The 144179-nt window shown below is 41.6% G+C and overlaps 3 protein-coding genes and 1 pseudogene across 8 annotated transcripts; 3 read left to right on the plus strand and 1 right to left on the minus strand.

The window, feature by feature from the left end:
- The first annotated feature begins 253 nt into the window (after window positions 1-253).
- Window positions 254-77729, plus strand: TMEM150C (transmembrane protein 150C). Of its 2 annotated transcripts, none has more exons than XM_007074764.3 (8): window positions 254-288; window positions 60464-60553; window positions 61450-61503; window positions 61620-61652; window positions 62349-62416; window positions 69377-69504; window positions 72733-72910; window positions 75440-77729. In XM_007074764.3, the coding sequence occupies exons 2-8, from the start codon at window positions 60474-60476 to the stop codon at window positions 75646-75648; spliced, it is 750 nt and encodes a 249-aa protein (XP_007074826.1). In that variant the 5' UTR covers window positions 254-288; window positions 60464-60473; the 3' UTR covers window positions 75649-77729. The 2 variants fall into 2 exon arrangements, with proteins under 2 accessions (XP_007074826.1, XP_042840221.1); XM_042984287.1 differs by lacking the exon at window positions 254-288 and adding an exon at window positions 510-561.
- Window positions 77730-92870: 15141 nt separating this feature from the next.
- ENOPH1 (enolase-phosphatase 1) lies at window positions 92871-129277 on the minus strand. Of its 3 annotated transcripts, none has more exons than XM_042984292.1 (7): window positions 129223-129277; window positions 110387-110466; window positions 106789-106890; window positions 103281-103483; window positions 100823-100955; window positions 98844-98967; window positions 92871-93126 (listed from the first exon to the last, which is right to left on the minus strand). In XM_042984292.1, the coding sequence occupies exons 2-7, from the start codon at window positions 110462-110464 to the stop codon at window positions 92987-92989; spliced, it is 780 nt and encodes a 259-aa protein (XP_042840226.1). In that variant the 5' UTR covers window positions 110465-110466; window positions 129223-129277; the 3' UTR covers window positions 92871-92986. The 3 variants fall into 3 exon arrangements, with proteins under 3 accessions (XP_042840226.1, XP_042840225.1, XP_007074827.1); XM_042984291.1 differs by lacking the exon at window positions 129223-129277 and adding an exon at window positions 128547-128855; XM_007074765.3 differs by lacking the exons at window positions 110387-110466; window positions 129223-129277 and adding an exon at window positions 128518-128855.
- Window positions 104645-105770, plus strand: LOC122237999 (annotated as a pseudogene).
- Window positions 129278-129446: 169 nt separating the features above from the next.
- On the plus strand, window positions 129447-136510 carry HNRNPDL (heterogeneous nuclear ribonucleoprotein D like). Of its 3 annotated transcripts, none has more exons than XM_007074766.3 (8): window positions 129447-130217; window positions 131009-131177; window positions 131276-131437; window positions 131894-132025; window positions 132173-132287; window positions 133006-133176; window positions 133516-133608; window positions 134762-136510. In XM_007074766.3, the coding sequence occupies exons 1-7, from the start codon at window positions 129775-129777 to the stop codon at window positions 133584-133586; spliced, it is 1263 nt and encodes a 420-aa protein (XP_007074828.3). In that variant the 5' UTR covers window positions 129447-129774; the 3' UTR covers window positions 133587-133608; window positions 134762-136510. The 3 variants fall into 3 exon arrangements, with proteins under 3 accessions (XP_007074828.3, XP_042840222.1, XP_042840223.1); XM_042984288.1 differs by lacking the exon at window positions 134762-136510 and adding an exon at window positions 133982-134072; XM_042984289.1 differs by lacking the exon at window positions 133006-133176.
- Window positions 136511-144179: the final 7669 nt, after the last annotated feature.

Here is a 144179-nt window from a genome sequence, read left to right on the forward strand (position 1 = left end):
TTTGTTCTTTACGCTGAAAGAAAACCGCGGGAGAGCGCAGAGTGGCGGAGAACTACATTCAGCCAGTGGATATGAAAATGAATTTTAGCTGCTTTGTGCAAAAACCCTAGGTGTGTAGACAGAAGGGAGCCAGCCAGAAGGTTACAAGAGGTCAAGAATAAATAACCACCAGGCGGAGGATCCCAGATTCTGCCCTTCCTTTTGTTGGGTGAGGAGCGCCAGGCAAACGCGTCCACAAAGGCTTTGGAAAGAAGCGGTCCGGCCGTCCACACGCAGCTCCAGTCCCGGGTAACTATTAGGGGAGCCGAAGGGCGGCTGCAGCCAGAGGCGCGGGGCGGGGGTGTGGGGGACTCCGCTCTCAGTGGGAAGCCTCGCGGCGGGGACCCCAGAATAAGTCGGGGGCGGGCCGCGGCGCAGCGGGCGGGCGGGGGCGGGCGGCCGAGCAGATCCCACCCCTTCCTGAAGGAAGCGCCCTCCTCGCCGCCGCTGCCGCCGCCGCCGCTGCCTCCGCCGCAGGTCACGGCCCCGCGAGGCGACCGCGGCCCCGCCGCACCGGAGCAGGTAGGCGCGGCGCCCGCGGCGCCCCCTCCTCCGCCCGGGCCGCCGGGCAGCCAGTGGGGGCGTCGGGCCCGGCTCCGCGCTCAGCCCGGAGGCGGAGCCCGGGAGCGGCGGGCGCTGCGGCGGGGCTCGGGCGGCGGGGTCCTCCCGGCCGCGGGGGCCCTGCTCGGCTCGGGCCCCCTCCGGGAGCGCCCCGGGCGCGGAGCCGCCCGCCCGAGCCCCCGCGGGCGAGACGCGAGTGTCCGGCGGCGCCGCGTGGTCCCCGCCGGCTCTCCCCCGCGCGCGAGCGCCGAGCCGACGCGCCTCGGTCCCTGCCGCCGCCGCCGCAGTGCTGTCCGCCGAGCCCCTGCGCCGCCCGCCGGCTGCGGTTCTGTCCCGTCCTTTGACAGGTGTCCCCACCCGCCGCCCCCTTCGGAACCCCAGGCCTTTTGTTGTCGGGAGGACTCCGGTCAGAAGCGACCCCAAATTTGGCCCCCGGGTCTCTCTGCCATTCGCTGTTCACTTTACCGTTAGCCAAGTCAGGCTGGCTCGGGGAGCGAGGTAGCCGGGAAGAAGGCACTAACTTGCTTTGCCCTGTGCACCGCCCTCCACTCTAAATGCACCGTCTTGCTTTCCTCTCCTGGGTGCACACTTGCAAAGAAATGGGGTTTTCGGTTTCTTCGCGGAGGCAGCGGTGGGGCGAGGGGTGGTTACCGAGGCCTTTTGGTCATCCATTGCAATAAAAAAAGTGATTAGCTTTGGATTATGGAGAAAGACATTATTTAGTGGTTTCCTCCTCCATAAATGAATCAAATCGAGAAGAAGAGTGTTTTTTCCCATTTTAAATTACATATTCCCTTTTTCTCTACCCATCCCAGTTCTCTGTCCACTCTTCCCTCCAGAACACTTTATTATATCACAAACGCTCCACTGATTTTTTTGTCAGGTTTATTCCGGCCAGACCGTCTTTCATGGCTGAGCCAGGATTTTGACTGCAAATGGGAGAACATAGCCCAGTTGGGATGGAAGCCTCTCCTCGAGTGATCCCATTACCTCTTACTACATGCGAGGTCTTGTCTGAGAACCAAATATACTAATGATATGTTAAAAAAAAAAATGTATTGGATCCATTACAACATAACAAAGCCAAATGGTAATATTAGTTTCTGCTTCTTCGGTTCTCTGCTCGAATCAAAGGCAAGTTTTTTTATAGTGCAGGGCTGTAACTCCATTCTGGGCTGCAGTTCATCATAAAGATAGGCGAATGTGAATATATAAACTCCATGGTAGCAGTTAATAAGTTGACCTACTTAAAGTTTTCAAGGAAAAATTGTTAGGCTCATATATGTGATATTTGCAGATCAAAGAATTTTTGTCTTAGCACTCATGCATTAAATCCGAAACTTTCTTTTTCTATGTGTCCTAGAGACACCATGTTTCTAAGATTAGCTATAGCTGTCATCTCTTAACTAGAAATGTGAGTTTAATCTTCAAGGCATAAGCACAGGAATTTTAATGGTGTATCCTTTATTTATACATTATTTAATAAATGTTTTGCAAGCTCTCCAACTTGGAAGCTCAAAAACTGGACATGGTAAATAAAAGGATAAAGAAAATTTGCTACCATTAATAACTGTTGGTAGATGTTATGACATTGAACAAACATATTAAAGGATTTGGAAAGTGCATGTTTATTAAATCTGCCTTTAGCCATAGGCAATTTGTTTGGATTATTTAAACTGATGTTGGTGTCTTTATAGCAATTGTTTAACTCACGTATTTCTCATCAAATGCCTTTCACAGATTGCTTTGTGGAGGAGATAGTTTGCTCTGTGGAATAATTTTTTGTATGAACATAATAATGCCTAATGTTTAGTCTTTGTCATAGAACGACCACAATCATGCTTACAATGACCTTGCAGGGTTGTTGTTTTTTTTTTATACTCATTTTACCTGCTTTGTGATCACCAACAGGGACAGCACTTTGCTTTACACTCTTGTCTGCACCCCTGCTTTGTTTCCCCTGTGACCTAAGCACACCTCTGCAGTACAATGGCCAGATTAATAGGGCAGCCCGCAGTCATGAAAGAGGAAAAGCTAGCTGGCCCCTGCAATTTTAGCCATTTGCTTTCACTATAATCTGGCCACTAGGGATCATTTCAGTAACCAATTAAGCAAGACAGACACTGACAAGATAATGTATTACCTCTCAGTCTTCCCGTTCACCAGAAGGATCTATAGCACTCAGAATCCACACTCCAGTGGTAATTAGGTTCTGTGAGGCTCAAATAAGATATGTACTAAAGTTCTCAAAATGAGATACAAAGACCATTACCAAATCTGGGTCTAAATTCATGAAAAGTCTAGGAACAGACTCAGGTATGTAATACATATTTTCCTTATCCTAAGGGTAACAGCAGAAGTGCATCCCTACTTATTGTAACTGCAGACTTTTCTTCCTGGTTTGGACGGTGCTGTGTGTCTTTATGGTTTTTCATAAACTGCTCTAAGTACTTTCAAACTCGCTTATGAGTTAGTAGCACTTTAACAAGTCGTTGCTGTCACCAAACAGCATTTCCTGTCACGTTTGGATTTTAAAAGATAACTTGCAGCAATGGAAAGTCTTAATGCAAAGAGATTTTAGGCCCGTTGGAATGGTATTTTGAGATAATAATAGAATCTTTGGGCAGTAGCCTTCAAATTTAATCCCACAGTGGTTTAAGTCAAGCCACCTCTGCTGAGTAGGGCTTAGAACTCTTTTCCCAAATAAGAAATGAATAGTTTTCTTTAAGCATCTGTAAATGGTCTTTCTCTATATCAGTACTGTCCCATAAAACTTTCTGTAGTGATGGAAATGTTCCATAATTTGTCCAAAGTGCTAGCCACGAGCTACATGTGGTCATTGAGCACTTGAAATGTGTCTAGTGCTATTGAGGAACTCAATTTTAATTTTTATTTAATTTAACTTTATTTAAATAGCCACACGGGGCTAGTGACTATCATACTGGATAGTCCAGCTCTGAATTGTCTTTACCTGTTTCCTGTAGAGATAACATTTGATGGTGATTATTCTTTAGAAGAAAGTGGAAATAAGCAGTGATAGAACCAGGAAATAAGATTTCACTCTGTCATCCTGTTATTACAAAAAACACTAGCATCTACTCTAAAGGATGTGTTTGCTGAAGTTCCATTCCACTCTAAAAAAAAAAAGTTTCCCTTTTTAATTTATAGATATTTGGTAGCCACCAAAAAAGCATCACCCAGAGTTGTTTAGATGCTTGGCCCCATGTGTCTGTGTTCTTGAACTTGCTTAAATTTGCTCTCTTGCGCATTATAGAATCACTTATTCTTAAAGTCAGTTTCTAGGGGTGCCTGGGTGGCTCAGTCTGTTGACTTTTGATTTCTGCTCAGGTCATGATCCAGGGTCATGAAGTCCAGCCCCACATCGGGCTCTGCACTGAGTGTGGAGCCATCTCTCTCTCTCCTCCTCCCCTTCTCCCCCCCGCCTCCCTCCCACTGCCCTCTCCCTTTCTCTCTCCCTCTGCCTCCTCTGCTGTGCATGCACTCTGGCTCTGGCTCTCTGGCTCTCTCTAAAATTTAAAAAAAAAAAGTCAGTTTCTGCACTTTCAAATTTTTCCAGGGGAGGGACATTTGGAGAGAGGTAGGAGGTAGACAGTGACGCACAACCATTTCCCCTTAAAATTCCCATAAATCTGATAAATGAGTACCCCTGCCTCAAGGAATGCCTAGAGCATCACTTAAGGATGCTTGAATACACTTAGGAAATGTTCCATATAATCCTTTGTTTTTTTGAGATTTACAATGCACAATAACATGGTGAAGCCTCTAAGATGAGATACATATACTCATTTAACTTTATTACTAGTGTTTCCAAAAATTTTTCATATAACACTTACAGTATTTTTCAAATCATGTGTCCTAAGTCATGAAATTGATTTAAAAGGTTAGAATCAGCATTTTTTTATTAAAAAATTTTTTTAATGTTTATTTTTGAGACAGAGAGAGACAGAGCATGAACGGGGGAGGGTCAGAGAGAGAGGGAGACACAGAATCCGAAGCAGGCTCCAGGCTCTGAGCTGTCAGCACAGAGCCCGACGCGGGGCTCGAACTCACGGACCGCGAGATCATGACCTGAGCCAAAGTCGGGCGCTCAACCGACTGAGCCACCCAGGCGCCCCTAGAATCAGCATTTTTAAAAAATGAAATGGAATATGTAGTAGTAGAATAGGAATTCTCACTATGCGTCCCTCTGAGTAGGAGCTGCTAGTGATTAACGAAATTTTTGGTTCTCCCACATATGGCAAATACAAGGCCACAAGGAGCATAGTGGTTAAAAGCACTACATTAACAGGACCCTTGGGTTCAAATCCTGACTCTGCACTGCCCAGTCCATATATAGTAAGGACTATATAAGCAGGCTCAGTGTTTGTAGTATTAATACATAAGTGTGTGTATCCTAGATCATGATGTAAAATACTGCCTCTGAAACTAGGCTTGGGACCCACTTTTGGAAAACACTGATCTGAGACAAATGTGATCATCAATTTTAACAAGCAACATCACTGAGTACTTACAGGGCTCCATGCTGAATGCTTTACATGTATTATTTTGTTTCTCTCAACAGTCCTTTGATATATATAAGCACTGCCACAATCCCACAGTACCTATATTCCAGGATGTCATAGAAGCAGAATCTGGACCCCGGACAGTCTGGTAACAGAACCCATTTAGTTCAACCCCCTCACCTCCCGTATTGCAGTGTGACAGTGATACATAGACGGACATCTGCAGACCTGTGAGGCTCAAGCATTATACAGCATTGCACAAGTACAGAAATGAGCAGTCCACAGGTGTTTTCTGTGGAAGACAAGTCCTAAATGATGAGAGGTGGTCATTGCATTATGTGTAAACTAGGGGAGACCTGTCTGCTGCCAGTCCGTGACCTCTGAAAGCTAATGCCCTTGGTCAGGCAGCCTGGTGACCAAAGAAACACGAATGACCCTGAGACTGCCTACGAATTGTGCAGGCTTCCTTCCCTTCTACCCACTTGCTAACTTCTGCATACTGGTTGTAGCAAATAGTCACAAATGGTCTAAATAGATATGTCCATCCCATAAATCCCCCACTTTTTGCTGCATTCTAAATTCTTCAGAATCACTTCTTGCCTGTAGGTGCTTCATGGTGTGTATATATATTTTATATATAATTGGCATATAACATTATATTGGTTGTGATGTGCAACATATTGATGAGATATTGGCATATATTGCACAATGACTAAGTAAGTCTAGTTAAAGTCCATCACCACATATAGTTACAAATTTTCCTGTGGTGAGAACTTTTAAGATCCACCCTCTTGGCAACCTTCAAATATATACGAACAGTTTTATTTACTATAGTCACCATGCTATATGTTATATCCTGAGGATTTATATTTACTTATAACTAGAAGTTTGTACCTTTTGATTTAAATTTTAATATAATAAATGGAAAGCAATGTTGTTTTAAGAATTTTATATAAAAGGAGATGTCTTAAAATTGGGTCTGGAAATCTTTTTTTTTCTCCCCTAGTGTAATCTAGAAAGTAAAACTAATTTCATTTTGGAAGTAGATTTCGGTTTTCCCTAAAGGTCAGACCAAATATAAGCAATCGCATGTCCGTAGACTTTGTCAGGTAGAATAGGAGAGGCAACAGCTTGTCATTGTGGTTACTTTTCTTCTTTAAAAAGTACCGAATGTCCTTGAGACATTCAAATATGTTCAAGGCTGCAGAGTCCTCCATCTCTGAAGACGGTGATACAGACTCTACCTGTGGAATACAAAGGAGTTCAGTCTTTGAAAAACCACTGAAGGTCATGTAACACTTTTAGGCAAGTGTAGACAAAGCTTAAGAAGTAATTGTGGGGGTGCCGGGGTGGCTCAGTTGGTTAAGCATCCAGCTTTGGCTCAGGTCATGATCTCACGGTTCATGGGTTCGAGTCCCACGTCGGGCTCTGTGCTGACAGCTCAGAGCCTGGAGCCTGCTTCAGATTCTGTGTCTCCCTCTCTCTCTCCCCCTTCCCTGCTTGTGCTCTCTCTCTCTCTTTCCCTTAAAAATAAATAAACATTAAAAAAATTTTTTTCAATTAAAAAAAAGAAGTAATTGTGATTAACTGTGGCAGTAGAGGAAATTAGCCTGTAGTTTAAATGGTGTTATTTAATTCTGCAATAATTATAATGAATTATAATGGTTTTCAACTGAATGTAAACATAAATGTCTCCAGAAATAACATAGCCTTACATCAAACATTTCATTTATTAACAAAGTAGACTTCTTCCTGGGTTGTTTTTTTTTACACTTATAATGGCTTAGCTGCCAAAGAAATATTTTAAGTGGTAATAATTGGAAGTTTTAAAGAATAAATTAAAACTATACATAACCGAGGTCACCTGGCTGGTTCAGTCGTTAGAGCATGCAATGCTTGATCTCGGGGTTGTGACTTCAAGCCCTATGTTGGGGGTACAGAGTACTTTAACAAGAAGACAAAAACAAAACTGTACATAGTCAAAATGGACATTATATTATTTAAACGGGGCTGGTTACTAAGACAGTCTTTCAAATTAGTTTTCATTCTATTGATTCATGAGTGGAAGGTGTTAATTAAGAAATACTGATGTCATTGTACAGCATTTCAAATAGAAATATTATTTTTTACTGAAGTGTTTTGTAAATTAGAATTCTGTAATGAAATTGTCCTGGAATTTCTAGGGGAAATATATCTCCTGGAATTTCTAAATTCTACTTTTCACTAAAACTTAAATTATATTTACATAGAAACACCAGTAACTAAAATATACCTACATGCAGTAGCAGGAACATTCACTTATGGATGACAGTTTTTCTTTCTTGTGGTATTATGTTCCCACATATCTTAGACTTATGTCATTTTGAAAATTTTACCAGTCCTGTCAATGACAGCAGTGTTCACAAGAACAATATTTATCGCCCTGTAATTTTAGCAGCTAATAGAATTGTTCCTGAATGAGCAGATTATTTTTTCTATGACATTTTGATTGGTGTTTTTCCATTTTCATTTGAGCTTATATGTGGCATAAGAATTGACTTCTATGAAAAGAGGAGGGTTGCCATTTGTATACCAAAATTTTGATTGTCTCTGTATGCGTGTGAAAATAAAGACAACAGTTTTCCATTAACTGATTTGGGGGAAGGGATACTGTTGTGATCAAATAGTGGCCACATGATGATCTTTTAAGATCAGACCATTGAACCAAGTGAGCGTACAGTTACAGGGCCATAAATTTGGCAATTCGGAAATGGTGTTCTTTATTAGCTGTTGGTCACCATTTGTGAAATCCTTAGCGTGGCCCCTGGCCCAGAGTAACTTTTTTATTTTCACTCTTACGGCCTATGCATATTTTACACTCGTTCTTGACATACTGTCTCTGTTAAGGCTGACTTAACAGGACTCTGATGTTGAACCTAGGCTGACTTCAGTTTCGCGTATCTCCTGGTTTCCTTGCTTGTGGCGTGTTTACCTTGACTTTCCAGTTTAATCATTGTTTCTTTTGTGTAGAGATTATGTCACATAATCTTTTTGTATCCCACCCAGTTGTCTGAGGATGGAGGTTGGCAAACTATTTTGTAAATAAAGTTTTATTGGAACACAGCCGTGCCTGCTGGTTGCATATTACCTGTGACTCTTTCTATACTACCGCTACAGAGTCAAGTAGTTGAAACAGCCCATCTGGCCCATAAAGCTGAAAATCTGTACTATCTGGCCCTTTATAGGAAAAACTTATCAACCCCTGTTCATATGATACTCTTCTTATGGTATCCGTGAAGAAAATGTGGAAAAAATGGCCTATCATATATAGTTAATTATACACAGTTAATTGCTTCCTGTAGGAGCAGATTTCACATGTGAATGACTAAATGAGTGACAAATACTTCTCTCTTCCTATTGCACTGTCCATTGCCTATGCAAGAAGGTGTCATCACCATAGGCTTAGGTATCATATAGATCTGGGTCGCTAGCTGTGTAACTTTGAATAAATTACCTAATCCTTTTTAAGCTATTATAGGTACTATGGCACCACTGTTGGAAGATAGTCCTCTGAGCGTCCTGTGCATTTTGACAGGTCTTTACAAAGAGAGGCACCGACTGTGCTTTTGTCCTGGGTTGTCTTTTCAAGGATGTTTGTGTAATGAACAGTCTTGGATATAGAGGTAGTGTTGCCCTCAGAAGCAAGGGGCAGGCATGCTTACATCTAGTATAATAGATTTGCGTTTCCCCAGGTCAGAGTTCCTCTCCAGGAATGCTGCTCACTGTGTGTGCAGGTATCACATGACCCTCTTTGTGGCACCTTGCAGGAATTGAGCTGGAGAACGGTACAAGAAAATGCAGGTACTCCAGCTACTGCTGTTGCTGAGAGTAATAAAGTCCTTTGTCCCTGACCTGGGAGTCTTGGGTCTTATGCCAGCATCTATGAAACTGTGGCAGATAACTTGTGCAAATAGCATAAAATCCCAGACCTTTCCAATTCTCAGACACCTATTCTGTGGGGTTATTATGAGACTTGAATAAGGTAGTGAATATTAGACATTTAACACAGTGCCTGGCAGATAGTAAGTGCCCAATAAATGTTAGCTATTATTATCTAGCTGGTTATTAACTCTGAGGTATGAAGTTGAGTCCCAGTTTGGGTTTTTTTTCAACATTTTTTATTTATTTTTGGGACAGAGAGAGACAGAGCATGAACGGGGGAGGGGCAGAGAGAGAGGGAGACACAGAATCGGAAACAGGCTCCAGGCTCCGAGCCATCAGCCCAGAGCCTGACGCGGGGCTCGAACTCACGGACCGCGAGATCGTGACCTGGCTGAAGTCGGACGCTTAACCGACTGAGCCACCCAGGCGCCCCAAGAGTCCCAGTTTTGTGTGGACAACTTATATCTTAAGATAGTGGTTTTTCAAAATGTAGGTCGACAGAGCTGTGAAAACAGTGAAGTAGATTAATTTTTGTAATGAAACAGAAAATATAATACAATAGAATAAAGAAAATATGCAAGTGCAAAATATGTAGTAAGGATAAATATTGATTTGTAAAACCTTTAGTTTCAGTTATATGTGTGTGTGTGTGTGTGTGTGTATGTGTATTTTGGGCTGTGATATATTTTTGTTTACTGTCAGTCGTGGTCAAAGAAGTTGGAAAGCCACTGCTGCCCTAATACATATATGGAACTATACAGAAAAACTTTTGTTCATGAGAGCATAGAATTCCTGTTTTAGTTCTCATTCTGGAAAAGGGGCATAAAAGGCTACTCTCCCTCATCTAGGTGTGACTGCTGAGACGGAATGACCTGAAATTCAGTTTGTTTACCGTCTGCAAACCATGTGGTTCATTTTGCCAATGATAGCAGAAAATGAATATAGCCACAGGTTATTTTCAGAAGGAAGGGTTTTTTTGTGGTTATGTTAGCATTATCCAATAGAACTTTCTATGTTGATGAAAATGTTCTGTTTCTGCACTGTGCAGTACAGTAGCCACTATCTGTTGAGCACTGTAATGTGCAACTGAGGAACTGAATTTTTAACTAAAAATTTAAAAAAAAATTTTAAGTGTAAAAAAATTTTATTTTTGAGAGAGAACAAGACCATGAATGGGGGAGGGGCAGAGACAGAGGGAGGCAGAGAGAATCCCAAGCAGTCCCCATGCTGTCAGCACAGAGCCTGATGCGGGGCTCGAACTCATGAACTGTGAGATCATGACCTGAGCTGAAATCAAGAGTCAGATGCTTAACCAACTGAGCCACCCAGGCACCCCAACTAAAAATTTTAATTAGGATTAATTTAACTTTAAATAGCCATGTGAGGCTGTTGGACAACACAGTTTTATTTAGACAACACAAAGTTGTGGTTTCCTCCAGTACAATTAACCATGTGGTTTGGCTTCTGATACTGTCCTAGGGTACAGCACCCTTCCACTGGGTTGTTCAAACAACCATTGACCCTTGCCCATGGCTGGCTTGGGCAATCATTTGGGTGAAGAAGTGCTTGAGGAGTTGCTGCCTTGGACAGCGCCACACACCAGGAGAAAATGTCAAGGAGCTGTAGGTAGAGATTCTCAACCCTGGCTGTGCAGTAGAATCATCTGAAGAGCTGTAAAAATTCAGGCTGCATTTCAGACCAAATCAGACATTTTTAAAAAGTTCCCTGGGTGCTCTTTCATTCCATCTGCTGGGCAGCCTGTGCACTTCGGTGCTCCATCACGCTATCACAGGCTTGCCTGTGGTCATATGGGCAGGGAAATGGGCACACGAAAGACAGTGGACCCCTCCCTTATCTTAAACAGAAAGACTCCAACTTATCTTTGGTGTTGATTGCTGAGCTGTTTCCCACCCAGTTGCCCTTGCAACAGAGGTCCCCTTGCTCAGTGGGGATTTGCAGATTTGTGCATGATAGAATTGAGCTTCAAAGAAAGAAAAATATAGGCTCTTATTGACCAATTCACATGTGCAATGCTTTCCATTTATATATCCAGCAAACCTTTATAGAGGCCCTACTGTATGTTTGAGGTAAAGTGTGCTTGCTCAGTCTCATGGGAGAGACCGACATGTAAATAGTTATCCTACAGCAGGGTAAGCATAATATGGAGAGAAGAATCACTATGTGCCTTGAGAGCACCCAGGAGCACCCAGGGTGACAGAGATAGTGACACCCAAACTGAGTCTTACAGGATAAAAAGGAGTAGTCACATGAAGAAGGGGGAAAATGAACAAAAGAGCAGATACAGCCTGGGAGGAGGCCCTGGCTTAAATTTTCTGTTCCTCTAAAAGATGCCTGTTGGTTAAGTGTCCAACTTCAGCTCAGGTCATGATCTCACAGTCAGTGGGTTCAAGCCCCATGTCAGGCTCTGTACTTGACAGCTCAGAGCCTGGAGCCTGCTTCGGATTCTGTGTCTCCCTCTCTCTCTGCCCCTCCCCCACTCATGCTCTGTCTCTCTCTCAAAAATAAATAAATGTTTTTTTAAAGTAAAAAAAAAATTTCTGTCTCTCTAAGATTGAACTCCATAAGATACCTTCCTCATAGAGAAGACCCTCCCTGCAGTTTTGCAAACCTCACGGGATATCCTTATCCTAACTGGGCTTTATCATTTATTGATTCACTCACTCATTTATTCATTCATTCAACAAGTATGGCGTATTGAGGTGTTACTGTGTGCAGACATCATCTAGGTGCTGGTGATAGAACAGTGAACAAAACAGCATCTCTGCCGTCAGGGAGCTTTATTGTCTATTGGAGAAGACCAACCAGAAATAGATAAATAAGGAAATAGTATAGTGTGTGACAAATGTGTTATGGAGAAAAAGAAAGAGTTTGGAAATACCCAAGAGAGTGCTCTGAGAACTAGAAGTCTCGTAGCATGCTCTCTCTCTACAAACTTACTAGCATTTCTTACCTCTTTTTCGAAACTAGACCTGGATCCTGCAATCATTTTCTTTCATTCAAGACTGGCCATCCACCTGTGTCCATAACCCCATGACCTCCTACCTCTTCCACCACCTAACTGTGTCAACAAGACCTTTCACACCCACCTCCCCTACATATCACATCTTGTGTTTTCACTCCCTTTTAATGTTTTCTGGTCCTCTGCTGGTTCCTCCCATTCTTTTCCTCTGCCCCAAGAGAATCCATGTCTCATAATGACCTTGACCTTTTGGCTGACTGCTCTCTCACTCTTCCATATGGGCCACTGCATGAAAAGGTGTGTCATGCAAACATGGTAGAGCACCTTCCACCCTTTCTCAGCACTCCTATCCATCCAGATCCTAGTCACTTCATTCATTCCTTGAGGAACTGAGGACCAGGTTCCACATCTCCTCTGCCTCCCTGGCTCCCCAACTCTTGTCATAACCCTTGACAATGACACCATCATGGAACATCTGACCATAAATCTGGCTTCAAAATCCCCAGGACCATTTTAATAAGTTCATCTCCAGCTAAACCATAGCTGCTCACTCCCAACCCTCCACACAAATTCTTGTTCAAAATACCTTTCACATCAGAAATCTTTTTTTTTAATGTTTATTTAATTACAGAGAGAGCGCGAGTGGAGGAGGGGCAGAGAGAGAGGAAGGAGAAAATCTCAAGCAGGCTCCATGCTGTCAGTGCAGAGCCCGACGTGGGGCTTGAACCCATGAACGCTGAGATCATGACCTGAGCCGAAATCAAGAGTTGGAGGCTTAACTGACTGAGCCACCCAGGCGCCCCCTCAGAAATCTCAACCTCGGTGTCCCATTCTCTCTGAACATCACTATACATCCTTCTAGCTATTCCATACCCTACTCTCTCCGCCTCTTTAACATCACTGAGGCATCCAGTCTCTTGACTTCCTTCAGCTGCCCTAACTCTTCCTTATAAATGCAAATAGAGTCATATCTGTCTTCATGTCCTTTCCTCAGAGGATGTGGTATCCTGTTTTCCGCATGTTTAAGGCCACCACATTACCTGAACCCTGAGTACCATCTCCTCATGCTTCCTTCAAGACCTTTGCTCTGTTAGTATTCCTCTTTTCTGTGGTCTTTTATCTCTTCCCTTTACCATCTCCTCCTGTTAGCGAAGCATTCGCAGGTTACTTCCATAAAAATAATTCTCATCTCTACAAGAACACTATACAGTCTTGTGAAATATTGTTGGAGGTATATAAATGTATATCTCACACGGAAAAATGATCACAAAAATAAGTTTAAAAAGTATTAAGACAGGGGCGCCTGGGTGGCTCAGTCGGTTGAGCGTCTGACTTCGGCTTGGGTCATAATCTCACCGTTCGTAAGTTTGAGCCCTGCGTCGGGCTCTGTGCGGACAGCTCAGAGCCTGGAGCCTGCTTTGGATTCTGTGTCGCCCTCTCTGTGCCCCTCCCCAGCTTGCGCTCTGTCTCTCTCTCTCTCTCTTGAAAATAAATAAAACATTTAAAAAAAAGTATTAAGACAGATTTATTGATTTTGTTTTAAATTTTTTTTTATTTTTGTAGTAAAATACTCATAATATAAAATTACAGGGGCACCTGGGTGGCTCAGTTGGTTGAGCACCCAACTCTTGATTTCGGCTTAGGTCATTATCTCACCGTTTGTGAGACTGAGCCCTGTGTCGCATTCTGTGCTGACAGCCCGGAACCTGCTTGGGATTCTCTCTCTCCCTCTCCCCTACTCTCTCTCTTTCTCTCTCAAAATATAATAATATAATATAATATAACATAATATAATATATTATAATATGTATAATATAATATATAAATAAAATTACTATTTTAACCAATTTTAAGTACACAGTCAGTGGTGTTAACTGTATTCACATTGTTTCACACTCAATCTCCAAAGTTCTTTTTTTTTTTTTTTTTTTTTTTTTAGACCAGGAAGGTGGTATATATTTAAATTTTTTTTTTTTAACGTTTATTTATTTTTGAGACAGAGAGAGACAGAGCATGAACAGGGGAGGGGCAGAGAGAGAGGGAGACACAGAATCCGAAACAGGCTCCAGGCTCTGAGCTGTCAGCACAGAGCCCGACGCGGGGCTCGAGCTCATGGACCGTGAGATCATGACCTGAGCCGAAGTCAGACGCTTAACCGACCAAGCCACCCAGTCGCCCCGTGGTGGTATATATTTAAATCATGAACAGGATGCATTAGCTATGGATTCTAAAAACAACCTAATGAAGTGGGAACTCTTAATCCCGTTTAACAGATGACTACACAGAGTTTTAGCAAATGTAAGAAATTTTCCAAAATTTGCAGAGCTAGTAAACGATAGTGCCAAGATTCAACCCTATTTTCTTTTTTGTTTGTTTTGTTTTTTGTTTTTTTTAATATATGAAATATATTGTCAAATTGGTTTCCATACAACACCCAGTGCTCATCCCAAAAGATGCCCTCTTCAATACCCATCACCCCCCCCCCTCCCACTCCCCATCAACCCTCAGTTTGTTCTCAGTTTTTAAGAGTCTCTTATGCTTTGGCTCTCTTCCACTCTAACTTCTTTTTTTTTTTCTTCCCCTCCCCCATGTTTCTGTTAAGTTTCTCAGGATCCACCTAAGAGTGAAAACATACGGTATCTGTCTTTCTCTGTATGGCTTATTTCACTTATTAGCATCACACTCTCCAGTTCCATCCATGTTGCTACAAAGGGCCATATTTCATTCTTTCTCATTGCCACGTAGTATTCCATTGTGTATATAAACCACAATTTCTTTATCCATTCATCAGTTGATGGACATTTAGGCTCTTTCCACAATTTGGCTATTGTTGAGAGTGCTGCTATAAACATTGGGGTATAAGTGCCCCTATGCATCAGTACTCCTGTATCTCTTGGGTAAATTCCTAGCAGTGCTACTGTTGGGTCATAGGGTAGGTCTATTTTTAATTTTCTGAGGAACCTCCACACTGTTTTCCAGAGTGGCTGCACCAATTTGCATTCCCACCAACAGTGCAAGAGGGTCCCTGTTTCTCCACATCCTCTCCAGCATCTATAGTCTCCTGATCTGTTCATTTTGGCCACTCTGACTGGTGTGAGGTGATATCTGAGTGTGGTTTTGATTTGTATTTCCCTGATGAGGAGCGACGTTGAGCATCTTTTCATGTGCCTGTTGGCCATCTGGATGTCTTCCTTAGAGAAGCGTCTATTCATGTTTTCTGCCCATTTCTTCACTGGATTATTTGTTTTTCAGGTGTGGAGTTTGGTGATCTCTTTATAGATTTTGGATACTAGCCCTCCTAAGTTCTTTTTATCTTGCAAAATTGAAACTCTGTACCCATCAAACAATTTCCTCCTTCCTCTTCCTTCCTCGCTCCCTGGCATCCACCATTATGCTTTCTCTGTGAATTTGTCTTGTCTAGGTACCTCATATAAGTAGAATCATGCAGTATTTATCTTTTTATGAGTGACTTATTTCATGTAGCATGATGTCCTGAAGGCTTCTCCATGTTGTTGGGTGTATTAGAATTCCCTTTTTAAGGTTCAATAGTATTACATTGTATGTATATGCCACACTTTTAAATGATTCCATTTTTGAAATTAGTAGTAGTATAAACACACATATATAAAACATTATATATCGGAGCGCCTGGGTGGCTCAGTCAGTTGAGTGTCTGACTTCGGCTCAGGTCATGATCTCGCGGTCTGTGGGTTTGGGCCCCACGTTGGGCTCTGTGCTGACAACTCAGAGCCTAAAGCCTGCTCCAGATTCTGTGTCTCCCTCTCTCTCTGCTTCTCCCCTGCTCACGCTCTCTCTCAAAATAATAAACATTAAATATCAATATAATAAATAAATATTATGTCAATAAATAATAATATCAATAAATATCAATATAATATAATAAACATTATATATCAAAGTTTTTTGGTGCAGAAAGATGACTTTATTAAAGAATGGGGACAGGACCCAAGGGCAGAAAGAGCTGCACTGGGGTTGGGAAGAGTGACTGTATCAAAATGTTAATAGTGGTTAACTCTAAATCCTGGAATTTTGAATACTTTTCATCTTTTTCTTGATCTGTACCTTCTAAAGTATTTATAGTGAGCCAAAGAGACAGACCTTCATCAGCTACAGTGGAGTCACCCCCATGATGGGTACCTGCCCTGCCCCCCTGCCTCAGCTCATCTTCCACCACTCCGATCTGAGCACCACAAACCCCTGCTTCCTGCATACACACTGGTCGGATGCCTGGGAGCCCCTGCCCATGCCACTCACTGCAGCTGCATAGGAGACTTCCACATCTCTGAAGACTCAGCCCAGGATCATTTCCTCCTTGCTTGCCTACCCCCTGCCCTCAGTGCCGGGTCACTTTCCCCCTTTGGAGCTCCCTAATTCCCCATACCAATCTCTGGTGCTGTGGTTCTTTCCTGATTAACTATGAGCTGCTTAGGGGCCGGGACTCTGCATTTATCTGTGTATGCTCAGCAGTGAGCCTGGCAAACAAGCTGAGCAGCTTAGGGGCTACTGGTCATTCAGAGGGGCTGGATCACGGGATGCTCAGAAATGAGGTTGGAAAAGTAGATGAAAGACTGGCCCTTTCTCCAGTACACACTGCTGCCCCTTGGATAAACAATGTAAAGATTTAAAAATACTTTACATTTTCCTAAAAATAAATTTGATTTTAATATCATTGTAAAAGACTACATTTTTATCTTAATGATACTGGTGAACTCTGGCCCCTGTCCTTGGTCACATCGACCATGCCCGGTCTCCTATAGTGTTGGGCTTATAAACGTGTGTTTGGTAAATACCTGTTAACCTTGATAACCCTCCTAGCTCCCTATGATCAAACCTCTGTTCCTTAAATTCAGCTACTTTGACGGGCTCGAACAGGAGTTATTTGGGGGCATGGGAGGCCTTTATCCTCATCCCCCACGTCATATAATAGTGACTAGCTGTCTACACTACATGTGTGACTGATCCCGATCAGGACCCTTAGGAGACATGAAGAAGTAAAAAGATGTACACCTGGCATGGCTTTGAGCACCCTGGTGAGTAGAGACAGCGAATGAATGCTTGCTACCCTTGATCTTGCCAGCTACACTGGACTGGCAGCTAACATCATATTGTAAGCAGCAGCTGGTCACACTAAGAAACCTTAATGGGCCACACAAATTTGGTAAAACACATTTCACAGGCTGGTAAAGTTAAGTAGTTTTGGATAGCTCTCTTACATATAAAAGGGGATTGTAGGCCTCTTTTAGGGGGCATGAAAGGGGCAGAAGGAAAATGAACAATAGTTACAATTACTGGGGAACTTAATCAGTTGGGGCCACCTTCAGCTTCTCAACCCACAAGGATTTATATTGGGTTTTCTTAAGGAAAATGGCCCAATGTGAGTGATTCACCCAAAGCATCTGAAATAATTTTAGCAAAAATTATTAACGATAGGACATTTAGTGTTTGAAACGATACATGTTTCAGCTGTTGAACCAATATGTGGTTCACTGGCCTGTGCTGTTTGCGTCAGAATCACAATAGGGTCCTTTCGTGTTTCCATCTCATCCAAATCAGGCTCTTTTAGAGAAGCTTGGTCAGACTAGATAGCCCTGGTTATGATATTGTTGTATTGTTTTCATTTCTTTTTGCCCAGTAGGCAACTAAAGGAAGTAACATGACTCAGATGAAGCGTTAGACCTGGAGATGTTAATGGCAGCCTTTAAGTCAAAGCCTAACTGCCCTCTATACCAGCTCCGTGCTTGAATAGGTTATTTAATGTATGGAAACTTAGAGTTTCTGTTGTTCATCAGTAAAATTTGGATTTATTTGTCTGCCTTGCCGAATAGACTGTAAGCTTCTTCACAGTAGGGGTTGTGGCTCATACATCTTTAGCAAATCAGTACAGGTACTTACCTGCTAAGGTAAGAAGTCTGCAAATATTTGTTGAGCAAATCAGATTCATCTTACTTACTTCATAGGTTGTTTTGAAGAGCAGGTGGGATGAACAGCAATTTAGTGTAGTGTTGACAGCACAGGCTCTGGAGCTAGTCCCCTGCGTCCCCATCCTGGCTCCAGCATTCCCAGCAACATGACGTTGGGCAGGTTACTGTCCTCTGTACATTTGTGATGGTACCTGCCTCCTAGAGTTGTGCCTGGCAAGCATTGAGTAAATGCTCCATACATACCAGCTATTGATATGACATGTGAAAGGCTTTTCAAATTGCTGTTCATATAAAGGTGATATTTATTCAATGAGGTCTTGCCACGTATTGGACGCTCTGAAATACTTTCAGTAGTGTGTCTTTCCCTATCTTATCTAGTGGTGATTCCATTACGTTCACATTTTCTTTTTTTTTTTTTTTAACATTTATTTATTTTTGAGAGAGAGAGAGAGAGAGAGAGAAAGCACGCGAGAAGGGTAGGGGCAGAGAGAGAGGGAGACACAGAATCTGAAGCAGGCTCCAGGCTCTGAGCTGTCAGCACAGAGCCCAACGTGGAGCTTGAACTCACGAACCACGAGATCATGACCTGAGCTGAAATAGGACGCTTAACCGAATGAGCCACCCAGACACCCCTATTTCACATTTTCTATATCCCAAGTAGGGTGTCTTTCATGTGGACCCTTCTTTTTTAAATTCATTTATTTATTTGGAGAGAAAGAGTGTACACGAGTGGGGGAGAGGGGCAGAGGGAGAGAGAATCTTAGGCCGGCTCCATGCTCAGTGCAAAGCCCGACATGGGGGCTCAAACGTAGGAACCATGAGATCATGACCTGAGTCAAAACCATGAGTCAGAAGCTTAACCGACTGAGCCACCCAGGCAACCCTCACGTGGACCCTTTTAATGACATCCATGATCACCCTGATATAAAATATAAGGTTCAAAGAAAGGCTGCCTTGACCTAGAACTGCTGTTTGCTCTCTTTTTCCATTGTCTGTTATACAGAAATAACTGTGGCCAAATCCCAGGCACTACACATTTTTAAAATTATGTTAAATAACAATGATTTCATATGTGAAAACACCGCAGTACTTTCCACACTGGTTTCCCTGCTTCCTTGAGTCTCTTGTGCACAGTGCTGTCTGCTCATCTTCCCAGCATTTCATTTTCATAATGGTCTCACCCACCCAGGAACCTTCCTGAGAAAGTATCTTATTTATAGGACCAAACCCAAGTACTCGTGTTGACATTCAAGGCCATGCATAATCGGAACTCATGCTATCTATCCATTGTTTTATCTGTTGTTTTTCTTCCCATTCCTCTCTACTATAGATTTTTTCTGCCCACTTTCCTGAACACAGTCTTGACTTCTTACTTTCATTTTCCTGGTTCTCACTGCAAAATGCCCTGCCTGACCCATTCTATTAAGGCCTACCTGCTTTTTCAATCCTACCTCTTGCTTTTTATTTATTTTTATTTTTTTATTTTGAGAAAGAGTGAGCATAAGCAGGGGAGGGGTAGAGAGAGGGAGAGAGAGAATCCCAAGCAGGCTCCATGCTGTCAGTGCAGAACCCAACACAGAGCCTGGATCTCAAGAACCATGAAATCATGACCTGAGCCGAAGTCAAGAGTCAGGCACTTAACTGACTGAGCCACCCAGGTGCCCCAGTCCTACCTCTCTTGAACATTGATCAGCTTCTTCCTATATTTTTGCATTTGCTTATATTTAATTTAGAGCTTTATTAGGTGCTGTTTAAAAATTCTCATTGATGACTCAGATTATTAACTTAATAATATTATAAGGTTACCAGTTAAGCGTTGAGGAAAATTGTACTCGTTTTATATGCATAAGTAAAAAAAAATAATAAATTAACATTTTCCTTTTGGCAGCTATAACTCCACCCCATTGCACATAAATAAAGCCCTGGAGCCCAGACCATATGCAGTAAAACAAAATAATATTGTAGAGCAAGCAGGGCTACTATTGCTATTATGGGACTCATAAGTCACTACTTCTTGACTTTTATAATACATGAGACTATGGCTGCTTCAGTATATCAACATTTCTTCTCTATTAAGCCATGGAAAGAGTATAGAATTAAGAGCCAGAACCCTGAAATCATTTAAGTACATAGTGGGAATCCAGTAAATGTTGTGAACATGTTAGTCTGTGGTTTATTTTTGGGTCTTCACTGATGGAGTCTGATTTATATGTGTCCGTTCACTTCTCTGTACTAATATAGTACATCTTCCACAATACCGATATTTTATTAAACTTAAGATATAATGAAATAAAATTGTATTGCTAGAGGAGCACCTGGGTGACTCAGCCGGTTAAGCATCTCACTCTTGATTTCGGCTCAAGTCATGATCTCATGGTTTGTGACTTTGAGCCCCTAAGTAGGGCTCTGCCGTGACAGTGCAGAGGCTGCTTGGGATTCTCTCTCTGCCCCCCACTGCACGTGCACATGCTCTCTCTCTCCCTCTCTCAAAATAAATAAACATCAAAAAAATTGTATTGCTAGAGTACATATATATTCCATGAATCATGAAAAATCAACATCTTCTTCCTCTCCTTTCTACCCCCTCCCCCCGACCACACACACACACACACACACACACACACACACACACACACCGCGGTCTATTCTTTTTCTTCCTCTCTTTCTCATCAATGGGCATCTGAAATGCAGAGTTGTGAGCTAGGAGCTGAGTGGATGTGTGGAGGAGTAAAATAGTGCCTTCTCTCTCTAAGAAATCACAGCCTAGCACAGGAGACACACATGTGAACAACTGTGTTTTAACCGGAATGTGAGGTTGAATTAAATAAAAGTAAATAGTTACATAAACAAGCCAGGGAAAATAAAGAGAGAGAAAGGGAAGCCTGGAAAGTATATAATTTACAACAAATCATACTTACTAAGTTTCTGGTATGTGCCAACCTCTGTGCTAGTTAATAATTTGTGGCTATATCCTCACAGCAAATATTGGAGGTAAGTATATTAATCTACTTTTCAAAAATAAGCTGGAACGGACTGCAAAAGAGGCACAGCTGGGATTGAATTCTAGTAAATTGAAAGCTTTCAAGGGGTACTTTTAAGTAGCCACAAAGCCTTGCAGGGGCTTACATTGCCCTAGGGGAAATTAGGATTAAAAAGGAATAAAATGCAAAGAAATAACAGGCAGAAAAAAACAACTTTTTAAAGAAAATATCCTTCAGTTTTGAAGCCTCCAAGGTAATGAATGCTAATCTCTTCTTTATTAATTTAATAGCTGAAAGAGTAGGCAGAGACATTGAATGACTTGTTTTATAAATCTCCAAATAAAACGAATTTCTTCAGGATTATTAAGTAGATTTTAAAGAGGGACATAGACACAAATTTCTATACGTAGTTGTGTTTCAACAGCTATTCCAGATGAACTTGAGAAACACTGTCAAATTCCAAATTAATCCCCTTGAGTTTTCTTTTTTAATTGAATTCTGGATATCTCTAAATTAATGTGGCGAGAATGACTTTCTTCACAGTTTTCTAATTAACCCTCCAGGAACATTTATTTAAGTTTTTGTGTGTCTCAGAGTTTTGTGGGGTTTTCCATGTACATCTCTTATTATAGATAGTCTTAGATATTTTATGGTTTTTTAATGCTATTATAAATCTTTTGTTTCCATTTTCCTGTATAATTAAAAGCTGTTTGAATTTTCATCTTTTATCCAACCCTTTATATGAACACTCATTAATTCCAATAATATTTTAATTAATTCTCTGATCCTGTACTAATTTTATTACAGAAAATAACTCTATTTCTATATTTCTTATAACTAGACCCCTTATTTCTTTCTTCTCTTACTGAATTGGTAAGAACTGCCAAAACATTGTTAATAATCATGGTAACAGTATTCATTCATGCTAGTTTTGCTTAATAGGAAGGCTTTCTTTTAACACCCAAGAACGATATTGGCTGATGGTTTGTAAGAGATACTCATTATAGAATCCTTCCATTCCTAATTTTCCTAGATATTTTGTAAGGGATAGGCACCAGATTTTATCAGGCGTCTTTTCAGGATCCTCTTAGGATTTTTCTTATGTGATTTATTAACATTTGTATTACATCAATAATAACAATATATCCTGGGATAGACTCTCCTAAGTTATGGTTTATTTTTCTTTTAGTACATTGTGGGTTTTATGTGGTATTTTCCATTTGGGACTTTTTGCTCACGTTATCCATCAGGATTATTCATACACCTAAGTATGCATATTAAAACACATGTGTATTTGGGGTTCACATTGTATATATACTTTTTGTATTCTGAATTGTCTATTTATGTACTGTAACCATTTTCCTGTGGCGTTAGAAATTTTTCAAAATGGGTGCCTGGGTGGCTCTGTCGGTTGAGGGTCTGACTCTTGATTTTGGCTCAACTCATGGGGTCATGGGACCAAGTCCCGTGTCGGGCTCTAGGCTGAGCATGGAGCCTCCTTGGAATTCTCCCTTTCCCTCTGCCCCTCTCCCCTGGTCATGTGTGCTCGCTTGCTCTTTCTCTCTCTCAAAAATAAAATAAAATGCTGTAGTCTTAAAAAAAATCAATTCTTCAAAACATTTTAATGCCTGTACAATATATTATAGATATAGCTTATTTAACCCTTTCTCTGTTTTTTATTGCTTTAAGTTTTTCCTAATTTTTGCTATTATAAATACTGCAGAGATAAAGATCTTTATATATAAGCCTTCATTCATATTAATGATTGTTTCCAACGTATATTTGTTTCCAAGTGCCACCACAATCTTAGTGGCTTAGGAGAGCAGAAATGTACTCTTACATAGTCCCAGAGGCCAAAAATCCAAAACCAAGGTGTCAGCAAGGTCATGCTCCCTTTGAAGGCCCAAGGGAGAGAATCTCTCCTTGCCTCTTGCAGCTTCTGGTGGCTCCTGGCATTCCTTGGTCTGTGGTAGCATCACTCCATTCTCTGCCTTTGTCTTCATGTGGACTTCTTTCCTGTGTGTGTCTCCCTGTGTTCCCTCCTTTTCTTATAAGGACACCAGTCATTGGACTTAGGACCCACCCTAAATCCATGATGATTTCTTCTTAAGGTACTTAATTACATCTACAAAGTCCCTATTTCCAGATAAGGCGACGGGTTAGGACTTGGACGTGTCTTTTTTGAGGAAGACACATTTCAACTCCGTATACATTCTGTGAGTAGAAACACAAAGTGAAAGGATAGGAACCTTCTGAAGCCTCTTAATACTTACGACCAAATTGTTTTCCAGAATGTGTAAGAGTGCTTTGTTCATTTATCATCAGTGGTATAGGGAGTACCCATTTATCTACATCTACGTCTGCATTAAGTATTAACATTTTTTAAAATAAAATTGCCTCTTGGATAGAGTAAAAATGGAAACTCACTGTTTTTAAGTTTTATTACATTAATTGTTGGGGAAGTTGACAAAATTTTTATGTACTTAATATGGATATTTGTAATTATTCACCTATAAAATCTTTCTTCAAGCCTTTTGCCCATTTTCCTTCTGACACATTAGTTGCTTTCTTATTGATACTGTCATCATATATGAAGAGTATTAGTCCTTTGTCATATTGCTTGTAAATATTTTCCCAGTTTGTCACTTACCTTTTAAGTTTACAAAAGTTTAGCCTTATGTAGGGTCGTGGATATCAGTATTTCTCTTGTGATTTCTTCTTTTGTTTCTAAACTTCAGAAAATGCTGGGGCACCTGGGTAGCTCAGTCAGTTGAGTGACTGACTTCAGCTCAGGTCATGATCTCACCACTTGGGTTTGTGCCCTGCGTCAGGCTCTGTGCTGACAGCTCAGAGCCTGGAGCCTGCTTCAGATTCTGTGTCTCCTTCTCTCTGTGCTCCCCCCCCCCCCCAAGATCTGTCTCTCTCAAAAATGAATAAACATTTAAAAAAAAAAAAACTAAAAAAAAGAGAAAAGAAAATGCTTCCCTATCCAGACATTGGCTAAATATTAACCTAAATTTCCTAACTATGCTGTAGTTTCAAGTTTTATATTTTACTCTTTATTTCACCTGGAATTGATTTATTTCACCTGGATCTAGATATGTGGGTGTTGCCCCCATTTTATTTATTTTTATCTTTAATTTTTTTTAATGTTTGTTTTTGAGAGAGATTGAGAGCATGAGCGGGGGAGGTCCAGAGAGAGAGGGAGACAGAGGATCTGAAGCAGGCTCTGAACTCATGAAGTGTGAGAGCATGACCTGAGCCAAAGTTGGATGCTTAACTGATTGAGCCACCCAGGTGCCCCTCTTTGCCCCATTTTAAAATTGATTTTTCCCAGCACATTTATGAAATAATTCCCGTATTCCTCACTAATTCCTTTAAAGCAGTGCTTCTCAAGCAGAAGTGATTTTTGCCTCTCAGGGACATTTGACAATGTGAAGAGACCTTTCTGGTTGTCATAACAGGGATAGGAATGCTCTGAGCATCTAATAGCTAGAGGCAGGGATGATGCTGAACATCTTACAGATGCATCCATCTGTCCCCCACAGCAAAGAATTATCCAGCTCAAAATGTCAATATGTTTATTTTTATTGATTTTTGAGAGAAAGAGAGAGAGAGAGAGGGAGGGGCGGAGACAGTGGAGACACAGCATGTGAAGTAGGCTCTGAACTGTCAGCCCAGAGCCTGCAAGCAGGGTTCGAACTCACAAACTGCAAGATCGTGACCTGAGCCCAAATCCTACACTTAACCGACTGAGCCACCCAGGTGCCCCAAGAAACCCCTATTTTAAAGCTTATCTTAGACAAGCAGGCTGTCACCATATTAGATATTAGATGTTGGGGTGCCTGGGTAGCTCAGTCGATTAAGCATCTGACTTTTGATTTCAGCTCAGGTCATCTCACTGTTCATGGGGCTCTGGGATGACAGTATGGAGCCTGCTTAGGATTCTCTTTCTCCCTCTCTTGCTCTGTCCATCCCCTGCTGGAGCTGTCTCCCTCTCTCTCTCTCTCTCAAATAAACAAAAATAATAAACAACTCAGTCCCCGATCAGTGCTTACATTTCCTCCCGTCTTTCTTTCTTTTTTCCAAATTGGAGCCCCTTTTTGATGTTTCATTACATCTTTTTACATATACAACACATCTCCTGCCTGTAAATTTCATGGCCTGTCTCTGCATTCTGGTTTTAATGTGTACCATATTGTGAATGTTTTCATTTTCCCATTTTCCTGGTGCCCAGCATTCCCACAGACAGGCAGTAGGAACCCTGCTGAGGCGACCGGCTTAGTGCTGTGGGCTGGGTCCCTGCCACACGTTCTTTTCTCAGGACCTCCCCTGACTGACCTAGCGCAACCAGACGCTCAACGAAGTTCCCTCCCGCCTTTTGCTTGTGCCCTTCCGTCTAACCCCCAATAGCGGCAAGAGCCCTCAGGTCCTCGCTCCCTCTGCACCCCTGGGGTGGTGGAGCCGCTCCCTGGGGTGGTGGAGCCGCTCCCTGGGCTCCCTTCCCACGCGGACACCCGCAGGTCCTGCCGCCTCCCTCTTCTAGGATTTGCGCATGTTATCAATCTCTTTCACTTTCATACGCCTCTTCGTGGTGTTATTCAACGTCCGCACCAGGCTGATCGTCCCTATTTCAGTAACAATAATAATTCCTTACAACACAGTTGGCGAGGAGGATGGGCCGTTCTGAGTAAGGACGGAAAACCCCACGGAGATGCCCTTGGATGCTCGCGGCTGAAGACGTGGCTGTGGCGTCTGGGCCCCACCTTTTGGGAAGACTGTGGGTGTTTTTGAGCTCCCGTGCGCTGCCTGGTGTCGCCCGGGGCAGTGCTGCCCGCTGCCCCCGTCCTCCTAAGTGCGGATTCTGCCCCAGCCCCAGAGGAACGTCCCAGGATCCCGCTTTTCAGCCTGAGCCCGGGCAAGGAGAAGGGCGGGAGGCGGGGGAGTGGGGGGGAGTCATCTTGCGGCTCCGGGACTCAAAGCCCGCAGAGCAGATCGCTTGCAGTTCCCGAGGTTGGACTTGTTAGGGAAAAGCCCCTGCACGTGTCTTGGTTAGGCCCCTGCGGAGTGGCGGGAGTGCGGAGTGTTGGTGTGTCCTAGAGTGCGAGCTGGTGACCACGTCCACGCCGTCTAGTGTGTCTTTGAGTGACACTCCTGAAGGGAGAGTGCTGCTCCCTTTCCTTTGGGTGTCAGACGACCCCCCCCCCCCGGAGAGTCCACGCCTCTGGGGTTGGCAACCCCTTCTCGGCTGTGTCCCACGCAGCTGTCCTTTCCGGCCTCAGCCGCGGGGTATCAGGGATCCCATCCACGCAAACTGGTGGTTCAATGTAAAAAAAGAAAGGAGGTGGAGGAGGGGAAGGAGCGCTTTGATCCTGTGCCCCAAAAACACCGGAGGAGGAGGTGTCTCAGCCCACGTGAAATTACAAATCTCAGTGCCTGGGCACTTTCAAGTGCTGCTACCTGTTGACCTGCTGAAAGTGTCCTTAGAATGATCACAACACAAAGCATTTAAAAGACCAAGCTGAGGCCATGACTACTCTACTTGTGGGTCCTAGCTCCTCCGAAGTTGATTGGGACCCCCTGCGGGAGATCGTGACAGCAGGGTTCACTGGGGACCACCAGGAACTTGTCAGGTAAACGACCAAAAATAGAGTAAAAAGTTTGAGCTACCCAGAGATAGGGAGATTTTGTTTAACAAAACAGAAGGGGGTGGCATACAAAGACTGATTATCCTGTGGTTGGAGTGCCCTGTCCTAGAGAGAGGGTATTGCCTGGAGACACCACTTCCCTCTCTCTGTCTTTCCTTTTATTCTTATCAACCAGAGATAGAAACTAAAGACCTAGGCTTTCAGGTGGCTAAAAGCCTAAAATGGGGGAGGGGGGGAAGGGGGCAAGCAGAGGTGGGGGGAGAGGGGAAGAAACTGCACCTTTAAGGTAGCTACAAGCCCAAGGGAGGAAAAAAAAGAAAAGAAAAACAGGAACTTTAAACCTTTTGTACTGAGCAAATGGCAGGTCTAGCAAACAGTGCTAGTCCTGGATTACTTATTTAAAAAACAAACAAGAACAAAAAACCCTAAATACAGGGGGAAAAATAAATTTAAAGTAATATAATAAATAATGTGTATGTGTGTGTATAACTAACTTAAAACAAGTTTCTATAATTTGATGCAATTGGAAATCCAAAATTTGTATATAGTTTTTATATACAGAAAATTTTCTGTAACAGAAAGATAAAAAGGGTGCTGATTGGCTTTCATGTATCTATAACCTACGTTTTTCATTAACTTTAACATTTACTAAAATGCACGAGTTGACAAACTTCTTGGGCTTAATACTGGGGCTCAAGTTAGAGTTATACCTGGGCATCCTACTGAATTTAAATATATTCCCTGATAATTTTTAAAAGGTAATAAATAAAATAGGTAACTAAAGATAAAATAGAGGAAAAAATAAGGATGCAACACTTTAACTGTAGCCTTGACTAAATTTCCCATACTCATAGTACTCAGTGCCCTAAAATATTCCATGTTAGACACAGATGCTCTAATATAATGAATAATAAATTAAAATTAACATAAGTTGTTGTCCCTTTACAAATTGGCTTGATATGGGAATGCAAGCTGATGCAGCCACTCTGGAAAACAGTATGGAGGTTCCTCAAAAAACTAAAAATAGAGCTACCCTACAACCCAGCAATTGCACTACTAGGCATTTATCCACAGGATATATGTGTGCTGTTTCAAAGGGATACATGCACCCCCATGTTTATAGCAGCACTATCAACAATAGCCAAAGTATGGAAAGAGCCCAATGTCCATCAATGGATGAATGGATAAAGAAGATGTGGTATATATATACAATGGAGTATTACTCGGCAATCAAAAAGAATGAAATCTTGCCATTCGCAACTATGTGGATGGAACTGGAGGGTATTATGTTAAGTGAATTAGTCAGAGAAAGACAAAAATCATACGACTTCAGTCATGAGGACTTTAAGAGACAAAACAGATGAACATAAGGGAAGGAAAACAAAAATAATATAAAAACAGGGAGGGGTACAAAACAGAAGAGACTCATAAATATGGAGAACAAACTGAGGGTTACTGGAGGGGTTGTGGAAGGGGGGATGGGCTAAATGGGTAAGGGGTACTAAGGAATCTACTAATAATGAAATCATTATTGCACTATATGCTAACTAATTTGGATGTAAATTTTAAAAAATAAAATAAAAAAAATTGGCCTGATAAATGGAACTCCATGGATCACCGTTAGGAGAGTTAATATAGCCCAAAATAAATTAAAATAGGACCTTCAAAGATGAAAACTTATTATATAAATCTTAATAAATAAAGGAGTGATTATCCCCACTGCTTCTCCATTTGTTGACAATCTAATTTTGCCTGTTCTTAAATCTGAAAAATAACTAATGGTGCCTTCTGATGGATTACTGTGACCTTAGTGCTGTGGTCCCATCCACCAAAGCCAATATTACCCAATATTATTGAAATTACTGATTCTAGAGACACCTGGGTGGCTCAGTGGGTTGAGCATCCAACTCTTGATTTCAACTCAGGTCATGATCCCAGGGTCATGGGATTGAGCTCTGTGTGGAGCCTGCTTGAGATTCTCTCTCTCTCTCTCTCTCTCTCTCTCTCTCTCTCTCTCTCTCTCTCTCTCCCTCTCTCCCTCTCTCCCTCTCTCCCTCTCTCTCTCTCTCTCTCAAATAAAAGAAAAACATTACTGATTCTATTTAATCAACAATTAGTAAATATTTTGCTCTTACAGATGGGCTAATGTGTTCTATTCAGTGCCTATTCAACAGTCTCCCAGTGGCAGTTTGTGTCCACCTCGGAAGGGACACAATATACCTTTTCTGGGTTGCCTGTGGGGTAATTTAACAGCTTTGCTATCACACAGTCTTTGCAGACCTTAACTACATCCACCTTTCTCCAGGACATTAAATCAATAACATCCTTTTTCTTTTTTTCTTTTATTTATTTATTTTTTAAAACGTTTATTTATTTTTGAGACAGAGAGAGACAGAGCGTGAGTAGGGGAGGGGCAGAGAGAGGGGGAGACACAGAATCTGAAGCAGGCTCCAGGCTCTGAGCTGTCAGCACAGAGCTCTACTCGGAGCTCGAAGTCACAGACCGTGAGATCATGACCTGAGCCAAAGTCAGTCGTTTAACCAGCTGAGCCGCCCAGGTGCTCCACATAACATCCTTTTTCAAGAAGATTCATTCATTTGATCAAATATTAACGACACTTAGGTCTAATATCATTTAGTACTTTTGGGGTTCTGGTAACAACATATGCCCTTAATTAAAATCGACAGGGGGATGCCTGCCTGGCTCAGTTGGAAAAGCATGTGACTCTTGTTCTGGGGGACATGAGTGTGAGCCCATGTTGGGTGTAGAGATTATTTAAATAAATGAACTTTAAAAGCTTAAAAAAAAAAATCAGCAGGCACTTCTGTTAGTGCCTTCAAAAACTCCTTCACTGTAGAGGCTCCAGGAGGCTCTTTTCACACCTCCTGGAGTCTCCGGACCATTTATGATGGCCGCTGCTTGACCCAGGGTTTCTGATGAAAGAAATTGCCCCTCTCAGTCTCATGTTGTACACAAATGACTGGCTACCTACTGGGCTGTCCTGGAAATAGAGACTGCCGCAGACCCTGAGCCTGTGCCCCACCATACTCAGCGGCATCTTATGCTTTGGATTAAAACAACACTCCACAAGCCTGCCATGCCTACTGAGGCCTCCTTAAGACAAGATGGAGCCAAACCTGGACCCTCTCGCATATTCCACCTGCAGGAGGGGGTGGCCCCTGACCTCAGTTTCTTGCCAGATGCCAGGGTACTAGAGGAGGGCACCATTCCCCAAACCCCTTGGCTACCTGGAGAGCCTCTTGGGACTAACTGAGTGAACAGGATGAGAGTTCATGTCCTATGCAAATGGAACTGCCAGCCATCACACATGCTGGATGTCAGTGGAATGTTGATGCTTTCTATCCCTTAGTCAGAATGTCCCTGGTGAAGAATGGGACCCAAGGAACAACATACTTAGCCAAACTTCAGGCAGTCATCTTAGCGCCAAATGCCCTGGCCAATTATGGCCCCATCTCCACATTTATTATGAGCTGTTGGACCTTTGCCTAAAAATTATCTCCTTCAAGGAAAATATTTTAGAAATCTCTTGCTTCACAGATAGCCAAAATATAAACCTAAAAACTCGTGTCTCTGCATATATTAAGGCCACGGTACATACACAGCTTTGCCAGGACACTCCTTGTTCCCTTCAGAGTTATAGACGTTACTGGTAGTAACTAAGACACATATTTTCACTTTTCAAAATACATAATGCTGAACTCTTGAAAGAGAGCAGTCAATAGAATTTTCATGATAGGTGCCAGATAATTGGTTTAACTGAGAGGCATATGGTCTTCTCAACTCCTTCTCAAATACAAGTACAACAAACTCTAAAGTTCTCTATCTTGCCCCACACCTTAATTTAATTTTATAAATGTTCAATCTCACCCCCATCTTATAGGGTTGGAAGCCAGATCAAAGGCACATACTCTCCTGGGACTCATTAACCATAGATTGTCCCACTGGCCAGACAGCTGGCTCCTCTGATAGGGGACCCGTTTCAATCTGAACTTCGACCAAAAAGTAAAACAAAATCCCTGCCAGGTGCAGCTGTACCCCCATTCTGTTGACTGTTGGTCTGATTACTGCTGGTCTGGGTACTTTCAGTGGTTTACAGACTGGAGACTCACAGTGATTCCAGTGGATACCCCCTTGGAAAAGAGAGCCCAATCCCACATGCCAGACATCATTGCCCTGGCCCAGAATCTCACAGCTAGAGACGACATGGCCCCAGGTGACATTGCTCCAATCCAAGACCTCACCATTGGAAGTGATTTTACTTCTTAGACTAAAATCTCCACCCTGGGGACACCTACGGCCCACCTCTCCTGTGGCACAACGTGGACACAGGATATTTTTTGCTTTTCTTCCTGAGTTTGCTGTCTCCGTTAGCCCATGATTCTAGTTTACTCCTTGCTCTCTCCTAAAATGTACACCCTGCATTTCCATGCCTAAAGGAAAATTTGGCAGAGGTTACTAAAATTGATGGAGATCCTGCTTCCCTCAGAGGCACCTGCCAGATATCAGTCACTCCCCCCCATGACTCCCTGGGGAGAGGACCACCTGCTCCCTGATGCCTTTTCCTTTTCTATCCACCCCCGCCCTAGCTTTCCACCACAATCTCTTGCCTTGTGTCTCTAGCCGTGACCACCATAAGCACTCTTTCCCCTGGGTTAAGCACAACACCTCTTGCTCACAGGTACATTATGCTCTAAATAATGACACCTTTCGGTACTATTGAAGTCCAGACTCATAGGCATAGCACCTTATGTATTTTTCCTTGTTGACTCCCCTGCTTGTTTTCCCTAATTAAACCGTACCCCAAGGTGCAGTGGTTTCACTGGGTATTCCCATAGTTCTTTAACTACCAGGTACTTCCCCATTTCCATCAACCCAAGAATGCCAGGCAAAACAGATGATATTTATTCCCATCATATTAGGACTTGTCATAACCACGGGAGCAGCCAACATTAGCACCAGTATAGCAGCCTTTCTCAAACAAAATCAGATTATAACTGCCAACCAACACCTTTCACCAGTCTTTTCAAATCCTTTAAAGGCTACACAACACTTTGTCCCTTATGCAACAATTCCATGAGTCTCTAACCCAAATGGTAACAGACTGGCCCTAGACTATTTACTAGCTAGGGAAGGAGGAGTTTGTCCATTCGGGGTACCTCTTGCTATAGGACATTATTAACCCTGGGCAGTACAGGCCAAATTACGAGAAATGGGCCAAGAGGTTAAGATCCCTCATAATGTAACCAACATCTTCCAAGAGATTCTCTTAAAATCAGAGATGACTGTTCTCTTGGCTATTGCCCATAGAGTGGGGTGGCACATATTCTCATCATATGCCTCATAGGACTTTTCCTAGCTGTCACCTTTATCAGAGTGTGTCTTCCAGTGGCTAAGTCAAGCTGTCCCACTCACTTAACATCTCCACAACCCAGATGCAAGTGTTATCCATCCCAGTTACTATTGTTAATGATGTTAAGGCATCATAAGATCAATTGCATTATAACTTTTAAAAACTTCATCATATTTTCCTGATGCCTCAACATCCCTACCAACAGGCTATGAGTACCGTGCCCAGGCAGCCAGGTACACATGTGTGATAAAGCTAGTCCCTTCTCACCCTCCCGACTGTGACCTAGTGACATTCAAATGCACCAGTGAAATTCCCTCACTCCTTTTGCTTTTGATCACCCCTCTGACCCCCCATTAAGGCACTTGCCTATGGGTTCTCCCTCTCCCCACTTCTTCTCCCTGCTCCCCACCTGCTTGGTTGAGCCAACTCCCTGGGCATCCTCCCATGTGGCCTCCTGTTGGAGTGCCATACCTCGGTTTTCTGGGACCTGTGAGTATAATCAGTTTCTTTCATTTCCATTCTTCTCTCCATGGTATTATTCTGGGTCCGCACTTGACTGATTAAACAAAACAAAACAAAAACCATTTAAGTGATATAGTTACTCCTTACACACATGTACCTGTGGTCTCCCCAGCCAAGTTGCTTTTATTTCACGTAGCATCAGATTATTCCAAACATATCCTCCATATTGCGTTTAAAAAGACGCAGCCATTTTCTGGAGATGAAGTAATTGACACATGGAAACAATTTGACTTCTGTAACTTAATGCAGAAATCTGTCTTGGGACTCCTCTGTTAAGTTTGTTTGTTTTTTACAAAAGACCACATTATTTTTATTACTGAGGTTTATGATGTACCTTATATATGTACTTTAAGTTTATGATCTACTTGACATATGTTAGGGCAGCCCCCTTATTGGCTTTCATTCTAGATGAAGTTTGAATCTTATTGAAATTTTATGAAACCTACATAAAGCTGTGGTTGCTAAGCTTTAATGTGTACTGGAATCACTTGGGGAGCTTGGTAAGAAGACAGTTTTCTTGAAAACCTACCCTTCCTCCTCTTGTGATTCTCTTAAGTCTGGGTTAGCCCAAGAATCTGCACTTTAGTAAGCATCAAGGGATTTTAAAACAGTCATCCCTACAACCCCATTTAGAGACAAACTGCTGCAAGTAATTTGCACAGAATTGACAACTTTTTACCGTCTCTTCATGTATTTGGGTCTTCCTTTTACCTTTTAGCAAAGTTTTTCCTTCAAATGTTAACATCTTGCACACTGTGAATGTGGGGTTTTTTTTCTATTGTATCTTGTAATTGTTATTGCTAGTACACAGGAAAGCTATTGATTTTTAGATGTTTGTTTTTTATCCAGCCATTTTGTTCACTTCTCTTGTTAAATCTAATAGTTTTTCAGTTATACCTTATGCATGGGTGAGGTGAGGGTGAGAATGGTAAACCAGCCCAGCATCAGGGAACACTTGATTTTGCCTCCTCCTTTATAACATTATACCTATTATATCTAGTTTATGTGTCGCTGCATTGTCCAGAGCTTCCAGAACATTGCTAAATAAACACTCAGAGTCCACCCTTAGTTTGTTCCTGATTTTTAAGGCAATGCCTTATTATGGTTCCATGGTTAAGAATGCCTCTGGCTATTGATTTTAGAAAGATCTTTTAAAATTTATGTTAAGGAAATAGCTTACTATTCCTGATCTTAATGCTGCTGCTGCTTCTCCTCTGTCTTCTTTTCCTTCTCCTTCTTTCCCTTCTCCTTTTCCCCTCTTAGGTTCTTTTCCTGGGGCCCTATAAATTGGGATGACAAAAGGTTGATGAACAAAAGAAAACAAACCAGTTTATTAGCATGTGAATCCCACTTACCCTTGGGAGGTCGCAGAGATGAGTAACTTGAAAGGGTGGTGAGAGCTTGACGTCTAATGTAACATTGTATGTCGTGTATACCCCTAATGTAACATTGTATGTCGTGTATACCCCAGTAAGAAAAACAAATTCAGGGTCTATATATCTAACCTCCTAGAAGAGGGGAAGAAGGGGCATTTCCAGAAAAGCGAACAACTTTTTGGGAAGACCGGGGGGCCCTGGGGAGAATAGACAGGAGTCCTGCTAATGTGTGACAGTGTCTGGGTGTAGAGTCACTCCTGGTAGGGGATTTATATGACAATTGAGTTCTTTGGGGAGGCTCTTCATGTAGGCAGATAGGATTTCAGGAAGTCCAATGCCTTCACCTTGAAACAATTCTTATGTAAAACAGTCATGGTTTGAGGTGGCATATCCTGATCCCCTTCAAGTCTTACTACTTAGTGCCTTTCAGTGTCTAAGGAATAATACTGTTTTTCTTTTTTTTTTGTTAAGGATACTAATAAAATTCTTAACCCATCTTCACCCTTCTGAAATAACTCATACTTAGTTGTGGCTCATTCTTTTCATTTATTCTGAATTTTATTCCCTACAGCTGCAGTCTCTAACTGTGAGATATTTTCATTCTAAAAAGTAGCTTGCCTGCCAAACTACAGTTGTCAAAACCAAGGTTTTAAAGATTAGAGTAAGGCACTGGCTTCAGTTTTGAATATGAACTAAATTCAGTAAAGGGAAAGTTCTAGGTGGCAAGCTCTTCCCAAACAAACCAAATTTGGTGATATTAAAACCTGTGCTGATAGAATGGCTAAAATTAACAACTCAGGCAACAACAGATGTTGGCGAGGATGCGGAGAAAGAGGATCTCTTTTGCATTGCTGGTGGGAATGCAAACTGGTGCAGCCACTCTGGAAAACAGTCTGGAGGTTCCTCACAAAATTAAAAATAGAACTACCCTATGACCCAGCAATTGCACTACTAGGCATTTATCCAAGAGATGCAGGTATGCTGTTTCAAAGGGACACATGCACCCCAGTGTTTATAGCAGTGCTGTCGACAAGAGCCAAAGTATGGAAAGAGCCCAAATGGCCATTGGTGGATGAATGGATAAAGAAGATGTGGTATATATACAATGGAGTATTACTCGGCAATCAAAAAGAATGAAATCTTGCCATTTGCAACTGCATGGATGGAACTGGAGGGTATCATGTTAAGTGAAATTAGTCACAGAAAGACAAAAATCATATGACTTCACTCATGTGGAATTTAAGATACAAAACAGATGAACGTAAGGGAAGGGAAGCAAAAGTAATGTAAAAACGAGGAGGACAAAACGTAAGAGACTCTTAAATACAGAGAACAAACTGAGGGTTACTAGAGGGGTTGTGGGTGGGGGATGGGCTAAATGGGTAAGGGGCATTAAGGAAGACACTTGTTGGGATGAGCACTGGGTGTTATTCATAGGGGATGAATCACTGGAACCTACTCCTGAAATCATTGCACTATATGCTAACTAACTGGGATGTAAATAAATAAATACAATTTTAAAAATAAAATTAATTAATAAAAATTAAAAATAAATAAATAAAACCTGTGCTGATAGGTAACTTTCTTCCTGATTCATGTTCTCTAATTGTTCAGAAAACATTTTTGTGATTTCATAATTCACCGAGAAACTGCACATGCTTTGAAATCTCCCTTGTTTGTTTTTACAAGTTTGGCTAAATATTCCTTAAACTATGGCCATTTAAGAAAATCTAGTGAAAAACTTACTGGCATATTTTGCAGAGACTGCCTGATGAATGATCCATGTATAGAGAAGATGGAGTGAAGAGATCTTTCTGATCCACTCAATAGACGTACCTATAAGATCAAAAAACAACAGTTGTTGTTGTCTAGTTTTTGTTTGTTTGTTTGCTTAACGGCGTAAACTGTGGATATGTTAAAAAAATAAAAATATTTGTCATTTTTAGCAAAGAATTATAAAACTTTATGAATTTTTATATCAAAAATACTTATTCAAATACTTATCCAAAAATGTGAGAGTTGGTATCTTCTTATTCAGAAATAAAATTAGTCTATAGTTTTTTGGTTTTTTTTTTTGGAGATGTACTCACAGTTTTTGGTATCAGAAGTATTCTATTTTCAAAAAAATCTGGGCAGCTTCTCATATTTTTCCATGTTCTAGTATAATATATTTAGCCTTAAAATTGGCTTTTTCCTTAAAAGTTTGAAACTGTTAAAGGGTAATATTTAGAATTTAGTAAATTCATGACTCTCTTAAAGATACAAAAAGGAACACGTGTTACAGACTTTATTGCAGTCATTAATCAGTAATGGAACCAGGCAGGTGTTATAACCAGCTCAAAGAGAATTTTTAAAAATTTATATAGACCAACAATGTTGAATTATAGATAAGCAATATTGAAATGAATGAGTAAATGTGCAAATGGACACAAAAGTGGTTTTGTCACAAGGGAATCAATTGAACTTCTACCATACAGAACAGAATCTGCATGTCTATAGATAAGAATTATTTTGCCTTGCTCTCAGTTACTTAGAATTTACAGTTGTAAGATAGCTCCCGTAGAATCAGATAACAAGGGGAGCTCTTCTCTAGATGATGCATAGTTTTCCACTGAACACATTTGTTTTCCTACAAAAATGACACATCAGCACAGCTAAGGAAATCATTCATTCAAAAAAAGTTTGCATGTGTATCTAGTGCCAAGTAACTTTTCAGTTTCTTCCTGAATTTAGTCCATTTGATTCTGATGCCTGCTAAAATTTGAGAATCCTGGAACTAGTGAGTTTCTTATTCATTCTTCATGGCCCAGCGTCAGTGTTACCTCATGTGCAGAACCCTCCCTGATCCTCTCAGACAAAATTAATGACTTCCTCTTCTGTTTGCCCATAGTACTTTATTCATGCCAATTATATAGCACTTATTTCTTTATAGTTAGCTAAGAGTCTCTCCTCCTCCACAGGTTATAAATTCTAGGGTTATTATTGATCTTTTTATTTTCTTGCAGCAAGCACAGTGCCTGGCATGAAGTTGACATATGTTACAGTATCACCAATAACTTTTATTTTTTCTGCTTCCATGACCCCTTTTCACTCTCTCTTACCTGTTCTTTCTCTTCCTTGATCTTGGCTTCTGGGTATGAATAAATCATCAGTATGAGATCTTTCCATCCAGAAGCAAAGTTTTCATTGGATTCAAGGTTTCAACCCCTTCATGTCTGTCAGGCAGGGTTCGAAGAGAGAAGCAAAACCAGAAATGGAGATGTATGGGTCCAGAGATATATTAAGATCGGTTAACAGGGATTTATACAGAGATATATTAAGATCGATTACAAGGATTTAAACTTGCACAACTGTAGAACTGGTTGAACTGTCTGTGCAAAGCTATTGTCTTCACTTCCATGCTGGAGCGTGACGTCCACTGGGTAGACACTGTGAAGGGGAAGATTCATGAAGAGGGGGTGTTGGGGAAGTCAAAGGAAAACTTGATCCCAGAGGTGCACCGTGGAACTCATGAGGACGGACTGGGGACCGGTCCAACCTTGATGGACCCAACCTTGATGAAGTGGCTGTCCCACCAGAGAAGCCGGTGACTCCATCATGGAAGTAACACACTACTGACCCAGCAGTAGAAAGAGTTGAAGGGGGATCTGGGCAAACGGGAGTAGCTGCAGGCCCAGCGGCTGTCCTGCAGCAAGAAGGGAGCCACAGATGAACAACCATGTGTGGGAGCTACAAACGCACCTGCCCCAACCTTCCAACGTAAAAACAGAAAGCCTCTGTGCATCTAAAATTATCCCAGAATAAAGTTTGGTTGGTTTTTTTTTTTTTTTTCTGATAACTACTGCTTCACTTTCACCTCTAGATCTTGTGAAAATATCTCTTGTGGCCCACTCTTACCCAGAAACCTGCAGGGAAGGGAATTCTGGAAAACCTAAAGCCACCACAATGTCCACGTGTCTGATTCTGAAATACCTGAGCTTTACTCCCTGAACTGAAAACCCTGAAATATGGGCGATATTTTCCCCCAAAACCCACTGTGAGCTGGTGGTGAGGGAAAACCTTTTGCCGATTGGCTGGTTCCAGAAAGATGGGTTAAGAATTACATGGGGGGGGGGGGGCGCCTGGGTGGCGCAGTCAGTTAAGCGTCCGACTTCAGCCAGGTCACGATCTCGCGGTCCGTGAGTTCGAGCCCCGCGTCAGGCTCTGGGCTGATGGCTCGGAGCCTGGAGCCTGTTTCCGATTCTGTGTCTCCCTCTCTCTCTGCCCCTCCCCCGTTCATGCTCTGTCTCTCTCTGTCCCAAAAATAAATAAAAAACGTTGAAAAAAAAAAAAAAAAAAGAATTACATGGGGGAAGGCTAAGACATCCCAGAGGAGACAAATCATGATTCTCAACAGAAGACCCTCAGTCACCAGTAAAAGACATTATTTTGCTGAGTATATTGTCTTTTCTGAGGTAAGATAGATTTTTGAAAGATTATCAGTAAGATTTAAAAGCAAAGCCATCAAAATTAATCAGAACATCATCCACACATGATAGTTCACGGAGTGTTTTCGGTAAGTGGTGAGTGAGTTTAGTAGGATGTGGTGGGCAAGTGCTGGAAGTCAACTACTTACTGGCTGTGTGACCCTGAACAAGATATTAAACCTTTGCAAGCCTTTGTATTCTCATTTGTAAATTGGCAATAGTAATGGTCTCTACCTCGCAGAGTTCTTATGAGGACTTGAGAATTCATATAAAAGGCTTAGCAGAATATTAGGTGCATGTATATTAACTGCTGCCAATATCTTATCATCATTGTTGTTGCTATTGTTATTTTATTATTTACTTAGGAAATACTTCCCAGGCAGGTTGATTCCAAAATCTCACTGATACCTTTGATCACTCAAAAGCGGCAGGCCAAATTAGCAGATAGGACCGTTAGAAGAAATTTGCTGTAGTTATTTTTATGGTTCCTTTAGATTCAAATATAGTCGCCCTTATCTCCTCAGCCCCAACCCCAAAATGCATTCCTCCACTTGCCTGTGAAAGTTCTCTCTCCCTTGTCTAAGAAACGGGCTTTGCAGCTTTTCTGTACCACCTGCTTTTACCAGACGTTGAGCAAGGATGGTTTCAGGACCCAGAGTGTAAGGGCTGGAGCCACAGCCACCCTGCCAGTTCATGACGTGGGCAGCTATGTGCTCGGTCGCTGCAGTCACCTGACCCACTGTCAGGTCCCAGCTGGAAGGAATGAGATGAGGTTAAAGTGATGATCGATGGCCACCCAGTAGCAGAGTTTGGGGACTTGTGAGGCCACAGAAAAACAGACTGGTGTCCACCCACAGCCCTGGGTGTCATTTTATCACAGTAAACAGGAGCTGTTAAACACTTCTCTGCCTGAGAGAGAACTGGATAGCTCTTTATCTTTGTCGAACAATAAAAAACAAAGAATGGAATGTTATCCTTTAATTAAAGAGCTATTCTAACCCCTTTCCTTATCCTATCACTGAGTCTTCATAAATCTTTATCTCCTATGAATGAATCTACAGTCTCATTTTCTTCTCCCACCCCCATCTTAATTAGGTTTTCTGCTTTGTGACCATTTTAATTGTAGAGAAATCACTGAAGTATAATTTGGAAATGATAGTCCCTTCTGGTTTTATCACTCAGTTTCAGTATTGATTGGATCCCCAGAACATACTTTGATTTACATACCTCTCTTTTAGAACAAAATCTATGGATCCCATCAATGTGACAACTTTTTCTCCTTTACCAAGCCCAAGCTGACTTTACTCCAAATGCAAAAATCCCCTCAGTGGAAATAAATTAACAGGTTTCTGTTCATCTTACCTCGGATATGTGTTTATGAATGAAACACATCAAGCATTCTTTCTGCTTTTGCCTCTAGACCCACCCCTCCCCCCAAAGTATTTCTGAAATCCTGAAGTATAACCGAAATCCTCCTCACTGGCAAAATAGGTTCATAACTGAATTGTGTTTCCATGGCTTTGTTCAAGCTCTCCCTCTGCCCAGAATGCCCTTTCAGCTTTGTCTGCTTGGTGAATTCCTCGAAGACCATCTTAAATGTCACCTCCTCCTCTAATCTCTTCCCAGCTTCTTCAGTTGGGAGTATGCAGCCTTACTTTGCCCCTGGTAGCTTGTTTGGATTACAGACATTGTTACATTTGCATTTGTAATTATTTAATTGTGCTGTCTTCTCTCGATGCCTTGGGCAGAATCCTTGCCTTCATAATTGTACCTTCTCCAGTCACTACCCAGGGCCTTATCTGACGCAGGGAGGCACTTGGTAAATAATTGTTGGGTGGATGTAAATACAATCTCCTTTTTTTAGGTAGGTATGTAAATAAGAAGGAAAGACATAATAAAGAAGACAATGACTTAGATATTTTTCTGAAGGAACTAGAGAAAGCTGCAAGTAATTTGTTTGCAATTTAAAAGAAATGAGCTATTCTTTAACAGCTAGAGGATGAAATTCAGGGCTCCCAAGACACGCTTCTCTCTTTGCAAATGTATACTGTCTACCTAAATGTATAATGAATGTCTTGAAGAAAGTAAAAAAAAAAAAAAAATTTTTTTTTTTTTTTGCTGTCCCCAAAAAAGAAAATCAAAGAATAAAATGGTGCTTCAGAGAAAATCTTAGCTTCTGCAGCCTAATTTTAAATTATCGCCATGGTTTAGTTATTGTGTTTTAATAAAATAGGTCATTTTGACCCAACACACTCTTTGCCCTCATTCTTTTTTTTTCTTTTTTTTAGTTTATTTTTAAGAGAGAGAGAGACAGAGACAGAGAGAGCATGAGTGGGGGAGGGCCAGAGAGAATTCCAAGCAGATTCTTCACTTGCCACCAGCAGGAGTCCCACACATTGTTTCCCCTCATTTTTTTTAAAGTTGTTTTTTTCTTTTTTTCTTTTTTTTTTTTTTTAAGAGAGGGAGAGAGCATAAGCAGGGGAGGAGCAGAGAGAGAGAGAGAGAGAGAGAATTCCAAGCAAGCTTCACACTGTAAACACGGAACCTGGGACGTGGGGCTTGAATTCACAAACCATGAAATGGTGACCTAAGCTGAAATCAGGAGTGGGTCGCTTAACTGACTGAGCCACCCAGGTTCCCTTTTCCCCTCATTCTTTTAACATCATGTAGAATGCTTCAGGACCAGGCAGTTGGGGATCCAATGGCCTCTCAAGACAGTGCAGATATTGATTCTATGCATTAAGATGCCAAAATTTCTTTGTACCCCAACTCAATGTAAACCATCTCTTTATCTTTGTAAATCTTCCGTTTAATACTCATCAGGAAAGAAAATTGTGCATGTTGGGGACCCCTAACTGATTTCCAGAACATATTTGGTGTTTTGTTTGGTTCCAGAACATGTGGTGTTTTATTGGAGCTTACTCCCATCATGCCAACCATTCCAAGAATCTTCAATGTTGTGGTCTCCCTACCTTGTCTCACCTTTGGTCAGTTGTGGATTTTGGTGAGGTAACAAGGACCGGGCACACCATGGCTAGCTCACCATTCCCAAGCAGAGAACTCCCAAAGAGAAGTGTCTTACACACAGGCATGGGAATCCTTCCTGTGGCCTCCTCACCTCTTTCTCTACCTGCCATGTCTTTATGTTTCTGGAGAATACTGTGAACATACAGTGAAGTTAATGCTCCTGAAACACTGTTTTCACCTTCTTGCTCAATAAAGTGATGCCCATCCCCTCCCACGCCCACCTCACCTAAGAATGTATTCCCCACAACCCCCTTCCTAAGGTGCCGGGCTCCACACAGCTTGACTACAGATGCCTCCCCACCCCCCCAGCCCTGCCTCCCACCTCACATCTCCTCAATCAGATGCTCCTCACATCAGTCCTGCTGCCCCACAGACTCTTCTTCACAAATATTTTCTGTTCCCTTCCAGGCAGTTTCTCTGTTAAGAGCCTTTCATTCCCTCTCAGTATGTTGCAATTCTGTGTGTCCAAGACCCAGTTCAGATGCCACTCTCTCCACAGACCCTGTCCAAATCCCCATAGTCAGAATTAATCACTCTTACTGTAGTGTAGACATAGATCTTTGTTTTCAGTGTATGCATAGCAATGATCAGGTTACTCCTTGTCCTGTAGTTATTTGTGTCCATGTTTATGTTCCCTTGAGCCAAGATTGCTGCTTTTGTGTTTGCTCTTTTAATTCTGATATTTCCCATTTCCAAGCATAGCGCCTCTCATTCATTCACCAGATATTCATCGAGCACCCTACTACGAGCCAGGCCTCGCTCTAGACACTGGGGATAAAACAGGAAACAGAAGATAAAATTTCTGCCCTCAAGAGCTTACATTTAGTGAAAGAAGAAGGTTTGTTAATAAAATAAATAGATAAAATATAGTACCAGGTGCCATAGAGAATAAGGTAGATAACAGGCCAGTGAAGGAAATTCATGACCTGGTTTAGACTCAGGTCATGAGCTCATGGTTTGTGAGTTCAAGCCCTTCACCAGGCTCTGCACAGGCATCGCAGAGCCTGCTTGGGATTTTGCTCCCTCTCTCTCTGCCTTTCCCCCGCTTGCTCTCTACTTCTCTCTCAAAATAAATTTAAAAAATAAACTTTAAAAAAATAAAATAAATAAAATGGGTTTTCAGGGAGGCCCTCCCCAAAAAGGTACCACCTTGATGAAGATTTGTGGGGGTAAGAGATCAGCCATATGCATTTGTGGGAGGTAGTGTAGGGAGGTGCCAGAGATATCCAAGGTCCTCATGGAGGCCAGAGTAGCCGAGCCAGGGGCAAGTAGTGGACGAAGTCAGAGGGGAGTGCACTCTGAGGTTGGGGCCTGGGTGTTTACCCTTAACAGGGAGTTGAGCTAAAGAATGTCATGATCTACCTGATCTGTGTTTTAAAAGGATCTCCTTGGCCACTGTGGTGAGAAGTAGCCAAGTTCAGGATCATTTTTAGATCAGGATTTCCTGGCACATTAAATGTGGGTGTTCGAGAAATTGAAGTGTCTCAGGTGACCCTGCGGCTTTTGGTCTGAGAAGTAGGAAGGATGGAGCGACCATTAATGGAGAAGTAGAGACTGCAAGTTTGGGGGAACAAGATCAAAAGGACATCTGTGTCTACTGACTCTTAAAGGTGCCCACAGTTGGTTAAGTACAAGATTTCACACGTACAGGTATGGGGCAACAAGCCTGGGAGGATGTACATTTAACTGTTAACAATTAACTGTTTCAGGCATGGCATTGCTGGGGACTTACACTTCCCATTTTCTGACTCTTAATTCCACATGCATGCAATCCCCAAGTCCAGGTGATCTGAGGGGAGCAAGATGCGTAAGACTGGCCTGGGCCTCAGTGTGTGTAGGAAGAGGGCAGAGAGCAGAGCAGGTGAGGGTGAAGTAGGGTGACCGCACCCCATTAGTCTGCCCCCGTCCCGGGCCTCGGCTCTGAGCCTTGCACGTTTCCTTCTTCATTCACCAGAAAGCTCAAACCCTGGAAGCCAACTGACAAGAACCACCAGAATAGAAATGTATTCACTGTGGATTAAAGTAACATTATTTGCTTAGGAAAATCCTGTCTTGGCAGTAACTCCATCCAGAAACCCATATTGTAGGCCCATAGATGACTTGGTAAATTTGGACTGGTAAGTGAGGATATTTCTGTCAAGCAAGACTAGTTTGGCGAATTGCTATTCTTTACTGTCAGGTTGTTTATCATCCTCAGAATCAGAGCAGCTTTGCCCCTGTCCGGCAGTGTTCAGACACGCTGAGAACTCTAATGGTTCAACCTTCTCAGTGAAAGTTCACTGAGTTCATTCACACAAGCAAGGAACAATTCACGATGTTAGGGGGAGTGTGGCGGATGTGAGAATCTGAATAACATGCTATAAATTCCTTCTCTATGGAAAGAGAACAGGCTATTTCCTGATGAGCTGTCTCTGAAAGAAAACTGTTTCCTCAGGCCGTCCTTTGCAAGGGGACCGAGGACTGTGGAGCCGGTGAAGGTGAACTACAGGTTCCAGAGCTGGAAGAGAGAAGTAGCACAGGCAGGGGGCAAGTCCCGAAAGGTAGAACCGTGTTCTTCAGTGCTCGTTGTCCTGCACCCGGGCAGCCAGGCCATGGTGGGGGAGAGGTTGTTGGTCCAGGTGCAGTGAAGGGACAGAGGGAGGAACTTGGGGGAGACTGCATGTGTGTCTCCCCACTTCCTGTCCCGGGAGAGGAGGGGGGCTTCATCTTCACGGGACCCATCTTCACGGGAAGGGAGAGACACGCCACAGAAGGGAGCTGGCATGTGAGTGGCCAAAGCGACCGTGGGAGAGCAGCGTCCTGCATGGCTAACGCAGGACCAAAGCCATGGTATCGTCGGTCTGGTGACGGGACACTGGATGTCCACCAAGGGGCCCCCCAGCCGCTGCTTTGGACAGTTGAGAAACATGCCGGTCTTCTCAGAGGCACACTGGCAAGCCTTTGGCTGGCTTGTGTTATGGCTCTGTGTGCTTCACTTCGTTGCTTAACTGAAGAGCCACCTTTATCGTTTTTGTCGTTTTGCTCTGAATCCTGCAGGCGCATCCTCACTTATACCCTGTAGCCTTACAGTTAACGTCAAGGGACCTCCTCTGTGGGCACGAGGGGTCAAGGAAGACGGAGAAGGCTGATAATTTATGAGGTCTGGTCCAGGTAGATTTTTGGACAGGGAACTGTACGAAGTGAGAAACTGCCTTAGGTCACCTTGTACAAGGTGCGTGGATGGCAGCCTGGCTGCGGAAGAACAGGCATCAGGCAGTTAACTACATTTTACGAGTCCCTGGTTTCCCTGGTTTTCATTCTGGTGAAGTTGCGGGGAGTCTGGGCTCTTGAGTTGTTGATTCATACTTCCGGCTGTGGGAGGGCTGCGGGACGACGTACCAACTTCTTCAGCACCAGTCCAGACCCCGCAAAGTAACCTCTGTCCCCTTACCTTTCGTGTGGTTGTTGTCTTTCTAAAGAAGTCATCAGCATAATTTCTGAGGGACCGTTTGGAGGATTTTTGTACAAGGGCGTACCCTGCGTCACTGACAGAACATAAAAAGCCTCTCCTGCATTCTCTTTCAAGTTCCTCACTGAATTCCTAGTCACCGTGAAGCTGGAATAAATCTATAGTTCTACTTGTTTCTCTTGGATCACAAGTGGGTTGGACATCAGTGATATTAAAACAGCTATTTATAATAATAGACTTCCAATTATTGAGTGCTTGCCATAGGCTTATAAAAGAAACTTATATGTATGTATTAATGCCCTTAATCCTCATGGCAGACAACCCTAGGAAATAGGTACTATTATGATCTCATCCTATAGAGGAGAAAATCGAGGCTTAGGGAGGGTAAGCAATTGGCGCAACATCCCCCCGCAACTAAGTGGCAGAGCCTGGATTTGAAACCGGAGAATCTGGATCCAGGACATGGGTTCACGGTTCTGGCTGTGTTCTGCATTCCCACTCCGTTGGAGAGTGGCTGACTTATCATTAGGGCCATCACCTTTGGTGTGAAGCATCCACTGAGCAGCTGCCAATCTGCTGGACGAGGACATCCAAGTTCAGGGTTTGGGATTTGAGGGTCACGTGCAGTAGCCTAGCGTTTCTCCGCGTTAGCATTGTGCCACTAGCCATATAGGATTCTGCCTGAATTTCCTTCTCAGGCCCCCATCGCTTGAACTTTGTGGACCTATCTGTCCTTTAGGGCTTTCTTGTTTGCTCTGGTTTGTTTAGTGTTTAGTTGCATCTCTTCATTGAACCAGCCTGAGGCGCTAGTGTCAGAGAGTAGCAAGAGAGAGTCAGCATCGTGAGGAGTCATAGGTTTTTTTGGCACTTGGAACTGGGACTGTGGGCCAGAAAAGTTTGCTGTGATGCTCTTTCAAAGCTGTAGGCTGGGGACTTTTAGGCACAAAGATTTCGTTTTCAATTAGCTGTAGTCTTACGCTTTAGAGAGTTTTTGTGTGTTTGTATTTTGCCTTAGGGATGGGAAGGCACATGAAGTAATTGCATATGGCGGAGGATCTAGAAGAGAGTCTTTAGAGCTGCTGCATTAGGCATGTTGAGAGTAAACACCTCATTGCCATCTGTGAAGTAAAATTAATAATGTTACCCAGTCTTTTTTATTCATTTGATTCCAGATCTATAAAATGCAGCTAGACCTAGCTCTTTAGGGGGAAGGTATGTGTGTATTTATAAAACTTTTGTGATAATTATATATGAAAGATAGGTCACTGCTAAGTAAGGAAGCCATTCCCTTCCTTAATCCTTCCACAGACTTAGAGGAACCACCTCTTTGCTCGGAACATCTGATTCACCAGGGAAGAATTCTAGTAAATTATTCTTGCCTGAGAATCCATGTATCTCTCGAGTCGCTCATGGACAGAGTGACTTTGTCATTTTTATATGGAATAATGTGGAGTATTGGATAAGGTATTTGGCCTGTAAACAGAGCATCTCTAAATGTATTCAGAGTATCTGAATGCCAGCTGGAATAAAAGATTCAGCTGTTGTAACAAGCTGAACAAGAATAATGTGGCTTAAAAATGAAGTTTGTTTTCTTTGTGTGAGAGGGTCTCCTCTCACTGGAGGAGGAGAGGTTCATGACCGCCAGGCTATGCTCAACATAGCTTTTTTCTTGCAGTCATCACCATCTCAGCCCGAGGGAAATGAGTGTTTGGGAGGTGTGTGTGCCGGGCTGGGAAGTGACACACATCTCTTCTGCTCCCTTCCCATTGGCATGAATTTAGTCACATGGTTGCCTCACAGGGCAGAGGGCTTGGGGCAGCCAAAGGCCTTGTTCTTCTTTGAACACTGGGGAAGAAGGGGAGAATAGATTTTCCTAGACAGCTGACAGTCTGGGCACAGTCAGTCCCTCTGGCCACTAAATATCAGTGAACATCCTATTTCCCAATATAGAACACACTCACTTCATCCCCAGGGAGACAAACAAAATCCATCCATTAATGCACCACCTGAAAGTCCATGATCTCTGGGTAATACACTGTCCTTTCCATCAGGTTTGGGTGTAGTTCCTAATGATCTGGCAACCTGTGAACTGAAAGGCAAGTTATCTCCCCTCTGCACTCACATTCACAGTCTGTGTCCGATGGTAGAACAGGGGGTAGAAAACCATGATTAAAATTACCATTCAGGGAGAAGATATTTGCAAACGACATATCAGATAAAGGGTTAGTATCCAAAATCTATAAAGAACTTATCAAACTCAACACCCAAAAAGCAAATAATCCAGTCAAGAAATGGGCCAAAGACATGAATAGACACTTCTCCAAAGAAGACATCCAGATGATCAACCGACACATGAAAAAATGCTCAAACATCACTCATCATCAGGGAAATACAAATCAAAACCATCAGAACCACAATGAGATACCACCTCACACCTGTCAAAATGGCTAACATTAACAACTCAGGCAACAACAGATGTTGGTGAGGATGCAGAGAAAGAGAATCTCTTTTGCACTGCTGGTGGGAATGCAAACTGGTGCAGCCGCTCTGGAAAGCAGTCTGGAGGTTTCTCAAAAAATTAAAAATAGAACTACCCTATGAACCAGCAATTGCACTACTAGGTATTTACCCAAGGGATACAAGTGTGCTGTTTTGAAAGGGCACATGCACCCCCATGTTTATAACAGTACTATCCACAATAGCCAAAGTATGGAAAGAGCCCAAATGGCCATCAATGGATGAAGGATAAAGAAGATGTGGTATATATACAATGGAGTATTACTAGGCAATCAAAAAGAATGAAATCTTGCCACTTGCAACTACATGGATGGAATTGAAGGGTATTATGCTAAGAGAAATTAGAGAAAGAGAAATGACTCCTATGACTTCAGTCATGTGAGGACTTTAAGAGACAAAACAGATGAACATAAGGGAAAGGAAGCAAAAATAGTATAAAAACAGGGAGGGGGACAAAAACATAAGAGACTCATAAATATGGAAAACAAACAGAGGGTTACTGGATGGGTTGGGGGAGGGGGGATGGGCTAAATGGGTAAGGGGCACTAAGGAATCTACTCCTGAAATCATTGTAGCACTATATGCTAACTAACTTGGATGTAAATTTAAAAAAAATTAATTCAAGGGGCGCCTGGGTGGCTCAGTTGGTTAAGCACCCAACTTCGGCTCAGGTCATGATCTTGCGGTTTGTGAATTCAAGCCCTGCATCAGGCTCTGTGCTGACAGCGTGGAGCCTGGAGCCTGCTTTGGATTCTGTGTCTCCCTCTCTCTCTGCCCCTCCCCCACTTGTGCTCTGTCTCTCTCTATCAAAAATAAATAAATGTAAATTAAAAAAAAATTTTTAATAAATCCAATTAAATGATTTTTAAAAATTGCCATTGAAAAGAGGGGAAAGGAATGCACACAGCAGCCCCAAGCCCATAGCAGTGCTGGAATCCTGGAGCAGGTGATGGGAAGGCTCCCCACCCTGGCAGAGGAGGAGGTTCCTGATGGTACCCCAGATATGCCCTTCAGGGGGACCCCCTTCATCATGGCTCTGTGTGCCCCTTGGCCTTGCCCTTGGGGAGCATCTGCCTATCCTCTTTAGCCAAATCTGAAGTGGGTGTTGGGATATGCCCCATCTTTGGTGACTATACAGCTTTTGCAATGCTTTAATTGCCTACTGGTGCGAATTTGGAGGTCTGAGAGTATAGCGGTCACACGGTTTTATTGGCTTGGCTGTAGCACCTTCACAAATACCACAGTTCCCTCAGAAACTCTGCTGGCTTCTGATCTGTTAATTTTCAGGCAGTTCACATACCAGCAATCTCTCCCAAAGTTCTTTCCAAGTCATGGGTCTCAAGCTTGCTTTATTTCTTTGCTTCCATGCTTCCTTCCTTCAATTTAATGGCAGCTGTACTGGCGTCTCTGAGACAAAAGACTTTGGAAAGACGGCAACATGCTTTTTCTCATCTCTAATCTCATGCCATTTGAGGTGCAGAAGCCACTGGCTTTTCCAGCCTTTCAAAGCTCCAAATTTCTAAACTCCAAAGCTCCAATTTCTAAAGCTCCTTCTTTTGCATCTGTCTCTCTGCAAAGCAGTCTCTTCTGTCCTAGGCTAGTCTCTTTCTTGTAATTCATACTAAGAACAAGAACAGATAATTCACATTAATATGCAGGCTCTTTTCAGCCATTTCTCACAAAGTTATAAGCAAAATAAGAAGATGATCTGCTTTCCAAGTCAGACATATCAGGTGGCAGTTTTGTTTTCTTTTCCTCCGTCTGTCTTTCTTTCTTTCTTTCTTTCTTTCTTTCTTTCTTTCTTTCTTTCTTTCTTTCTCTTTTCCTTCCTTCCTTCCTTTTCTTTCTTTCTTTCTTTTCTTCTTTCTTTCTTTCTTTCTTTCTTTCTTTCTTCTTTTTAAAGAATCAAGAAACTTTGTTTTCTCAGATCAGGGTTTTTTTTAATGTTTGTTTATTTTTGAAAGAGAGACGGAGTGTGAGCAGGGAAGGGGCAGAGAAAGAGGAAGGAGAGAATCCCACGCAGGCTCCATGCCATCAGCACAGAGCCTGACACAGGGCTCTATCTCACAAACCATGAGATCATGCGTGACCTGAGCCAAAATCAAGAATCGGATGCTGCACGGGCTGAACCACCCAGGCGCCCCCAAGACCAGATTTTTGCAAGACGTTTTCCTTGTGTCTATTTTTTTTAATTGTGGTAAAATATCATAACATAAAATCTACCAATTTAACCATTTTGAGTGCGTAGTTCAGGGGCATTAAGTACATTCACACTGTTGTGCAACCATCACCACCACCCGTCTTCAGAACTCTTTTCATCTTACAAAACTAGAAACTCTGTACCATTAAACGTGAACTCCTTGTTCCCCCTTTCTCCCCAGCCCTTGGCAACCCATTCTACTTTCTGTCCCTATGAATGTGACTACCCTGGAAGTACCCTAGAAGTGCAGTCATACATTCTTTGCCCTCCTGTGACTGGCTTATTTCATTTAATATAATGTCCTCAAGGGTCAGCCATGTTGTAGCATGTGGCATAATTTCCTTCTTCTCCAAGGCTGAGTAACATTATATTGTATGCATAGACCACATTTTGTTTATCCATTTGCCCATCGGTGGGCATTTAGATTGCTTCCATCTTCTGGCTCTTGTGAAAAACACTGCTGTGAATATGGATGTGGAGCTATCTCTTCAAGTCTCTGCCTTCAATCCTTATGGTATATAGCCAGAAATGAAATTACTGGATCATATGTGAATACTATGTTTAATTTTTTGAGGAAGTTCCACGAGGAACTTCCACGCTGTTTTTCACAGCAGCTGTCCCATTTTATTTTCCCAGCAACAGTGCACAAGAGTTTCTTTGCCACCACTTGTTATTTTCTGGGTTTTTTTTTTTTTTGGTGGGTTTTTTTGGTAATAGATATCCTAATGTGTGTCTTTTTTTGATGTGCCATTTTTTATACTTATTTTTATTATGGTGAAATATATATAACGTAAATTCTGCCATTTTAACCATTTTTAAGAACACAACTCAGTGGCATTAATTACATTCATAAAGTTGTGCAACCATCACCACTCAATTTCAGAAGTTTTTCATCACCCAGTTGGTGAAGTTTTTCAAAGTAAATTTTAGACATTGTTACAGTCAATCCCTAAAGGCTTCGGTATGTGTCTCTAGAAAATAGAGACCTTTTCCTATATAACACAATGCTATAATCGTATGATACTACACTATTATCATATGAATACTATTCACTCATATCCATTGGAGAGAACCTACAAATAGGCCCCTCCCCCCCCACCCTTACTTGAGAGGGAGGCTGCTAATTAGAGTGTAGCTGAGCAGTCACTTGCCCGGTTATATTGGAAGAAGGGAGAATGGATTCTGGTGCTTACCAACCTACAGTAATAATGTAATAAAGGCTTAATTGATTCACATCACAAGAATTTTGGTGTCTGGTGATATCGAGAGCTTGGGGCAATGTCTCGATGTTGTTATCAAGGAGTCAGTTCTTTTCATCTTCTCCTCTGCCATCCTCAGTATGTCGTCTTTGGATCTTCGTGTTTGTTGTCTTATGGCTAACGGCTATATGGTATATTTTAACACCAGCCTCCCAAGTAGGAAAGGAGAAGGGTGGAAGAAAAGAAGCTTTTCATTGTCAGGGATGCAAACCCTTCCCATTTGCTATTCAGTAAGTAGACTGCCCCTTGACTCTTATTGGCCAGGTTCAAGGGGTCTGGGAAGACACTCATCAAAGGAGTGAGATAGCTATGGTTGGCTTACACCAGTTATGACTTGCACCAGTCAGGGATGAACACATTGCAGTCCTGAATAAAAGAAGACTCTGTTAGCTAAGAAAAAGAGGATAAATGACTGGTGGGTTGGCAATAAATCTGTCACGTGGGCGATATTTTGAAATACTGTTAAAGACATAAGTGAACTCCGGGGAGAATCTTGGCATAGAAATTCTGAGAAGATATTATCAAACTGAAATACTGGTACGAGGGGATTCTTTCTGGGATTACTCTATAAATGGTGTGGGGACAGTGTCTACCATCTATTTCTGAGAGAAAGAGTTCTTTGGGCCACCAGCATGAGAGGATCCCTGTAGTGATCTGTCAGTTGAATGATGGTGATTGCTTTTAGAAATCAAGAGAGCACTGGGGAAAAACCAGTCACCATGGTTTTACTTACAAATCATCATATTCTTGGGCACCTGGGTGGCTCAGCTCTGGTGAGCGTATGATTTTGTCTCAGGTCATGAACTCGCGGTTCGTGGGTTCAAGCCCCGTGTCAGGCTCTGTGCTGACAGCTCAGAGCCTGGAGCCTGCTTCAGATTCTGTACTCCCTCTCTTTCTGCCTCTGCCCTGCTCATGCTCTGTCTCTCTTTCTCTCAAAATTAAAGAAACATGAAAAAAATAAAAAAGAAATCATCGTGTTCTTTTGGAGATGGTAATATTTTGTAGAAATCTCTTACTAATTAATATATCATCTCTTGCCAGTGCTCATGAAAATTATTTTGGGACAAAATTGACCTCATAGATTGAAAAATATTGTGTACATCCCATTAAAGAAAGTCACATATCTTAGGGTGACACCAGGTCACTCAAATTACGCTTTCCCAAACTTAGGACTCAGTGAAAGCAGAATTTACTGTCAGCGTAAGAGCTGGTTGCCCATGCTGATTTCTATCTGAGAGCCTGTAAACATTTGAGCAAAACAAAACAAGTAGTTCTTGTCATTACCCCTTATAATTGTAAATGAATTACAAAATAACACAAGCCTTTCACATTTCTCCATGATACAACTGGAAAATAAGATTCCCAGAAGGTTAAAAAAAAAAAAAAGGCAAGGATGTTCATGGTTCACAGACACTGTCATAATCCCAGTTTTTAGTGGGTGGCCCGTTAATCTTTCCTGTTCCATTCCAGCTGGCCCTGAGAAGAGAAAGAAAAATTGCTTTGGCAGGGAGCTCATTTCCTGACAAATTACAAAGTGAAAAAAAAGATTACTGAAGATCCCAAACGTCACTTGCAGCAGAATATAGTTAACATTTATTGAAAAGCCATCAAATGCTAGGTAGTTATCAGTGCTTTAAGTATATCTCCAACCCTCATAAAAACCCATGAGTAAGTACCATTATTATTCCCACTTGACTGATGAAGAAACCGAGGCAAAGAGAGGGCTTAACAACCAAGCCCGCACAACCAGTAGGTGGCAGGGCTGGAATTCAAAGACGTGGTGACTCTGGCTCCAGAGTCCTCGAGCTATAGCTACCTCCTCACTGTTACCCTAGGTTGTGCAAAATCCTTCTGAATCATAACAGACAAATCCTTTCCAGCCCCAGAAAATATTATCTCAACTTTAGGGTCACTTTATTATAAGTGGTTTGACACCAGTAAGGTTTCAAAATGTATAAATGAAGATGATCCAATTGGGCTTTACTTTTCCGTTTGTAGATTGGAGGGGTTTTACCATCGCCTGATAGAATAGGAAATTTGTCTTCAAGGCGTATCACTGGGAACAGAGTAGTATATTCTTTGACTTCAGTAGCTTCGCGAGGTTCTACTGTAAGAACCGTCTGTTTGGAATTTGATGATAAAAATACATCATAATTATATGACCTCAACTTTATCAAGACCCCTTTTTCGAATCAGTTAAAGTAGTCGGAGACTTAGACGTCCGAGTTAAAGTGTGCTTAAAGTAACACTTTGTTTGCTTCCACGAGATTGTAAATTTTCAAATGGCCAGGTATTCTCTTGAGAGTTTACAGCTAGAAGACTTACAGAAGAACAGGAGTGTCAGCAGTGGGAGCCACCACAAATGTTTGATACAGTTCAGGTTCTGAGGAAGAATGAAAGCTTCAGGGAGCAGATGGGGATTTTCAGCTTCTGACTCTGTGTTGAAGAGTCTCACTCTTGCCACAGAGTGGGTGAAAGAGAGTGAAGATCACTCAAACTTTGGGAATATTTATTGGGAGAAAAGAACGCACAATAGAAATGTACAGAGAGTAGAGAGAGCTAGTATTGGCTCTCTAGGAGGATTTGACCATCTGGATAACAGCTTTGCAAATCATTTGGATAAATGATACCATTTGGAGGAGAGCCTCCCAAACCAAATCTAAATGCCAGAACCCTTTCAAGAAGGTTTGTGAAATTTTGGTCTTTTCCTCCTTTTATTAGAAACTAATTAGGTGCCATTGTTCCAGATATACTTTACCATTTTGGATGTGGGAACAATCCTAAATTTTTTACTATGAAGTATTATTGGATATAACATCAATGGAGTAAATAGTACACAGAAATAAAAAAAGTATAATTCAGAATGCAAAGATAAAACTCTTGGGAGTACGGAGTATTCCTTCCACACTCCCCCCTTTCCTTAAAAAGGCAAGGTAGGGGCGCCTGGGTGGTTCAGTCGGTTAAGCGTCCGACTTCAGCTCAGGTCACGATCTCACCGTCCATGAGTTCGAGCCCCACGTCGGGCTCTGGGCTGACAGCTCAGAGCCTGGAGCCTGTTTCAGATTCTGTGCTTCCCTCTCTCTGACCCTCCCCTGTTCATGCTCTCTCTCTGTCTCAAAAATAAATAAACGCTAAAAAAAATAAAAATAAAAATAAAAAAATAAAAAGGCAAGGTAAAATGTACTCTCTTAGCTGATAGGTACTGTGTTGCTACAGCTCAGGGAAAGAGTGGAATGTGTCCTTGCTAGGAAATGTAAGTAAAGTTTAGTGACATTTTCTAATGGGACTGGAAGCAATGGACCAGTTTATTTTAATGGTGTCTGGACGGAGAGAAGAAAGAGACTCATCTCAGTTTTAACTTTTAATTCTCAGATAAGATTGAGGCAGTGAAGAGAGTTAATTTAATCGACCTACTCATTTATTCTTAGCAGAGGAACTTCCAGTCAAATATCGAAACTTTTCGATCCAGAACAGCTCACAACGTATTAGGAAACCTAACCAAAGCAAATGTTATTTCCTGGCATCTCCAGAATCCTCCTCCAGCACTGAGAGTAGAGAATGTGTCGGTGTTGTTTCTGTACTGCAGATTCTTTGGTCACATTATAAGCTGCATATGGGCTAAGGAAGGACAAATAAATTATTTTGGACAAGAAAGGAAAAATATATGTAACAGAGTCCTCTTCTTCGGTTAATACAGCCTTACCAGGGAGGGAGAAAGAAGTAACGGGACCAAGATATGTCAGATGGGGCACTGATAGGTTAACAATACCAGAAACTGGTACGGAAAGCTTTTTACTCTCATCTTCTGGTCTCCATGATAACACAAAGATGGATAGGAAGGAGATATAGGGAAGAGAACTTTCCCCACCTTCACATACACACTTCATTGTTCTGTTCTTAAGCTCATATTTGTCAGTTGCCAAAAGAACCTGGCATAGTAGAGTGTATATGACTAAAGTATATGTTCTTCATTACAAGAATCTTCCTTTTTACTGGTTTTACTGTTGTTTCAGAAAACTGACTTGGATCATCACATATTTCCTAATCCTTGTCAAAGTCATTTGTAAACTGTCTAGGGTCTAACCCACTTCAATAAGACAATAGAGATCTATAGTTTAAAAAGACACAGCTAATGGTGCCTGGCTGGCTCAGGCAATAGACCATGTGGCTCTTGATCTCAGGGTCATGAGTTCAAGCCCCATGTTGGGCATAGAGCTTACTTAAAAAAAAAAAATGTATGGGAATGCAAGCTGGTGCATCCGCTCTGGAAAACAGTATGGAGGTTCCTCAAAAAACTAAAAATAAAACTACCTATGACCCAGCAATTGCACTACTAGGCATTTATCCACAGGATACAGGTGTGCTGTTTCGAAGGGACACATGCACCCCCATGTTTATAGCAGAACTATCAACAATAGCCAAAGTATGGAAAGAGCCCAAATGGCCATCGATGGATGAATGGATAAAGAAGATGTGGTATATATATACAATGGAGTATTACTCGGCAATCAAAAAGAATGAAATCTTGCCATTTGCAACTACATGGATGGAACTGAAGGGTATTGTGCTAAGCGAAATTAGAGGAAGACAAATATGACTTCACTCATATGAGGACTTTAAGAGACAAAACAGATGAACATAAGGGAAGGAAAACAAAAATAATATAAAAACAGGGAGGGGGACAAAACAGAAGAGACTCATAAATATGGAGAACAAACTGAGGGTTACTGGAGGGGGTGTGGGAGGGGGGAATGGGCTAAATGGGTAAGGGGCACTAAGGAATCTACTCCTGAAATCATTGTTGCACTATATGCTAACTAATTTGGATGTAAATTTTTAAAAATGAAATTTAAAAAAAATGTAAACTTTTGCTCTGCAAAAGACCCTGTTAAGTGCTAAGACCATTCAATGGGGGAAATGAGTCTTTTAAACAAATGGCTCTGGAAATGCAAATCAATGAAGTTACTTGCACCATATGCAAAAAATTAACTCAAAATGGATCAAATACCTAAATAGGAAGAGCTAAAACTATAAAACACAATAAAACATAGGGGGAAGTTATGTTGGATTTGACAATAATTTCTTGGATAGAATACCAAAAGCACAGACAACAAAAGAAAAAGTAGATACAGTGGACTTCATCAAAATTTAAAACTTTGGTGCATCAAGGGACACTATCAACAGAGTGAAAAGGCAACTCACATAATGGGAGAAGAATTTGTAAATCATATATCTGATAAGGGATTAATATCCAGGAATTAATGAATATATGTTAATATATAAAGACCTCCCACCACTCAACAACAGTAAAACCAAACAACCCAATTTAAAAATGTGCAGGGGCGCCTGGCGGGGGGCTCAGTCGGTTAAGTGTCTGACTTCACCTCAGGTCATGATCTCATGGCTTGTGAGTTTGAGCCCCGCATCAGGCTCTGTGCTGACAACTCAGAGCCTGGAGCCTGCTTCCAATTCTGTGTCTCCCTCTCTCTCTGCCCCTCTCCAGCTTGCTCTCTCTCTCTCTCTCTCTGTCTCTCTCACACACACACAAAGATGAAAAAATTTTTTAATACAAATGTGCAAAAGGTATGAGTTGACATTTTTCCAAAGAAGAAATATAAATGGCAATAAGCACATGAAAATATAATCAGCATCACTAATTATTAGGGAAATGCAAATCAAATTCACAATGAGATACCCCTTCATACCCATTGGGGCAGCTACTACTAAATAAACAGAAAATAAATATTGCTGAGGGTGTGGAGAAATTGGAGTCCATGTGCATTGTAAAATGATGCAACAATTCTGGAAAAAGTTTGACAGATTCTTTAAAACTAAACATGCAGTTATACAACCCAGTACTTGGCAATCGTGGGCATTTAGTCCAGAGAAATAAAAACTTACATTGGCACAAACACCCATACACTAGTGTTCTATAGCTTCTGTATTTGCAATAACCCAAAACTTGAGGGGTGCCTGAGTGCCTCAGTCAGTTGAACGTCTGACTCTTGATTTCGGCTCAGGTCATAATACCAGAGTCATGGGATCCAGCCCCATGTTGGGCTTCGTGCTGAGCATGGAGTCTGCTTGAGATTCTCTTTCCTTCTGCCCATCTGCCCCACTCATGTGTGCTCTCTCCCTCTCTGTCTAAAATAACATGGGGCGCCTGGGTGGCTCAGTTGGTTAGGCGTCCAACTTTGGCTCAGGTCATGATCTCGCGGTCCGTGAGTTCAAGCCCCGCGTCGGGCTCTGTGCTGACAGCTCAGAGCCTGGAGCCTGTTTCAGATTCTGTGTCTCCCTCTCTCTCTGACTCTCCCCCATTCATGCTCTGTCTCTCTCTGTCTCAAAAATGAATAAACGTTAAAAAAAAATTTGTTTAATAACAAATAAACAAACAAAACTTGAAACAACCCAGATGTCCTGTAATGGATGAATAAACAAAGTTGTAGATCCATACCATAGAATAGTACCCAATGATAAAAGGTACCAAACTACTAATGAACACAAACCTTAGATGCATCTCCAGGGAATTATGTTGAGTGACAAAAGCCAATCCCAAAGGTTGCATATTATATGATTCCATTTGTATAACATTTTGAAATGATAAAATTATATAAATGGAGAAAAGATTAGTGGTTGCCAGAGATTAGAAAGAAGGGCGTGGGAGAGGAAAGTGTGTGTGGTTATAAAAGGGCAACAAAAGGAATTTTTGAGGTGATGTAACTCATGTCATATTGGCTCCCCTTTTAGGAACAACTGTATGTTTTATAAGTTGACTGTGGTGGTGATCGTACATATCTACTCATGAAAAATTGCATAACACTAAATACACACACAGAAAAGAGTACATATAAAACTGGTGAAATATGGATGAAGTCAAGGATTGTATCAATGTCAATATCTTGGTTGTTGTACTGTAGTTATACTGGATGTTACCATTGGAGAGAGAGAGTGAAGGATATACGGGATCTCTGCGTGTTATTTCTTACAATAGCATGTGAGTTTTGCCATTACCACCACCTGCCCCCCAAAAAGGCATAACTAATGTGAAAATTCTGAAGAAGCTCCTAAGTAGTTCCACTGGAAGGTAGTAATACAATTATCCATCGACTTACTCTTTTCACCTCCAAGGCATCCCTTTAAGTTAAGAAAGGGCAATTTCATCTATCATTAGGCAAGCAATACAGTATGGTTTTCCCGGAATTTGGATGCAAGTTTGCTGTATGAGAATTAAACTAGTAAAGATAAAATAATTTAGGAGGGTAGCCATTAGCCACCTTAGATGCTTTCACGATAAAATAAGAAGAGCAATGCATATTGAAAGATATCAGTTCTAGTTGGCCGGGCTGCCCCTTACAGAGCATGTATTATGTGTGAGGTGCTCTACCTGTGTCGTCATTAATCCTCAGCACAACCCTACCAAATAGAAGTCATCACCATAATTACAAAGGCTTAAGAGATGACATAACTTGCCAGAGATCACACAAGTACTGAGCGACAGAGGTGGATTTCAGTCCAATGCACTGCCATACCGTTTCCGTTCCACTAAACTGCTTCCCTTTAAAGGAAATGAGCGCATAAAACTATTGTAGCTTGATGCCACGGTCTTAGAATTATCCCGATAACTCTCTTCATTCTACTTTCCTGCTTCCAAATTTTGATTTCCCATATAGCTGTTCCTATAAGGGAAACCAGTGTGAGTATCTGTCCATTTGGCAGTTGCATTTTTCACTGTAATTAACCAGTTGGCTTTGGTTTATTTACCAGTCTGTTGTAAAAATGGTTAAGAGGAGTGAGTTCCTCATGGGCTGATGATTCTGGGTACATTGGAGCATTCTGTTACTGCAAAAATATTGGGCTTGGGTTACCTCCAGAGTACTACCACCCTGTGAGGCCTCAGTCTTTGATGTCTCTTTTAAAATTCGGTCTTCATGCAGCAAGATGGGGAGATGGTATTACAGATTTAAGTAACTAGCCAAGGCCCATAGAGTTGATTATGGGCAAAGCTAACGTTGAAAACTAGGTCTCTTGACTCTTATTCCAGTGTAACCATTTCATCTGTACTCATCCTGTCAGAGCATCCTATTAGGGGCAGATCTAGAATAGTTGGTTGACATGCTCAGTCAACATTCCCATTTTCTGTACTCACTCTACTTCTTGGCTAATGATTAAATTATTTTTTGTTAGCAAAATTGATAGCTTTGTTACAAACCCACGATTTTCTGGACATAAATAAATGAATAGATACTGACTTAACTAGCCATAGTGGGTATACTTAAAATGTTCATCATCCTTCTACATTATATAAACTGGGTAGCCATGCATCATCAGTTCATACAATAGCTTTTATATATTGTATAGACTGTTATGTACAGTTTTATTCATTAGACTTTACCTCAGTCATGTCCATCACCTGGTATCGTACCTGGCACAAGCAGAATGTCAATACTCGTGAATTGGATTGGATTGGATTAGACTGGATTAAATTGATTGAAAGTGGCGCTAATGTCTTTCAACTCCTAGATTCTGTCATTTATTTAACATCCCTACCCAGATAGCTGTTTAGACTACAGCGTGACTGTTCAAAGGCATATTATTAGGGTCAGGTGTCTGTCCCCTCACCTGAAAGATCTGCCTTATCAGGTAGGTCAGTTCTGGTAACCAAGACCTTTCTGACACCTCATGGCCATCCTCAAGGGAGGGCCATGTTTTTTTCTCTGACCTCAGTATTTGGAAGGTCCAGGGAGTGTCAGCATGCAAAAGCAAATATCAGGGAGGTGCTCAGATATGTGGCAGTGCTGGTTCAAACTTGTAACAATATGTTACAAGTTGTAGTTCCCTATAATAATCACCCAAAATAATGAGCAGTGATACCTCTTTAGAGAAACCTATTAATTACATTATTCTTCTGTGTGTCGGGTCTGTGTGCCAGGTCGCTTTCTCATAGACACTCTTAGAGCTTAGCTTCTCTTACTTCATTTTTGTGGGGAATTTTTTTATTCATTTATTTTTGCTTTCAAATATAACATCCAGAATGCCTGGCATCTGCTCTTTTTCCCCACTGTGTTCGTTGGAGTTCATTTAAAATTATACACAATGCATTGTTTTCCAGAACATTCATCTTTAGAGTCTTCTGAGATAGTTGCTCAATAACGTATCATGAGAAAAGTTCAGATTTGCAAAGCATTTGTCATTTCCTCCTGAACTGCTAATTTATTTAGTAACCATTTGTTTCCAGGACTCTTGTCTGCCAAGCTGTAGGCATATGTACATGCCAGATCCATAGAACCATAAATCTATAAATGTTAATAATAGCACTAAAAGTAGATTGGAATAAGCCTTTGGTACCTAGCCCTTCTGAAAGTCCTAACCCAAGCCCTTTCGTCCTTTTTAAAAAACATTGATACTTATATAAGGATAAATGTGTTTGTGAGAAATTTCCCCTTTGTTTCTCAACTAAGGCTCTGGAATATTTAAGCCAATTCTAGAAAACAATCATCCACATTAACTGCTCAAGGGATTTCCACATGAGTAAGTGGCAGTAATTGATTTGGATCATGATTTCATAAAGTACTTTCAGTTTTTATTCATAAATTCTTTTCAGTTAGAGTGAACTTCCTTTCAGTCCTGAACGATTGAGATAAATTTTTGCCTTGGTTATTAATACCTGTTGATTTCATTTCAGTGGTACAGGCATGGATGGGAAGAAATGCAGTGTATGGATGTTTTTACCTCTTGTATTTACTTTGTTTACTTCAGCTGGATTATGGATAGTGTGAGTATTCTCTTCATTCATTATTTAAGGACTTGGGTTGCAATGTAGATAGGAATGTAGTTTTGATGTAGAAACGTGTTTAGAAATACTTTAAAATAATGTTTACTAATTCAACCTTGCTAAAGTCTCCATTTCTCTTCCCTCCTTCAGTTACCCAAAGTAAATAGCTAGAGTGAGTAATAAATAATGCAAAGCAGGTAGTGAAGACTGCTGGTCTTATTTTGTGTTCCTGTGTTCTTTCAGTAACGAACATTCTATAAACTGATGATACGGATTCATTATTTGCAAGATTTGTTCATCATACTAACGTGCCAAAGATTCCACTCACAGTCCAGTTCATAGTCCAGTTATTGTGGGTGACTGGGCTTGGTATGTTTATAAAATGGGTATCATTACATTATAAGTCTTGGCTTATCACAGAACACTCCTACACTTGCTTATTATTTCAAGTACTATTTCACTTCCGGCAGATTATTTTGGTCCCTTGCAGTTCACTAATAGAGGTGAACACATACTCCTGAGAAATTAGAAAATTTGAATTCTAATTGTACTTCAGTTTGCCCAAGGTTATAAGGTCTCATTTCTTTGTTTTCCAGTTTCCAGATTATAATGACTACCATTAATTTGGGGAGTGTTTTAAAAATTAAAGAAATAGTGTTAGTAATCACATTTGGACTTTAAAGAGCTAAGTGATCTATAGGTAAACATAGTAAAAGGTGAAAGAGTCATGTGATCTGAAGAGAAACCAGAGTATAGGTAAACATAGTAAAAGAGATTTTTCCCAGTTAAAAAAAAATGAGTATGATTTAATGTGGTTAGTCTAGTCATTCTGGGAAACGAGTCTTTTTTAAAAAAATGTCTTTGTTTTATAAACTTAGGTTGTTTTTTCTTCACAGATACTTTATAGCTGTGGAAGATGACAAAATTTTCCCATTAAATTCAGCTGAAAGGTAAAGTTGATCTCTGGGTAATTGATTATTTATTAATAGACTTAACAAAAATTTTGCCACTGGTGAGGTTAGACTGTGCACTGACTGTACTTTAACTTGTGTTTTTTGTTTTCCAGGAAACCTGGTGTGAAGCACGCACCATATATAAGGTAACTGGATAGCTTTCCTCCGATCTGTTGGATCTTACAGGTTGAGAGAGTGTCTTAGTTTGGGCTACTGTAACAAAGTAGCATAGACTGGGAGGCTTGTCAACAAAAAGTTATTTCTCCCTGCTGTAGACACTGGAGGTCCATCAGGGTACCAGCAGTCAAGTGTCGATGAGGGCCCTCTTCTGGGTTGCAGATGGCCATCTTCTCATCATGTCCTCATGCAGCAGAAGGAGGATGAGACAGTCCTCTGGATTCTCTTTAAAAAAAATTTTTTTTAACATTTATTTATTTTTGAGAGACTGAGAGACAGAGCGACAGAGCATGAGAAGGAGAGGGACAGAGAGAGAGGTAGACATAGAATCGGAAGCAGGCTCCAGGCTCTGAACTGTCAGCACAGAGCCTGATGTGGGGCTCGAACTCATGAGCTGCGAGATCATGACCTGAGCTGAAGTTGGACACTTAACCGACTGAGCCACCCAGGTGCCCCTGGAATCTGTTTTACAAGGACACTAATCCCGCTGGGAACGGCTTCTACCCTCATGACCTAAGTAACTCCCAAAGGTTCCACCTCCTAATAGTATCACATTGGGAGTTAGGATTTCAACATATGAATTTTGAAGGGACACACAGACATTCAGTATATTGTAGGTGACAGATTTTAATACAGTAATAATAAAACATGTCATAATTTTTAAGTATTGCAGGTGATGAACCTCCTGCAAGCTGTGTGTTTAGTCAAGTTATGAACATGGCAGCATTCCTAGGTAAGAAGAAAGTAAAGAATGCTTTATATGCTTTGGTACATTTCTTCTTTATTTCTCCCAAACCTATATCAAAAGCATGGTTAGCTTAGTTGATAATTGGGTATCATGTCAACATGCTGAAGCTGGCTTTTTGTTTTACCTTACATTTCACCATCTTCATCATTTCAATGTATTCTTGACTTTATTTCTTTTGCCTCATGAAATAATATATTTCACGTGCCATAAAATCCAGCATGAGAAGAATATAATATTGTATAATCCATTTGCATTAAAAAGAATGCCACACTTATTTCTTCACTGGCAAGGATGACAAATGCATAGGCTTTGTGATGAATCTTGATGTGTGTAGATACGGTCTTTAAATCTAAAGGTCAGCATTAACATGGGTGACTCAGTCTCCCGTACACAAATGCATACCAAGATGGCAAATGGAGATGTAGATTTAAAAAAAAAGGAAGAAACCTTTAGTACTTATGTCTGGTCCCAGTTCCACACCTTTTCTTCAGGGCCCAAGACCATCATTTCATATCCTTTCCCCTTTGTTCTGTGAGTGCTTCCCTGAGGGTTGAGGGAACCAGCCATGCTCTCTGTCCTTGTCCATGTTGACCTTGTATACCATCTCCCCAAGGCCAGTCTCCTCTGTGTCTTTCAAAGCGTCAGCTAACTATCACCATTGGCATGCTGTGGGTGATGGGCCAGTGAAATTTTCAGCAAAAGTTTTCTGGAAATGGTTCTTTTGGATGGTGAGAGTTTCACTCCAAGTAAGAAAGAAAGATGATGTTATTCCTGAGGGAATCATCGGCGTTTGTGGCATCTCTCCCCCAAAAGGTGACCCGTTATTTAATTTATGTAGAACTCCACCCGCAAAGAGTTCCACTCATTCTTAAGATGCTGTTTTTCTTTTTAATTTTTTTAATGTTTATTCATTTTTGAGAGAGAGAGAGAGCATGAGCGAGGGAGGGGGACAGAGAGAGGGAGACACAGAATCCGAAGCAGGCTCCAGACTCTGAGCTGTCAGCACAGAGCCCTGCGCAGAGCTCGAACTCATGAACTGTGAGATCATGACCTGAGCTGAAGTTGGATGCTTAACCGACTGAGCCACCCAAGTGCCCCTTAAGATGCTATTTTTAAATGTTTACTTTGGGAAACGAAAGTCCTATAAAACCCACTGGAAAATCAAGGGAGACAGTTGGTCCAACATGCAACACAGGCACAATCTTAGTTTAGAAGGCTCAAGACATGAGACACATGGAGAATGTTCCCAGTGAGGCCCAAGAGGCCTCTCTGGAACCTGCAGAGTTCGACGAGAAGCACACTGCAGGGCTTTCCTGCAGTTAATAAGATTCCTCCCTGGACCTAACTCTATTTGGGTCAAAGCCTTTCACCACCCAGGCTTCCCCAAAACATACAGCCCATTTGTCTAAGCAGGAAGTGTCTATCAGGCATGGGCTGCTATGCCACCACTAAGGAGAAGGTTAGATATAACCCTAATGCTGACAGTGCTGAGTCTTTGAAGAAGCTCTTCTCTTCATGCCCTCAATAGGCAGCATTAACAGGATTTTAGTGTTAATAGGATTTTCGTGTCCCAGCTATTCCCCAACTCTTCAAAGGGCGGTTCTTACCGCAGCTGGTGCCCATGTGGGCACCAGTGCCTGCCCCAGTCAGGCGAGTTTTGTCTTCACTGCCTTCAGCCTCAGCTACCATGAGCTTTAACACTCACTCTTTTTTTTCTACCCTTGACACCACTTTTCTGAAAAGACCTAATCATACTAAAGCATAAGTGACTGCTGAGGAGATCTCTGCATTTAACAGAACGCAAAGCCCTGAGAGAGGATCTTGAATTGCAGGGTCAGGGACCTTTCCCAGCCAGTCTGCAGTCACACCACACAGGCCTGCAGGTTGGTACCTAGTCATATGGTCTTCCCCACGGGGTGCAATAATACCAGTAATTAATAGCAGTCATTTATATTCCAGGCACAGTGCTAAGTGCTTTGCAAATACTACCTCATCTAATCACGATACACAGGAGACTGTCCTTATTAAAAAGCTGTCACAAGCTGTTTGTCCTCCATTTGGGCTTTAAAGAAACCAATGAACATGTTGGAAGCTACATATTGCTTCCCTCATATTCTTAGGACAAATTGATACTTCCCAGTTGTCTTTAGTGTGTAATCTTAAAAATGTCAATTTGCACAGCTCGCACATTTATCCAGTTATAAAGCTTATGATTAACTAATTGTAAAAGCATTTCCAAAAACGGAGTAATGAAAACAAGTTCCCCTCTTCCAGATGACATTCGTCATCATCTTATTCCCTGGTCCTCCCCTGTTCCAGCAAGAAGCACTTAATAAGCCTTTACTAGCTCTTGCTCTGAGGTATTGCAGTATCCAGGGTTTATTCTTTATTATCTTCCATCATTTGTAGTGCCATCTGGTAGACACAAAACTGATGAAGATTAGTGTGCAGTGGGAGGAAACCAACAATTATTTATTTATCAACTCTGGGAGTGAGGAGGAATCCATTTACGAATGATTCTTGCTCGAAATGGCGGAGGCCTTCCATCTCCCCAGGCCTGTCCCTGCCAGACCTCGGACTATTACTTTAGACGGCATAACTGACTTTAAGAAACAACCTGGACTGCCTATAAATCATTGCTTTTTTGGCAGCCGTATGGATTATAGTTTACAGTCTACAAATGAGCCAGTGTAGCATTTATTAAAATCAGTTAGCAAAGATCTTCTGTCTTTTTGATGTACTAATCAAAGATCAAACTCAATTGTTTTCTCTACGCAATTAGTTTTGCACTTTGTCCTGAATCCACGCTTTCGATCTCTCCTGGGGAGAAAAGAGACCTGAGACAAATTTCTTGAAAAGAATATTCTTTTCTGCCAGGGAGAGGTTGTGAGGATGAAGCCGAGAGCTGAATGATTTCGGTCACCCAACAGCAGCTGTTCCCCCTCCTTCAGCCGAAGCACATTGATTCCTGTGTTCTATTGCGGTCATAAATAGGAATTATTGATGCATAAACAATAAAACTAAACAAATCAGAAAAGAATTTGGCCAGGCACCAGTTTAGAACTGCAATGAAGAGCTGCTATTTTGAGTTTGAACTTTAAAAGCCCAACAAAGGGTGCCTGGCTGGCTCAGTTGGTGAATCATGCAATTCTCGATCTCAGGGTTGTGAGTTCAAGCCCCACATTGGGTGTGGAGCCAAATCAATCAATCAATCAATCAATCAATCAATAAATCCCAGTTAGCCTCAAAAGAAAAAGGTTAGTAAAGAAAATAAGCAATTATTCTAATATCTGTGTTTTTTTAAAATAGATAAACAGGGGACACATACAGCAAAGGACTGTTCTAAATACCATAAACAACAGAAAGGTGGGTTTTAAAAATCTTTTCTGGGGCGCCTAGGTGGCTCATTCAATTGAGCGTCAGACTTGATTTCGGCTCAGGTCATGATCTCACGGTTTGTGAGTTCAGGCCCCACGTCTGGCTCTGCACCAATGGTGTAGAGCCTGCTTGGGATTCCCTGCCTCTCTGCCCCTCCCCTGCTAGTGTTCTGTCTCTCTCAAGGTAAAAAAATAAAAACTAAAAAACTTTAAAAATTTTTAAAAATCTTTTCTAAAACTATTCGTGAAATCTAAAATGTTTAATGAAACTAAAAGATGTATCTTCTGATTAGAACATCAATGTAGTTAAAAAAAAAAAAGTCATCATATATAAAGACGGCTTTGAAATCACCCCACTGCCAACAAGTCTTTTTCAAGGGTGTATAAATCACTACTTGGTTGAAAAAAAGACTTTGTAACCAATAATCTGAATCTGCCTCCATTAAACCTGTTAATAAAACTGTTAAAGGACCAGAATGTTACTAATTCCAGCACCTTAAACCTTCACCTAGAATCTTTTTTTTGTTGTTGTTGTTTTTTTAATGTAACCCTCTATGCCCTTCATGGAGTTGGAACTCACAATCCTGAGGTCAAGAGTCATATGCTGTCCTGACAGAGCCACCCAGGCACCCACAGAATCTATTTTTAAAGGAAATTTTGCCTAGTCCAAGGTGATTAATAATGGGGTTAATAGGTAAAGAGGGCAGAGTGTGGTGTTGGGACTGTTGTTCTAGAAGTTAAGAGGGTTGACTCAAATTCATGTCTCCGAGTAGGTTTCTGTTTCCTGCTTAATTTCATCATCTGTTCATGATAAAATGATTTATCATCATATTACAAATGGGAAGGCTACCAGTGCTGGGACCAGAAGATGATACATGTCCTGTGTTTCCTGGGCAGAAATGACTAACAGAGAATGGCCTGACCCTCATCATCTGGGCACAGTGGACCAAATTGACTGGATGGGTCGACATGAAGAGCCTTCTGTGTCTGCTTCAGCCATGTTTTAGGGCTTAAGCCAAATTCTAGTACAATCCTATCCCCCCAGACTGAATGACATCAAGATGGTTGCCAGAGCAAAACTTTTCACTAGTCATTTTTAAAAGAAATGAAATGTGCCGCCTTGGTATTTTGTCATTAGGCCCTAATATCCATACACAATTAATAGCAAGTGTCTCCCATGTGCCCTGTGTTGAGGCTTCTGGTCTTAATCTAGTGACCTCTTTATCTGATGATCACTTTGTGTCAGAGGGCTTACATGGAATTTCTCCTCTCCTTACTTCCTCCTCCTATTCCCATCCTCAAAAGTAGCAAGACGTTGTGCTGATTTTTTTCATCCTCTAGGATACTTGTCACTATTAATAGACTTCAGATATAACTTCTAACTAGGTCACTCAAACCATTAGGGTTGGACTATTGTCAACTCAAGTGTATCATTTACTAATTCTATGACCACTAGTGGGAATTAGATAAAATTGTGAATATACTAAAAGCTAAATCAGAGCTGAACAATTTGACATTTAATAAATTATGGTTTATTGTTATTTTGTTTCTAAAATCCAAGTATTTTTTAGAATGTTTATTTATTTATTTTGAGAGAGAAAGAGTGAGCAGGACAGGGGCAGAGAGACAGGGAGAGAAAATCCCAAGCAGGTACCATGCTGTCAGCACAGAGCCTGATGCAGGGCTCTGTCTCATGAACCAAGAGATCATGACCTGAGCTGAAATCAAGAGTCGGATGCTTAACTAACTGAGCCACCCAGGCGCCCCTCTAAAATCCAAATATTAACCAAGTTGCATACCACTCTTTGATCGAGGTACCTGGAACTGAAAATCAACTTGCTGAGCTTAACTTTGTAGCTTGAAGCTATGAAATTCAGTAAATTTAGGAAATGCAAATTTATGGATGGGTTTTCTTTATTAATGACTATTAATAAGGGCCTATAATGAAGATAAAACATTTAGCAAATAATTACTTACTTAATTGCTGTATCAATAGGGTAATTCTTGGATTTCTAAATGTCTTCCCTGCTAAACTTTAATGTCAAAATAAATTGCCTTAGGAAGTAGTAAGTTCATTTCCTTATATGTAGATATGATTTATATTAACTGCAAGTATTTTTTGTCTTGTTTGTAGACTAACCTCTCCCAGCACTTTGTACAAACATGAAAGTATCTCTGCACTAAGCAATTAATAAGAGGGGATTCTTACATTAGTGGCTTGAGTATGGGCTGCCCTCAGGGTTACTATTAGAAGTCAGGCTTGAAATTTAGGTACCTTCCTTCATTCTCTCTCAGATTCCCTCATAACAATATGCTTCAAAAGACGGGGTGGTCTTTTTAAATGAGTAATTAACATCATAGAAGAATTGAGCTTTATTAGTATAATCAGTGTGATTTTTAGTACATACCAAACTCCCAAATCGGCCATGTTAAAATTCAGATTTCGTAATTTGGTTACTGTAACTGCTCTAATTTAGGTCAACTATCTTTGTCCTTTGACAATGGATACCTCCGGTAGAATTAGAGGGAAGAAGGGATAAAGCAGTAATGAAGGGAGCTGTACACTTGCCTTGTCTTCCTTCCTGTCCCCGAGAATGATTTCTGGTGCAGGGACCAGCAGGTTTGTCTAGAGGTGGAACCGTGTCTTCTTTCCTCTGCTTTCCTGCCATGTCTGTTCTGACACGGTTAAACTTAAGGGTGGTTGAATTAGTGAATTCTTGTGCCAGCTGTCTTTATCCCTGTCTTATTTGTTGTGTCAGGCCTCTGCGATGTTCTCCTAAGCCAGTGTGTCCTGTACTGACCTGGTGTTGAAAACCCCGAGGACAACGCTAATAGCAGCTTGTCACCCTTGCACCGCCCGATAACATAAGCCCCAGCTGCTTCAGCCCCTCTCTCCTTCCCTCTTGTTAGGCATGATAAAACAGCCAAATAATCATAAGCATTGCATGAAAAATTTCTTTTAAAAATTGCCTGTCGGGGCGCCTGGGTGGCTCAGTCAGTTGAGTGTCTGACTTCGGCTCAGGTCATGATCTCACGGTTCGTGGGTTCGAGCCCCGCGTCGGGCTCTGTGCAGACAGCTCAGAGCCTGGAGCCTGCTTTGGATTCTGGGTCTCCCTCTCTCTCTAGCCCTTCCCCACTCATGCTCTGTCTCTCTCTGTCTCTCAAAAATGAATAAAGTTTAAAAAAATTTTTTTTTAATTGGCTGTCACTTCAGAGACTTAAAAATGTACCTTGACGAGGGGCGCCCGGGTGACTCAAGAGTCAAATCCGACTCTTGGTTTTGGTTCAGGTCATGATCTCACAGTTGGTGGGATCGAGCTCCACGTCAGGCTCTGCACAGAGTGTGGAGCCTGCTGGGGATTCTCTGCCGTCTCTCTGCCCCTCCCCTGCTCGTGCTTTTTCTCTCTCTCAAACTAAATAAATAAACATCTTAAAAAATAAATACAAAATAAAAATGCACCATGACAAAAACTTTAATCTTGCACGTTGTGGCTTTAGAAGAACTCTGCCTCACAGTCTGGCTGTATGACTGAGATTTTTAAACTTTAACATTTTGTTTTGTCCCCAGCACTTGTGGTAGCTGTTCTGCGCTTCATACAACTGAAACCAAAGGTTTTAAATCCATGGCTGAATATTAGTGGATTGGTGGCGCTGTGTCTGGCTTCCTTTGGAATGACCTTACTTGGTAATTTTCAGGTACTTTCTTTGGCCTTCTTCGCCTCTTTCTTACCCTTCACCTGTATGGGTATCATAGCCGCGGATTCTGCACAGATCTTTTCAGAAGTGCTAACGGTGGTTCCTGATAAGCACAGGTTCTCCAGCAGTCAGCCCTTCTGGTGTTCAGCCTGGCCTGCCTACATTCGAATTGTGTGTGTGAGGGTGCTTGCCGCATGGCTACGGGAAAAGGAGCTACGAAAATAGCTGTGCAGGGGCACCTGGGTGGCTCAGTTGGTTGGGCTTCCGACTTCGGCTCAGGTCGTGATCTCGGGGTTTGTGGGTTCAAGCCCCCCACCTCGGGTTCTGTGCTGACAGCTCGGAGCCTGGAGCCTGCTTTGCATTTTGTGTCTCCCTCTCTCTCTGCCCCTCCCCCACTCGCACTCAGTCTCTCTGTCTCTCTCTCAAAAATAAACATTTAAAAATTTTTTTAAATAGCTGTGTATTTTATACAAAGGATTTCAAAGCGCTTTATGCTTTTTTTCATAACAAATTGTCTCCTAATGTAACTTTCTAGAAAACTAATAGGATCATTGCCTTTCTAAAATTAAACACTGAACATCCTTTTTGGATGAAAGCTTGCATTTCGTATTAGCAAGCTCGTGTGGGAATCAAGTTTGAAAACCCAGAATTTTGGGATGTCTGGGTGGCTCAGTCGGTTGAGCTTCTGACTTCAGCTCAGGTCATGATCTTGCAGTTTGTGGCTTTGAGCCTCACGTCGGGCTCTGTGTTGACAGATCAGAGCCTGGAGCCTGCTTTGGATTCTGTGTCTCCCTTTCTCTCTGCCCCTCCCCTGCTTGTGCTCTCTCTGCCTCTGTCTCTCTCTCTGTCTCTCTCTCTCTCTGTTTCAAAATACATAAACTTTAAAAAATTAAAAAAAAAAAAGAAAGCCTAGAATTTCTCTAGAACATCTATGACTTGTGTAAAGACACACTAACTCTTCTTCCCAGAAAGTTAGAAGCCCAAGGTCACTACATTTAAGAATAATTTCCCTTGCCAATACCATTATCCAACTCTTGACTCGAATGACTCCACTTGTGAGATAGACAACCAACTGCAAGAGTACTTGTCTGGTTTCCCTGCCTGCATTCTCTTCCCAAAGTCCTCCAGCCTGTGCTTTATACTGTGGTTAGAAACCTCTTCCCTGCAGTCAAACATGAATCCTGACACTTCTCTCCCTGTCTGTGGAGTGAAATCCAGATGGCACAGGCATTCAAGAAAATATGCTAGTGGATTTTCTAAGACTGTCTCTTGTTCGAACCCTCAGTCCTGATAATTGATTAAACCAGGAAAGCTCATTCCCCAGCACTTCTCCTGGCACACAGTAGCAACTGAATGAGTATTTTTGAATTGATGGCTTCTTTGACAGGCCATCCCACTCGTTCTGTTCTAGGTCTCATCCCATATCAAGCCAGACTGACTGAGCTATTGCTCTGCTCTGTGCTGCCGGTTCTGGATGTTGTAAAGTGCTCACTATCCATTCTCTCAACCAGGGCTTGGATGGAAGTTACTGAGTAGACATTTTGTTCTTTCCTAAAGTCCAGAAACTTGAAGTGTTTTGGTGAACCACAGATGCTCAACACCACTTATGAAGAACACTTTCTAGAATATCTACAGAGAATACATAGGAAACCACAAGTTAGTTGCTTGTGAAGAAGCCAGGTGGCTAGTCTATGGTGTAGACAGACTTTTCCATCCATACTCTTTTTATAATTTTTTAAAGTTTGAACCATGTAATTATATTATCTATTTTTAAAATCAAGTTTAAACTAATAAATGAATAGACTGTGTATAGTGTGGACAACCAATTTCCTAAAAGTAAAATTTAATTTGAGGAATCGTTATTTAAAATGAGTTTTGAAAATATGCCTTCCGAATAAGAAAGAAAAAAAGAAGAGGAAAAAAAGAAGAGGAAAAAATACTACAAAGAAGAGGAAAAAATACTACAGCCAAAAACAATAGAAAAAGTTGTCAAAGGAAAGCAATATTGACTTGAGGCAACCATTATTCCCAGCAATGTCAAACAATAAAACATCTGAAGGCAATGGCAATTCAAAACAATATTTTACCATGTTGTAAGAACCATCTCTTCAACTATAGATTTTATTTTCCCACGTGTAATTAAAAATATATATATAAAACAAGGTGCTTGAGTGGCTCAGTCAGTTAAATGTTTGTCTCTTAAATTCAGCGCAGGTCATGATCTCAGGGTCATGAGTTCAAGCCCAGCATTGAAAAAAATACACAGATGATAGATAGAGAGATAGATTATATAGATATAGATCATTGCTAAAAGTGTTTTAAGTGACCAGTATATTTTTTAGTGTTTATTTATTTTTGAGAGAAAGAGAGAGAGAGCAAACGGAGAGAGGGAGACAGAGGAGCTGAAGCAGGCTCCAGCCTGAGCTGTCAGCACAGAGCCCGATGCAGGGCTCAAACCCGAGAACCATGAGATCATGACCTGAGCTGAAGTCAGGTCTTAGCCACCCAGGCACCCCAGTGACCAACATATTTTTTTAAATCAGTAGGTAATGGAAAGTTTACATTTTTAACCTTCAAATGAAATAACCCAAATGGGTCTCCTTTAACCTATTAATTCTATAAAAGCCTTGACCAGGAATCGTCAAACACTAATGTCGTTTAATGGGTCTACAAATATGGCAAAAGCTATTAGGTGGCAATTTTCTTATAAGAGGAAAATAAAACAAAATCCCATTAACAATGAATTGATCACATTACGTAGGAATAAATGTTATTAGCTGTCTATGACAGTAAAATCTTGACCTTCTTAGAATTGGTTCTCTTCAATCATTAAATACACAGCCAGATCCCAAGTCTCATTTCTTAGTCTGGAAAACAAAGTTTGCAGTGTATGTTTGTAGAAACTGACATTTCTCTTTTTTGTCTAACTCTCCTGCTTTTTTCTTTGACTTCTCCACGCTTTTCTGGAAATTAAATTCAAGGAATAGATTACCACTGCCTGAGTGGTTATTCTAAACAAATGTTTTGAGGTTTGGAAGTACTGTTTATCTCCCTTTCCCCCTCAGAGTTCAAACCATTTGAGAACAAACACAAAGAGCCAGCAGAGATGAAGGATTCTACTCTTTCCAAAACCTATCATCCCGTTATGGAGATATCACTTTACCTATTTTTTCTCCCATCACGTCTTTTCTAAATGGGCCTCCTTGTCATTATCTGTTCATCCCTTAGCTCACGAATGATGAAGAAATCCATAATGTTGGAACTTCCTTGACCTTTGGATTTGGCACATTGACCTGCTGGATCCAGGCTGCATTGACACTCAAAGTCAACATCAAGAATGAAGGGCGGAAAGTTGGGATTCCACGAGTTATTCTCTCAGCATCTATCACTCTGTGTGTGGTCCTCTGTATCCTTTGAATGTGAAAAGATTCTTTGGTAGGGAGATTAAAACACACATATGTAGATGAGAAAACTGCCATTTCCAATTAGTTAGCATGTACTGTCAGATTATCTCAAAATCTCAGACAAAATAGATAAGTAAATGGATATAAAAACAAAAACTCTCAGACCTGAAGCGATAGAGAACTAAAATTAAAACCAAGCTCTGCCTTCTCAAAATTGTTTCTATCTGTAGGAATAGTGTCATGCATCCTCCTTGTCATTAGTGATGGAAAAGATTTCCTGTCTGAAAAACGCAGAATCCGTAATGGAAATTGTGATTTTTTTTCCCCTTCCATCTTAAAAAAAGTTAATTTATGACTTTATTAATGGCCCTTTTATTTCATTTAATTTAATTTGTGAAGGAGAAAGTGTCAGGCCTCTGATCTCACACTCTGGAATTCAGCTTACCCATTAAGTAACAAGGAGAGAAACCAGAAAAAGGCAGAGGAGAGCGCTTCTGCTTAACCCCAAACAGATCCCAGAGATACTAGTCCTGGAGGGAGCTCAGTGACCCCACCTACTGGTAACATGGCCCAATAGAAGCTGGCCAATTCCAGTGCAACCAGTCAGATCAGCTGATCATTCCGCTGGGAGGCATGATCTCAAGTGTTCACTCCAATAGGGTCTCCTCAGGAAACCAGAGAGGAAGGGAATAAGGTTCCTAGGTGGTAGAATGTGTAGCTAACCCAATTACACATCTTCGGTCAAGTAATAGCCAACATTATTGGGCACTTATAATGTGCTAGGCATTGTTCTAAGCACATTAATACATTAAATGTATCAACCCTTTTAATCCTCATTTAACAAGTATGATAGTAAGAACAGAGATTAATTTATCCAAGATCACACTCTGTATGCAGTGATCTCGACTTAAACTCAGGCACAGTTCTTGAACTCAACCCCAAACCCTCTTGCCTTAGGGAAAGTGGCTTTAAAATATGAAAATATTTATTGTTCAGAGACATCCTGTAGTTACTGGAGTATTGGGGATCTTTATTTCTTCTTCCCTCACTAACTGCCAAACATTTAATTGTTTGTTTGTTTTCAAGTTCTTCAGCACATTAGAGAACATTTAAGGGCTTGAAAATCAAGCCAAAAATCTTGCTGACTGCTAGGCACGTGATGAAATATTTTATGAGTAAAAAGGTCAGAATTCTGCCAGGGTGAGATTTGAAGATCTATCCATTCCTCATTAAGTAATAATATTGCTTTGCCAGTACTTTGAGCCCTCAGTGGGAAGAGAATGTACAGACTTTAAATTATTTTGAGTTTTCAGCTTATACCAAACAATTCTGATCCATGTTGTTTCTGAACATTTGGAACCCTGTCTAGGTTCCCAGGTGAATGGATCCAGGCCTCGTCAGGAGAGCAAAGTTTGGCTGAAGTAGTTTCACCATATTCTTTTGCTCTCTGAAAATTTCCCAACATTTTAAGTCTGGAGATAGCACTAATTCTAAGGGAGCATTTCTGATTTTTCTTTAAAAATGTATTTAGTCTTTGGCCTCTTGGCTTTTCACTGAAGCATGCTTTGAAACATTTTCCTTCCTAGCTCCAACCTCATGTATGCTGTGTGTGTGTGTGTGTGTGTGTGTGTGTGTATACACTCCATATATATTCAGGCATAGGAGTCTCCTTTGTTTTAATAGTGAAAACGAGACAGAAGAGGAAAAGGAGCCACTTACACATTAGTAGCACTGCAGAGATAAAGCTTATATGTAGGTAATTGGTGATTTGATATGTTCAAAATTATTTCTGCAGGTAAAAGGATGACTATAAAGCCATAGTCATTTGCAGTGATTTTTTTTAAAACGAGAAGTTTATTTTTCTGGCCAACTAATTTCTTTGGAATTTTAATCCTCTTGCTAATCTCACAGTTTAGAAGGTAGCTGTAGAGTTGAATGCCTGGCCTGGCAGCCAGAGTCCTTGTATTTGAATCCCAGCTCTCCCAGTGACCTCAGGCAAGTTACTTAACCATTTGGCCTCAGTTTCCCTATTTTTTTAAAAATTTTTTTAATGTTTATTTATTTTTGAGACAGACAGAGACAGAGCATGAGCAGGGGAGGGGCAGAGAGAGAGGGAGACACAGAATCTGAAACAGGCTCCAGGCTCTGAGCTGTCAGCACAGAGCCCGACGCGGGGCTCGAACTCACGGACCATGAGATCATGACCTGGGCCGAAGTTGGACGCCTAACTGACTGAGCCACCCAGGCGCCCCAGTTCCCCTATTTTTAAATGAACTGATAACAATAGGATTGTTGTGAGGATTAAGTTAGATTTTCTGTGAAAGCACCTAGAAGCACGTCTGGCACAAACGAAGAGCTCAGCAATGTTATTTTGTATTATTCATGCAAGTGTTGCGTTCAGGAAGCTGTCAAGCTGTTTTGCTGATGAGGAGGGGGAGAGTAAGACTTTTCTTGTAACCTGTCCTTGACCAGAAAAGAGCCCAGTTTGAGTGTGGCTTATGGGGGTACTTTCCTTGACTGCTCCTCCCCAGATTTCATCCTCATGGCTCAAGGCATCCACATGTATGCAGCCAGGGTCCAGTGGGGTCTGGTCATGTGCTTCCTGTCTTATTTTGGCACCTTTGCTGTAGAGTTCCGGCATTACCGCTATGAGATTGTTTGTTCCGAATACCAGGAGAATTTCCTGAGCTTCTCAGAAAGCCTGTCCGAAGCCTCTGAATATCAAACCGACCAGGTGTAACCCACCAGTTTTTCCTTGCCAGAGAGGTGGGTGTGGTGGAGGGAGGGGCCAGCAGGATACACCCGCAGGACTTGGTACAGAGCCTCATAACACATTTTACACACACACACACACACACACACACACGTTCTTGGCCACATTTGCCAAATGAGCTTTTCAGGGCAAGTTGTTTCTTTAACGAAAAAGCACAAGCCCTTATGTGTCGAAATACACGCTGTTACACTGAAAATATATGCACGACAGAGCAAGAAGCTTGTGCATGATCACTTCTCTTTTCCCTCTCTCTCCCAGTTCTCCCTGCTCTTCTCATTCTCTTCACACATTTCAGGCATCGTGTTCCCCCTACCACAGGGTAGGGCAGGCCAAATGTAACATGGGAATAATGCCAACTCCCAAAGTTGCCTTCAGATCCAAAGGGCTTGGAACCAGCTCATGAGGAAGTTCTGCATCTGGCACTTGAATGGATTGAGTATCATCTAATTGGATGGAAACTGTACAGAGACGTGACCCCGTGTAACCTGTTGAATGGCATGGGGTCAAGAACTTCCCCACGAAAACTCCCTTCATCATCGTTCGGTGGTTGGCTGTGCAGAGTCAATGAAAGGAATAGGCTGCAAGCCCACTACCATGATTTGGACTTTATTGTGACTGAGAAATATTTCCAAATGTGAATATTTGTAGGGACATGGTCTGCCAGGCACGGAACAAGATGGGGGCAGCGAGGGCATGGTTTTGTTTTTGCTTCCATAGTATGCTAGGCACAGCTTTTGTTTTATATTTCATGGTTTGCCTTCTTTTTTTCTTTAAGTAACTACCATGGGTCTCTCAAGGCCTCGTGGACAGAGAAGATGTAGGCCAAATGCAAGAGCTGAACTTGTTTCAGGTTAACCATGATGAAAGGAAAAAAAAAAAGGTCACCTGCAGGCTTACTTCGCTGCTTTTATGTTTGAAGCTAAGAAAATGTTCACAGAAAAGCACAAAGAAATATTTGTGGAGGTAATAAAAAGAGCTCCTGCTGGACATTATAAAAAGAGTCTTAGAACACTTGTTACAAGTCAAGATCAAGGAAGAGCTTAATATGTATCTATAGCTACGATTTAGTGTTTTGGTGGGGGGTGGGGGAGTTAGGGGCTTTTTCATACTCGGAATTTGTAGAAACCAATTAAAAGATTACCCTTCCCACCCCCCCCCCCCCCAAACAGACTGGCATAGCTGATGCTCTACTGCCCAGCACACCTGCTTTCTACCTGCTAAGAGTTTAGAACGCAGACTGTAGGCCTGGGCTTCATAAAGAGCAGAATTCTTCGTTCAAAATGTCTTGGAATGGGCCAAGTTGGCGGACCCTGTGTGAGTGCGCTTTGTTTCAAGAAGTCCCCACATTTACTTCACCGGGGGCTGGAATCTCGTGGAATATAATGTGAAAAAAACAAAACAAAACAAAACTGTTTTTTAATTCAACCCGAACTCAGATTCTTGAGGAAGGGGTCCATGACTCTGCATCTCTGTAATGTCTCTCTGCCTCCTAGCCCTGTGCCTAGCACATATAGGTGCTCAGCAAACGTCTGTTCAGTAGAATGACTGGTCATTCAAGCGTAGGAAAAAGGAGTAGCCGAGAAAGATTCAAAGATGAAAGAACAGATGGCTGCCTCAAGCGAGACAGGAGTGGAAGAAATCCTCGAGAAGGGGCAGGCGGGGGTGAGAATACCTACAAGAGATGGGTAACACGTGAGGAAAAGAATCAAGCAGAGAGCATCCTCCTGGGAAAAAGGCATCTTACTGTAAATAGTCCAAGGTGACATTTATTATTTTGGAATACTGCTTTTGGGTTTGTTTTTTTTCATTTTTGTATCTTAAAGATTTTACCAGAAAACAAAGATTTCTGAAGTTTTCTTTCACTCTACACAATCCAAATTAAACAGCTTTTGGTGATGCACTGTACACTTTCTTAAGAGTATATCTAATAGCACATTTTAGCAGAATCAAGCAGTGACTGGCATTATTCATCGGGATCTGACCACTAAATAAAATTCTTTTATGCAGAAGTATGATTTGTCTCGTACACCAGCATTTCTTCTGTAATGTCGAAGCATGCGTAAACTCCATCAGTCTGTTGACAATATACTTCAGTGTTACGTTGGTAGCCTATTTCTAAGGTGTTTTCCAACACCAAAAATCAATTCTCTGATTCTTTAGACATCAACTGGATGTCCTACAGTTCAGTTCAATTCTGACACAACCCAGGGTTATTGTTAGACCCTTCAGGTTTAAGGGCTCCGTTCCCCAAGACTGCCCTCACTCACTTCAGATGCCAGTCACAAGTATTAGGTCCCAGGCTACCCACACTTCTGTCCAACTTAACTGTAAAATTAGGGGGGTTCCCGCTACTCCCTTCTCTTTTAAGTTGGATAATTTGCTAGAATGGCTCCCAGAACTCCAGAAAACGCTACATCTATCTGCCTGCTTATTGTAGAAGCTATAACCCAAGAACAACCAAATGAGACAAATAGGGCAAGTAAAGGGAGGGATGCGGGGCCTGCCATCTTCCCAGCATTAAGATGTGTTCACTGACCCGGAAGCCCTCTAAATCTCCCTGTTCAAGAGTTTATAGAGCTCGGGTGCCTGGGTGGCTCAGTTGATTGAGCGTCCGACTTCAGCTGAGACAATGATTTTGTGGTTCCTGGGTTGGAGTCCCGCATTGGGCTCTGTGTGGACAGCTGGGAGCCTGGAGCCTGCTTTGGATTCTGTGTCTTCCGCTCTCTCTCTGCCCCTCACCTGTTCACGCTCTCTCTCTCAAAAATAAACATTTTTAAAAATTTGAAAAAGAGTTTATAGAGCTCAATTTCCAACACCCTCCTTCCATCTGCTTCTAGAGGCCGGTCAGGAGGTCTAATTACTTGGTCTTTCTGGTGACCAGCTCAACCCTTGAGGCTGTCTGGGGGCCCCACCATAAGTGACCTCATTGGCATAAACTCAGGCTCCTTATGAAACAAAAGTCACTGCTATCAGGAGATTTCAAGTTTTAGCAGCTCTAGGGCAGGAACCTAGGACAAACACCAAATATATTTTTGTGTTATACCACACATATAAATACAGATCAAGATTACAGAACCTTCTAGGAATTAAGAACCATAAGACTCCTCTTGGAGGCCAAGACCAGGGAATCTGCATTTGGAATGAGCACCCCTGGAGTATCTAACACAGACGGCCTGGAGAACAAACTTTGAAATACACTGAACTTCATTTTGGTAGTCTGACTGGGTCTCTTGAAAAGTTCTCTCAATTTTTTTTTTATTGATTTGAGAAAGAGAGAGCATGAGCAGGGAAGGGGTAGAGAGAGTGGGAGAGAGAGAATCCCAAGCAAGCTCCATGCTGTCAGCCCAGAGCCCAACTCAGGGCTCGATCTCATGAATCATGAGATCATGACCTGAGCCGAAACCAAGAGTCCAATGCTTAACTGACTGAGCCACCCAGGCATCCCAGGAGAGAAATATTTTTGAAACAATGTTAATGTTTTAAAGGTTCAGTTTTTTATTTAATGGAGAACTGACAGCGAGATGAAGTTTTACCACCTGTGTTATTTCCTGGGTTTTCTTTGCTGCTGGGATGGGAAAGTAAAACTTTCATACCCTGGATTTTGTAGTCAGTTGGTTGTAATGGAGAGTGGAATACCAACGTTTATTTTTGCTTAGACGTTGTGTCAGTCTGGATAGGTTGGGTTTTGCTGTCCCAAAATAAAACGAATAAAACTAAGGTTCATTTCTCCTACTAGATGTGTTTCCGGGGTTAGCAAGGGAGCCCATGGCTAGGACTCAGACCCTGGCTGATAGGGGCTGTATCTCAACATGTGCTTCCACAATTGCCAACAACCAAGAAAATGTGGCAGGCTGCTCACTGGTTCTTAAGATTCTGCTACCAAGTGACATCATTTAGTTTACATTTCATTGGTTAGGGCAAATTGCACAGTCGTATCTGAGAGTCGCTCTCCCATGTGCCCAGATGGGAGGAATTTCTGTGAACAGCCCAGTGACTGCCACAGGGTTCACCTTACGTTTTTAAGACTTCTTTGGTCATTGTCATTCCCTTGAAGCAGGAGTAACAAAGAGTCAGTAAAGAACCATCATCATACAGAAATAGGGGAAAGGTGCTATCTGTGGAGTTGACACAGAGCACCAAATTACAAATATGAAGAACCATCCAAATAATAAATGAGAGAAAAGCAATTCCACTGAACCTGACAGTCTTGACCCCATCTACGTTGTGTTTCTCCCGAACAATGGGAATCAAGAGTTGGGGGAAGAGAAGAATTCTGCATATGAAATAAGTTGGATTTCACAATCCTCAGCTTCATATCAGTTCAGATTCCAATTATACTCTTCCAAGAAATAGCAAATATCCAAATATGAAGTCCAAAGAAGGGAGTGTGAGTGAGAAGGCTAGGTCTCTCACTGGAAAAGCAAAGATCTTTTCATCAGCATAAAATATGCTTTTATTTCTCCTATCTTTAAAGATAAGAAAATCCCCAGGGCGCCTGGCTGGCTCGGTCGGTGGAGCGTGCTACTCTTAATTTCGGGGTCATGAGTTTAAGCCCCACGTTGGGTGTAGAGATTACTTAAATAATAAAACTTAAAAAAAAAAAAAAAAAAGTCCCGGGGAGCCTGGCTGGCTCAGTCGGTAGACCATGCAACTCTTGATCTCAGGGTCATGAGTTTGAGCCCCACTTTGGGCATAGAGATTACTTTAAAAAAAAAAAAAAAGTCCCTATTTGTTGTCTCTAGGCCCTCTGTCCCAATTCTCTCTTGAACCCACTCCAATCATTGGAGCTTGCTTCTATCACTTCACGGAACTGCTTTACTCAAGTTCTCCAGAGACCCTGTGATGTTACATACGATGATTAGTTCTTTTACTACCTTATCTAGACCCATAAGCAATACTTCACAATTTGATCAATCCCTACCTCCCTTCTCTGCTTAAAACATGTTCTTCACTTGGCTTCCAGAAATCGTTGCCTCTTAATTTGCCTCCCGCTTCACTGTCCACACCACCACCTCCTTTGCCGGGCCTTCTCCCTGACACCTTCACACTGGAGTGTCCCATGCCCGTCCTTGGAACTCTTCCTTTCCTTTCTACGTTCATTGTGCTGGTGACTTCATCCAGTCTTCTTGTTTTATTTTTATTTTTATTTAATTTTTTTAATTAATTAATTTATTTATTTATTTATTTTAATATATGAAATTTACTGTCAAATTGGTTTCCATACAACACCCAGTGCTCATCCCAAAAGGTGCCCTCCTCAATACCCATCACCCACCCTCCCCTCCCTCCCACCCCCCATCAACCCTCAGTTTGTTCTCAGTTTTTAACAGTCTCTTATGCTTTGGCTCTCTCCCACTCTAACCTCCTTTTTTTTTTTTTTTTCCTTCCCCTCCCCCATGGGTTTCTGTTAAGTTTCTCAGGATCCACATAAGAGTGAAACCATATGCTATCTGTCTTTCTCTGTATGGCTTATTTCACTTAGCATCACACTCTCCAGTTCCATCCACGTTGCTACAAAAGGCCATATTTCATTTTTTCTCATTGCCACGTAGTATTCCATTGTGTATATAAACCACAATTTCTTTATCCATTCATCAGTTGATGGACATTTAGGCTCTTTCCATAATTTGGCTATTGTTGAGAGTGCTGCTATAAACATTGGGGTACAAGTGCCCCTATGCATCAGTACTCCTGTATCCCTTGGATAAATTCCTAGCAGTGCTATTGCTGGGTCATAGGGTAGGTCTATTTTTAATTTTCAGTCTTCTTGTTTTAAATATCACCAGATGCTGACCTCTCCCGACTTTGCCAGCCCAGACTTCTCTCCTGTATATTCACCTACCTGTGTGACATCTCCACTTGTCATCTAGAGTTTAATAAGCCCTGATCTTATCCCCTTAACCTCATTCCTCCCAGGAGCTTCCCATCTAAGTTAAGGACAGCATATCTTTTAGTTGCTCAGAGTGAAACCTTAAATAGGTAATCTTAAAGTAGCTCTTCATTCTCTCAGACCCCACGTCTGTCAGCAAATCCAGTCTGCTCAATCTTCACATTATTCTAGAATCCATGCACTGCTACCCTGTGGTCCAGGAACCTCCCATCTCTCGTGGGCTCTTATAATAGCCCACAAAAACTGGTCTGTCTGCTTCCATCATTTGTTCCCTTCAGACTGTCCTCAACACCACAAAATGGTCTTCTTAAAAGCTAAGTGAGATCATCACTCCCTTGCTTACAACCTTCCACTGGCTTCTCTTGTGCTTAGAATAAAAACCCCAATCACTGGCCCTGCAAGGGCCAGTAAGACCCACCTTTCCACCTTCCATTCCCTCTGTTCCAGTCCCTCAACCTTCTTATGTTTCTCCAACAGCCAGGCATGCTCTGACCTCAGGACTTTTGCACTTGATGAAATCTCTCACCCTCTTCACTTCCTCCAATGTTATCCTCTCACGGAGGCCTATCTGACCTCTAAAACTCAAGCCCAAACCAGCACTACTGCTCTTTCCAGCTTTATTTTGCTTGCTAGCATTTTCTAAACATGGTCCTGGGTTAGTTAAAATTCTAACATGCATAACACTGTTTAACACATTTTACTTATTTTATTATGTCATTTTCTCTACCCCTAAAATGTAAGCTCCATGAGGGCAGGGATTGTGTTTGTTTGTTTTGAGGGCACAGATTTTTACCTGTCATGTACCTGAGGTAGAGCAGGGCCTGGACTCAGATCCCCTCAACCCTAACCACCAAAATCCAGCATTCCTGCATAGCAATGCCCCTTGAGTAGTACATCCTGTAGGATAGCTAAAACTCTATGCCCGTTGATCAGTAATATCTTGCAGGAATGCTCACTATGGAGACTCGTCAAGACTGGACCAAACTAGGGGTGCCTGGGTGGCTCAGTCTGTTGACCATCTGACTTCGGCTCAGGTCATGATCTCACAATTCGTGGGTTCAAGCCCTGCATCAGGCTCTGTGCTGATGGCTCAGAGCCTGGAGCCTGCTTCCAATTCTGTGTCTCTGGCTCTTTCTGCCCCTCCCCCACTCAAGCTCTCTGGCGTGCACACACTCTCTCTCTCTCAAAAATAAGTAAATTAAAAAAAAAAATTAGGCAAAAAAACAAAAACAAAAAAACCCAGACCGGACCAAACCAGTTTGTGCCAAGATGGACCCCAGTACTGAACTTTTACCTACTTTCTCCCTCATTGTAATACTAAATATCATGCCCAGATCTAACATGCTAATGAGGCATAAGCCGCATGTAGAAACATGTTCTGTCCACTGTGCCTGCCCACCCAACCTCCTATACCTCCCCACCCCAACATGTTTTGATGTTACCCCTTTCCCACCTCTGTCCCTTGGAAAACTTTCCCCGGCCTTTGTTCTGAGAGTCAGCCTGAAGGACACTTTCCCTTTGTGCCGTTTCCCTCATGCATGAGCCCTAATACAAGCCTTGCCTGGAATTCCCTTTTGGCCTCTTGTCAATTTCTGCTGCTTTAGAGAGCCCCGGGACCCGAGTCTGTCACACACCTAGTAACTAAAACAGTGCCTGGCACAGAGTTAAGTGCTTAATAAATACTTGCAAAATAAATGAATGACAGTACCTGCCCTCCTCTTTTCCTTTTCTCGCTCTCTTTTTTAAAGATTTAATCTCTTAAATATGGGCTGCTCAACAAGGCATTTAGGAGACAATGGTAATGTGGTCAGATTTCAGAGGATGCAATTATCCTCTGGCTTCTTATAGCAAACAGCTTTCTGTGTAGTAAGGAGGAAGTTCTAGATTATAAAAAGGGTTATTTCTTATAATGTCTGTAGTAACTAGCACACGTTAAATACCCACGTTCTTAAGAGGGCCTGAAAAAATCCTTACACAACTCTGTGTGAGTACTGGACTTCCTCTCGTGCAGCTTCACAAAAAAACAGTGGGGCTAGCTTGGTTCGTGCCTGATGAAAACTGCATGTATTTCATGTTTTTAAGACAAGAGGCTGAGCTGACCCTGTAGGCTCTACTCAGATTTTTAAATTGAACTCATCAAAAACTCTCCCTCCAAATGCCGTTTGAGTCAGGGCAAAGACAAAGCTGTAAGTTGTTGAGTGACTATTTCCATAGAAAGCAGAACAGAGGGATTTATTTACCAGTCACAATTAGAATACTGTCTAATACCACTCGATTTCTGTAAGCCAAATTTAGATTTGCAGCCAGGGAGACTTAAGAGGAGCTGGAGGAAAAGGGCTTGGACTGAACACAGGGACAGTCGATTGATGGGCTAGCAATATTTCAGAGAGAGAGACCGGGCAATTCACGTATTGCATTGCCCTGGGAGGAGACAGTGGTCTCTAAATACAGGGGACTTTTGTATCCTGTCTATAATTCTGTTAGGAACGGGATGGAAGGAACACATTTGTGAGGCACTAGGAAAAAGACAATGGGCATCACTTGTTGCCTTTGTCAGAAGGGGGAAGGGAAAGGAAAAATCAGACACTCTGCAGTTCCAGTCCCGGATGATTGGGAAGATGGCGACACTTGTAAAATCTAGAACAAGAGATGCCACTGTGTGGAGGGAGGGAAGGGTGACTAATGAGATCATCTCGATGCTCCTAACTGCAACTTGAGCACAGCCTTTTCACAGCCCAGCTACACTGAAAGGGATGAAAAAGGCTGTCCGCTGCCTGGTACCATTTAATTCACTTGGCGACTGTTCCAGTTACTGTTGATTGCTGAACAAATTACCAGAAAATGCAACAGCATAAAATAACTATTTATTATGCTCACAGATGCTGTGGGTCAGAAATTCAGACAGGGCACAGCGGGGACAGCTCATTTCTGCTCCATGATGTCTGGGTCTCAGCTGGAAGACTTGAGGGCTGGAGGCTGGAAGTGTCTGAAGACTAATTTATTCCCGTCTAAAGACTGAGTCTGGCCGTCAGCTTGGGGCCCTGGTTCCTGTTGACCTGGTCTCTCCAGGTGAGTGAACTTGGGCTCCCTCACAGCGTGGTACCTGGCTTCCCCAGAGCAAGTGTTCCAACCCTGGCTCCTCAGAAAGGGATATAGGAGCTGTAGCCTTTTTATAACCCCGCCTGGAAAGTCACAAAGCATCACCTCAGTTGTCCTGTTTTGGTCGGAGCAGTCCTAAGCCCCCACCCAGACTCAAGGTGGCAGGAGACACACCCCCCCCACCTCTTGGTGGGAGGAGTGTCAAAGTCAACATGAAAAGAACATGTGGGAGGACAGCAGTGAAAATAGAGGATTAAGGAACACCAAAGTCCTGCTCTCCAAAACACCAGTATATACACTGGCAAAAACCACCAAAATCAACGCTTTCAGAATTCTGCAAAGTAAAAGCTCGCAGGAACCAGGAGCATGCTTAGTCAAGAAAACCTAGCTGGGGGCACCTGGGTGGCTCAGTCGGTTGAGCATCCAACTTCGGCTCAGGTAATGATCTTGTGGTTCGGGAGTTTGAGCCCCACATTGGGCTCTGAGCCAGTGGTACAGAGCCTGCTTGAGATTCTCTCTCTCCCCCTCTCTCTGCTCCTTCCCCACTTGTGTGTGCTCGCTCGCTCTCTCAAAATACATAAATAAATTAAAAAAAAAAAAAGCTAGCTGAATCTCAGTAAAAATAGCTTAGTGGTGTTTTAACTTACCCTGGTCCCATTCCAGGCCCCCAGCTCAGTGGTGGCCTCAAAAGTAACAGTCTGTATTTCTAACACAGAAAAGAGTACCAGGAGGGGCTACTGGGTGGCTCAGTCGGTTAAACATCCCGTTTCAGCTCAGGTCATGATCTCACAGTTTGTGACTTCAAGCTCCGCTTCGGGCTGTGTGCTGACAACTCGGAGCCTGAAGCCTGCTTCAGATTCTGTGTCTCCCTCTCTCTCTGCCCCCAACCCACTCGCACTCTGTCTCTGTCTCTCTCAAAAATAAATAAACATTAAAAAAAAAAAATTAGAAAAGAGTACCAGGAGAGAAATGGACCTTATTCACTAGGAATTGTGGTTTTGAACTGTGTGTGTTAGGTTGAGCTGCTATAACAAAAAACCACAAACAGGGTGTTTTAAACAACGGAAATTTGTTATCTCACACTTCTGCAGGCTGAGAAGTCCAGGATCAAAGTTCTGGCTGATTTGATTTTTGGTGAGAGCTCCCTGGTGTCTCTTCTTCCTCTTTTAAAGACATCAGTCCCATTCGATTTGGGCCCCACCCTTATAACTTCGTTTAACTTAAATTACCTCCTAAAAGCCCTATCTCCAAATAGTCACATTGGAGGTTAGGGCTTCCCAACACTCAAATTTGAGAGGGGTGGAGGTGGGGGGCATGAGAAACCCAGTTCAGTCCATAGCGGCCTGTTCGGTGGCTCCTTGGAGGACAGGCTCAAAGGGTTTACCTTCTATCTTAGGTGACTAAGAATTCTCCCAGTGCTGAGGCAGCTACCCTCAGACATCTGTCAAAAACATTTAAAGGCAGATGTGCTAGTCACAGGTACCCGGAACAACGGATAGCAGTTGGGGCAAACAACGGACTAATCAAAAAGCATGAGAGGAAAGACCAGAAAATGAGATGCTTTGGCAAGTAATGGCTTTGGAAAGCTCTGACATATCTCTGGTGTTATGGGTTGAATTGTGTCACCCCAAAAAGACAAGCTGAGGTCCTAATCCCCAAAACTTCTGAATGTGTCCTTATTTGGAAACAGAATCATCGCAGATGTAATTAGTTAAGATGAGGTCATGCTGGAAGGTTAGGGTGAGCCACTAATCCAATACTACCCGAGTGCTTATAGGACAGCCATGCAAACAAAGATGCAGAGAAACGGGGAGAATGCCTCATGATGATGGAGGTGGAGACAGGAGACATGCCTCTACGAGCCAAGTAATGCTAAGGATTCTAGCTGTCACCAGAAGCTCGGAGGCATGGCACAGATTCTCCTTCATTGCTTCCAGAAGGAACCAACCCTGCCAACACCTTTATTTTAGACTTTTGGGATCCAGAACTGTGACAGAATACATTTCTGCCTCTTTAAACCGCCCTATTAGTAGTATACTTTGAAGCTCCAAGAAACTATACAATAGGTCAATATTAAAAGAAAGTATAAATGTATTTGTTGCTTGTAACTCCTTTTTTTCTTCAGATTTAAGACACTACCCAGACCAGTAATTATAAATCTGGCGATGGGCACACAATGTACAAAGATGTCACGAGGCACCCGGGTGGCTCAGTCGGATAAGCGTCCACCTCTTGATTTTGGTTCAGGTCATGATCTCACGGTTCGTGAGTTCGAGCCCTGTGTCACTGGCAGCATGGAGCCTGCGAGGGATTCTCTCTCTTCCTCTAACCCCTCCCCTGCTCATGTTCTCTCTCTCTCTCTCTCAAAATAAAGCTTAAAAAATTTCAAAGATGTCACCTGGAACACCACATAAGCAGGGGGTGAGTAAAGTTGGATGGGAGCAAACTTCTGTACCTTCTTACCAGACAATACTGAAGGGAGAAATATGTCAATGATAAGAGATGGAGAATCCAGTATTCCACACTCAATGCTGGACCAAAAACTCCATAGAAGATCAGTAAGGAAACAGAAGACTGAAGCTCCACTATAAACCAACCAGTTCTGACAAAACACCAGAGAACACTCTACCCAACAGCGGCACAACACACGTTTTTCTTCAGTGCAGAAAGAACATTCTCCAGTACAGACCATATGTTAGGCCACAAAACAAATCTCAGTACATTTTAAACGATCAAAATCACGCAAAGTATGTTCACTAAGTAAGTGGCATGAAATGAGAAATCAATAACAGAAGGAAATTTAGAAAATTCAGAAATACGTGGAACTTAGACAACACGCTCTTTAATAACTAATGGGTCAAAGATGAAATCACAAGGGAAATTAGAAAACACTTTGAGGGGGGCACCTGGGTGGCTCAGTCAGTTGAGCATCTGACTTGGGCTCAGGTGATGATCTCACAGTTGGTGAGTTCGAGCCCCAACTTGGGCTCTGTGCTGACAGCTCGGAGCCTGGAGCCTGCGTCAGATTCTGTGTCTCCCTCTCTCTCTGCCCCTCCCTCTCTCTCTCTAACTTTAAATATATATATTCATTTTTTAAAAAAGAAAGAAAACACTTTGAGGGGTGCCTGGGTGGCTCAGTTGGGTATGTGTCCAACTTTTGATCTCGACTCAGGTCACAATCTCACGGTTTGTGAGACAGAGCCCCACGTCTGGCTCTGCACTGACAGAGAGGAGTCTGCCTGGGATTCTCTCCCTCTCTGCCCCTCCCTTATACACACTGTGTATGCATGCACTCTCTTGCTCTCTCTCTCTCAAAATAAATAAATAAACTTAAAGAAAAAAACTAGAAAACACTTTGAGACAATGAAAACCAAAACACAACATACCAAACCTATGGGAGGCAGGTGAAAGCAGTGCTGGGAGACAAATATAAAGCTAGGACTACCTTGAAAAAGAAGAAAGATCTCAAAGCAATGACCTAATCTCCCACCTGAAGGAAACGGCCAAGAGCAAACTAAATGCAAAACCAGCAGAAGGAAAGAAAGATTAGAGTGGAGATAAATAGAGACTCAATAAAACCGAAAGTTGGTTCTTTGAAAACAGAACTGATACAAACAAAATGGATAAACCTTTGGCCTCACATTCCCTTCTCAACTTAATTTTTGTTCCCACCACTCGAGACTGCACCTGTCTCATCCAAGGACCACTGCTGTTCACAACTTACTTGAACTCTTACCAGCATTTGAGCACCTGAGCACTGCCTTCTTCATTGGACTGTCCTGCCACTCTCTTGGTTTCCGTTCCTTGATGCCCAATCCTTTCCTATCTCCTTTGCTGGCTTCTCTCCTTAGCCTGTTCCCTAATACTGGAAACCAAGAGCTCTGCCTAGGCTCTCTATCAACAGACTCTTCTTACGTGGCCACATTTCATGGCTTTGTTTTTGTTCACTGTTTATAGACTGCCTCCCCCAAGGATGGATGTACCTGCAGAGTAGGACAGGACTTTGACCCCTGACAGCAGATCCAGGGCACAATATAGATGCCCTTAAATCGAACAAATGTTAACAGTTCATGCATTTCTCCCCCAGGATTTCTTCTATGCATGCATTCACCAACCCAACACACACACACATATATATATTTTTTTAACACATACCTATCAATATCTGAATGAATAACTTGGCCTAAATCTAAGTAACTTGGGCAAGGAAGGTGAATTCTACTTCTCTTGGTTACTCTGATGTGTTAGCAAAAACTGCAAATTATTCTTCCCCATCTGGGGCTCAAGTGGTGGGATAATAAATTGGGCACATATTATATTCAACTTGGTACTCTGATAGGAATTTTAAAAACCTGAAAAGAAGTTCTTTTTAACACTACCACTGGAAAAACTAGCTATCCAAAAATGACCATTTTGGGCTTTTGTTTTTTTATGTGACTTGGGGAATAAAAGGAGAAGAGGAATGTTAGTGGGTGGATTTCATTCAGGATTATTGCCATTTTTTCCAAACTATTCTGACTCTTGCAACATCATGCTACAGGCTTTTAAAGATAATGAACTATACTCGTTATTCTCTCTAAATGCCACCTCTTAGCTCCATCTGCTGTATCTATCTGGTGGCCTCACACTTGACAGGGTCTCTGGGTCAACAGCACCATCTGCTGGGCAAAGGCTGCTGTGCATTTTTCTCTGCATTATGCCAGTGGCTCTCAATTTTTGTGCAACTCTAAACTGGACATCAGTTAGAGTTAGCAACTAAGGCTAGTCTTCCAGGAAGCCAAGCAAGAAGCCCTGATACTCCAGAAATGCTGATAAGATTAGAGAAGCCCCTTTGTCTGAGGATTCCCTTCTAAGAAATCAATTTAGGTTTTTGGGATGCCTGGTTGGCTTAGTCAGTAGAGCTTGCGACTCCATCTCCGGGTTGAGTTCAAGCCCTACGCTGGCTGCAGAGTACTTTAAAATCTTTAGGGGCACCTGGGAGGCTCAGTCAGTTAAGCATCAGACTCTTGATTTCGGCTCAGGTCATATCTCATAGTTGGAGCCCCATCAGGCTCTGCAATGGCAGTGCAGAGCCTGCTTGGGATTCTCTCTCTCCCTCTCTCTCTCTCTCTCTCTCAGCCCCATCAGGCTCTACAATGGCAGTGCAGAGCCTGCTTGGGATTCTCTCTCTCCCTCTCTCTCTCTCTCTCTCTCTCTCAGCCCCATCAGGCTCTACAATGGCAGTGCAGAGCCTGCTTGGGATTCTCTCTCTCTCTCTCTCTCTCTCTCTGCCCCTCCCCCACTTGCACTCTCTCGCTTTCTCACTCTCTCTCAAAATAAACTGAAAAGAAAATCTTAAAAAAAACAAAACAAAACAAAACAAAAAAACTTTAGAAAATCAACTTGAGTTTTGATCCAAGACTGGAAATCAGTGCCATTGTGAGAAAGAGCATGACTGAGGTAGATGTGGATTAACAGGAATAAAAAGGGCCACAGTTTTAAGAGGTCTTTGTTCCCTACATTCTCCGCAAACAAAATGTTGACAAAATTTAGTGCATTTGTTCTCTTCTTGGATATTCCAGAGGTGATATTTTTCCTCCTTCCCTTACTAAGGACCATGAATTTTTACGGATGCACCATCTACCTCACTATCTTCTTCCTAGGCAGTTTCCTCCCTCACGACCTATCTACTTTATACCTCAAGTTCTTCCTAAGATCTTTTTTCCATCACATTTAACTGTGAATGAGTTTCTTAGGGTCTAAGAAATATTCCACTCATCTTTTTCCCTTCCTTTCACTTGCCCCTTTGACAAACTCAATCTAATATTGGAACTTTCTCTTTATTCCTGAATCTATTTCCACCTTCAATTACTCAAAATGAATTATAGTTTTTCTGGTACCCTTTTCATCATGGACAAGAAATGCTTCTTGTAGACTGTAGACTGAATATCTGTGTCCCCCTCAAAATCTGTATGTTGAAATCTAACCCCCAAATTGATGGTATTTGGAGGTGGGGGCTTTGGTGGAGCCCAAGGATAGAATTTGCACCCTTATGTATGTATATATCTTAAAGCAATCTCTATGCCCAACGTGGGACTCCCACACACCCTGAGATCGAGTCTCATGCTCTACCAACTGAGCCAGCGTGGCAGCCCAGATTAGCGCCCTTTTAAAAGTACCCCAAGGTACCTGGGTGGCTCAGTCGGTTAAGCGTCCAAGTCTTGATTCCAGTTCAAGTCATGATCTCACGGTTTGTGGGAACGAGCCCCACGTCGGGCTCTGTGCTGACAGCTTGAAGCCTATTAGGGATTCTCTCCCTCTCTCTCTCTGCCCCTTCTCTGCTCACACTCTCTCTCTCAAAATAAGTAAACAGTTAAAAAAAAAAAAAAAAAGTAGCCCAAGAATGCCCCTTTGCCCTTCCACCACATGAGGTTACAGGAAAACGACCTTGGTCTGTGAGGAAATGGGCTCTCACCAGATAAGGAATTTGCCAGCACTGGGATCTTAGACTTCTCAGCCTCCAGAACTGTGAGAAATAAAATTCTGTTTATAAGCCACCCAAGTCCTGGGATTTTGTTAGAGCAGTCCAAACAGACTAACCTCTCCACCCCAACTCTCTGTCAGCTACATAGTGAACACCCTTTTCCTTTAATTCCTTTGTCATCTAGACTCTGGTGCATAATTTTCTCTCATTTCTTCCTTACTTTTCCAATTATTCCTTTACTGGCATTAAGAGACATCTTACCTGTCATCTTCTCATGAGCTTTTTCAAAACTGTAGGAAGTTCATCCTTTTATTGTCATTTGTAGCTTTATCATTTACAAATTACTACCATTTCTAAAATTTACTTAAACTCATTTCCTTTTTATTACCCTTCTATATTTTCATAGTCCTTAGACTTCTTAATTAGTTACTGGAAGATAAAAATTATCAACATAAAATCTTTTATATTCCCTGTCCTCTCATATTTGTAATCTTTTTCTTATTCAAAGCATTTCCAAAATTATTCCTCCAGGATTCATTACAGCTTTTCTTAATTAAGAGAATACTTGCCTCCTTCTAACATTATTTTATATACCTCAAACGTAAGAGTCTCAAAAATCTAAGAAACCCCACTCATAACATGAATGCTTACTATCCAAATGGAATAATAACCAGTGAGGTCATGTATGTGTATATAACTCAAATAGTAGTCAATGACTTTTCACGGCAATGCATTAAAATACACACACAACACACACACACCTCCCATCCACAAGATTCAGGCAAAAACCAGAAGTTCTTATTTTCTCAATCTCTCTTCAGTTTCTCTTTTGCTTACGGCAATAGGTGGCATGGTTCAGGAACCTACACAAAACTGAGTGAAGAAGAAAATGTTTTTATTAATCACAACATGAAATTGACATGACATCCCATTAGGATTGAACCAGGATAAATAATGCTGTTATAAAATTTACACTCTTCATATCCATTTCAGAGGAAAATATTACATTATTAGGGCTCTTCTAGAAGGGTCTTACAGAATGATTTCAGTAAACCTTTTGCTTTTCAATAGTAAATAGCAACATATATTCTCAAACTGCTAAAAAGTAGTTAGAAAGGCAACCAGAAAACTTATGATGATAACAACCGGCAGGATTAGTGCTATTCTGTTAAACATTAAGAACCACATTCCTATTTTAGCTGTTACATCAATGCACCTTTATCATTGGTAAGGCAACCGTTTGCTGGGGCCGCCACAATGATGAGCAAGTTTCCTTGGTAATGGATACCTGCGTCAAGACTCAAATGAGTTTCCTTTCCCAGGTTTGCTGTCTTTTGGAGCAGAAACAAATGGCTTTGACTTCTGTAGAGAAGGAGGCTAATACTTTGAAATTTAGCTGTCACAATCTTCTAACTTATAATTCGAAAGGGGAATGAATTATTAGGAGTAAGTCTGTGAAACACTTCCAGTTTTTAAAATAACAAGGCTTCTGAATAACTTCTCAACCCTACCTTTCCATGTTGGTACACGACTTGATAAACCTAACACGTGTGATCTATACTGCAGTAATTCTTCTATCAGCTATAGTTTGCTTTCAGTTGGGGTTAGGGTTGTGGTTTCAAACAATTTCTACATAGAAAGCATCTTTAAATAAGTTTCCTTTTCACTGAACTGAGACTTTTTTTCACTTATGTGCCCGTGGAAGGCAATTTAAACATACACATATATACACGCGCGTACCTGTGTGTGTGTATATATGTCTTTTTTAAGTAAGTTACTTTTACCATTGGAATACAACTAGACTACAGGGACGACTCTGTGAAGACAGGCTGGTCTTCCCTATGAGTCGTCCTCTAGGTTGAGGAAGGCAGGTACAGTTCGCTGAAGGATGTGATGAGGCTGTAGTAAGTCTTCTCATCATCCGTCAGTCCCGCATTGCCGGGTCTCACCACCACAGCGACATGAACATCTGCTTCCTCAGCAGCACTGGCCTCTGTGAAAATCAAAGTATGTGTCAGAGACATCACAATATGATGTCCGAGATTTGCTTCAAAGTAATTAGGGCGATGTGGAAAACTAGGAAACAGGTTTGGCCCTGATTTGATCATTGTTGAAGCTAGAAGTTGGCAACGTGGGGGTCTGGCCACATTATTCTCTTTTATGTAACTTTTAATGTTTCCATAATAGAGTTGCTTTTTTTTTTTTTTTATTCTTACTATAAGACTATACCTGACAGACTAGAATGGTTTAGACTTCCCTGTCCCAGTGTATAGTGTATAGCGTACCCTAGACTTCCGAGCTTTTATTAAGTACTTATGAATGCAGAAGGTAAAGGCCATGTTCTGTCCACGACTCTCTTCCATTCCCTCTCATCAGTCCCACATAAAACTGAGGGTTTCCCAAAAGGCAGGCTGTCTGTAATAATACCAGTTAGGCAGAGATGGGACAAATGGAAGCCCATGATTCAATCAGGCCAAAATTCCTGCTGTCACTTGCCTGGAAAATTCCTACTCTTCAAAATTCAGCTCAAATATCTTATCTTCCAGATAAGATTCCTACCATGTGTATTAGAGCATCCCATGTGCTCCTTTAACACCTTGTATTTAGCTCTCTCATGACTATATGAATTGACATGCTATTATCTGTTGTCTCTCTTCTCATTAGACTTAGTGAGTACCTTAAGATCAGTGACTGCATGTGGACAGAAGTGAAAATAGGACTAGTAAAATGAAACTAGGTAAGCTAGGTATAGCAGGGAACATCTCTAATATGCCTTGGGTTACAGTCCTCTCTCCATTGTTTCCATGTGAAAGATAACAGCTAATGCCTTATATTAGTTTAGTACCTACTATGTGCCAAGTACTATTCTAGGAACAGACATATGAACAAAGCAAAGCTCCTGTCTTCATGGAGCTCCCATTCTTATTTAAATCTTCACAACAACCCTGAGGTAGTTAGTATTACTATCCCTATTCTACAGACACGGAAAGTGAGAGCTAGCAAGTGGCAGAGCTAACGTTTCAAAGTGTCAACCTGACTCTATGGTCTCTGCTCTAGAACAAGGGCGAAAAAATTATGACGTACCACCTGCTTCTGTAAATAAAGTTTTATTAGAACACAGCCATGCCCATTTTTTCGTGCATTGTCTATGGCTGCTTTTCCACTCCCAGGACAGAGTTTTAAGAGTAGAAACAAAGGCTGTAGGGCCTGCAAAGCCTAAAATACACTACTGGCCCTTTACAGAGCAAGCTTGCCAACTCCTGCTCTAGAGCAATACTACTCCAAGTGTGGTCTATGTACTTATAGTGGGGCAACCACCTGGAAGCTTGTTAGAAATGCAGAATCTCAAGTCCCCAACATGGAACTACTGAATTAGGATCTGCAATTTAACAAATGACTGACTTCTGAGCACACAGGGTAAGTTTTGATCAGAAGTCTCAAGGAAAGAAAACTGGCAAGAGAGGAGGCATTCTGGGCAGACATAAAGCCATGTATAAATATTGGAAGAATAGAGCGAGTGAGTGAGTGAGCGAGTGTGAGAATAGAGCACACAGGTCAGACAGAGCAAAACTGGTGAAGAATCTGAAATACATTCTATGGAGTTTAGATTTGATGTAATACAAAACCACAGTCATTTCCTATCATTTGGAAAACAGTTGCACCATCAAAATGGGTTACAGGGCAACAGTGCAGAATGAGGTAAGAAGCTCCCAGAGGGAGTAAATGGGGCAGAGCCATCTCTTCCATGTCCAGCTTCTGCTCTTCCTGTGAAAGGGCTGTCACTTCCCAGAGCAAACAAAGTGCTCAACAATCCCCTCTTCGTGTGGAAATCCCATCCTCAGGCAAACTCTGCAGACCCCTTCACCCGCAGTTCCCAGCCTGACTGCCTCAAGCAAAGCTTTCCTCTTGACTAGCAACCCAGGATCTCAACTAAGTTGAGCCACCACAATCCACGATCCACGTGGGACCTGACACTAGCCAATGACTTTTGCACACTCAGCCTCTTACCGGCATCACCACGGGGCAAGTGTTGTCCTTGTGCATCTGTCTGCCCTGTTGGCACAATATTGACTTGAAACCCTGGGCCTCCTTCCTTTCCTCCAAGAGGAAAAAGCCTTTCAGGGTCTCTTTTTCATACTTGGATGTTATTTGGGATACCAAATAGTTAGTCTTCCATTCTGTCTTGGCAGTGGAGTCTGGGCATGTGGTACCAAAAACACAGGATCGGAAATAACAGAAAAGAACAAGGCAAGCAGCCAGCTGCCTGGCCGCATCCCAGCTACACATGAGCCCAGTTCTGGCCCTACTGCTTCACTGGGTGTGGAGCTGGCAGAAGATGAGGGACAAGAACAAAACCTCCGTGCGGAGGCCTTGGAGAAAGTCAATTTTGTTTTGAGGCCAACTTGGGGATTATCTCTATTCACTAAAGTTAAGAATAGTTTCTGGGACTGCAGCCCAAGGAAATCGCTTCAGTGAAAAGAGAAAAGACATAAAATTATAGATGTACTATGATAACAACTAGAAAAAAAATGCGGCTACAGACAAGACTATGAAGAACCTGTATGTGATCTTACTAGGGCAGGGATTATAATTATTAATAGTAACCATAAAGTGAGGGAGGGGGGAAAGTCTGGGGATCATAACACATTCAATCCCAAAATGCTCGAGACAGACTCCATGCGGAGCTCCAGCCACAAAGCAGATCTCTGATGCTAAGCCGGCAGAAACTTATCATCCAAACTGCTAGGAAATTAAATAGAAGGCAAACCATTCATTTATATGAATGACAGAAAAGCAATTCACAGATTAAACCAGCTAACCTCAGCAGAGCAGGGCCTATCTCCTTTCCATAAGGAACAAAGCAAAATAAAAGGTATTCAAATTATCATTCCTCACAGAAACTGCTGGCTTTCATACCCTTAACCTGTGTAGACAGTAGAGCAACCTCCCCACCCCACCACTCTAAGTCCCCAAAAGCCATTCTTAAAAGAAGGTAAATCGTAACTTTAAATCGGAAGAAGTTTCTGTACAGAAATAAGATAGGCGAATATTTATAGTATATTTATAGTCTGGGGGGAGAAACCAGGTAAAATGGCTGTTATCAAGGTTGATACTTGTCGATGGTACATTTATGTGGCCTGGCCACCTAGTTACACAGCAAACGTTAAAACATCTGTCTCTCTTCTCCCTCGGTGCAGTCAAGCAGTAAATGTAAAGTTTTCCAGGACAGGGAAAAACAAGACAACAGTTTGTAGGAACCCTTGGACTTTGAACTGACCCAAGCCAGGATATGCAAGACAGGGGCTGATCCCCACAATATCTGCTGAGTTTTCAAACTCGAGATAACAAATGGCTGTGATCTGGTACCATCCACCTGGATCAAAATTTCAGTCTACATTCACCAAGGCTTAAAATTTAACAGAAATATTAACAATTACTAAATGTCTACTGCATGCTAGGTAAAATTAAGTTCCTCTTTCTCTAGAAAGCATTATTATAACTTTTGGAAGGCATTATATGTGATCTACGCTGGTTAGGATTTTTTTTAAACTGCTTAGCAAATTAGTACTTGCTTAGATACCTGTAACTCTTGCCTAAAAGAACAGATCAAAAGCTGAAGGGTCAGCAGCAGAGAGAGAATACAGTTCATACACACTTCTTCTGCTAAGATACCTCTGTCAGCAGCTTGGGTTTGCCTTTGGGCCCTATCTCTGAAAGTCCTAGTGGGTGGGGGTTTCTCGAAGGACTAGAGAGAGGGATTTGGCCTGCAGACTATTGTAGCTGCCGCCGAGGGGCTCTGGAGTCACACGGAGCCAACTAGGCAAGAAAGCACCCAGCCCTGCACCTCTTCTCCCTGACGCCCTTCCCAGCCTGCTGGGGAACAGTGTGTCAGGGCAGCCACACAATACACAAAGTCTTGTTCTGGGGATAAACGGAAGATGAAACTTCCAATCCAAGGTAAACAGAAGAAACAAATATAAAGAACTGCCCTTGGGGCACCTGGGTGTCTCAGTCGGTTGAGCATCTGACTTCAGCTCAGATCATCTCAAGGCTCATGAGTTTCAAGTTCTGCATCAGACTCACAGCTATCAGCGAGGGAGCCTGTTTCAGATCTTCTGTCCCCCCCCGCCCCCCCGCTCAGGCTCTCTCTCTCTAAGATAAAAAAACATTAAAAAAAAAAAAAGATGGGGCACCTGGGTGGCTCAGTCAGTTGAGCGTCCGACTTCACCTCAGGTCACGATCTTGCGGCTCATGAGTTCGAGCCCTGCATCTGGCTCACTGCTGTCAGTGCGGAGCCTGCTTCGGATCCTGTCCTCCCTCTCTCTTTGCCCTTCCCCACTTGTACTCTCTCTCTCAAAAATAAATAAATCTTAAAAAAAAAAAAAAAAACTGCCCTCAAATACAGGTGCAATTATAAACACACCAAAATTAGGCCCCCTGGAAGACGCACAAACTCTAAGGACAATGAGCATACAATCAACAGCTGGCACCAGGTGAAGGCGTCCGGGCAAGTCTAACCAAGCAGAGGCTTTCACAGAACAACCAGAGACCAACCTTCCCCCAGCACCCACTATCTCTTCACCTGCCACTGCTTGTTTCCTCATTCACTACCGTTTCCTTCTGTAAATCTCTAGAGGATTTACATTCATACACAGAAACTGGAGTGTGAGCTTTCTATTCTGACCCAAAGTACTCTTGAAGTCACTTATATTACCAGTACGGTACAGTATATACTGTTACGTGGATTCAATACTTAAAATAATAATGCATCTGGCTAACGTACCCCATATAATAAAGTACTATTATAATGGGTAAAAAAGATGTGTATCTTTAAACAGGTGGATCATGCCAAGAAAGTCCTGAGGTTCAGAGCATGACGGGTGCCTGGGGACTGGGGTCACCTGAGGGAAGGTGGAGAGGAGGCTCCTAGTCACCAGGGGGGAGTGCTTATCAACTGAAACAAGAATGACACAAAAGCTCTCAAACCATTCAGAGTTCTCCTCCCCTCTAGCTTTTTGTTTCTTTTTTTGGTATTTTTCTGAGTGTGCATAGCTCATCTCTGCTATTAAATACATATGATCACGTCTACTGTAAGCTGATGTCCCTCACCACACACCTACCCTCATACTCGTGTCTGCATGCTCCATCACCCAGTGACATCCCTTAAGTTGTCCTTTGTTATTTTGCCATTTCATCCATGTGTGTATATATACAGAAGGATGGGTGGGAGACCATGGATAAGAGTTACAGTGAGAAGATCTAGTCTTTCCAGTACCACTTGCCCACGCATAACCCCCAAGGAAGAGTAAATGGAGAGAAACATGGGTCATTTGATTCACTGCTCCCTTTTATAAACCCGTTTCATTTTTCGAGGATCCACACAAACTTTCTTTACAGAGGCCATGTGTTTGCAGTGCCAGGCCCAGCACTTACCCTAGAGTATACAACAGAAGAAGTCAGATTACTCGGGGCACCTGGGGAGTTCAGCCAGTTAAGTGTCTTAACTCTTGATTTTGGCTCAGGTCATGATCTCTCACGGTTTGACAGTTCGAGCCCCACATCAGGCTCTGAGCTGACAGTGAGAAGCCTGCTTGGGATTCTCTTTCTCCCCCTCTCCTAACCACAGCCCTGCCCCCCGTCTCATGCATGCATGTGCTTTCTCTCTCTCTGTCAAAAAAAAAAAAAAAAAAAAGGAATCCAATTACTCACCTAGAGTAACATCTGTCAAAAACAAGATGTTGTTGGTTGAGCACCCAATGCTGTTGGCAATCTTTCGGTAACTCTCACTCTCCACTTTGTGTCCAATCTTGGTATCAAAGTGACCATCAACAAGCTGCACAAAGGGAAAGAAAAGACTGACGCCATAAATACACTTGCAACCCAACTCCTTTGTCTTTCCATTTTCTCGGAGATACGTAACAATCATAGCGATTTCGTCCCCTCAGTAAATAATCCCTGAAAGCCTTATGGAGGCTACAGAAAGAAAACATAAGGTAAGACTTTATAGAAATAAACATTTGGAAGAAGTAAACAATTCAATGTATATAAGATCATGTTTTAATTTACTTAGTTTTCTTTGAGAAGCATTAATTTTATATCCAAAATCTTTTAAAACACACATGCCCTACTTTCTATCCTTAAAACCCCATTTATACTCAAAAACTACTTATTGGACTGGGTTTCACTCCTGATGACAGGTCCTGAACATTGTCCTCTGATCCCAGAATGAATAGATCTCTCTAACCTGTCTCACTAATAAGCTGTTACTTAACTTTCAAGAAACTTTCATTTTTTACATTTTGAAATTCTACCCAAGAGCTAGTATATATATCCTTCCTGTCTTAAAGATAACTGGGATCAAAATATGTAACTTGCTTATTTAACTAACATGAACCAAAATAAGTCCACATTTAGGATCAGCTATTATGTGATACTTTGAATATTGTCAGAAGTTTTCACAAACTAAAAACAAGCCTAACAACACTCAAAGACAAATTAAGGTAATATTAATACTATGATTTTTAAAAACTTTTAAAAAGTTAAGATCGGTTTTATAGATTTTCTTTCTTTCTCAAGTCTGCCTCACTTAGTACTTTTTTATTATTGAATTCAGTAATTACTGTGTCTTATCTACTATCACCTTAATGTCTGTTCCACTAGAGAGAGCAAAACGGTAGTTTACATCTGTATTCAGAGATACAGATATCTGTACACCAATAATGCAAGGGTTTTATTCCTGACTTAATATTTGATTTAAACTAAAACACAGGGAAGTACTAAAATGAGAATATGACAATCTCCAAAGCCAAAGTATTCTCTGTGCACAGTAGAGACTCAATGAATACTTGTTTAAAAGATAGCTGGCTGGATGACCTACTATATATCCCTACATTCGGCCTGTATTTGGTTAGCTGGCATTTCTTTTTCAGGTCCTAAACGCCTGCCTTCTTCCACTGACCACCGTATCCTCCAGAAGGTGTAGGGATGGTGGGACAGAGGAGCCGGCAGGAATTGTCTCATCTACAAGAAACGTAATAGGTGGCCTGCACGTATCACTCTTCGGTAACATGCCCAGTTCTCTCTTACAGAGAATGAAATTTCTGAAATGTCTCTCCAAATCGCCAGAAACAAATGAACCCACACTGCACTCTGCTTCATGAAAGAAGTTTATGTGTGCATGTGTTTGGATGGGGTATGTGCCACTATGGACCACTTACCTGACTTTAAACAACCAAAAGAAGCAGGCCATTAGTGTCCTCTGAGTTGACAATTTTCTGATGTTGGCAAGGTAGCTGATTTATAAGCCAGCTCCTATTTTATTAGCTGTATTACATATACATCTATATATAATATACATTTATATATTCCTGACCCCATCCCAGACCTGCCAATTCAGATCTGCTAGGAAGCATGGCCCAGGGATCTACACTTTTAACAGACTCCCAGGTGATCATTATTCACAATAGCTTAAGAACCTCCAATGCCAAGACTGGCTCCACAGAAACAGTTTATCCTTCCCTCGAATGTATTCTCCAGTTTATCCAGTCTCTTTACCACCTGCTTAGCATATATGCATGCAATGATCTGATTGCTGATTTAGCTTATAACTGTAGAATATTCCTTTAAGATTCTTTATTTCATGCTTTGATAGTGTCAAAAAACAAAGTAACCTACCTCAGTTAACCTACCTCAAGAATATCTCCCTCTGTAGAATGCCCAAATAATAGCTTCTGGGCCTCTACACTCCCTGAAGAATAGATATACACCTTCATTCCAGCCTCTCTCCATTTCCTGACTGCTGGAACTACATCTTCAAAGAACCTGGAGGGAAGACCACCAAGGTCAAGTGAGGGAACACATTATTCAACCAGATGAAAACCAGGCAAAATAGTTGGAACAAGTTTCTCTATTTGTGCCCATGAGAAGCACCTCCAAGAGACTTCGAGTCCGGTCTGATAAGCTTGTCACTGGAGATTCAGGATCACAGTGGATTAGAAGCAACAACTTAGGTGGAGAGGACAGTTTTGGGCAGACAGCCACACTAATGACAGTAAAAAGTGATTACAAATAAGGGATGAAATAACAGTGTTTTTTAAAGTTCCCAAGGAACTCCAAAAAGCAAATAACAATCATGGAATCTTTGATGTAATCCATGACAAGAAAAGGTTAAATTATGTCCAGTGTGTCTTCACAAAGCATGGCAATGCCTTTAAAAAGATGTGCTTCCAAACAATTAAAAGAAAAACATTTGCGGGTTCAAAGCTATTAATATCTGATCAGCTAGAAAATGGAACTTCACTTCTTGAGAACTAAGAAAACCTAAAGTTTTACTCTATAGAAAAAAAATTACAAAATAAACCAGTTAAGAGACTTGTACCATCTCACATTGGCAGGTCAGCAGTGTCTAGCTTTTGATTCCGGACACTAAGTCCTGCTTACCCGTTCCACAAGGTCTTCCCTATCCGGTGGTGGAAATAATATCGCAGGAAATAGGTGCAAAGAGAAGCACAAGAACTTGGAATGTGGAACCAGTCATCTCTAAAAGATTAACTGGAAAATGTCAGAGAAGTCTCCTACTGGATAAAAGAGCTTAATATGTAATACTAATTGAAGGAAAGAGATCAACTAGTTCAAAACCAGTATACATAATTATGGGTTACTTTGTGCATTACTTTATACTCCTAGAGACAGGATTTCTTCCACGTTGCCAGTGCAGGGCTTAGAAGTCTAAGAGAACTTATTTCACGTCTCTGGTTCTATAATTAAGGAAACCAGACCAAGAGAAGAAAGGACTAACTACTTCAAGCATTCTCTCCTGGCTCCACTCTTGTGTTTTACAAAGTGAACCAGCAGACATTCCCAGATCATTGGCCGATCTGGAAATTCTTTTTTTTTTTTATTTTTTATTAAAAAAAAAAAATTTTTTTTTTTTACATTTGTTTTTGAGAGACAGAAAGAGACAGCGTGAGCAGGGGAGAGGCAGACAGAGAGGGAGACACAGAATCAGAAGCAGGCTCCAGGCTCTGAGCTGTCAGCCCGACGCGGGGCTCAAACCCACGAACTGTGAGATCATGACCTGAGCTGAAGTTGGACCCTTAACCGACTGAGCTACCCAGGCTCCCCGGCCTATCTGGAAATTCTAATGCAGCCTTTAAAAAGTGGAAGCCCCTTGTAAAGTACATAAAGGAATGGTATCTCATTTGACAGAAAAACAAAAGAAATACAACAGCTAGAAGTGGACTTGGATCTTAGGGTTTACATCAGGCAATGGCCTAAAATCCTTAGTTGGCAGTGTCTAAGAATTTCTTGGGCGCCTGGGTAGCTCAGTCAGTTGAGCGTCTGACTCTTGATTTCAGTTCAACTCATGATCTCATGGTTCGTGGGTTCAAGCCCCAAATCTGCCTCCATACTGACAGTGTGGAGCCTGCCTGGGATTCTTTCTCTCCCTCTCTTTGCCCCTCCCCCGTTCTCGCTGTCTCTCAAAATAAATCAACTTAAAAAAGAATTTCTTAGCAGGGTGCCTGGCTGGTTCAGTTAGTAGAGCATGAGCTTCTTGATCTTAAGGTTCTAAGTTTCAGCCCCACATCGGATGTAGAGATTACTTAAAAATAAAATATTGAAAAAAAAAAAAAAAAAGAATTTCTGAGCAATACAGGACTCCCGGTCTCCTTTGACAGGAGCGCTCCCAGAACACCACAGCCAAGACTCCAGTCAGGGTGGTACTCCTAACACCCTGAGTAACCCCAAAGTAACACGTAAATAATGGCACCCATCTTTCTCCTCTAACAGAGCAGAAAGCAAGTGATTGAACGGTCCTGAGACATAGCCCGACAGTGCCGCCACTCGTATGCTAAGGATCAAACAGGACTTAGTTCAAGGAAGTCACCATCTTCTAGGAAGCTGTTTTACACTGGGATAAAAAGTCCTTCAGCCATCCCACAAAGCCAGGCATGCTGGTCTGGGGAATTTAGCCGGATGGAACGCTTTCTCCCGGCTCTGAAACAAACAAAACAAACACTCACTTGTTAAAATAAAAAGAATGTTGACTTTATCTATTTTATGAATCACACAACGAACACTGGACAGAGAGGACCAGTGGAAAACGCATTCGGTTTTGGGGCTGGTGAAATGTTTTGAGTTACATACTCTGCTTTCATGCGCCCAGCTGCAAAAGCCGCCCTCCACATGTGGCCCTGCAGCTGTTTCAGCGCCGTGGTCTTTCGATCCAGAGACATCTGCCAGCGCACGTTATCCACCACGGCCTGGATCATCTGCTGCAGGTCATCCGCTCCATTCCCAGATGCAGCAGGGATGGGAACAGCCCCATCCAGGTGGGAATCCTCTTCAGCCTTGAAGTCGTAAACAAGATGTTTGGTTCGGACTTATTTTTAAAAAGATCACTTAAAATGAGACCTGAAAACCAAGCTGAACAATTTTCTCCAACTATCATTAGCACCTAGCACTGTGACAAATTAAAGTGTCTTACACTTTGGAGGAGGATAGTGAACGATTCCTAAGGGAAAAGTGGATTCTAATTAATGAATTTACATTACCTTTCCTATATTGCTAAAGCTGAAATTTAAATCAAGAGGCATGTTGTACATGAGAAAAGACACAGCATATAATGGTAAAATGATACAGTAAGACCCAGTGTGTTGATTCACTTACTGGGATCAACAAACCAGGACTTTAATTACATCTGATCATTTTTTCTGCACTATAATGAACTGAGGAAGAAACAAAATCTCAACAAAATCCGTTTCTGCCTGGAATTCAATGAAAAGCTAGCAAAGCAATGTCTGGGGTTGGTTCTTTTTCAGTATCTGTCAATATGAAAGGAATTTTTTCTTTGCAAAAAAAAAAAAAACAAAACCCTAACAGCTATTTAGAACAATGACTGTGAGTAAGCATATTCCAATGATTTATACACTACAATGGGGGAATATGTATGTATATTTCAACAACAAGAGTTGTAAGACAAGACAAAGCTGAGGGAGGGGAGTTTCAGATGAACCCTGAGTTATCTAGAATATTTAACAAACCCAAATACTCCGCGGCCCAAAGGAAGGGACTGTACATCCAATCCCAAATTCAACCATTAAAACATTTCCAGAGCGTTCCACATTGTCCGATGTAGAAAACTAACTAGAAAGTAACTGCCAGAGTTCACCCTGCACAGCATATAAGATCTTTGCCACTGAGGCAATTTTAATAAGGAAAAAAAAAAAAGCAGCAACAACAGAGGGGTGGCTGGGTGGCTCAGGAGGTTAAACGTTTGCTTTCAGCTCAGGTCATGATCTCACAGTTTGTGTTAGAGCCCCGCATCGGGCTCTCTGCTCTCAATGCAGGGCCCACTTTGGATCCTCGGTCTCCCTCATTTTGCTCCCCCTGCCCCCCGCTCGTGTGTGTGTGCGTGTGCTCTCTCACTCTCTCAAATAAATAAACGTTTGAAAAAGAAAGAAAGAGTCCCATATTGAACTTAAGTTGGAAGAGGCGAGTCCGGTCTCAAAATGGAGGTAAAACCGCCGCCCAGTCGCCCCCAGCCCAACTCTGGCCGTCACCGCTACCACCGGGGGGAGGAGGGCCATGATCCAGAGGAACCAGAACAGTTGAGAAAACTGTTTATTGGTGGTTTCAGCTTTGAAACTACAGATGATAGTTTAAGAGAACATTGTGAAAAATGGGGCACACTTACAGACTGTGTGGTGATGAGAGACCCCCAAACGAAATGTTCCAGAGGTTTCGGTTTTGTGACTTACTCTTGTGTGGAGAAGGTGGATGTAGCAATGTGTGCTCGACCACACAAGGTTGATGGGCATGTAGTGGAACCAAAGAGAGCTGTTTCTACAGAGGATTCTGTAAAGCCTGGCACCCATCTAACTGTGAAGAAAATTTTCGTTGGTGGTATTAAAGAAGATACAGAAGAATATAATTTGAGAGACTACTTTGAAAACTATGGCAAGATGGAAACCACAGAAGTTATGGGGGACAGGCAGAGTGGAACAAAGAGAGGATTTGCTTTTGTAACTTCTGATACAGTTGATACAACTGTTGTTCAGAAATACCACACAATTAATGGGCATAACTGTGAAGTGGAAAAGGCCCTTTCCAAACAAGAATTTCGGTCTGCTGATCGCAAAGAGGTCGTGGAGGTGGATCTGGCAACTTTATGGGTCGTGGAGGAAACTTGGGAGGTGGTGGTAACTTTGGCCGCGGTGGAAACTCTGGTGGAAGAGGAGGCTATGGTGGTGGAGGTGGTGGCAGCAGGGGTAGTTATGGAGGAGGTGATGGTGGATATAATGGATTTGGAGGTGATGGTGGCAACTATGGTGGTGGTCCTGGTTCTAGAGTAGAGGAGGCTATGGTGGTGGTGGACCAGGATATGGAAACCAAGGAGGTGGATATGGTGGCGGTGGTGGCGGATATGATGGTTACAATGAAGGAGGAAATTTTGGAGGTGGTAAGTATGGTGGTGGTGGGAACTGTAACGATTTTGGAAATTATAGGGGACAACAGCAATCAAATTACGGACCCATGAAGGGGGGCGGTTTTGGTGGAAGAAGCTCGGGCAGTCCCTAAGGTGGTGGTTATGGATCTGGTGGTGGAAGTGGTAGATGCGGTAGCAGAAGGTTCTAAAAATTTTCAGAAGGGCTACAGTTCTCAGCAGGAGAGAGAGCGAGGAGTTGTCAGGAAAGCTTCAGATTACTTTGAGACAGTTGTCCCAACTGCATTAGAGGAACTGTAAAAATCTGCCACAGAAGGAACGATGCTCCATAGTCAGAAGAGTTCCTGCAGCTTCAACAGGAAACCCTTCTTGTTCAGGACGGTCATAGCCACAGTTGGCAAAAAGTGCAGCTATTGATTAATGCAATGTAGTGTCAATTAGATGTGTATTCCTGAGGTTTTCTTTCTGTTGTAGCTTTGTTTTTTTCTTTTCATTACATCAGGTATATTGCCCTGTAAATTGTGGTACTGGTACCAGGAAAAAAAAAATTAAGGAATTTTTAACTTTTCAAAACAATAAAAATAAAATAAAAAGAAAGAAATAAAAAGAAAGAAAGGAAAAAAATCAGTTCTTTCCCAGTTCCACAATGTGGAAGGGAAAAACAGACTGTAAACCGGAGGGTGAATAGAGCAGAGCACCACAAGAGACAGACGCTGGCCCATGAGCAGGGAGACAGGTCTAGAGGGCTGTGTGGATGTGAAGCCCGAGGAGGGTTGTGCGGGGGGGGGGGGTGGGGGGGGGGGGGGGGGGGGGGGGAGGGGTGGCACGGCTCCTACCAAGAGGCAGAAGAGAGTGGAGAATGAGGTGCTGAGGTGCTGTCACTGGGAGACATTAATGAAAAATGTGACAAGACAGCACAAAACCTTTTACACACTACCCAGAAAAAGCTTCGTTTTAAAAATACATGACATTTTTATGCTTCTGGAATAGCTCCAGAGAGAAGCAACTGTAGAGACAATGAACTGCCATGATCTGCCCGTTTAATTATGTACTGTGAATTCCTAAGCAGGCAAGTCACTGCAACTGCCATGCCCTGCGAGCCCAGAGAGCTTCTTTTACAATATGCTCAGAGCGCATTCTAAGTCTCCAGGCATCCTCAGTTCTCAGACACTTGGGAATGTGGAAGCAATGGAAGAGAAGTGTCCCAACCTGTTTCCTCAGAAGATTGACATCCTGCTGGCACTCCTCTTCTTCCCAATGTGTCTGCAGATACTCTTTAACATTTTCTTTGATGTAAGGAAATAAAATGTCCTGGGTAAATGAGTTTAAAAAAAAAAAAAGAATTAGCTTCAGTCATTTGTATGAGATCAAGTTCTTCAACAATCTCACTTTGCTAGTTGTGGCATGTAAGCCACTGAAAACTACATTGAAAATATGAAAATTACTGCTGTGGATACAGGAGTGAAACAGAAACAGAGACCAAGAAACAAATGAATTAGATCGAGTCAGCAAACTATAGCCCATGAGCCAAATCCACTCTACCTCCTGTTTTTGTAAATGAAGTTTTGCTTTTTTGTTTTTTTTTAAAGTAAGCTCTATGTCCAACATGGGTTTTGAACTCACAATCCCAAGATCAACAGTCATATGTTCTACCAACTGAGCCAGCCAGGCTCCTGTAAAGCAAGTTTTATTGGAACACAGCCACTCTCACTTGCTTGCATTGTCAGTGGCTACTTTGGGGCCACAATGGCAGAGTTGAATATCTGTAACCAAGACCATATGGTCCGCAAAGTCTAAACATTTACTGTTCAGCCCTTTACAGAAAAAGTCCACTGACTCCTAAACTAGATTGTTGACCATAGGTCCTTGAGGGTAGGGATCAAATATACTTTGCTCACAGCTGTTATCATCAATACACACACACTATTTGGCCCATGTCCATGGATGACAAATATTCCAAAAAAAAAAAAAAAAAAAAGACAATTTGATCACCATGATTTTTTCTTGGTAATCAGACTACCTATAGAATACCCTGTAAAACAGTGATGGGCAAAATAATTAAAAAATAAATACCCTGTCGGTAATCCATACACTAGGACCATGATTTCTCTTAGGTCAAAATTTTTATTTACTTACCACTGAGCTTATGTATCTTTTCTTTTTTTTGTTTGTTTATTTATTTTGAGAGAGAAGGAGAGTGAGCAAATGGGAGGAGGGACAGAGAGATAGGGAGAGAGAGAATCCTAAGCAGGCTCCATGCTGTCAGTGCAGAGCCCAACTCGGCCTAACCCCATAAACTGCGAGATCATGACCTGGGGCCGAAATCAAGAGTTGACATTTAACCTACTGAGCCACCCAGATGTTCCAAGTCTATGTATCTTTTCAAAGTAAATGTGGTACATTCAATAAGTTTTGGGGGTTTTTTTTTTGTTGTTGTTGTTGTTTTTAGTGTCTACTAGTGGGGCACAGAAAAGGGAATTGAAAAGATAAAATAAATCAAAGTCCCTTTTCTCCAAAAGCTTAAGAATCTAGTGGGGGGACAGGAGGATGGCAAGCAAACAAAAACTTGTGATATGGGGCAAAGGGTGAGACAAGCAGAGTATAAGCAGAATGCTGTACAAATCCAGAGTATGATAACCTGCAAGAGTCTTAGCAATTACCAGTATTTTCTAAATATTGTATTTTTCTAAAAAATACAGAAAAATTAGTATACACTATGATGTACACCCCAAGTATACAATTCAGAGACGGTCTCATACTTTAAGGAAAACTGTATAATCAAGTTGAACTCAATAAGTCAGTTTATTGGGGTGCCTGGGTGGCTCAGTTGGTTAAGCATCCAACTTCGGCTCAGGTGATGAACTCAGGGTCCATGGGTTCAAGTCCCATATCAGGCTCTGTGCTGACAGCTCGGAGCCTAGAGCCTGCTTTGGATTCTGTGCCTCCCTCTCTTTGTCCCTGTCTCTGTCTCAAAAATAAATAAACATTAAAAAAGAAGTCAGTTTATTTAGGGGCACTTAAGTGGCTCAGTTGGTTGAGCATCCAACTCTTGATTTTGGCTCAGGTCACAATCCCAGGGTTGTGAGATAAAGTCCTCCATCAGGCTCTGTGCAGAGCATGGAGCCTGCTTGAATTTCTCTCTCTCTTTCCGTGCTCCTCTCTATTGCTCGCATGCTCTCTCTGTCTCTCTCTAAAAAAAATAAAGTTTTTTAAAAAGAAGTCTGTTTATCTAAACTCATCCACTTATTTTTTTAATGTTTTTATTATTTATTTTTGAGACAGTGCAAGTAGGGAAGGGGCAAAGGGGGGGTAGAGGATCCGAAGGGGGTTCTGCACCAATAGCAGCGAGTCCTATGTGGGGTTCAAATCTATGAACCACGAGATCATGACCTGAGCCGAAGTTGGATGCTCAACCAACTGAGCCCCCCAGGTGCCCCTCATTCACTTATTTCTTTACTCAAATATTTACAGAATGCCCTTATAACTTCCAGTTACAAAATAAGTAAGTCACAGGGATACAAAGTACAGCATGGGGAATATACTCAATAATACTGTAGTAACTTTATATGGTTATGGATGGTAATTAAACTTATTATGGTGAGGGTTTCCTAATGTAAAAAAATGTCCAATCACTACGTTGCACACCTGAAACTAATATAATATTGCATGTCAACTGCATTTCAACAGAAAAATAAATAAAGAGTAGGGCTCATGCGTTTACCTCTCTTCATAACACATTATTCAAATTTCACCTGGCCTAGTAAAAATAAAGTCATTCAATTTTGCTTGTTCCCACATGGCGTTCCAGTAAGTAATGGATCATTCAGCAGATTCAAAAGCGTACAGTGTAATCAAGCAAATTGTTCAGCATACTTGACAGAACAGCCTTGTTTAAACTCAATAAAAACTCAATCCTGATCTAAAAGAAGGAAAATGAAGAGCTGAGATTGACAGCTTGCTTTTTCCGCAAGAGACTCCTTTTACCATACTGATAGGCTTCTGTTCTTTAAATACTTGGTTTTCCCATCATGCCCTACATCATGCCCCTCCTTATCCTTCCTTTCACCTACTAATTTCTCCCCGACTCATGTACTGTAGCAGGACTGCAAGCTGGCCCCCTACTCAAGAATGCTGAGAAGATACACAAAAACTGAAGGCACACACAGCCAGTCCTCTCCTAAGCATATATCATAGACAAACTCTAACACAGGCACACAAAGAGAGAAGTAAAAAAAATGTTTATTTTAGTACTGGGTGTAATAACAAAATCAATGGAAACAATCTAAATCTTTATTAGCTAGAGAATAAACTCCAGTATATTCTTTCGTTCTCTAAAACAACATATATATAAATAAATAAATAAGTAAATAAATAAATAAATAAATAATAAAAATAAAAAATACAACAACATACAGCAGTTAAAAACTCAATACTGAGGGGCACCCGGCAGGCTCAGTCGGAGAAGCATATGACTCCTGATCTTGGGTAAGTTTGAGCCCCACGCTGGGTGTAGAGATTACTTAAATAAGAAAAATAAAATACTTGAAAAAACATCAATGTACTGAAGTTATGATTATAAACGTGAATATAAACCTTAACATATAAATAAAATTCATACAAAATGAGAGGTACTCAAGGGTCTCACTTATATTTATAATGCTTTATTTCTTTAGGATCTAAAACAAAATAGTCTCAAATTTAAAAAGCTTTGTGGTGGATGCATGGTCATTATATTAATCCGTATTCTTGCTTATTTAAAATGTTTCACAATTAAAACACAAGGCAACTTTGATCCCTCATCCTCTACCTGCTTCTTTCTCACTTGGTCATCCTCCTCCAATGTCCTATCTCCATTATTCCTCAACTCCCAAGCAACTGGAAACATTCCTGGGGAAAAACTTTGGGTTAGATTCATGGCCTCTCAGTAAATGAAAAGCTGAAGTACTTGAAAGGCATAAAAACAGATACAGTGCTATAGTACTTTGTGTTTCACAAAGCCCAATTTCCCATATCCAGCTTTAATGACCCCAAGAACAATTTATGGAGAGCATGTGAGAGCCCAAGTCTTTAACCTCTCTGGCAGAAGAGAAAAAAAGACTATAGGCAGTATGCCAGGCCAGGGGGTCCTACCTCTGCTTTTTACTGCCATATTCAACTTACCCCCTCTGAGCTTCAGTTTTCTCACCTGTTAAATGGGAATGATAATACCAAGCAGTCACTGCAGAAATTAGAGATAATTAGATAGAAAGCACCTAGACCTTACCACTTATCATATTCTCCAGCACAGACATTTAAACTGGACAAGGATCACCTTTGACCCAAACTGAGTGACAAATAATAGCAGAGAAGTTCCCAGAGGATAAATCACAAGCACAATCAAGTCATACATTCAAGTTTTACTGAGGACCTACTGAGTGCCAGACGCCGCTGATAACAGAGTTATGAACCACAGCCTCGCCTCAGCGAACTCACAGGTGCAAGGTTTCAAACAATTTTGAACTTTTAGGAAAAGCTTTAAAAGTTAAACATTACTTTGGAATTCCTGTTCATCCAATTTGCCCCTTTCCTCTAGACATAAAACTCCCTTCTGCACTAAGTACACACACAAAGCTAGGCAATGAAAGCAGAACTTAGTATGATGCACGGAACAATAAAACCACCTGGGAATGACATGTTAGCAGACTTCTATTTTAGTGCAAAAGTGTTACTGCATCGTATAAAAGTACATGGGGCACATAACTAAATTGTGAAGATTTTATCCTGTTCTTTCAACATACTTTCTGAGCAATCTATTCTGTGAGACAAATAAAACGCCTTCAAGTTGCTTATTTTTAAAGTCAGTAACAATATCGATTATATATGCTATGATAACATATAAGAAAGCTCTAAAAATAGACTTCAAAGAGCTAGTGCTTCTTGCCCAACCCTGCCCATTGAACATTTTCAGCCTTTAAAAGTAATTCCAGAAAGAACTGTAATGATAAACGCTTTAACTTCAGTCATAATCCATTTATGGATAATTTCAGAATATTATAGCATGAAAACAATGCTGCAGTAAACCCAGGATTCTACAAGTGTGTAAATGTTTTTAGTCCACCAGGCACCGAAGGGGCTGTTATGCTTTAGTAGTACATATAACAAAAGGCCATGGAACTAAATGAGAGTATTTGTCTTTCAGGCGACTATGATTAAATTCCACTAAATGCTGGAGGGGATATTATGCAAGCAGCAATTTACATTACTCTGCACAGCTCAATGGTAGCTTTCTGAAAGAGCTCCATTAAGGCTCCTTAAGGGCCACAAAATTTCTGAACGTCTAATTAAAGAAGTTGCCTCATTAATGTTTAGAAGTCCAAATATGGATTTGCTTTACAGTCAAGTGGTCTGGTCGTTTTAATAAAAAGGTCATAGAATCAATAAAAATAAAATAGTTGCTATAATGTTTACTCAAGACTCCTCTGAGGAAAATGGGTAATAAAAAGGTAATGGGTAATACTTAGAGTACAGCTATTTAAAGAAACTATTTTAAAAGCCTTCCAATGAACCACATAGTACGACAAATGATTCAAAGTATTTGAGAACTTAGAATTTTTTCAGCCAGAAAATTAAACATGAAGGCAATACTTTTAGGCTACTATTTTTCTATTAATCTCAGAAGATAAAAAGCAAAGGAAAATTAAGTGGGGTCTTAATTCTCTAAGCAAATCACATCCTCTAAATAAGAAATAAAACAGGTTAAAAATAAAGAACATAATCCCATTCTGGGGAATATCTAATGCACAGAACAAAATTGAGGGGAACATGGACATTTACACTACATTACATTCTCACTGGGTCAGGAGGTCATTTTCTACAATGAGAGCGTATAATCTTTTTTTAAAATTGAGATATAATTGACATATATTAGTTTGGAGCGTACAACACAGTGATTTGATACATGTACATAATACTGCAAAATGGTCACCACAACAAGCCTAGTTAACATGCATCACCACACAGTTATAAATTTTATCTTGTGATGAGAACTTTTAAGATTTTTCTTAGCAACTTTCAAAATATACAATACAGTCACCATGCTGTACATTATATTCCAGAACTTACTTATTTTATAACTCTAAGTTTGTACCTGCTTGAACACTTCCAATGTTGGGAATTTACTACTTCTTGGAGTGGTCCATGCCACCTGTTAAGACAGCTTCAGCAGTGGTGGTATTAAAATTGCTCCTTCAATATCCTTCCTGAAGACCCTACTAGGAGCTACCAAAAGTTTGGTGCTCTGGCTGCTACATGGGGCCACAGGAGCTCAGAAATTATGACTTTGGTGTCCCTATCTTCAGTGGGGTAGGAAGGGATGTAACCATTCCTCTTTGAAAGCAGAAGCCTTTAGGAATAAACATTAGATTTCATCACCTGAATTCAAAATGATTAAATATGTTGCTGATAAAAAAAAAAAAAAGTGTCTTCTAAATCCCGTTAAGGAGATTAAACTGTAATTAAAGAAAGATAAACTATAATCTAATTAATTGCAATGAGTCACATCACACAAGGGAAGGTTGTCATTACAAGGGGCTAGTAGCTGGGATAAGGTTTAAAAAAGACGCACAGAGACAGAATTATCAGTATCTCATGAATTTCAGAGAAGGAAACCAGATTGGCCTGGAGTCCTAGCCCCAAACAGTAGAAGGGAAAGGAAAGGAATTGACAATTAGCTTTTTGAATCCACCTACCATCCCTGATGGTGACCCCTCTGAACACATGATGAAGCCTGGGTTCTAAAAGGTTTCATTGCTGGTACAAAGTAAAGGCACAACTCAAACCCAGGCCTATGAAATCCCAATGCCTGAGTCTATCCAGCTCTGTGGGTAGATGACGTTGGGGAGCACTACTCTTGGGATCACCCAACACCCTGGGGACCGTGATATTCTCTACAGATAATTCTAATATACCTTTGGTTTCTCAAAGACATTTGTACAAAGCAAATGAGAGATTTGAGGGGCACCTGGGTGGCTCAGTCGGTTGAACGTCTGACTTGGGCTCAGGTCACGATCTTGCAGTTTAAGATCATGTGAGTTCAAGCCCCGCATTGGGCTCTGTGTGGACAGCTCAGAGCCTGGAGCCCACTTCAGATTTTGTGTCTCCCTCTCTCCTCTTTCTCTGCCCTCCCTGCTTGCGCTCTTTCTCTCTCTCTCAAAAATAAATAAACATTAAGAAAATTAAAAAATAGAAAAAATAGAAAAAAAAAGAAAAAGAAAATGAGAGATGTGAGTTCACCTGGCAGTTCTATAACATTTCCAATAAACAGTAGTAATAATGTAAGTAACTTTTATAATAGTGGGAATAACTGCCAACATTTACTAAGTCCTTATTATTCCAGGCACTCTCTATCTATAGTCAGTCTTTAGTGACCTCTCATCTAATTTCATGATTTCAAATACCATCTCTTGCTACTGACCCTCAAATCCAAGCTTTAGCACATAACTTCTCCCTGAACTACCAAGCACTCCAAATTTATTCAATGGATTAATAAACGGTCTGAATGATCTCATTTCAATTCTCTTAATAACCCTAATGGAACAAGTATTATTATTTCTCCCATTTTACACAAGCACATAAAGGTTAAGTACAAATTAATAGACTATGGTAACAGTTTATCAATCAGGTCTTGTTCTGTTTTGTTTGAAGAACCAGATCCCAGAGCTTCATCACCCTGGCTGCAGGGATCTAATGAGCTTAACTGAACCTACAGTGACTTAGACCCACACAAGGTCCAGCCCAGGAGTCAGCCAGCCTCTTGGAGCATACCAAGAGAACTGCGAACACTGGCCTGACCATGGCTCCTCTTCCAAGTCCCACCCAGGTCCCACTCTCGGGATTACCACTAGTTTCCAAACGATGTGTCTTAGTCTCTTTCCTCAGTGAAGGGTGTTAGCTCCACACTTTTTAGACTTAAGGAAAGGAATTTGTTCAAAGGTCACAATAATGAATCATTGGGAAAAAAATCAAGTTAATGAACCCCTCATATACACACCCAGAAGACAAAGAACCTTTTTTTGTATTTAAGACTTCTGTCTTTGAAAAGAAATCTGTGTTTCTGAAATAGAATCCCCTGGGAAGAGGTCCCAAGAGGTTCCAGGAGGGCCTCTAAGGACAGAGCTATTGACTATGTTCACATTCTTTAGAGGAGTGATGGAAAACTGGGTACAACAGGCTCACCGGGGGTTGCCTTCCACCCCTCTCTGACCCCTACATACACCAAAGCCAATTTTGAAAATTAAATGAGCAATTAATTATGAAAATCAAAAGTATGATACAAAAATAAGTTTGTTTTTTTTTACTATAAAAAGAATACCTTTTTTTCTTTAGTAAAGGAGTAACATGGGGGTAAGCTGTAAGAATGGAAAATGTTAAGAATCATCAAACACGGAGGGCGCCTGGGTGGCTCAGTCGGTTAAGCGTCCAACTTTGGCTCAGGTCATGATCTCACAGTTCAAGGGTTCGAGTCCCGCATCGGGCTCTGTGCTGACAGCTCAGAGCCTGGAGCCTGTTTCAGATTCTGTGTCTCCCTCTCTCTCTGCCCCTCCCCTGTTCATGCTCTGTCTCTGTCTCAAAAATAAATAAACATTAAAAAATAAAATTTAAAAGAATCAAACAGAGAAGGACTTCTCAGAGCTAAATACAGGATATACTTAAAAAGTTTATCTGGGCAAGATAGAGGCCTACCTACATATTTAAAAAGTGGGAGTTAGATATTATAATTGGTGCCTTTTTTTGGAGTAGATCAGACTACATTTATTTCAATAATCTCAACTGCTCTACGCAAAGGAAAAAAATCAGAAGGAATAGTCACCAAATTCTTAACGGTCATCTCTGGGTGGCAGGAGCAAAAGGAGACATTCACTCTCTATACTACTATATTATACTCTTCCATGATGTGTGCAATTTATAACAAACATGAATTACTTTGAGAAAAACTTGGGGGGAAAAGACTTTCCTCTATTCTCACAATAACAGATACAAGTTTCCATAGGAGAATATATTTAACTTTTAAACTTAATTTTTTAAATGTTTACTTATTTATTTTGAGAGAGAGAGAGAGAGCACAAGAGCTGAGGAGGGGCAGAGAGAGTCCCAAGCAGGCTCCACACCCCCAGTGCAGACGTGGGGCTCGAACTCATGAACCGTGAGATCATGACCTGAGCCGAAATTAAGAATAGGATGCTCAACAAACTGTGCCACCCAGGTGCCCCATAGCTTTTTTTTCCTCCAATTTTTTTTTAAGTGTATTTATTTATTTGGGGGGGGGCGGAGAGAGGGAAAGAAAACCAGTGGGGGAGGGGCAGACAGAAGATCTCAAGCCAGCTCTGTGCTGACAGCAGTGAGCCCACTGCAGGGCTTAAACTCAGGAACCATGAGATCGTGACCTGAGCTGAAGTAGGATGCTTAACCGATTGAGCCACCCAGGTGCCCCAACCCCACAGCCTTTTAACTTAATTTTAATTGTTAATAAAATTTCTACCTTTCATTTTCTTTTTAAGTAAACTCTATCCCCAAGATGGGGCTCGAACTCATGACACCAAGTCATTACACCAAAATCAAGAGTCACATGCTCCCCGACTGAGCCCGCCAGGTGCCCCTCTTTCATAGTTTTTAAGGTCCATTTTTTGCTGATTTCTTCCTTTGGACTTCTAGGTTTTAGAAATGTTGATCAATGAAAAGTCTAATGTCACTCTAGAAACACTTCAGATAAGTTATATGCTGTTCAAATGAGATAAAGTACTACCTTGAGGAAATGTGAAATAGCAAGGACAGACAAGGTGGGGAAAAACTCAGTCCCAACCCTGTCCATGACCATTCTGGAACACATCATACCACCATCACAGAGCATTTACTGAATGCCTTATGTGCCTTTTTTAAAAATTCTTATGTTTTAGATTGTATTGGGCCCCAATCAATTCATACATACAAAGTTACGCTATGTAATTGTCGACCATTACCCAAATAACCTACCAGGTTTTCCATCTAAGAAATAAGTAAATTAAACAGTTGCTATCAAAATTAAAAAAGAAAAAAAAAAAAAAAGGAAAGAAAGGCTTCAGTCTCTGTCCATGAGGAGCTCTCAACATTGCTGGGAGACGGGACACAAATATAACACCAGAGGCAGCATGTGCTACAGTGGCAAATATACGGCCCTACAAAGGAGGGAGAGGATTCTGAAATTCTTGCTCAAACAAAACTCCTTTGAGAGCAGAAGCAGATCTTACTTCTGCGTTTCCATAGCCTAGCACAATAAATATTTTTTTAAGTTAATGAGTACATGGAACCAACCTGCACTTGGAGAGGAAAAAGTATTACATTCTAAGCTGAAGGAACAGTGGTAGCATGAAAGGGCATGACCTGAATGGGCATTTTCAGCTATAAAACGTGTAACAGAATAAAGGGACAGGAAATTGGAAAATCCTGTTCACTGAAGTGCAGAAGTTGAAACTTTATCTCTCAGCCAACAGGAAACCAGAAAGGATTTCCATGGTGTAAAGACAACCTATTTATGTACCTGTTCTCCTTACCAGGTTCCGTGAGGGTGACAGCTGGGTCTTAAGGATTCTGGATCCTAGAAGAGCCTGGCACATGATTGGTATTTAAATAAATGTGAGAGGGGCGCCTGGGTGGCTCAGTCGGTTAAGCGTCCGACTTCAGCTCAGGTCACGATCTCGCGGTCCGTGGGTTCGAGCCCTGCGTCGGGCTCTGGGCTGATGGCTCAGAGCCTGGAGCCTCCTTCCGATTCTGTGTCTCCCTCTCTCTCTGCCCCTCCCCCGTTCATGCTCTGTCTCTCTCTGTCTCAAAAATAAATAAAAACGTTAAAAAAAATTTAAAAATAAATAAATAAATGTGAGAGAAAGGAAGGAAAGATCAAACAAGTGCAGTGACACAAAAGGTTCTAGAGTAAGAGACCAGAAAGTCAAGCCAGGGGTGCTTTCCATCCACTTCTTGATATACTCAGACCTAATACAGTGATTCTCCAAAGCCTCTTCCCTTTGTTTCTGGTTGAATCAACAAAAATCCTCTCATGTACCAAACATGGGTATATGTCCCTTTCGGAAACAGAATGAAGCAATGGGGAAGGTTTGGGAGAAGGTTAAGTAAACCACCCAACAGCTACTTATCAAGACAGTCCTGCCATTCTAGTGGTTCCACAAATTCTTTGAAAGTAGATACACTGGTCTCATTCTTACTGTATTTTTGACTAGAGCCATAAGGAGTAGAGGTGGAGGTAATCATGGTGGGGAAAATATGTGGAGCAGGTGTCAGTAAATGTTAGTTGCCCCTTTTCCTTACTGAATCTTCACAAGCACTCTCTGTATCCCTTAGTCTGATACTTCTTGCATTATCATCAGTGTTTCTACAGAGCTTTATAATTTTTCAAAGTGTTCTGCATTCTATTCCATTCAGTCTTCATCACCACCTCATAAGCACACCAGATCCTACTATCTCATCCTTGCAGATGAAAAAGCCTAAATCGGGGCGCCTGGGTGGCTCAGTCGGTTGAGCGTCCGACTTCAGCTCAGGTCACGATCTCACGGACCGTGAGTTCGAGACCCGCGTCGGGCTCTGGGCTGATGGCTCAGAGCCTGGAGCCTGCTTCCAGTTCTGTGTCTCCCTCTCTCTCTGCCCCTCCCCCGTTCATGCTCTGTCTCTCTCTGTCTCAAAAATAAATAAAAGTTAAAAAAAAAAATTTTTTAAAAAAAGAAAAAGCCTAAATTCAGAGATTCAATGAAGACGGGGAACGTAACTCAATTGCGGTTACTGGTGTCAATAATAAACAGTAGAGGTAGAAGGAATTTTCTAGTTTGCTGTCCCTTGAGGGCTGTCGTCTAGCCGGTTTCATATTGAGGGCAGAATGGGCATCATATATTTCTCAGTGCTAAAAACGGTAGAAGTGACAACACTTATCATTTGGATGTTTAACCAAAGTTGGGATATACTGTCAGATAACACAAGCTCTCTTCCCAGAAAAACCATAAAATTAACATAGCAGTTGGGGCGCCTGGGTGGCTCAGTCGGTTAAGCGTCCGACTTCGGCTCAGGTCACGATCTCACGGTCCGTGAGTTGGAGCCCCGCTTCGGGCTCTGGGCTGACGGCTCAGAGCCTGGAGCCTGCTTCCGATTCTGTGTCTCCCTCTCTCTCTGCCCCTCCCCTGTTCATGCTCTGTCTCTCTCTGTCTCAAAAATAAATAAACGTTAAAAAAAAAAATTAAAAAAAAAAATTAACATAGCAGTTTTCATGAGAAAGAAATGTCAACCTCAACATTTCTCAATTATTATCTTTTAAAATACACTGCTGAAATATAAAAGAACATATAAGAGTAAATTACAAGCATCAGTAAACAATCAAGAATACATCAGTCATTTCTAAAAGTGTTTTAACCTAAAGTATATTTCAAAAATATATATATTAAACTAACACTAGAAAAGTATATAAGCAGGATTATGTTTCTAAAGGGAATCAAGAAGCACCTGGCTGGCTCAGTCGGTGGATTGTTCTATTCTTGATCTTGGGGTTGTGAGCTCAAGCCCCACATCGGGTGTTGAGATTGCTTAAAAATAAAATCTTTAAAAATAAATAATAAATAAGTAAATAGAATCAAAACCTGTATCATTTTTATCTCAATCATTTGCTCTCAATGGGTATCTGCTGGGGCGCCTGGGTGGCTCAGTCAGTTTAGTGTCTGACTCTTGATTTTGGCTCAGGTCATGATCTCACAGCTCCTGGGTTTGAGCCCCAAGTCAGGCTCTGCACTGAAAGCACACAGCCTGCTTGGGATTGTCTCTCTCTCTCTCTCTCTCTCTCTCTCTCTCTCCTTCTCCCCTGCTAGCATGTGTACATGCTCTCTCAAAAATAAACTGAAAAAAAAAAACAAAACAAAAACGGGTATCCACTACCTCAAACAAGTATTTATAGGATCAAGGATTTGTCTGTTTAATTAGTATTTTCTAAAACATAGAAGGTTTAGTTTGAGATTTTTTTTCCCTTAGTCTAATTCAAAACCTTGCCAAATATCTCATTCTCTGAGGTAAAACTCTAGCCCTTAAACAATGTCTTTACCAACCTCCATACCAGCACAATCCTTAAACACCAACACAATCTTTAAAACAAAAACTGTCAGGGCCACTTGGGTGGCTCAGGCGGTTGAGTGTGCGACTTCGGCTCAGGTCATGATCTCTCATGGCTCATGAGTTTGAGCCCCACGTTGAGCTGAGCTCAGGCCAAGAGCTCAGAGCCTGAAGCCTGCTCAGATTCGGTCTCCTCTCTCTCTCTCTCTCTGCCTTTCCCCTGCTCGTGCACACTCTCTCTCTCAAATATAAATATTAATAAAAATAAGAAAAAAACTGTCAAATCTTAAAGAAAACATTATCGATTGTATCCAACACCATTAATGATAAATTTGAAAAGTGGAGCAAATATAAATTCTAATTCCTTTATAGCCTAGATCCTCTAAAGGCATCTATTAGAGATGTTTGTGCTAACCAAGCATGGTAGAGGGGAAAATTCCCCCACCCTCAGATGTCCATATCCTAAACCTCAAAACCTATGAATATGTTACTTCATATGGCAAAGGGACTGTAGATATAATAAATTAAGATTCTCAAGATGGCAAGATTATCTTTGGATTATGTGGTTGGGCCTGATGCAATCCCAAGGGTCCTTATAGGTAAAAGGAAGTAGGAAGGTCAAAGTCAGAGACTGAAAGGCTGGTCTCAAGATGCCATACTGTTGATTCTGAAGACAGGGGAAAGGCCCAAGAACCAGGAAATGTGGGCAGCCTCTAGAAACTGGGAATGCCAAAGAAATTTTTCTAGAATTTTCTAAAATCTTCAGAAGGGACACAACCCTGCCAATACCTTTTTTAACTCCATGAGATCCACTTCAGATTACCCTCTAGAAGTATAACATGATAAATCTGTATTGTCTTAAACCACTAAGTGTGTGGTAATTTTGTTACAGCGACCAGAGGAAAATAACACAACAGGTTTAGCAAGGCACTATTTACCTGCCCCTCTGCCAGGATATCCAAAGGCTTATTATACGCAAGTCCCTATTATACATACACATTCAACTAAATAAACACTTAAGTGTACTATCTAGTTACTCCTGTAAGTACACATAACTCCTTGCTAACAATTCTATTTGTCCTTTAAGAAAGGGGCTTTTGCTTTACAGTTCAGTTTTGGAAGGCGATTTGCAAAAAAAGCTGGGGAAGTGGCGACCTGCTATTAATCCTTTGGGGTCTACCAGGCTTACTGCATGACCTTGTTCCCTTGTATACATACAGCCTTACTGATTCATAGTCAATTTACTTAACCTCTCTCTCAGAGGTTGTGGTTCTGTTAATGGTGATAGATCTCTAATTCATCTATACTCTTTCTTGGTCTGCTTTACCATATCAAATGGGCCATCAGAAAAGAGCAGTGCTAACAGGCCTACACATAGGTATAACTTGCAAACTTCTATGACGCCTAAAACCTTAAAAGTGTGGTACATAGGATGGCAGCAGTGGCATCACCTGGGCATCTGTGAGAAACTCAGCATCAAGTCCCGTTCCAGATCTTTATACCAGAAACTCCATTTTAGGGGCACCTGGGTGGCTCAGTCGGTTAAGTGTCCAACTCTTGATTTCGGCTCCAGGTGATGATCTCACCGTCTGCAAGTTCAAGCCCCATGTCAGGCTCTGTGCTGACAGCACAGAGCCTGCTTGGGATTCTCTGTCTCCCCCTCTGCCCTAACCCCATTCATGCTCTCTCTCTCTCACTCTAAATAAAAATAAAAAACAACTTTAATTTAAAAAGTGGGGGGGGGCACCTGGGTGGCTCAGTCGGTTAAGCATCCAATTCTTGGTTTCAGTTCAAGTCATGATCTATAGGTTCATGAGTTCGGTCCCCGAATCAGGCTCTGCACTGATGTGCAGAGACTGCTTGGGATTCTCTCTCTCCCTCTCTCTGCCCCTGCCCTGCTTGTGTGCTCTCTCAAAATAAACTGGGGGAAAAAAAAAAATGTTTTTTTAATAAATAAATAAATAAATAAATCTTTAGAAAGAAAAAAAGAGCCAACTACATTTTAGCAAGGTCCCTAAATTATTTGTATACACATTCAAGTCTGAGAAGCACAAATACAAAGAGCCTCTGGCAAGGGTACCCACCATGCCCCACTTAATATATTTTAGGGACAAAAATCCCAATCAGGTTCTTATTTTCAGTTAATGGAATCTTCTTAATTACCAAGATTTTCTTTTCAAGCACAAAGTTTTCTTAAGGCATAAATGAAAAACATGCTCCCTGCCCACTATTCACTACTACGATTTGTTGGAGTGGTAGGATGAAATATTGACGTAAATATATTCATTTATCTTACAAAGTTTTTTCAAGGGTTAAGCATTCATTAAATGTTGTCAGTAGCCTTATGAGGTAGAGATCCACACAATATAGCTGAGGAAATATGTACCTACACTCAGAGACATTAACTAACTTGTCATAAAACATCTGGGAGAAGCCAGAATGCTAATCCAGACCTGTATAGTCTCCAAACCTATCCCTGTAACTACTACTCTATACTGTCAATCCTCATTATTTGTCGGTTCCGTACTTACAAATTCTCCTACTCACTAAAGTTTATTTGTAACCCCAAAATCAATACTTGCTGCACTTTCCTGATCATTCACAAACAGGTACACGTGCAAAGTGGCAAAAATCTGTAAACACTTGATGTACACATTCCCCCACACAAAGTGACGATTTGACTTGTTTCACCTCTCATAGTTTAAACAAGTGTCCTTTTCAGAGTCGATTTACTGCCATATTTTTTGCATTTTGTGCTTTTTGTTGGTGACCTTGCACTTCAAAAGGGCTCCCAAGCAAAGTGCCTAAGTGCTGCCTAATGTTCCTAAGCCCAAGAAACTGTGATGTGCCTTAGGGAGAAAATACAGGTGTTTAGATAGGCTACACTAAAGCATGAGTTACAGTGCCACTGGCTGTGAGTTCAATGTTAATCTATCAATAATATATATTAAGGGAAACAGAAACACACATAAGACAAGGTTACTACTGATCAGCTCACAGAAATGCTATGACCAGAGGCTCACAGAAACCTAACCCTGTATTTTCTCTAGGGGCAATGATTCATTATTTGCTAATATAAGATTCTCGGTGACTTTATAGAACTTAACTATGTCAACTGTTAGGTGTACAGATTCAGCACGTAACAACAGGAAACCCACCAAATTAAAGAGTATTTTCAGAAACAAGAGGATAATTGTCTCCAAACCCAGAAACAATAGTTGAAGGCTCCTGACAGGATAACCACAGAGACAGGCGATGGTGTTATTTCACAGGCTTATAGATTAAAAACACTGGAATAATACACCATGTAAAGTCAGAAAGTGAGTATTACAACACATGGACAAAAATCAAGTGGTGGCTCCATGGCCATGCAAGATGATTCAACAGGGTAAGGGAACAGAGTGTAACAACCTTTGTTTACATTTATTACTTTAATCTCATCTTCAAATTCCAATGTGTTTTATAACTTCATAATTAGACCATAAAATGTGTTCACAATTTATAAATTCTACTTGCAATGCATGCTACAATTCTGCTGATGGTGTATATGACCAAAAAATGTTAGGAGATTAGCACTGTAAAGGATCAGAATCAGCACCTGAAAAGAAAACAAACTCCAGAGGCATATGGCCTGCAGTGAGGGGCAGGGCTAGAGGCTTTGAGAATTCAGATGCACTGTGAATATCTAAGGAAAGCTGGGCTCTACCGCTGCTCTGCCTCCAACAAATTGTAATGATCTTCACACAGGACATCCCTCCAGGCATCAACTCATGAGAAATTAATTAGTCGGTTGAACATTCACTGCATGATTCCATCTAGGAGCCCCTCCTGTTCTAAAAATTAGACAATGCTATGACTCAAGAGAAAATAAGATACACTAGCTGGTAAATAAAACCATCGTTTTTGTTGCCTGACACCTAAGGGCTGAGGCATGTCGTAATAGAGCAGCAGGCTGTCCAGAGAACAGCATTTCCCAGACTGGGAGGAGTCTAGGGAATCCCATGAGCTATTCCAAACTGTTAAGTTTTATTTTACATAGGAGCGCCTGGGCGGCTCAGTTGGTTAAACATCCAACTTTGGCTCAGGTCATGATCTTGCGGATTGTGAGTTTGAGCCCCACGTTGGGCTCTGTGCTGACATGTCGCTCAGAGTCTGGAGCCTGCTTCAGATTCTGCGTCTCCCTCTCTCTGCCCTTCCCTCTCTCACACTGTCTTTCTCTCAAAAATAAACATTAATAAAATTTATTTTTAAAAAGTGCTATCTTATATAGTTAAGGTACATCATATACACATTTAACTGTGAATGCTCAGCCCAAAAAAAAAAAAAAAAAAAAGGAGAGGAAAAAATAACCAGAGCCAGTGCTGGCAATCTGTTATTCCACTTAATGGGGGTGTTCTGTTGCCCAATGAAACAGTCTCAGTTTCCCACGGTCTCTTACAGTGTGAGTGGCTCAGTATGAGGCCAATGTTTGACACAACATATTTTTCATTTATATCACCTAATCCCAAACCAACTACTTCCTCTGATGCTAAAGGGAAGAAGCAGGGATATGTTTCCACCCTAAAGGAAAAATGAATGCATGACTTACTGAAAATGGAAATCAGCCTATAAAGAGGAATGACTTCCTAAATTGCTTCCTAATTCCTAATTGCTTCAAGAGCAATTTTTGACAATACTCAATTTTCATAGTATATTCAACTACAGAACCAAATCTGCAAATAAAGACTCAACTATAGTTATTATGGTTCAAGGGTTCACTCCTAAACCTATCACCAAGAGGTAGTATAATTTTTTTTTTAAATGCTTATTTATTTCTGAGAGAGAGAGACAGAGCATGAGTGGGGGAGGGGCAGAGAGAGAGGGAGACACAGAATCAGAAGCAGGCTCCAGGCTCTGAGCTGTCAGCACAGAGACCGACGTAGGGCTTGAGCTCACAAACCGTGAGATCATGACCTGAGCTGAAGTCGGTCGCTCAACCAATTGAGCCACCCAGGCGTCCCTCCAAGAGGTAGTATAAATTAAAATTTGTTACCATATCCTTTTACGATACTTCGTGTTGACTGAAGTGTTATCATATCAACTGTGTCATTTAACATACACAAAAGCCAAGCAAAGACACGGAACAAGCACTGTGGTTTCCATTTTAGAGATCAAGTGCAATAATGTAAAATGTAAGAGTTTCTCAGACAGACAATCTGGGTTCAAATCCTAGGTATAATAGTTCAACTTTTAAGAACCTTAATTTCCTATCAGTAAAATGCAGACAGTGCACACACCTCAGAGTTTCTGAGAATGAGTCAAGTATACAAGTCACCTATATATAATACTCAATGTTTGTTTCCATAGGAAGTGGGGCTACATGTTCCATACACCTAATGTGACTAATAAAGTCCAAAGTAAATAAAGTCGGATTCCCACCTCCATCCTCAGAGATTCAAGGACATAATTTAGTATCTCTTTAAAAGATGTTAAAAAACAAACAAAAATAAATAAATAAAAGATGTCCAAAAGTTAGTCTCTGACATAGTCTTCAAGGTTTTTTGTTCAAGTAAATTTGTGAAATGCCACTCTCTTGAAGACTTATAAAACATATGTGTGTGTGTGTGTGTGTACACGTATGATAGAAAAGCTCAGAGAAGCCGTGCAATGAAGAAACCTAGTTGAATATGTATAGCCTAACATTTCCCAAAAGTGCATTTAATAATGGAATCCTTTTTGCATAGTTACTATAAATATCCACACAGACTTAATGCTCTTCTTAACATACTTTTATACTCGGGGCGCCTGGGTGGCTCAGTCAGTTAAGCGTCCGACTTCAGTTCAGGTCATGATCTTGGGGTTTGTGAGTTCGAGCCCCGTGTCAGGCTCTGTGCTGACAGCTCAGACAGAGCCTGGAGCCTGCTTCAGATTCTGTGTCTCTCCATCTCTCAGCCCCTCTCCTGCCCATGTTCTGTCTCTCTGTCTCTCAATAATAAATAAGTGTTAAAAAAAATTTTTTTAAATAAAAAAAAAACAACATACTTTTATACTTGATCTTAGCCAAAAGGCAGAGAAGTGATGAACATACTTTTAGAAACACCAGTTTTGATAAAGTAATGTGTAACAAATTAATAACAGGTTATTAGACTACAATAGATCAATAATCATTATGAAAAAATAATAATAGATTATAGGACAAAGCACAAGAAACTATCCTTTGAATAAAATCCCCAAATCATTTTTTGTAGCCTGCCTTGACTTTACCTATAGATCAGTGTCAAACTTAAAAAAAAGAAAAATCTATTTAGGCCATGAAGGCATTTTAACTCTCAGGAAGATGTCAGAATAAGTCTATCATAAACAAAGATTTCAAGAAGTGGCTCATAATGTCATCTGGCAGAAGACAGGATTGGGAAGAGGTGGGAGAGGCACCTATATTTTGTTATAAAACTGATTTCCATGGGGCTACCTGGGTGGCTCAGTAGGTTAAGCATCCGACTCCTGGTTTCAGCTCAGGCCACGAACTCATAGTTTGTGGGTTCAAGTCCCACATTGGGCTCTGTACTGGCAGCACAGAACCTGATTGGGAGTCTCTCTCTCCCCCCCACTCTCTGCCTATTCCTTGCTCTTGCTCTCTCTCTCTCAAAATAAACATTAAAAAAACTGATTTGCATGAAGTATCCTATTCCCTAACCAACTTTCCAAGAATGGTATGTATATATCTTATGCCACATCACTACCTCTCCTGTGATTACCCTTGGTGGAGATAATAAGCTGTGAACTACAAACTACAAATATGAGGAATCATTTTTTCTCTGAAAACTCTAAGAAAGCAATGGTTCTGTCACAATCAGTAGGAAAAAGAAAGTCACCTCCATTATCAGCATTTGGTCAATCCTGAACATTTCTGCAGAGGCCTCACATGATTAAAAACTGAGAAAAAATGTCAAATTAGATTTCTTAGGAACATGTGCTAAGATGGTATTGTGATTCTTCTAAAAAATTTGCAAGTGGTTCTATATTGAAGTCCTAAAATGTTTATTTGATTGACATCAAGAAAATCATTCTTCACAGGTAATTTTCAAAATAAAACTAACTTGGGTGCCTGGGTGGCTCAGTCGGTTGAGAGTGGGACTCCTGTTTGGCTCAGGTCATGCACGATCTCAAGGTTGTGAGATGAAGTCCCATTTCCAGCTCTGTGCTGAACGTGGAGCGTGCTGAGGATTCCCTCTCCCTCTGCTCCTCTTTCTCTCTCAAAATAAATCAACATTTTTTAAAAACAATTTTAATGTTTATTTGAGAGAGTATGAGCGAGGAAGAAGCAGACAGAGACACAAAATCCGAAGCAGGTTCCAGGCTCTGAGCTGTCAGCACAGAGCCTGACACAGGGCTCAAAGTCAGATGCTTAACAGACTGAGCCACCCAGGTGCCCCAATAAGCATTTTAAAATAAAAAAATAAATAAAATAAATAAAACTAACAAAAAATTTTAAAACTCACGGGGTGCCTGGGTGGCTTAGTTGGTGAAGTGGACAACTTCAGCTCAGGTCATGATCTCTCGGTTTGTGGGTTCAAGTCCTGCCTAGGACTCTGAGCTGACACCTTGGAGCCTGGAGCCTGGTTCAGATTCTCTCTGTCCCTCCCCTGCTTGTGCTCTCTTTCTCTCTCTCTCTCTCTCTCTCAAAAATAAAAAAATAAAATAAAATAAAATAAAATAAATTTTTAACTCAGGGTGCCTGGGTAGCTCAGTCAGTTAAGTCACCGACTGGATTTCAGCTCAGATCATGATCTCTGTGCTGACAGCACTGAGCCTGCTGGGATTCTCTCCCTCTTTCTCTCTGTGCCTTCCCTACTCTCTCTGTCTCTCAAAATAAACAAATAAACTTAAAAATATTTAAAACTCAGACCGCTTGGTTTGTTGAAAGATGGGTTTTTCCTAAGTTGTAAGTAACCTATTACTGTATGTAAACCCTTCTAGTTAATGCTTTTATCTTAAACCTCTAGAAATCAAATAAAGGGTAGACTAGACCAAGGAATTCTTTTACAAATTACACTAATGCTTGCTACTTACTCTGATAGAATGTATGTATTTTTTAAAACTCTGCTAAAAGCAGAGCTATATGCTTAGGAATTATGTGTAGGCAAGTGTTTGGTTAATAATGACGCCCTAGAAGAAAGGCTCTGTGTAAGAGCTTCAAGTTTCCATGGTGTTCAGAGGAAAATGAACGGAATCTAGACATGTTTGATCTATAGCTTAGTAAATCAGCGCTACATTCCACCGTGCCCAATCCAATAACACGAAGCGTGCAGTTGGCCACTAATGTTGCAAGAGTGGGAAGGGGCGAAGAATAACCACTATGGTCCAAGATACCAGGGTTACCTGAAAAGTTATCTTGACACTTCACTCTACGTTTTGCGCGACTAGACGTCTCCAGGACCACTCCATCGCAGCCACCGCCTAGCCAGGCCCAACCTAGAGCCAAGCAGGCGCTCACCTGCGGGGCGACAGGGCGCACACCTGGCCGGAGGGGGGCGCCCACCTCGCCTCTCCCAGTCCGAGCGCATCTGCCCTCCTCCACCCTTTTTCGCCACCATCTCCACCCATTCCCCACCCATCAGCATCTAACCAAGGACAGGGAATGGCGAGGATGATGAACAGGGTGCGGTGACGAAAAGATCCCCGCAACCTGCCACAGCCTTTCTACTTCCTCCCATCTCAGAGCGGCGCAAAGCCACACCACCTTTCCTACGCCTCACTCGCGTCTGTGGTACAAGGCCTGCAATACCTAAAAAAAAATGTTTTTAATGCTTTTAAGCACAAGTCACTTCCCCGCTCCCTTCCGCCCCTCACCTTCACGAAAGCAATCGGGGTTGTGGTACCTTCGATATCTAACAGGATCACAGTGACTTCGGCGGGCACGGAAAGCACGACCATTTCCCTACCGGATGCAACTACCAGAATCGGCCTACTGGTAGGTAGGGCAGAGGGCGGCGCCGGCTGCGCCCTCAGCACCGTTCTGGGCTTCCGACAGCCCCGCAAGAATCGCCCACCCGGCAACCGCTTGCGGCCCGAAGCTTAAGGTACAGGACCACCTCCACGCCCCTAAAGGTGGATCACACGGCCGTACAGGGGCCCAGAAGTACAGAGCTGCCAAGGGCCAGAGGACAAGACCACGTGGGCAGGGAAAGGGGGCGGTCCTCGCAGGGTTCCGAAGGGGTGGGGGGAGGTAAATGCGTCGATGCCGATTGGCCGCCAGAGGGCCTCGAACCCGATCCGTCAAAATGGGCCTCGCGTGGGCGGGAACAAAGAAGCGAACGCGGGAGCCGGGTCCGCGGGCGCGCGCGCGCTCTCCGCAGACTGGTTGAGCGAGCGGGAGAGGCCCGGGGCACGTGCAGACGGGAGCCCCGCGAGTGGCGCGCCGGGGATGTGAGTGTCCCTTGCCCTCTACGGCACCTAGCCCCCTCCCCGCCCACTGCCTCCGCTTTTGCATATTTACAGTAACCTGACCGGGCTCGCGCCCCTCCTCCCGTCCTCAGCCAGCAAAAGAGGCCGTACCGGGACTGGTTTGCCTGACTACGTCGGCCCGGGCTCCCGCCGATCGGTTAGGGAGGCCCGCCGCGCTTCCTCGGCCCGCGCGCCTGTGGCGGTAGCGGAAGAGGCGCCCGCGCCGCGCCGCTGTCCGGAGGGGCCACCGCGCGCCCGCTTCCTGTTCGGCTGGTTCCAGCCAGCTCGAGGACAAAACACGCGTGCGCGCGGCGGAGCGCGCTCGCTGTCTCAGCCGCCGGCGCCGGGCGCAGTCCGCCTTTTTCTGGAGCGACCCGGCCACGGTGCTAATCGATAGCAGCAGCCGCCACCGCAGCAGTCCGCACTGGGGGACCGAGGGCTTTGGAAAAAGGCGGGGTTGATGGCTCTGTACTAGGAGTGGGCTGGACCGGACGCCAGAGACAAAGGCTCTCAAGACAAGAGGGACTGTGGCCCTGCGACGGCACTGCTCGGGATTTTTGACCCCAGGACTTTTCGCCCCTTCGTTTTTCTCTTCTGACGCTTCTCTCATCTTAAGCCCGCGTCCCCTCACCCGCGACCTCGCTCCTCACCGGGAGGGCCGCGATGGAGGTCCCGCCCCGGCTCTCCCATGTGCCGCCGCCATTGTTCCCCTCTGCTCCCGCTACTTTAGCCTCCCGCAGCCTTTCCCATTGGCGGCCGCGGGCGCCTCGGCAGCTCGCCCCGCTCCTCCCTTCGCTCGCTCCCAGCTCCGCCCGGCAGGGGGCGCGCCGGGCCCAGCGCCACGTCACCGCCCAGCAGCCCTCCCGATTGGCGGGAGGGGCGGCTATAAAGGGAGGGCGCAGGCGGCGCCCGGATCTCTTCCGCCGCCATTTTAAATCCAGCTCCATACAACGCTCCGCCGCCGCTGCTGCCGCGACCCGGACTGCGCGCCAGCATCCCCCGGCCGACAGCTCCGCCACCATGGAGGACATGAACGAGTACAGCAACATAGAGGAATTCGCAGAGGGATCCAAGATCAACGCGAGCAAGAATCAGCAGGATGACGGGTACCGCACGCTTCTCTCTTCCCCCTCCCCCAGCGCGCCGCACGCGCCCTTCATCCTTCGGGAGCCGCGCGCTATCCCGGTTCTTGCCCCGAGTCGATTCCTCGCGTGCCCGCCGGGCCCCGCTAGCTTAGAGGAAAGAGGAAAGTAGGAAACGGAGGGGTGACTCCAGCGGAGGGTGGGGGAAGGGCGGAGGAGTTGGAGGAGGAGGAGGGCGGCGGCGGCGGCGTCTGTGTCCCGAGTGCGCAGGCGCCGCGTGGGGCCCGAGGGGGAGGGGCCGGCCTCGCTGCGCCACATGCTGCAGCTGCTGCCGCCTTTTCATTGTGTCTGTGCTAGGGCCCCGCGCAGTTTTCCTGGGCGGTGTTACGGAATTACTCGTTTGGAATCGGTGTGTGAGTGGTACTTGGATCCCCAGGACGTGTTAAGAGTTCTTTAGGTGGCATGTTGGCTTGACAGCTGTGAAAGAGGATGAACCTAAGTTGTGAGGGATCAGCTTAGGAAGTTGGGGTTTTTAAATCTTAAAGCAATCGAACATACTTTGCTGGTCTCGTTTAAACTTCGTATCATGAAGCATGGCGAGCACGCTGTCCACTGTTTCGAATAAGCGACCTCGATGGAATTGGGGAGAAGGGTTGTGTTTTTTGTTTTAATACTTGATGTGTAGACCCGGATTGAATTCCTTACATATACAGTTAAACTTCCCCGTTCTTGGTTCGTAGTTAACATAATTCCAGAACTGAAGTAATCGTGTGAGGCGCTGCTAATCTTTTTTAAAAAAATAACTTTATTTCTAGTAAAATGTTTATTGGAGGCTTGAGCTGGGATACAAGCAAGAAAGATCTGACTGAATATTTGTCTCGATTTGGGGAAGTTGTAGACTGTACAATAAAAACAGATCCAGTGACTGGAAGATCAAGAGGATTTGGATTTGTGCTTTTCAAAGATGCTGCTAGTGTTGATAAGGTAGGAGCAGGTTTTGCATTGTAGTCCTTCTGTGTACTTTTGCAAATTGTCTGGGGGTTTTCCTTGCATAGCGTTGTCAGATTAAATTTGTCTTCTAGGTTTTGGAACTGAAAGAACACAAACTGGATGGCAAATTGATAGACCCCAAAAGGGCCAAAGCTTTAAAAGGGAAAGAACCTCCCAAAAAGGTTTTTGTGGGTGGATTGAGCCCAGATACTTCTGAAGAACAAATTAAAGAATATTTTGGAGCCTTTGGAGAGGTGCGCTTTATGACTACTTTTGTGTATGTTTATGTAATAATCCCCGGGTTTTTACAGAAAAGAACATTATCCGATGTGGAAGAGATTAAATTAACTACTCAGGTCCTTTTTAGTCACTACCTTAATCACTGTTTACTGTGCTATGATGGAAACCCATACTGAATTTGTTTTGGCCAAAACACCGGTGCTTTGGTGTGGTCAGTGTTTGGACTTCTACCAATGGCATCTATTGGGTACAAAATAATAAATGAAGTTTTGCTCTCCTTTCTAAATGCTTCACAGACGAATCTTTGCCGTTTGAGTTGACAGTAAAGTAGGAGCTTTTATACAGATGTAATGTGACTAGAGTAACATGCAATATGTGTTTGAAACTTGGAAAGGACCTGGGGTATTCTAAAACCTTTTGGTAGCTTTTATCATTACTGGATGATCGTTGAGTGTGCTTCTTGATTTCAGATTGAAAATATTGAACTTCCCATGGATACAAAAACAAACGAAAGAAGAGGATTTTGCTTTATTACATATACAGATGAAGAGCCAGTAAAGAAATTGTTAGAAAGCAGATATCATCAAATTGGTTCTGGGAAGGTAAAGCCATCTTGATTCTATTAAGTGAAAATATTGAGGGTGGTTTTTGTTTTGTTTCTTTTAGTGAATTTCTCAAAATTTGTTTTGAGAAGAATAAAAGGGCTTGACATAGTAAAAATTCTATTTGTTTTTTTAATGTGTTTATAGTGTGAAATCAAAGTTGCACAACCCAAAGAGGTCTATAGGCAGCAACAACAACAACAAAAAGGAGGAAGAGGTGCTGCAGCTGGTGGACGAGGTGGTACTAGGGGTCGTGGACGAGGTGAGACTTAATTCTTTGAAGATGGCTCAGTGGCTTAGGCTGCAAATTGCTAAATAGGAATAAGCCCATAAGAAAGTAAAGCTAGTTTTAAACTGTTTGAATATGAAAAATTCTCAGGTTAGTGGGTGGGTCTTTGTTAGTTTACTGGTTTCGCCTCTTCAAAGAATGGCCAGCCTGACAGGGCCATTACTAATGGAGAAATAATACCACTTAATGTGGTTAAGATTACATGGTACATCATGGCATGATAGGGTTTTTTTTGGGCAGGAGTCCTTGTTTTAAAGCTAAACAATCTACCTGTTTTCACCTTCTCCTGATTTTCCTTCCTGTTAAAGTTTATTTATTTTGAAGGACCGTGCGCACCTGTGCGCATGGCGGAGGGGCAGAAAGAGATAATCAAAGGCAGGCTCTGCTTGAACTCAACAAGCCTTGAGATCATGACCTGAGCTGAAATCAAGTCTGTTGCTTAACCAACTGAGCCACCCAGGTGCCCCTGTCCTGATTTTCCATTACATGTAGGAAACTTGATAACTGGCACAATTGGACTTTCTGCCCCCTTTTATGATAATTAAAATAATAATTTTCTCCAGTCAGATAGCAGTATAGATGTACATTCTGCCTGTTTAAGATTTGTGGAGTGAGAGACAGGAACACAACATTTTATGTTAGGATTGGGGGTCAGAAGTTGTCTCCTAACAATCATTGTGCATTGTTTCAGGTCAGGGCCAAAACTGGAACCAAGGATTTAATAACTATTATGATCAAGGATATGGAAATTACAATAGTGCCTATGGTGGTGATCAAAACTATAGTGGCTATGGCGGCTATGATTATACTGGGTATAACTATGGGAACTATGGATATGGACAGGGATATGCAGACTACAGTGGTAAGAATATTTAACTTAATTTCATAAACCAATGGTATTAAAAATTCAGTGTTAACAGTGCAATCCCATTCCGCAATTGTGTGTGGGTTTTCCGTTTTTTGAAGTGTTTGGGAGTTTTTGAAGCATTTGATAGTCATAGGATGGTTACTGACAAAGATTTTGGTTAGAAATGTTCTGGAGTATGTGATACATGACTAGTTTATAATAGCTATTTAAAATACATGATTTTGATGTTTTGGCATGCAGAGTATTACACATTTAATAGTTTTCTATTAACATTTATGATGAAACTTTTATAGAAAGCATTCTTAATGTAATTTTTTTGTGTTTTCAAAATAGGCCAACAGAGCACTTACGGCAAGGCGTCTCGAGGGGGTGGCAATCACCAAAACAATTACCAGCCATACTAAAGGAGGACGTTGGAGAAAACAGGTGTGTATAAGAGTACAAGAAACCAGTGGAAATGTCTAATTTAATTTAAAGATCAATAGACAAATGAAAAATAAGTAAAAACAAAATATTATGTAGTCTGTTTTTACTAAATTGTTAATTTTTTAATTGCTTTATGAACCTGTTTTGCCTAAAGTGTCTATAGATCTTTAACTTTAAAGTCTTATCTCACCTTCTTTAGTATTACAGAAAAACTTAAGAGTTTTTCTGTTTGCTTTGTGTACCAGGTGGTCTAGAGGAATAATTAAACATTTTTAGAACTATTAACAGGTAAAGTACTGAAATGGGTACAACTTAAGGAAAACAAGAATGTTGTCTTCTAACTCTGACATTATACCTTGTTTGTACCCGCCAGCGGGAACTTCATTGCAGGCCGTGTGTCACCCTGACCACGTCTATCTCTGGGGGTCGCACGTTGCGGGCAGAGCGCAAGGCATACACCAGAAAACGCTGTCCTGTGGTATGGTCTCTTCCAACTTCATGTACCAGCGTAAAGATTAAAGTGGAAAACTTCAGACTTTGGCTTCTTTTTTAATCTTTTTGAAGATTAAGTGTCTAAACTTAACTTAAATGGTTTTTTACAGGAGTTAAAGTACATAAATGCCTTTTTACAGCTTAATCATTTTGGTCTTCTGTTTAGTGTTGTATTTCAATTGTGGAGCCTCATTTTAAGTGTTCATTCTTTAAGATTTAATGCTTGCTTTTTCTTTTTATAGCTAATAGTGAAATCTACAAACCAAAACAAGAACTTTAAAATCTGGGATATAAATTAAAGATCATATGCACACAGCAATTCGTTTTCTTATAATATAATAAGCCTATTAGGAATTCATTTTTGTAAGAGCATTTTTTGGCTTACTAGAGATGCTTCTAGTAGACCTAAATCTAGTATACTTCAGTCTGAATATGGGAACATTGCATTCCCTGATTCCTTACTAAATTTAAATTCACTATCATTTGGGAACTGCAGGGTGAATATTAATTACCCAATCTCCATTTTGCAATTCAATATGCATGTGATCTTTAATTATTGAAGAAAAGAATAAATTGAGGACTTAAAACAATTCATGAAAGTGGACCTTTGAAAGCTTTCAGAGTTACACAAATCTAATTGCTATTTTGTTTTTGTTTTTAGGAGGAGATTGCTAAAGTTAACCCATCTTGCAGGACGACATTGAAGATTGGTCTTCTGTTGATCTAAGATGATTATTTTGTAAAAGACTTTCTAGTGTACAAGATACAACTGTGTCCAACTGTATATAGCCGCCAATTAGTTTTCTTTGTTTTTACTTTGTCTTTTGCTATCTGTGTTATGACTCAATGTGGATTTGTGTTTATACAAATTTTATTTGTATGATTTCATGTTAAACCTCAAATAAATGCTTCCTTATGTGATTGTTTTTCTGCGTCAGGTACTAAATAGCTCTGTAAAAGTGTAATTTAAAATAAGCAATAATTAAGGCACAGTTCATTTTGTAGGGAATATTGGTCCATAGGGAGAAACTGTGGTCCTTTTACGAATAGCCAGCTACAGTGTGCCCCTGTTCCCCCTTTTTGTTAGATGTAGTCTATACTCTAAGGCTTCATTTCCCTGCTGAGGTTTCCACCACACCTGTAACGTTTCTCTGTGTATTTGGAGACCTTGTCATAGTGTTGTCATTAGTGGAAGCTTTCTAGCAGACCATCAGTCTTCTGGATTATATTTTGAAGAACTGTACCTTTTTAGCACAAAGCATGTTGGTAGTTCCTTTTCGTAAATAGAAGTGATTGTGCTTTGTTCCTGTCTCTGGAAAGCCATTGATTAGGGTAAGCTCATTCAGAATCTGGTCTGTTAGAGCTTTGGCTAATTGTAATACCATGACTTTACTTGTTTTCTTGATTAAAACATCCAGATATACCCAGGGAAAAGGCACTGTTAAACAGTGTGTTGGAGCTACAGTTTGAGTATCTGAAATCGTTACAAGGATTTTGGCAGATAGGTATGAGGTGGTTAAAATTTGAGTAAAAGTTAGATGCAGATATTTGAAGTAGTGACTTGAGGAAGTCAGTTGTATTCTATTGGTATTGTCACAGCAAGCACCAAACTGAACAAAATGTTTTCTTTTGGGGGGTTTTTAGGAAGCTATATTGGGTGTTAACTGTTAATGTGGTGTGAGTTTTTAGAAAAAGTCATGCTAGTAGATTCCATCATTTTTAATGCATTAGTGCATGAGCTGCATAGTTAAGCATTCCATATTCAGACATAGGAGTAGTGAGGAAAAGTATAATTTAAACTTTATGTATGTCAATGCAAATCTAAGGTGACCGAGTCATTACAACAGCTTTTCCTGGTGAATCAAACAGTTTTATCTCTAGGTTTTGGAGAAATTCCTGGGTAAATCTAAGCTTCAAATTTTACATTCAGTGTAGTTGGATTTAAGGGGTTTTTTTAAGTTTTGTTTCTCTGGTTCTACATTAGCCTTTAGGATTGGCATACGTGTTCATATGCAGAGCAGTTGACCTCACCTTCAACCAAATGTAAATTTTTTATGCTGATGAACCTGCCTTTTGTTTTATTTGGTGCCTGCAGCTTTCTTTGTTTAATGATTGTACTCGCTGGCTATCAAGTTACAATGCACTTGGCCTTGTTCTGCTCCTGTTTTGCTATTTGACCTTAAACCTAGGCCAAGTACCAATGTTGGTTATTGCAAGGGACTGTTTATTCTTTCGACATGCAACCTTAGGGAACAAGGGAGATTTTCATTTTAAGTTATGTTGTCAAAGTCTGTAGGTGCAGTGTCTAGGGAGTGAATCCTGTTAAGTTCAAATTTATGATTAGGTGACAAGTTGACATTGAGATTGTCCTTTCCCTGATCAAAAATGAATAAAGGCTTTTTAAACAAAATCCAAACTCTTCAATCAAGTCTTGGTATATATGGCTTTGAAGAAATACACTACATCTAGAGATTATTGTCTGAGGTTTACAAAAAAAAACAATGTGCTTGGTTTTTTACCCCCTCAAGAGGCTTTGGACTCTTATTAAGAATTTAGGCTCTATAAGTGCCAAATGATGTAAATTTTAAATAAGCCAAGAAAAGTGCTCTAGGCACTTGATTTTGATGAATGAAAGTTATCAAGATACCCTGAAGTATTAATTTAGAACTAAGTAATTTGATAAGTTAATTGAAGGGGTGAGGATGGAAATTCTGAAAGCCTATGACAAACATATTCAAGTAGCCTGTGTATTTTGTTAAGCATGCTATCTGAATGGTTTTGACCAAGTTCTGTGGTGTTCCTCATCCTGATAGAAACTTGATTTCGTTAGTTTCAGTTAAATTTATATAATTGGGGATATTAAGAATTAAGATGTGTGTTGGGGTACTAATGTGGATAAGCAGAGCTTTTATTCCATTCTCAGATGCATCATTCAAAATGGTGATAGGGACTGGACTTCTTGATAATCTTACACTTTAATGATTTTTTAATATATGAGAACGTCATCACTACCCAATACCAAGATTTGATAAGATGTCAACCACGGGATGCTAAATTTCACTGAATCACTATTAAGGATGCTGCAGTTGTATAAACTATTTTTTTATTGCCTTTTCTATGAAGTCATTCATAAAATATGGTCTGTTAGGATTAGATGGGGTTTCGTATTTTTGTCTTGGGTTGGATGTGGAATTTCAACAAATTTTGGTTGAAATGGTAAGAAACCACCTATAACACTTCACTGCTTTTTATAAACTAGGATAGAATATAGTGCTGTCCTGGGGATTACAGGAAAATAAACACTCTGAAGATTTGTGTTTATGTGGCAGTTTGACCCCTGGTTTTATTCTTTTAGGAGTCATTTAAGAGGTGCACCCCTTTGGGTTGCTGTCTGGCTTAGGCAGTGGATCATGTGTGTTGATCCCAGGGTTGTAAGTTTGAGTGCCACGTTGGGGGTAGAGAAAACTTAAAAATCTTTTTAAAAAGGTGTACCCCCATTTGGGGGGAGGTACATTGTCAGAGGGTGTTGGGAGTAAGTTGTAGGCTGTTTGTTCTTTTAAGTTTGTTTTGAGAGAGGGGAAGAGTCCCACAAACCGTGAGGTCGTTACCTGAGCCAAAATCCAGAGTCAGACACTCAACCGACTGAGCCATCCAGGTGCCTGGAGTTGTAGTTTTAAAAAGGATATTCAGTATAATTTCTGATTTACTTAAAACCTAGAAATGTTGAATAACAGAATGGTTAGAGTTTATCAAAGGCCAACACAAATTAGAAATAATGTAAGAAAGTATCTTGCAGGGGTGCTTGGGTGGCTCAGTTGGTTAAGCGTCCTACTCAATTTTCAGTTCAGGACAGGATGTGAGGGTTTGTGAGATAGAGTCCCCTAACAGACTCTGCACTGACAGTGTGGAGCTGCTTGGGATTCTCTCCCTCTCTCTGCCCCTCCCCTGCTCATGTGCTTGCTTGCACGTGCTCTCTTAAAAAAAAAAAAAATTTCCTTATGCTTTTTCAGTGGTTATGTCCTTTCCAGAATCTGACCAAAAATGAATTCTCTTCTGACAGAAAAATGCCTATCCATACATAAATATTTTAAGGGTGGATTCAGAGAAATTCTTCGAAAGCTATCTACTTTAAAAGGCTCTTGCAGTTGGTGGCTTTTATGGTAACTGACTAAAATTTACTGAATTTGCTATCATTGATGAGGTTGCACAAGGGGTGTCTTCAGATGTTCTCTACTTGGGTATTTGTGTCTTGGGTTGTCAACACTTACATAGGGTGATAGTTTTATTAAAAGACAGGAGCTGCCAACCCCACAAAAGGCCCTATGAAAATTTTGGTTAATCCCCTGATTTTAAAATTGTAGAAGTTAGCTGATTAAAAATACCAACTCACAGGGCACCTCGTGTCTCAGTTAAGCATCCAACTCTTGGTTTCGGCTCAGGTCGTGATCTCAACAGTTCAAGCCCTGTGCAGAGGTCTGGGCTGACAGCACGGAGCCTGCTTGGAATTCTCACTTGCTGTCTGTCTCTCTCTCTACCCCTTTGCCGCTCGTGTGTGCCTGCACTTTCTCTCTCTCTCAAACAATCTTTAAAGAAAAAAAAATGCACTACATTTTGGAATCTTAGATTTCTATTCCCTTAAGCATCTCTTGAGTCCTAGATTTTGAACAAGCTTTTGCCACCTATTGGAATGATCTGTTAGCATTAAGATTGGTCAGCAGTCTTTAATACAATTAATTTGTAAGTACTGAGATCTTTTGTAGGAAAATAAGATTTTAGTACAATTGATTGATTCTTTTCCCTCTGATGACACTGAAGCCTTGATAATCTGTAGCAAATTCCTTATTCTCATGAGAGATCTGTCCAATGGGATTGACATTATTTAGGTTGTCTCTTGAACCATGAGACATTTGGGACATAAGTTTCTCATAGACCATGTAAGTGGAAGGATGAAAGAATGATGTGATAGTGGGGGCTAAGTGGTATTTTAGGATAGTTCCAACATTTTCCATTACCAGGACAAGTCTTTTAAATATATTCTTCCATGGACTATATGTTTTGAATACATGTTATCAAGTATATTGCTCTCATGTGATGATAGTTTTTTTTTTTTTTTTTTTTAGAGAGCGCGTGCTCACACAAGCTGGGGAGAGGGGCAGAGAGAGAGAGAGAGAGAGAGAGAGAGAGAGAGAGAATCCCAAGTAGGCTCTCTGCTGTTGGCAGATCCCGAGACTGTTGCAGGGCTCAATCCCATGAACCTGTGAGATCATGACCTGAGCCAAAATCAAAAGTCCAATGCTTAAACAACTGAGCCAATCAGAATTTCCATAGTGTGATAATCAGCATCATACCACCAAATTTATTGCCAGTCAAAATCAAAGCAATAATATTTTCATTGGCTTGTGCAGATTTTTTAAAATCTGTGATTTCTATCAGACTTTTAAAATACTGAAAATAGGGGCGCCTGGGTGGCTTGGTCGGTTAAGCATCCGACTTCGGCTCAGGTCATGATCTCACGGTCTGTGAGTTCAAGCCCCGCGTCGGGCTCTGTGCTGACAGCTCAGCCTGGAGCCTGTTTCGGATTCTGTGTCTTCCTCTCTCTCTGCCCCTCCCCTGTTCGTGCTCTGTCTCTGTCTCAAAAATAAATAAACGTTAAAAAAAAATTTTAAATACTGAAAATAAGTCTAAGAATTTTCATTACTACTTTCTAGGATTGTAGCACTGCACTTAACATATCATTGGAAATAAGGAAAAGGAAAAGGCATTTTCGAGTATGCATTACTTCATATTCTGGATGAAAAGTGATTTTAAAATACATGCAGTATGGATACAATTCAAATTCTTTTAAATTATACATTTGAACGACTGCATCAGAAACAAAAAGACTCCCCAATTTTACTTTTGATCTTATTTAAAATATATACTTCTGTGGCACCTGGGTGTCTCTGTTGGTTAAGCGTCCAACTTCGTCTCAGGTCATGATCTCACCATCCGTGAGTTTGAGCCCCACGTCATACTCTGTGCCGACACCTCAGATCCTGGAGCCTGTTTCAGATTCTGTGTCTCCCTCTCTGCCCCTTCTCCACTCGTGGTCTGTCTCTCTCTCAAAAATAAAATAAAAACGCAAAAAAAATTTTAAAATACACTTCTATGTTTTTCATGTATTTATTCTTTAGTTATAATCCATGTAAACATAGGACTTAGAGCCTGTCAAAACCGAGAATAAGTTCACCCTGGCCTAGGTCTTACCTTATTCTTTTAATTAAAAGTTATTTTAATTACTATTAGCATGATGTTTTAGAACACGAAGATACAGACATCAACAAAAGGGTTTTTTTGTTGTTGTTCCCCAACCAACACAGTGACATTCAGTCACACCATATCATATCACTTTCAGTTCTCTGCTGACAGTGGGATTCTTTTTCTTTTTTTTTAAATCTTCAACCCCAAGAGAGGAGGGTCTTGGTGTTAGTGGCAGGTACAGAGATTTACCAATGACCCATAGCCAAGTTCCACAATACTACTAGACTAGTGTTATTGTTGTTTAAATCTTTCTATTTAAATTCTCCTGGGTATAAATATTTGCCCCTTGATGAAATCATCCCTCTCTTCATTTAGAGACACAGGGGACAAATTTCTCTCCTTTGCCTTTTAATAGAATCAATCAGATACTCTTAACCAGGAAAAACATAGGCATTAGGCGTTAATTACTGTTCTCTTGGCAATTCTGGAAAAGGTATGCAAATTTTTAGTACAATTTAGGAACAGTGGTCACAATTTATTAACTACATTTGTTGCCATGAGAAAAGAAAAAGCATTACATGAAGATGTCAAAGGTTCTTAAAATTATTCCATAAAATGCTCCTAAGATCATATTCTATTTTTTTATTTAGTAGTACATACATTTCCATGCATTAGCACATTCCTCCATATAGGGTAATAATATGTACTCAAGTGTATGTCTATAACTATATTAGAATTATCAGACATAATTTTTTCAAAAAGTATTCCATAATTCTGTTTTCAGCAACTATGGCCTAAGTAATTCAAACCAATCCTATGGAAGACCAGCAGGATGCAAAATATTTTTAAATATCCTTAAAAGAGCTAAAAAGATCATGAATAATTCACCTGGCTAAAATCTAATCTAAGAGAATGTTAAAACCAGGAGAATAAGCCTAGCACTCAAAGTTGGGTTTGATGGCCTCACCAATGGGCACAGAAGTCAAAAGCCTAGGCCACCCCCAAGGGGAGACTCTGATACCCCAATTAGTCAAATTAAAGGCTTACAAAAGACAAGAGAACCCAGTTTCCTTACCTGGGCAGTTAAGGGAACTTTAATCTCAGAATTTAGATTAAGATAGTTCTAGTAAAGTAAGGGGCATCAAGTGCCTGGAAAAGCAAATGAAAATAATTTCTTCATCCTTGATTTCTGATTGTTTCTATGAATGTTTTTTCAAACATAATAACCAATACATAATAAAATCCACCATGAGTGAGAACACAGTGAACAAACCCAGCAGATATTAGGCCCCCCCATGCTTATTACATTGAAATAAAATATAAGCTTGAAAATATCTCCAAAGAAGAGGAAGCTATTAAAGCAACATAGTAGTGGCACCTGGGTGGCTCAGTTGGTTGAGTGTCCAACTCTTAATTTTGGCTCAGGTCATGATCCCAGGGTCACGGGATCAAGCCTGGTGTTGGCTCCACACTGAGCTTTGAGCTTGCTTGGGATTCTCTCTCTCCCCCTGCCCCTCTTTTTAAATACTTTTTTTTTAAAAAAGCAATAGTAGATCTGATAAAGTATCAGAACTTATACAAATAAAACAATACAATAAATGAAATTAAAAACCAAGGATGGATGAGTCTGAAAACAAGAGTAGATGCAACTTAAAAATTAGTAAACTGAAGGACAGATGAGAAGAAACTATCTAAAATGTAGCATGGAAAGACAAACACATGAAAGTTGCCATGGAGAACAAATGACATAAAGGATATAGCAGCCAGCTGAAAAGGTGAGCAAGGTGCATGGCGGAGGGATGGGAGAGGAGCGCTAGGGTCTTCCTGCAGGGAGGCCCACCCCCCCCCCCCAGAAAAAGAGACAGAATAAGAGACAATATATGAAGAGAAAATGGCTGAATTTTTTCCAGAATTGATGAAAGACAATCTACAGATTCAATATACCAACAAATTGCAAGTAGGAAAAATACAGTGAAATCTATACAGAGATACATCTTGGTGAAGCCAAAATATTTAACAACAAAGAGAAAAACCTTAAAGGCAGCTAAATCTAGATCCAACCACCAGTAACAAGGAAATAACAAGAAATGGAGACACATGTTAAATTACCATGAGAATGCAACCATCTAAATCTGGAATATGGAAAATTCAACAATTAGAATGTTCCATTTCTTCAACAAATAAGTGACTTGAAAAAAGTGTGCAGTGAGGTGGTTCCAAGAGTAAAGAAGACTTATGGAAGGCAAGATTATTATCACAAGCAACCATTTAATGTACAAATCATTATGCCTTAATTATGACATTGTACGGATTATATGCAAAATGGAGAGAACTTCCCCATGTCTGGAGAATTCTTATCATAGGAGGCCTGGCAAGAAGTAAGGAGAAACACTCAAAAAAAATTTTTTAAGACATTTTTGGGGGGCACCTGTGTGGCTCAGTCAGTTAAGCATATGACTTCGGCTCAGGTCATCATCTCATGGTTTGTGAGTTCCAGCCTGCATCAGGCACTGTGCTGATGCCTCAGAGCCTGGAGCCTGCTTCAGATTCTGTGTCTCCCCTTATCTCTGCCCCTTCCCTACTCAGTCTTTCTCTCTCAAAAATAAATAAACATTAAACAAATATTAAAGATTTTTGTTTGTTGGTTGGTTTGGTTTATTTTGAGAGAGAGAGAGAGAGAGAGAGAGAGAGAGAATCCCAAGCAGGCTCTGTGCTGTCAGCATAGAGCCAGACGTGGGGCTTGAGGTCATGAATTGTGAGATCATGACCTGAGCTGAAATTCAGAGTCAGACACTTAACTGACTGAGCCACCCAGTCCCTAAAATAGTAATTTAATAATCACCTTCCTAGGCTCACAGCCAGAGCACAGATTTGTGACCTATCAATCAAAATCCTCCTACATTAGACTTGGAGACAGGGAGCTAGTGAATCAAATTGATTTAGTGGAGTCAGTGCTAGGACAGGTGGCAGCCATGGTTGCAGGTACTTTCTTAAAGGAGCTAATTTCCTAAAGGTTCCAGTGGCAGCATCTGTGTGCAACAGGAGCAGCAGTAGAAACAGAGGAATCCTTATGGAACCAATTCTGTGGTATGATTCGGGAATTGTTCCTGGATGAGAGTTTCAAAGTGTGGCTTTCCAACTCTCCTAGAGGGTGTGAGATACTAAATAGTCATTATTAAATTACTAAATTTATTAGTCATTATTAAATATATATGTATATGTGTATATGGAGTAGATATACAACAGACAGTAATCAGAAGCACTTACAGAACAGCAGAGTGAGGACATCCAAAATTTCATTTTGCTATAAAAGCAATGAGGGCAGTGGCAAAAAACTGTCAAAATCAACTTTTTTTTAGGTCTCTGGAAATAGTCTTGCAACAATCCAAGATTCTTTTTTTTTTTTTTTTTTTTTAATGACTGACTCAGAACTTTATGGTGTTGTAACTCCCCTTTAAGGGAATATAATGAACAACTGTATACCAACAAATTAGCTACCCAGGTGAAGTGAACACATTCCTAGAAAGATAAGAACTACTGAAACTATATAAGAAGAAATAGACAAATTGAACAAAAGATTGAATTAATAGTTTTTTTTAAACTTTCTATGAAGAGGGGTGCCTGGCTGGCTCAGTTGGTAGAGCATGCAACTCTTGATCTTGGGGTTGTGAGTTCAAGCCCAGATTGAGGATAGAGATTACTTTAAAACTTAAAAAGAAAAATTGAAGAAAGTATTTTTTAAGTTTATTTATTTTGAGAGAGAGAGCACATGAGCAGGGGAGGGACAGAGAGAGAGGGAGAGAGAGAGAATCTCAAGCAGACTTCCCACTGTCATTGTG

This window comes from Panthera tigris, chromosome B1, assembly GCF_018350195.1.
Source record: "Panthera tigris isolate Pti1 chromosome B1, P.tigris_Pti1_mat1.1, whole genome shotgun sequence".
NCBI classification, from domain to species: domain Eukaryota; kingdom Metazoa; phylum Chordata; class Mammalia; order Carnivora; family Felidae; genus Panthera; species Panthera tigris.

Excerpts from the sequence above, each read along its gene's own strand:
- TMEM150C (XM_007074764.3), top strand. The coding sequence starts at position 60,474 with ATGGATGGGAAGAAATGCAGTGTATGGATGTTTTTACCTCTTGTATTT. Across the intron at positions 61,504-61,619 it reads CCATTAAATTCAGCTGAAAG|GAAACCTGGTGTGAAGCACG; the intron begins GTAAAGTTGATC and ends TTTGTTTTCCAG. Across the intron at positions 62,417-69,376 it reads GAACATGGCAGCATTCCTAG|CACTTGTGGTAGCTGTTCTG; the intron begins GTAAGAAGAAAG and ends TTTTGTCCCCAG.
- ENOPH1 (XM_042984291.1), bottom strand. The coding sequence starts at position 128,601 with ATGGTCGTGCTTTCCGTGCCCGCCGAAGTCACTGTGATCCTGTTAGAT. Across the intron at positions 98,968-100,822 it reads CAGAGGGAGATATTCTTGAG|CTTGTTGATGGTCACTTTGA; the intron begins GTAGGTTAACTG and ends CCCTTTGTGCAG. Across the intron at positions 93,127-98,843 it reads TTTGACAGATGTTACTCTAG|AGGCCAGTGCTGCTGAGGAA; the intron begins GTGAGTAATTGG and ends TGATTTTCACAG.
- HNRNPDL (XM_007074766.3), top strand. The coding sequence starts at position 129,775 with ATGGAGGTCCCGCCCCGGCTCTCCCATGTGCCGCCGCCATTGTTCCCC. Across the intron at positions 132,026-132,172 it reads ATCAAATTGGTTCTGGGAAG|TGTGAAATCAAAGTTGCACA; the intron begins GTAAAGCCATCT and ends ATGTGTTTATAG. Across the intron at positions 132,288-133,005 it reads TACTAGGGGTCGTGGACGAG|GTCAGGGCCAAAACTGGAAC; the intron begins GTGAGACTTAAT and ends GCATTGTTTCAG.